Source organism: Aplidium turbinatum, chromosome 18 (assembly GCF_918807975.1).
Source record: "Aplidium turbinatum chromosome 18, kaAplTurb1.1, whole genome shotgun sequence".
NCBI lineage: Eukaryota > Metazoa > Chordata > Ascidiacea > Aplousobranchia > Polyclinidae > Aplidium > Aplidium turbinatum.
In genome coordinates this window covers 13,918,358-14,062,536 of record NC_137489.1, presented here as the reverse complement: position 1 = coordinate 14,062,536, position 144,179 = coordinate 13,918,358, and the positions used below count along the sequence as shown (strand labels likewise).

The window sequence follows — 144,179 nt, the reverse complement described above, 5'->3', positions numbered from 1 at the left end:
GGGTGAAACAGGCTGTAGAGGTTTTGAGTGTAATAGCTATATTTGATGTAATTCGCTTTGCTTGGCATTGAGCACTTTTTGTAGGATTAATAGTATTTATTGTTTTATCTATACTCTACAATGCAAGGCTGATTTTGCGGTAAAACCAGTAGGCATGAAGTTTGTAGCTTGTGCTCAGCTACCACAATAAACAGCTGGTCTCTAATCGATATTCAAAAGTCTCTTTGTTTTCACAGACATGCTTAATGTTTCAAATAATGACATCCAAACAGCTCGTAATAGAATTGAGCAATTTTGATTGGTTAATAATGATATGTCATAGAAATAGGGCACCGCGTCGAATCGATATGACATTTCAATAAAGCAATTTTTTGTAATGTACATCAATCATGTTCTATTGGATGCGACTTGTGATAGAATATAGTAAATTCAAGGGGTTTAGTTTTAACTCGTAACGTTTTTGTTTGCTTATACCACCAATAACCGTTTATCTGATATTGCTAAAATACGAGTAAAATGTTTAAGCTCACCTGCATTTCTTCTATTTCCATTGTTTTCTATTGGATCTAGTCCTTGCCTGAATTGCCCGGTTATTTCGACCCATCTATTTTTCTATGCATGAATATTAAAATATCCTACCTTTATTTGTAGGCCTAGGCCTACTGGTAGCTTAATGTAGTTAGGCTTATGGCAAATAGCTGGTAAGCGCGTGACTTCTGGAACGAAAAAACTTCAAGATGAAGCGGCGCTGGTTCAACTCTCGGGGTATGCGCTTGAGCAACGCACGTTAAGGAATGCTCTCCAATCAGCAGCATCTAATGGATGGAATAATTCCCCGGCAACAAGACTTCAACAAACGGAAACTTCACTCTGTCAATCTCGGTGACCTGGCCTGTGTCAGTGATTCAAAGCCTCTACAAGTATGCGAAACTGCCAGGATTAAGCTCTTCAAGAAGCTTTCCCAGTCCGAAGATAAAGATTCAATCAATCAATAAAATTTTCAGCAACGCCATCTTCATCTTGTTGTGACAGTTATAAATTGCCATGCCAGCGAAAGTCTCCTAAAAGCCTTAAATTTTAGGTTGTATTTTTATCTTGTGATTTACGTGTCACATTTTTATTTCATTACCTCACCTGGAAAACTATTTTTTATAGATATGCCAGTTGCTTGGAAACGACCATCTCAATCATATCGTTATCGAACAAGGGGGTTACCCTCGTGGTTTGCGCCTTTTCCAGTGGTTGACATGCATCCTGTTTGGAGTTATGGGAATGGTGAGCAGTAAAATGATTGAATTCCAGCTAAGTTATCATCATCAAGTTAAAAGTTATTACATTAGGCCTGTTTGTGCACAAAATAATTTGTGACAGATGCTGCTGTGTAATTGCTCATCGCTGTTGAATGTAGGTCTTCTCCTTATTTATTCTCTGTTCGCAACGAATTGCTTGAAGTGTTTCATTCACTATACCAGGGTGGTCCAAATCTTGGCACGCGAGCCGCATGCGGTAAAATTTTCCCTAATCCTTAATGCGGCCCTTCATGCTTGCAATCTTGGACCAAGCGACCACACTGTCTTTAGCCACCACTTCCATTGCAAGTGTTCGTTTTCTTTTCTTTATATGAGTTCTGCTTACATTATTGCGTTTCGGTAACTGACTTACTATTGAGCAAATGATTACAAGAAATACTTAGACAGCTCTGTTATTTACATTTTTCTTCGCAGATTAACATTGTATTTCCACAACATTTTTATCGATCGGTCACTCCTTCTATGATGGATCCCAACTCTCTTGTACGCCAGGTAGCAGATGATTTAAAAAGTCAAAGCAGCTTTGAAGGAAATACAGACAAAGGTCTACACTTAAAATTGGAAAGTCATATTCAAAATCTCGAACGCTCTTTAGTAAGTTCAACTAATAGTAGCCTAACTTCTGTTGTCGCGCAGATAGGATAATATTGTATATGCCAAGGATGAGTGTTCTCAGTTTTACATAGTGTTAAAAATGTCCTTATGGTCTGCCCCGATAGCTCAGTTGGTTAGCACATGAGTTCGTGAAGGAAGAAGTTTTGTGGCTCTGGTTCGACTTTCGGAGTGTGCTCTTGAGCAACGCACGTTAAGGAATGCTCTCCGGCATCTAGTGGATGGAATAATTAATTTCCCGCCAACAGCACTTCAACAATCGAAAAACTTCACTCTGTCAATCTCGGTGACCTGGCCTGTGTCAGTGGTTCAAAGCCTCTACTTGTTTCAGTAGAAGGAAGCAGTTAAACCAGTAGTTTAGCTGGAAGAATACTTTAACAGCAAAATTGTGATTGTTACTTGTCGTACAATTTAAAAATGCGTTGGTTGAAAATGGCCAGGGGTTGAGTACATTGGAATTTTGTATTTAATGAGTTGCCATTCAAACTCTTTAAGAGTCGTATGAGAAAGTCAATTTCATGTTCGCTATTTTTCTGGTTGTTTTGGGTAACCTAACCAAGGTTAGTGAGAGGTTTTCAGCTAAGTTGTGCATAACAGTTTACAAACATTTTTTGCATATCATTAAAAATTCTATTAAGATATATAACATTTGCACAGCGTATAGGGTCTAGCCCGAGGCTATTACTATTTTGACAAATGCTTAACTTGAAACTGCTGTAAGGCAAGTTCAAAGTATTTGCAAGACTTTGTTTATGCAGCTGTGTAGTAAGATGCCTTAGCTGATTACAGATACATCTGCTAATGAACTTATCAAATCTTAATGAACAAGCTAATGCTAATGCACATCTGCTAATGAACAAGATTGCAGCTCTTCCATTACAATGACCTTGAACCGCCACTGATTATATCATCATTATTACAACTGAAATGTTGCTAATAACCAAAGCTATTTGTTACCACAATACTATACTTATTACCAGTGCGGCCCACGATTTTCTAACCATTGCTTTAACTGGATTATCCTATTCATTTTAAAACTGTCACCAATAAAAATATCAAATGCTATGCATGTCCCAATAGAAGTTTATTTGAGTGGACTAAGGAAACTGCCGTCTTAATGCTACAATTGTCAAGCGTTCTTTGTTAATTGTAAAGTATCTTTGATTGATTTTGCCACAATAACCCATAGAAATCTCTTGAAACTTTGTTAGTTTAGTGAAGTGTTCAAATGCCATCAACATTGAGATTACCTATTGCAGGACATGTTGGAAGTCCCGGTTCGATTGTACGGAACAGCTTGCTTATCCTTATCCGCGTTATTTTTCATCGTTGCGGTAATTAACAAAGACAATAGAAGAGCGATTCGAATTGCTCTTTACGTCGAAGCAATGTATTTCATTGCAGATATTTTAGGTAGGTGGAAGCAATATTTGCAATGGTAATTGCAATAGACTTTGCTTTGTAAGTAAGCTGAGTTCTATGCACTGTAGGTCTAACTGTACTTAACCTGCACTATTCAATTTTTAGTGATCTAATATTTTCAATTTTTGGGTTTGATTATTAAGCTATAGAAACTAAAGAAGTAACCTAGGCATAACCAAAATTGTTGATTAATATATAGGACTTTTTTTGTTAAAAAAAAAAACGTTAAAGCTGGTAAGGTTGCGTCAACGTAAAAATTATTTGGAGTGAATTGAAACAACACACAAGTTGCTGATTTCAACCATTGACCTTCATTTTTATGAGCTTTCGTTGCTTACAAAGTAAAAACAAAATGTGTTAAACTGTTACATGCCAGTTATTTGCTTCCACTGAAATGTTAACCTTCGTTGTTTGGTGTATATCAACTCTCTTATCAAATTTTTAAAAAGTGGGATTGCACCAACCAGGGATATCTAGAGAAGGGGATATGAAGGCTTTTATTACGTCTGACAATAGAAGGGCTTCTATTTATCTTAAATAATCTTTGTTTATGGTAAAATAACAATTGGCACCTATAATAATTTAATAAACTTTGTTATGACAACCTGCATTGCACTATTACCACCAGGTATGGATATTCAATGAATGCTCATAATTACTTGTTAATTCAACTACCCGTATAGGCCTACTTGCTTTACACCTAGCCAACTGCAAAGGTTTTGTCAAAAAAACAGCTAACTGGTAACCTTTCAACTGTCTTTTCAAACAAGTATTCTTTAAATATGTTCTACACGTGGCCTATGATATATATCGTAGGCCACGTTCTACATAACACTCGCTAACTGTCTTGTGTAGCTGAGTGTACCAGCTGCACTACAAAACTTTCTGCAATTTAAAAAAGAACCGCATGTTTAACGCGTTACCAACTACCGCCCTTCTAGTGTCATGAGAATAAGGCAATCGCTCTGAGCCTTCGTATCCCCTTCTTTAGATATCCCTAGCACCAACAAATATCTGTTTGATTGGCCCAAGAAACAAGGGAAGGATCCGCTTAGGATACAAACTTATTCAAAGCTATTAAACTTATCTCTTATCAAAGCTTAACATTTTTCAAAGTAAAGGTCCCACATTCAGTTACTGCGCCTCGAGGATAAAAAGAAAGTGTTTTCATTAACTATGTCTTTGACACTAATCAGTGTAGGGTGGCGAGTTCCTTTCTTTCGGCCGCTTTTCCTTTTGCAACGACCAGCTCAGTGGCCGAGTGGTTTCGACTCTGAAGCTGGTACGTATTAGATCGATTACAGGTCGGGTCAAATCGAAGACTTTAAAAAGGGTACCGATTGTGTTCTTTCTTGCATAACGCAATGAGAATAAGTCGGGTAATAATGTGATAACATCGCATGTAGCCTAAACCTGTTATAAAATTAAAAATGAGCCCTGTCGCTAAAAGACCTTAGCTGTGGTAGAGCGACGACAAATAAGTTCATAACATCCTTCAGCAACTCCGTTCACTCAGTTTATTTCACCTTAGATAGATGTGAGTTTTTGCTTTCAATTGCTAATTTATACTTATTGTATCGTAACCCTTTTAAGAAACTAAAGTTGCATTAATGTTGTCACAGTTACCATTTTTGCCATCAATCCTTTGAGCACGGAAAACACGTCTTGGTTGACAGATCCGGTGTCGGTATTTTGGTTGACTATGTACAAGGTCGTTGGAACACTACTATGCATGTACTACAGTTTTGTCACCCATCCTTCAAGAGACAGTTCACACAGAGATTAATTCTTTCGGTTTATTTTGCTTTGACGTCTGCTATTTTGGTTGTGATCCGTGAAAATCAGTTTGAAAAAGACTTTAGCGATAATATTGACCTAACCGAACAGATTTTACCATGGAAGAAAGCAAATGAAATCAATAACAAAAACTTGGGTTGAAAACTTCGGTTATAGGCGAATTCTTCGTAAACAATTCTTCGTAAAGCAATTCTTCGTAAGCAATTCTTCGTAAAACAATTGTTCGTAAACAGTTGTTGGTGAAATGAAATCCTTAAAAGAATTTTTCGTAAAGCATTTCTTCGTATACATCAAATCTCCATTGCATGCACGAATAAATGCTTTGGGAAGAATTGTTTTACAAAGAATTAACTTTACGAAGAATTGTTTTACGAAAAATTGCTTACGAAGAATTGCTTTACGAAGAACTGTTTACGAAGAAAACGTCGGACACCAAAACTTCATGCTATGACCATAAAACTGCAAGTTTTAGCATCAATTCAAAACTTAAAAAAAAATGTGACCACATGGTGAATAAAATGCCGCCTTATTTTAGAATTCAAATGCTGAACGATGTTAAACATGTTTTTCTTAGATGCGTCCTTCGTCATTTCACGGTTACTTAAATCTTTCTACAAATCAAGGCAGGGACATAGCCACAGGAAGAGGCTTGTGGGGGCAATCGTCGTCTAAAATTTTATCGGCCCCCCCAAAAAATATGTTTTCAATAACTTACTATTAAAACGTTTTAATCACATTGCATTACATGTTTAATGGCGTTTCTTAAATGTTTGACTGCCTTCAGCAGCTATATTTTTAAACAAACACTTTTTTTCAAGCATAAAAATATATTTACCCCCTCAAACAGTTGATTTTGCCCCCCTAAAATTTTCTTTCTAGCCATGGCACTGAAGCAAAGGTAAGTAACAGAATGAAAAATTCTTTCTTCACCTGTGTTTTGTTTGATCTTAAGCCAAGTAATTGGTCTACCATCGACAAAATTCGATTTAATTGGTCGTGAGGCAGAGAATTCATTTCGAAGCATGTCATGAGTCTTGCCAAAGAAAAGCTGCCAACACACGATTTGTTTGTTTCTTTTTTCTGTGCAGTGAGCTTTCGTTGGGTTGCAATCCCGTTGTATTTTTTCAAACATTGTTAAATCTCCCTCAAAATATCTTACGTCTCTTATATGTGACTGTGTATTTTTATCGTTTGTTGTTGCTGCTCAATCAAGCTTAAAATTGTTGCTTGGAAAGCTTATGTTTTCACTTTGCAAACTGAAGGAAGTTTTTTGTTCTGTTAAGGTAGAATTTACACCACAATTGTCATATGTTTACGGGTCAGGAGTGCGTGTCTTTTTGTACATCTAAATTTATTCATCAAAAACAACAGTTGTTGGTTGTTTGCAACAACATATTACAGTGCCATTAGCGACTCGTGTATAAAGCGAATATGAATGATATCAGTGGTTACTGAATACCCTCAACTGTCAAAGTACAGCATTTAACGCGTGAAAATCTGTATGCTAAAACCAGTTGAAATCGTCTTATACGGATAGTACCCTGTCATCAGTTTCCGTTGGTTCAGCACCGTCTTGTTGCGAATCCGCCCATCACACGTTCAATACTGCACAACAGAGTTACCGTCATAGGCCTACGTAGCGTCCACGTCACAGATCCATCGGTAGACCCTTAAACAAATACACTTTCGATGCAGAGATTATAGCCTATCATTTTTAATTGATTGCGGTGATGTAGACCTCAGAATGGGGAAGACTTTTAAGCACAACCTTGTCAGTTTTCTTACTGATAATAATCTAACATTCTAGGCATAAATGCTTTGAACCATTGACGCAAGTAGCCTAAATTATCGAAGTTCAGTGGAATGTTTCCGCATCAAGTTTAAATGTTGCTGCAAGTAGGCCTATAGGCTAAGGTTGGCTAAATACTCTTACTCGGTGGTGCCGTCCTTGAGGTATGCGGTACCGTCAGTGATAGGCAAGAACACAAATTTTGGCATAACCGATGCCACCGATTTCGTGTACTGTACAGGAGCGCTTGGGACAGGTTAGTTGCCCTGATGAAATGTTAACGCTTCTGTTGATTCGAGCCGTAGCACATGAACAAAGTTGCTATACCTTGCTTAACCATCTAGCTTTTTAGGCTAGTTCATGCCCTTTGCGATAAAGGCTAAAGGAAAGAAACCTTGATCACAAACCGTCGATTTTGAAGTAGCGCCTTTTGCACTATTTAGGCTAGAGCTAGACCTTGATTACGAACAGTGAGCTGCTCTGGAGAGCATTGCCTAATACCTATGGCCCCTCTTAGGGCTATGGCCTGCTGAAGTAAACGCCTTTGGTGACTGACAGTGTGCCTCCTCCTGTTGGCTCAGTGGTTCAACGTTTGATTAAAGATCAAACGGCGCTGGCTCGGCTTTCGGGGAGTGCGCTTGAGCAACTCATTTCAGGACTGACTTTCATTCAGCGGCATTTAGTGCCAGTGGATGGAATAATTCCGCAATCTTAGTGACCGGCCTTGCGTCAGTGGTTCAAAGCCTCTACAAGTAGGCTACGGTCTACGAAACTATTCCAGGAATAACCTACCCAAAGCTTAGTCAGTTGCCTACCTCCGCAACAGATCACGGTTGGACAACATAAACTACCTTTACAACGTTATGGGAAATTGTAAGTTTTCCAAACTTGATTGACTGAGTGACTAATTCAGTTCACCCTTAAGGCCTAAAGGGAACCTGAAATGTCCAAAATAAAAGTTAAAAAAAAAAAGCAATTCGGCATATTACGTAGAAAAAAATTGCTGACAAACAAACAGACAATAGCATGACGATCAAGTCCAAGACATTGATATAACCTGTTAAATGTAGCCTAATGTTGTGGTGTTGCTTAGCTTTGTTTGCAGTGGCGCGGGAACTATTCTTCTCTAGGGGGGGCTGAAGCTGCCTTAGTGTTGTGAGCTTCTGGGGGGCTTCGCCCCCCAGACCCCCCTTATGTGGGAGAACATTTAGAGCTGGCAGTAGGTATTATCGATTCCCTCCTGTGTGTAATAAGACGCCAAAAACACACACATTATAAGTTGTAATAAAAGAAGAACGGCAACAACAAAAGCAGCTGTTCTGGAAATTAAAATAAAAACGAACAAATTAGAAAGTGATATGAAAACGACAGTTTGTGGAAATGAGTTCTCACACGCTTCCGAAGATTGCTTTTCGCTCCGGTTTTTCTCTATGAGCTGTGTCATGAGTTTTTTGACATCGACAGTATTCAAAATGTTTTGGTGGACATGCATCAACGCAAGACGAGTAGGCTAAGTCTTTTTTGTGTCATTGAGCTTCTCAATCACGTTTTCAGGCGCCATAGAGCAGAAAAACAACGTTCTGATGATGCAGCTGAAACCGGGAGGCAAAGGCACAGCTCCACAACTTTTCACGTTTTTTTGAAAAGATCTAGTCTTCGAGGCTTTAGTTGTGATAGTATCTCAGCAATCTTTTTAATGGAGTTTGCGGTTTTTCACTTACAACATCGCTGAGCAAGGTAAGTTTCGTGTTTAGGCGATCTTTTCTGATGGCATCGGGTAGCTGATCTCAGTATCAGATCTTTCCTCACCGTTTACACTGCTCAAAAGGGCCTTCTCTCTGTTGGCTGCTGTAAGCAGATCCGCCTGGTCGAATCTTCGATCAAGCTCAGCTTGAACCAAATCAAGGGCTTCGATGTATTGCCGTTTCCACGCTCCTTCTTCCGCAGACGACAAAGCATCCGATTTCTCTGTGTTTCGAAATATTGCTAGAGTTCTGCTCACTTTGGGATTCTTTGGCGTCTTTAGGTTATTGGAAGACGCAAAGACGTTCGCTGCTTCCACAAGCATGGAAACGGATTAATCTTTTCTGAGATTTTTGATCCGTTTGCGGAAAATGGTAATGATCCAAAGATGAAGAAGCAGAGATCTTCTTGTTTTGGAGCTGTCTTGCGACGGCTTCTGCAAACTGAAAATCTTCATCCCTGCAGGTAATCGCAAGATAAAGCTGCATCACGCGTGCTTATTTTACCAAGATGAATATCTTTGCACGTGCGTCTCCTTTCATTGCACTATCTTCTGTCATGTGGGTCAGACATTGCAACAGCCAAACAGGGTAGGGTAGCACTTAACAACATAAGCGAGGGCAGAAGCGCGAACGCACCAACGAGTAGGAAACAAACCCAGCAAACTGCAGACAACTTCATCGGAACCAAAAAGCGACATGAATAAAGATTTACGTTTAGACGATCGATTCACGAATTACAACTGCAACACCGTGAACTAAGTTTAAGGCATCTGCAATAAGCCTCATCTCCTTTAGGCTACAACGTCTTGTAAAGTCAAATCGAGAGCATGATTACTGCAGTGATTGTATAACGATCCAGGGCATAGGCCTAATGTTTAAGTTTGGCCCGCACTCCGTCATAACAACCAGATCTCTTGCTGTTTTATGCTGCAAAGTGGATATTGCAGAATGATGTCCAACAAACGATGGACCGCCGTGTTAGTAAGGAGGGTGGCTGGTACCGCTACTGCGAGGTATTGTAGCTCCCTGTGATTGACGACTATCATTGCGAATGATGAATGCGACCACACGTTACAGGAACTCGATTCATCGTAGCAATTATTGCTCGAATAATTTTCTGAAAATATGTTATGTAGGCTACCTTAAATTTTCAGAGTTTTCTAGGGGGGGGGGGCTGAAGCAATTTTAGAAAATTCCAGGGGGGCTGAATTAGCTCTAGGGGGGGCTGAAGCCCCTTGAGCACCCCTACTTCCCGCGCCCTTGTTTGTTTGGTTACTTTTATAAAACTACCCACATTAAAATGATGCAGTTGCGCCCCAAAATAAAAATAAATATTTAATTTATATGCAACTGTGTCATGTTAATTTCACCAACATTTAAAATGCTACTTCTAAATGTTACTCCTACCTACCATGCCAAAGTGCAGAAGCATCGAGCAATGCACAAGCAAGGTAGCCTATATTCAAAGATGAATTCAGTTGTTCTATCTTGATTACTTGGGTAAGAAATTCTAGCTAGCTGGTGATCTTGTTATGTTAGTTTTTCACTTATCATGCACCGCATAAATTATATTTGAGCAATTTCTATAAAAGCCTGCCGATTTGGGAAAATTTACGTTCTGCACCCCCAAAATGGTTTGGTCTCGTACGGCTATGGTTCCCAACCTTTGATCTCGTACCACTTGGACGCTCCAGGGGCGCCGGAACGATTTTTGACTGGGGGGGCAAGATTACAAAAAAAGGGCACTTTTGTTTAGTAAAAGGCCAATTTATTTTCAAGTTTTAAGATAAGGTATAACGATAATGCTAATCTATCAGCTCACTATGTATTGAGTAATGATAGCCTACAAGTGTCCGGTATACAAAGAAGGGCATCACGCTATGTTATAATGATGTAACCTACTGCCAAGCCTTAAAGCAGCCGGCGGCCATGGCCGCTAAGTAGTGCTTGAATGACCGCCAGTGCTGCCTCCTCGATCGGCCAAGTTTGGCCACCGGTCTCTTCTAGCCAATTATTTAATTTCGCAGTACAATGATCGTGGATTAACTGTCGAAAATATGTGGCATCAAAGAGTGACGCAAAATTAGGTCCGCGCGTCATAATCGCCATTGTTGCATTGTGCGGGAATATTTGTTATTCTTCTCTCGTGTTGTCGCTATATGTCAGGCCTGTCAGGGCATCCGTTGGTTAGCCACTGCCTGGTGTCGTCATCGATGGAAACTAGGCCTTCCATACCATGAGGTGGTCTGTATAGCCGGCAATCCTTGATAATGTGGGCTGCCGTCTGCATTTCACCACACTTATTGATGGAATATATCCATCTGCGATCACCAGCGCTGTAAGTCTTGTTTGTAATTACCGACGTTTATTTTAACAAAGTCTTAATCCGAAGTGCTAATTTACATCGGCTGGCAATATTGTCGTTTTTATGTCGATTCGATGTTGTCGGACATTGAATCGTTGTTAAAAAGGAGAACTAGGTTAGTTGACATCCGAGGGAAAAACATTTTTTGTTCATATTTTGCAAAAATTATGCTTCTTTTAGTACCGGTAATGTCCTTCACATCATCGAAATACTTATTTTATTACGTTGCCGTCATCGTCAACACATGTCGAACATTGTTTTTCGTTGCTAAAAAGAATTCTAGGAGAGTGGCGAACTTCTTTAAAATCAGCCACATTGGAGACACTTGTGCGAGTGTCGTTAGATGGTCCCGCAGTACTGGATTACAATCCCCCGATAAAGCAGTTATTGCGTGGTGCAACGATTCTATTGTCGGACGTCGCCCAGGCCCAGACTTCAACAACGCTAAGTGATCATTTTAGCATTGTTGCAAGTTTAATTCTATTTACTTGTGCTATCGTTATTTTGTATTTTGGCCTCCAAGCACGCAGATTTGGCCGCCGAGAAGGAGCTCCCGGTAGGCCACGATGGCTGCCAAAAAAACGAGTTTTAAGGCCTCTTACCTTTGTTTCAAAATTTTGTGCGTAAATATTATTTTGAGGAAAAAATGAAAGAATATAATTTAGCTAAAAGCGAATAGCAGAAATTGTTATATTGCAAAATGTGCAGTAACTTACATGACTTTAAAAGGGCACCATTGCCCCCCCTGCCCCTCCATCTGCAGAAATATTGAGGGCAGGGGGGGCATCCGCCCCCCTGCCCCCCCGCTTCCGGCGCCCCTGGGACGCTCTGTAGGCTACTGCATCCCGTAGGCCTACCACTTCTTGCAGAACAACTAATTTGATCGTAGGCCTATCATATTTTATTCAGAAAAGTATGATTGGCTTACTATAATAGCACTAAAGCACAACTAAATTTAACGCGATTTTTGTTTACTGTTCACCGATTGATCGATGCGCGGTGTAAATTTGCTAACAGCGCATCGAAAATCATTTCCGGGCGCACCTAGTCGGTTTCGACTTTTTGACTTGATGTTCATCATGACTGAAAATCTCTGCTTGCATTCCAACGTGGAAGGGAAAATCAGTAGGTGTGGAACAGCATGGGAAGCAGGAAGATAGCGTTAAATATGAAGAGGCCATACTGAGCCAGAAGTTTATTGGAGAACATTTCTTGTGTTTTGTCTTTGCTGTTTGATCCTCTTGAATGTCAATCAACTCCTCTCCAACAGGTAAATCGGCTGGATGAACTGAAAAAGGATCAGTGGTATAGACACAACTTGTTAACCTACATCTGGAAAATGATGTGACAAGTCAGCATTAAATAATGAGAGATAATGAATGATTTGTTGTGTTTCCTCGGGAGAGCCAGCGTACTTCTGTGTAATAGCCTAGAGGAGAGAAGTGTGGTCTGAGCAGAGGCCTTCACAAAGCAGCTTCAACAGTCGAGTATTCAAAACCGACGTTTTAACAAAATTTACAATTTTGACAACTCAACAGGAATAGTTACGTAGCCTAACAATAAGAATAGGCTTTAGAATTTTTTTTTGGAAACAAAACCAGATAAACAAAATATTCAATTCAATTCAATTTATTTTTCTTTGTCGGAAAACAACAGCAATGATAAAGTTACCGTACCAACAGTTTACGGGAATAAAACCAACAAAAGAAAACGGCGGCAAAACACAGAAGTTTAAAACGTGCATGCGATGTAAATTTAAAGGATACGTCGATGAAAGTAAATTTAAGCACGGCCACCAAACCAAACCGTTTAAAATAGATGAACTAGTTAAAAGAATTAGTTGCATCTACATACCTAAAGCAACTGGAGGTCTGACAGTTGATGAAGCCATGCGGGGGCAACTGAACCTTACAACCAATACAAAAAAAGAAAAATCAAATACACGTGCATTTAAGAATAAACGTACGGTGAGCTTATTATACTAAAAACTATGTAGCCTACAGTTCTTCGTTTTTAAATAAAATGAAGTGAAGTGTTCGCAGCAATGACAGTGTAGCCTAATATAAAGTTGTGAATCCAGGTTTTTGTGAAAAAAGAAACGGAAGCTACTCGTGTATCACCTGAAAAGCCTTCGCGTACCACTAGTGGTACGCGAACCACAGGTTGGGAACCCCTGAACTATATCAACAATTAAATAAAATGCATATGAAAATATTTGGTTAATTTTTAACTTTACTTGTTTTCTTAGATTTTGAAATTGATTTAGATTTTTTTAAAGATTGAATTTGGCAACTCTGGTGTGAGTGAAAGTAAATGAAATGTAATTATGTAATGCAGTGGTTCCCAACTCATGGGTCGCGACCCAAAGTTGGGTCGCCTGATAATTTTTTTGGGTCGCTTGTTTTTCAGGCATATTGTATCTTGGGCGAAAAGCAAAAACAATAAAAAAAATTTAAAACGTGAAGAGATCGATCACAAAACTGGAAATTATAAACACAAGTCATGAAGCGTTTTATGTCGAGACACCGGAAAGCTTTAGCCTATAGCATGATCGTAGTGCAAGAAGTTTTAACAATTTTCGCTTTTATTATTATTGTTATTATTATTATTAAATGTAAACCCAACAAAAATTTCAGTCTCAAACATAAATTTACTTGACAAAGTTACGGGATATATATTGTAACGTGCACTATATGTCACGAACGCTATGTCCGACAAACTATGATAAAGTTTTCCACACGTTGGACCACGCATAGTCTGCAGTGTTGTACGCGTCATTGAAATAATTTGACGGCGTCAGCGTCAGCGCGAATTGCCTAAAAACTTTACGGCGTAAAGGACTGCGTAAGCTCTTAAAGAAATTGACGGCGTCAGCGTCAGCGCTAATTTGTAGCGCTATTTTTTGCCAGCGTCTCATAAAACGGAAATATTTCAACCAAGTTCAGGTTAACAATAACTATAAATAAAGAGCAGGTATTATGTTTTGAGACTGTATTGTAATTAGCTGCTCAGCCTATATATTTAGTTATTTCCTTGCAGAAAAACAAGCATTTCAAACAGTTTGTCTGACAATTTGCTGCGTTTGGGACGCATATTCAAGGGCGCCGGAGCGATTTTTGACTGGAGGGGCAGGAGTATGAAAAAAGGGCACTTTTGTTGCTGAAAGGCCATTTTTTTAAGTTTTAAGATAAGATATAGCGATAATGCTCATCTATCAGCTCATTATCGAATAATGATACAAGCGTCCGCTTTACAAAGAACAATGGCACGGAAGGGCATCATGCTATTTTATAATGATGTAATATAACTTACTGTGATGGAGAATTTTGTGTCGTGAATATGATTTTGAGGCAAAAATAGAACATTATAATTAGGCTAAAAGCGAATAGCATAAATTGTTATATTGCAAAGTGTGCAGTAGCTTATATGACCTTAAAAGGGCACCATTGCCCCCTCTTCCCTCCCCATCCACAGAAATTTGAGGGCAGGGGGCATCCGCTCCCCTGCTCCCCCCCCGCTTCCGGCGCCCCTGCGCATATTGTTCTTTCCAAGTGAAAACATGCGTTCCACAGCAGCGCTGGTTGGTATTGGTGTGGTGTATTTCAAAAACAAGTTGAAAACGTTTAGTCGGAAAGGTAGGGGAAAACCTCCTACAGTGCCCAGGTTCCTACAGTGCCCATACTCAAATTTTACCCACAATGCATCATCAATTGCGCGCCCGAATTCATTTTGAAATGTCCACGTGCCCAATGATTTCTCGCATGTAACGTGAAGATGCAATGTCAAGTACTTGGCAAATGAGAACAGAAATCATTTTTTTAGGAAAATAGAAACTTTTTTTTGGAAGAAAGGAAAGTGTGCATGTGACTTCATTGCTCATGTTACAGTATTGTCAGTTACACTGTGGATAGTTAGTTAATGTAGGCAAGCTTTGATACTGCTTAATGCTTGTAATAATATAGTTTATAAATATTGCCGCACATTTTGTCCAAAATGGCGACGGCCCCAACAGTGCCCATCAGTGACAGAACCTACAGTGCCCAGGGGTGGGCACTGTTGGATCTATGTTTTTTTATTGATCATGAGCAACAATCTTCAGATATGGGTACGTTTATTGTTTTTGTCCAGATAATAAGTTATTAATCTTCTATATCTTATTTTCAAAATGCCCACATTAGCCTACAAAGAAGCTTGTTAGACATCCAAAAAATGTCATGAAGAAAGCATGCATGGAGGTGATTGTAAAAGGAAGATCCAAAAAATTTGTATCTGAAGAGTTAGGCAATTCTCGTAGAACAATTTGACGTTATTTAGCTAAGTGTGAAGGAGATCTAGAGTATATTACCATGAACAATTTCAAGCAAAACTACTCCGTAAACAAAATTTTCAAGGACCAAGAAGAGCAGAAACTTTGTGACTATCTAACAGAGTCTGCAAAGCTCCATTTTGGTTTTCCAGTAGGCTAAGAATGTTAGAAAGTTGGCATGCGAACTTGCTACGTACAAAATATGACAAAAAATACCGGAAGCGTGAAAAGCAAATAACATGGCTGGAAAAAAATGGTTAGAAGGTTTTTTTATTTCTTCATCTGCCTTTTTTATTGTTGATTAGTGTTGTTCATTTTATGTTAGGCTATATGGCTTGAATTCAACATTTTTGTGTGGTGATTGCTGCAGTCAGAGTATTACAGCACAAGATAAGTAGGATATGACCTTTCAAGCAGTACAATAATGTGATGCTTTGTAAAGTGGGCACTGTAGGTACTCCCCATGGGCATTGTATGGGACCGATACCCTACAGTGCCCACTTTTGAAAGCAAGTTTTTAAATGGCTACCGCACAAAAATTAGTAATCCCAGAACTTAGACAAATAGGCCAAGAAATAGAGAAAATCTCGGACTAAAGAATAACAATCAAAAGTTCGATGTTTCTCTGCAACTTTTTTCAAAATTTATGAAAATGTAAAAAAACTGGGCACTGTAGGAGGTTCTCCCCTATCGCTGTTCCAAGCGTGCTGTGATAGTTTAGCATGTATAAATCTTTTAACGAGGTCCACTGCACCAACATCGCTCTTTTCAGGGGCATAGAGCTCTTGAAATAAAGTATATTCAACGTCCGCGATGCCATTCATGGATTTTTCGCTTTCAGTCTCTGATCCCTCGTTCTCAATACATGGGTGATCACCATTTGGCGAACTTCTTCCGCGTGTATTCCAGGGAGCCATTCCAACCAACGCAAAAACTGGTAATTCGGATGAGTCGCGCTGGCCAGAATACATTGTGAAACTCTTATTGTGAAACGAGATTTTCCATGAAAACAAAAAATGACGCTTAGCGCTTGACGCTTAAAATCGGCAAAATAGTTGACGGCGCTATCACTTCCGTCAACTGAAAAATAAATTGACGGCGCTAGCCTCAGCGTCAACTAAAAGTTGACGCCGTCAAATGACGCCGTCAAATTGACGGCGTCAACGTACAACACTGATAGTCTGGTGTGGTAAAACGCATCAAAGACAAAGTCCCAAGTGCTGTATGGACTTATTGCTTTCTCCACAGAGAGGCCTTTGCTGCAAAAACGCTGTTTCAAGAGCTGCACGAAGTGTTGAATGATGTGAAGTGTGTAAACTTCATCAAAACAAGTCCACTAAATCGGCATTTGTTTTCGTCTTTGTGGATTCTGATTATTATCAAACATTGCTGTTGCACACAGAAGTGCGATAGTTGTCACAAGGTCGTGTCCTGAAGCGAGTTTGTAATTTGCGAGAGGAGATTGCTATCTTCCTGAGGCAACAGAACTGTGTGAGATTAGCCGAGAAGTTTTTGCAAGAAGATTTCAAAGCAAAAGTTGCTTACCTTGCCGATATATTTGACTCTCTGAATTCTCTAAATTTATCTATGCAAGGCAACGGTTTTACGGTGATTGATCGCGCCGCAAAAGTTTCTGCTTAACACCAAAAACTCATATTCTGGAAAAGTTATGTCACCAGAGATGAGTACGATATATTTCCTCAGCTAACGCAATATCCTATCTGTGGCAATGTTGATATTAAGCAAACGATATAATTAGACACCTGGAACAGTTTGCCAAAAAGTTTGTGCACTACTATGGAGAATCTCTAACACTTAATAACCAAAATGATTGGATAATAATTGATCCATTTGTTGGAAAAGATCTGCCTCAACTTTCCACCCATGTTGCAGAAGAGTTTATGGATATAACGACAGAAGTAGCAAACCGTATTTCTTTTGCGTACTTCTAAGACAAATACCCCAAAGATTCTGCAAACATCCACTTTTGGGCTTCCATGTACAAAGTGTATCCCACAGTTTCACAATTAAGGATTCAAAAACAGATTCCATTTGCAACAACTTGGCCTTGTAAGATTGGATTTAGCGCCATGTGTGTATTGAAAACTAAACAGTGAAACCGGCTGGAAGTTCAAGCCGACATGCGGCAATGCCTAAGCAAAATAACGCCTCGATTTCAAAAACTCACTAACAGCAAGCCAGCACAGCTATCTCATTTGTGATTTCATAAACATATTATTTTCGGAAAGAGTTACTGCTTTTGTAGTGCTGTTTGTTTGCAACACAATCTTGTATGGCTTTTAAAATATTACGACAATTTGCTTGGGTCGCAAGATTTTACCGAACTGAATTTTTTTTAAAAATGGGTCGCCTTAAAAACGAGTTGGGAACCACTGATGTAATGCATGTGACTGTGAGAGTGAGAAACAATTCTATTTCAAAAACGGGATGCGACAGTGCTAGAGTGTATCAGGTACAGAACGACGTGTTAACATTTGATGCTCTATTAAGAAAAAATTGCTATGCATTTGTAGAACGTTGCAAAAGATCAATTAATCCACTTTTGCGCAATGTTATGTCTTCTGATTACTACTTTAATTCTACATTTTATATCCACTACAACAGTATTTTGTACGTTGTTTGATGTAGCCTGCTTGATGTTGTGTTAGTCTGATATTTTGTGTGATGACTGTTAAAAATTTGAATTCTATGGACTTTGAGTCTGATTGCAAAACAAATAATAATAACAGTATCACACTAAATCAGAAAGTGTGATCTTCTTCTTTTGTTTGAGACTAGATCAAATCAAATTTCAGGCCAGTTGGTAGAGAGCCAGGTGAGTGTAGCTTCGTCCAGCGTTGCTATACCATGCGTTTCATTTGGTGCCTTGTAGATGGGGCATTCGAGAACGACATGGTCAGCAGTTTGTTTCTCCGCGCCGCATTCGCAGGCCGATGAGGTAGCCAGACCCCACTTGTGCATGTTGGAATGGAAGCGACCGACTCCGGTTCGGATTCTGTTGAGCTGTTCGGAAAGTGTGATCTGATTTTGTGTGATAGTGTCTACTTTATTTTAGAAATCGAGAAAGTTTGCAAGACTGCTGACTGCAGCTTCTTAAAAAAATACCTGACCTGCTAACTGGTTTTATAAGATAATCGTGCTTTCAACCACGTGAGTTTAATATGTATAATTCTGAGTTAAATCAAAGAAAACATATAGTACTGTAGGCTACTGTAATTAAGATCAGCCACAAGATGAAAGCTTCATTTCAAAGTACAATTGCTGAGCAACATTTTAGTAGAAGTATGATACAAACTACACATACCAGCAGGCTATTAGATAAAATAGTTTGTTTGGTGACGAATGACGATCCAAACTTCTGGATTAGGAGAGAATTTTGTATGAAACACTCTGCTGCTTCTAATGTTTTTTTTGTAATGTTAACCTTCAAAGTAAAACACCATAGTCACTGTCATGGTGATTATGTCCACTGCTACATGTAAATACAATTGATGTGTCATAGATAAAACAGTTTTGCATGAAATAAATATATGTACCGCATACCGGTATGGCTCCAAAGATGGGTGAAACTGCACTTTAGCTGCCCAAATTATTTCAAACTGTTTCTTACTGAATAATAATGTGTCTTATATACATTTAACATTGTGTGCCTATTTTTTCAGCAGAAATGTAAATGTAATTCTTGTATATAATTATATACGTAATTACAAGAATTACATTTACGTATTAGGTAATTGTCAACATTGCAATGCTTGGAAGACCGCGTGCTCCGACAACCATTGTCATTGTCACGCCAAGCGCAGTTGTGGGAATGTGTCAACGAGTGGAAAAGTATATATAACATGTTGTCACTGTTGGCCGAGATTGGTGAATGGTGATACGGACGGATGCTTGTGTAGTGTGTATGTTGGCTTCTGAACGGGGATTGATCAGTAATACCTTCATGTATTATACTGATAAGATCAGCAGAATACATGCAATTGGCGAACCAATAGTGGTCGAAATTGTTGAATCAAAGTACTTTCTTAGGATCGGTGCCAGTTCGGCACCTCAAGGACATTGTTTGTGTCATTACATTCACAAATTCATGCTCCGCAACAAATTCAGGAACGATGACATGTTCTACCATTTTTGGCTGCTGTTGCTGACAATTACCCACTGTGATTTTCTACTATTTTGGGCAGTTAAAATGCAAGAAGAAATTGCAAATAATTTGGGCAGCTAAAGTGTAGTTTTACCCAAAGATTTACCTACTTGGTTGTCTGCTCAATTCCACTTTAATCATTTTCTGGGCCACTAAGCAAGAACTTATCAAGTTTGGTTTTTGAAAATTAAAAATTGAACTATTTTTTGCTGACTTCTTTGTTATATAAATTTAACACAATCCTTTGCAGCTGTCACTGTACCTGTTTTTGCAATTTGTAATAAGTATCATATAACATATATGTAAGGGTTTATTTGTTTTCATTACTTGTGCTATATTGAAAATGGCTACTGCAATGGAAATAGATGAAGTAATCTCTTTTGCAAAACATGCTACTGATCATTTTGATCATCTTCGACAAGTATGGGAAAGTCAGGCTCACTGGCATGCTCGAAGAACATTTATAGAGCAAAACTGGAACAAATTTTCTGACAAAGACCGACTAATTTGCTTGTCCACTGCTTGGGCAAATGTAAACTTTATGGGAAACCGATACCCACAGAAAATAATGATGCAATTGAAAGAAATGGAAAGTGGATTGCCTTATATTCGTGATTTGCTAAAGAATGGTGAGGCCTTAGTAGCTGGATCTGTTGAGTCTCCAGTAAAAGTTGCAGAAGACGAAGTGCACGAGGTACGAAAGTTGCCTCTATCAGTAAAGCCAATGCGATTTGTTAAAGGGAGTACGTCAGATGAACCTTGTTCAGAACTTTCCAGAGAAACAATTAAAAAGTTTCAAATGAGCAACATTACAACTGATTCTTCAAGGTTGTCTTCTGGCAATGAATTGAGTGGAAACAAGTTGAGTGTGTCTTTGAACAAAGCTATTTCCACTGATTTAAATTCTAATGTTAACAACGTCAGTCAAGAAACAGCTCCTCCATTGTCAGTTATAATTGAGAATGCAAGAAAAAAGAAACACAAAAGTAGTGATGTTATTCACCGTAGTAAAAGAACCAAGTTACTTCCAAGCAATGAGAAACGAGAGAAAAACCTTTCAGAAGATAAACCCACTTTTTCTGAAAAGAAATCCTCCAAATTATCAAAAGAAATTCCATCGTCTGGTGCGTCTAAAAAAAGTGCTGCGACTGTCCAACCTGATCACGATTTATGTGACTTGGTTAAATTGTTAGCATCTGTTTTGAAAGAAGATTTTCACAAGTTCAGTGAAACAAATAAGATCTCTGCTTTTAATGAAATAGTACAAAAATTAAAGACTAATCCAGTATTTATATGCTGCCAAATTAAAGAAAAAAACATTGTGCAATATGATACTTGGGCTAAAAGCCTTGGTTTCACACATTCTATGAAGTATGGTACATGGGTGTGTGATTTATATATATACAATTTGTTTGTTTGTCAAGGCTATGGTAGTAATAAAGCTGCGTCTAAAAATTTTGCAATTAATAGAGCTTTAGATTTGCTGTATTCTCCAAACGCTCATGTTATTTGTGGTGAACGTCTAAAAGATGACAATTCAAAGATAATGCAAAATGGTTTGAGTCTTCAAGCCTCTTCAAATGATAAAGCTATTCTTTCTCCATTGCTGGTTTATCCAGATTTACAACATTACTCTATCACTCAGGTTACTAAAAAGACTAAAAGTACAAGCAAACCAGTCGCTAAAAGAGCAGATGGTATTCGTTTTCCAAAAAAGCTTGTCATTGTTGAGAGGCCTCATCAGATTGGCCTTCACTCCAAAATTATACAAGAGTCTGCTCAATTTAGTCATTTGTCTGTGGATTTTGTTAGCGAATTTGTGAAGCACCAGTTCAAATGTACTGTTGTAATCGATGGTATTGAGATTGCCTCAGGGTCCGCCTTAACTGCTAGCGATGCTAAATTGTTGGCTGCAGAAAATGCTTTGGATATTTTGAAGGAAAACTGTCCATGTGTTGTGGCCCGAGCTCAAACTGGAAATTTAGACAATGCACTTGAACGAAGCCAAGTTGTTTCCACAAAAGCTTCAAATTCATCTTCATGGAATAAAGTTATATCCAATGATAACATGGGAAATAAGCTTTTGCGGAAAATGGGCTGGTCGGGAAGTGGGGGACTTGGTAAAGCAGGCGGAGGCATTGCCACCCCAGTTCAAGTAGAAGGAACATTTAATAGAACTGGCCTAGGTCACGATGGCACTTCTGCGAAAGCTGTCTCTTTTAATGATGCAAAAAGAGTCATCATTAATTACGTTCAAAATAGGTGTACAGGAGAATTAACCTTCTCACCTGATCTAACTCAGGATGAAAGGAAAATAATCCATACCATTGCAAGTCGTTACGGTTTAAAAAGTAAGTCCTATGGTAAAGATAAAGAAAGATATCTTGTGGTTTGTCAAAAAGTTTCTGCTCAGGATATACTCAACGGACTACTTGAAGGCAATGAAAATGGAACTTCAGGTTACACACTTACATCAAAACACCACCTTTCTTAAGTGACATGTTTACATTTTTTTTATTGTGGTTAAATCTGCGCATATTCAAAGTGCATCTAGCTTTATCTCACGACTAAATATTATCATATCACATTTGAATTTTTTTTAATTCTTTGAGTGATACATGGTCATTATGCTTTATGACAGACATTTCTCCAGTTGTTTGTGTAATGTTATAAAAACTGAAGTTTCCATATTGGTGGCAATCATGATGTTCGCATAGACGGGTTGACTTCCTCAGAAGTCAGATTTAATTGAATTTTTGCATTTGACAAACTGTGTAAATTTTTATATGTTGCTTTTGCTTCGAATGATCTACATTAAAGGTTATTGCTTTTAATTGATTGAATCTTTATCCTCGGACTGGGACAGCTTCTTGCAGAGCTTACCCTGGTAGTTTCGCATACTGGCAGAGGCTTTGAATTACTGACGCAGGCCCGCTCACCGAGATTGACAGAGTGAAATTTGCGAGTGTTGAAGTCTTGTTACCGGCGAATTATTCCATCCATTAGATGCCGCTGAATGGGAACAGTCCTTAACGTGCTTTGCTCAAGTGCACACCCCGAGAGTCAAACTAGCACCGCTTGATCTTGAGGCTTCTTCGTTCCAGAAGTCATGTGCTAACCAACTGAGCTATCGGGGCGGACTATTACACAGGCCAACAAAAAAAGATAAAAAAATTTGTGTCTGCAATGTAAGATGTGATTTGGGGTATATTGAGGCTGCTGATTTCAAAAATCACATCAGATTTCATCCATCACATCGGGTTTTTGAGATTTTTGCATGATACTTTTTCTCATAATATTGGGTTTTTGGCCGAATTTTCTCTTACTGTTACCGTTTTATAAAGACCTTATGAGCCAAAAGTGTTTCAAAATTTGTCATATTCATGGAAATGATTTTATTTTGTAACATTTGGAGATGTATGATGACACCATGACCATTGGAGTGACCGACCTACCTTCAGAAGGTACACTAGTCAGAAGCCCCCCTAGCTAGATGGTCCACTGGTCAAACGAGTCACCTGCACCATCTGGCTAGTGGACCATCTGTCTATGGTAGACCATCCAACTTATGTACTTTCTGAGAACTGTCCATAAACCACCCCTTACAGGCAGGGTTACATTCACTTTCGCCTGAATGCTTAGTACCATTCTACTTTTTGATAAATAACATCAGTTTTATCTTTTTCGCTGAACGTGGAGATTTAAGCGCATGTGAAACTTGTCTATGACTCATTCTTATTTGAATTTTTATGTATTCAGATTTTTTCATACTAGCAAGGTGTTAATTCTGTTTGTGGTGTGAATAAGTAGCATAATGACATCTTCAAAAAAGTGTGAAAATGACCCTGATGTTCTTTGTTACATATGTAGCAGTTATAGGCTACTGTTCCTAACCAAAGGCAAACCATAATAAGTTTTGTGAAACAAGCATATCTTATATACATACTTTAAAATTCGCCTGGGTGATCAGGACAAATCATGGGCTCCACACATGCTGCATGTAAAGCTTGTGTGGAAAACCTAAGACGATAGATTAATGGAAATCTTAAATCCACTCAAAACATTCACAAAAATCATGCAAGCGAAAGTTTGTCCAGAGTAACGTTTCCCAAATGTGCATGTGAATTTTCTTTTTTCTGTAGAATTGAACCTATTTTTATGTGTCTATTCTATTCAACTTCTTCAATTTAATTTTTCTTTGCTGGCGCAAACATAATAACGAATGACATTACAAACACACAACTGTAGCACCAACAAAAGGAAAAGATGGCAAAACCAAAAGGTTTAAAATATGTATTGGGGATTTGCACAGCCATCAAACCTTCTTCTTAACACGAAAAAAATAACAATGTAGCCTACTCTTGTAAAAGAAATGACGTTGAACGTTTAGTGTTAGCAGATAAACTTTGAAGAATTGGGTTCAAGTTACCACACTTCAATAAAAAATAAAATAAAACAGGTCTTGAAATACCTCAATGTTTTCATTAATATTATGTTTGTATCTCTTGTGTAGACTTTAGACTTTATCGTGATGAATTTAGACTTTATCACAGACCTTGTTGACAAAAAAGCGTTCAAATTCCATGAAACGCCATAGTCTACCAATACAGATCAGGAGTCGATTTTACCCATTTTTACCAAAACAGCACCCAGATATCATAAAATCCTGATGTGATACAAAAAATCTGATGTAATTTTTGAATTCAGCACCCAAAATATACCCTAGAATGACATTTACTATGCTGACACAAAAAGTGTGTTGGCTTGTGTTATTATTTTATGACCGCTGCCTTGAAAAATGTTTGCCAATCAATTAGCAAAGTAGTGTAGTCATATATTGGGCAATTTTACTGCTATTGTGTTGCAGTTTTGGTACACGACCTAATGCCGCAAGTACAAATGACGCGATCCCTATTCCACAAGACACGAATGATATGAGACCTGATTGATGCGACCCTTGATTAGGTTATTTATTCTGCCTGTTATTGAACATGTGCTGGACAGAAGTATTGCTTGTGCAGCTAAATTAAATTTCAAAATGATGCGAGTTGAGATCCGAAAAATACATATATACATCATTCTAAAACAATGAAAACTATTAATACTACAAAAAGTGCTCAATGCTAAGCAAAAAAGCAAAGCAGAGCGAATTAAATCAAATATAGTTATTACAATATTTGATTTAATTACATCATTCTAAATGTATTTTGTTCCACTGCACACTTGAAATATTCATAAGTTTAAAATACTGCTCTGTTTACTGAATGTCACATGACATGTTATGTGACTAATTAGTAATCATGTTAACATCATTTTGTTGACCTATGTCAACAAGTCATCAACATCTTGCTTTCCGAAGTTATTATCTTGCCTGGCAGTTTTTAAAATCCTTGTTTTGATGTTATTCTTGGTATCACATCCTTCTTTTGTGTAATAGTTCTGTGTCAACTCTTCTGATGCATTTTAGGACGTCCTCTACAACTTTGCCGCTGTCATCTTGTTCACTTGCTTTGAAGAGTTGTACATCAGACTCATCAAAATCCTTCATTGCTGCATTGGAACTGCTTTTTATGATTCACTAATTGTGTCATTATTTTCTTGCTGCTAAACAGGTTGCTGTCGAGCATGCATTTCTACATCTTTAAGTTTTTTGCTGAGTTCTGTTCGATTGTATTTAAAAATAGGCATGGAGGGTATGAACTCGCCATTTTTAAAGAGAGTATTTTCATAACTTTGCAATATTGGAATAAACCATTGCATGAAAGGAGCTAATGGTTTGAACTGCTGTAGCCTATTGTTTTGAAGATGCTACAACTTTTTCTCACAGCCTGTTCAACGACGCTTGTACCCACTTATCAGATGGTAAGTTGGGAAAAAATGCCTTGTCAGCCCAAAGTGTTTTTTCGTCTATTTACTGGGTTCAGACTTTCAGTCACTCGATGACTCAGTTTTCTCCATGACTACCAAATCCACCCGTTGCTTTCTTCAACCCAGCCTTGTTTATCGCACAATCGCATTGTTGTATCAGGCCATCTGATTTTTGTCTTGCCCCTTTTATTCTGTTTGTTAATGGCTTATGGTGCTTTCCTTAGCAATTGTCTTTATGCTTTAGTCAAGCTATCTTGGGAACTTGCATCTGTAGGAACCTTGTTTTCTTTTGTATGCTCTGGACATTGTCGCAAATTGAAAGGAGAATGCCCTGAGTAACGAGCTTAAAAATCAGTTCGGTTAAAGCTCCAAGTAAACTTGAATGAAATTACAGATAAACGGAGCTTTAGATGTAAAACTCCATATAAACACTTGGTAAACTTTGAGAACATGCAGACTGCAGAATTAGTGTACAACTGTACATCATACTTCGTCTTCAGCTTAGTAGCATGCTTTCTGATAGCGAATTGTCTCTCACTTTATGCACAAAAGCTTGACCATTTTTAGCGGCAATTGTTGCTCCCTATCAATATTCAAAGCTTTTTTTCTAGAATTTTCCTAAATGCGAAAAATCTATCACGTCAGCAATGGCTTAAGTAATTTCAGTTGGAGGCACATCTTTATCAGTTTTTAAAGAGTCGTAATGTACTGTAGTCTACAATGTACATATCTTGTCGAAAAAAAACTGTCAGATTCTTTGACTTGTAATTTTTGAAATGTTTCGGTGCTCGGCTTTTAGAATTGGTTATGAACTTATGTGAGATGTTAGCACCTATTGGTCATTGTAACCATATGATTGTTGCGTAAGTCATACTGTTTTAAAAATGAGTACATACCAATACCAGCCAGGAGTAGTATTTTTTTAAACAACCTTTTACATTAGGCTTTGCCTGTCTTTTTGTATCTGTGTCGGGTTAATGTTATGAAAGTTTTATTCGTAATTTTCCCACATAACGTTGCTTTTAAAACAGTTTATTTTGTTCTGAATAAAGTACCAAAGAAAAAGCACAGCCATTTTAATGTTTTTTTCTGCATTGGCAACATTGTGTCCTCTGTAGCATTTATTAAACTTCAATTGCATCTTGCTAAAAATGTCTGCACTGTTCTGTAAATGGTTTAATGCAGATTTACTCAAGACCATGTGATTGAAATTGTGGATTTAGTACATTTATTCCACTAATAAATCTCATACCCATGTTAGAAAGAGCTCTATTGATCTTTATTGTGAAACCATTCAACCGCTCTTTTGTCGTATCCAGGCTAACGCCCAGTGGTTGAAGATTTAGATTAAGTGGATTTTGTGGATAGGAAGCCAATCTTCGTGTCCACGTTCAGTCATGCCTTTAAGTATCTTGCAAAAGACACAGCCGCATGGTCTTGATCGGTGTTGAACCGGCGCTCTTTGGAGTGCCGTACCAGTGCTTTTACCACTCGGCCATTCAAATTAACTGCTTATTTGCCAAGTATTATAAAGCAACAGGTCTGCTAAAAAAGCAAACCAGACGTATCCTTGTTTTCAACAAAAATTGTTGATAGAATTAGGCAAATTTTTGCTGAAACTGAAACTTGCCATTGTCAACAAGCAAAAAGAGCTGATAATGTGAAGATTGGAAGTTCTTTTTTGCATGTTTTAACAATTAGCGTTTCAACTATTGAGCGATGGCGTGGCGTCTGTCAACATGTATGCAATTAATCAACCTTCTTACGTAAATAGATCAATAATTAGTTGCATCACACCAATAAAATAAAAATTTTCGAGCAAATATTTACAAACACTCAAAAAAGTACGTGTCTATCCATTGACTCTGTTACTTGATGCGATATTCCATACAAGGCAACATTACTGTACTCATGATTCAATCCACAGCGGCTGCAAATAAGTAGGCTATCATTTTCGTGTATTGGAGTCGGACACAAAACGTTTTTAAACTCCACCACAAATGCCAGAACAATATGAGCTTTCTGACCTTAACTTCCTCATTTTCTTGCCAATTTGATAAATGCTTCATCTTAGTGTAGTGTCAATTGTAAATGTCAGTCCCAACCATAGGTATGGTTTGGTTTTGAATCTTTATCCTCGGACTGACAAAGCCTTAATAGGTTATTCCTGGTAGTTTCGCATACTTGTAGAGGCTTTCGACGCAGGGCCGGTTACCGAGATTGACAAAGTGAAGTTTTCCAATTGTTGGTCTTGTTGCCACGGAATTATTCCATTCACTAGGTGCCGCTGAATGGAGAGCAGTCCTGAAATGCGTTGCTCAAGCACACACTCCGAGAGTCGAACCAGCGGCGCGTGATCTTGTGCCGGGCGCGTAACCGCTGAGCTAACGAGGTATCACCAAACGTTTCCAGTTTATCAAATAGCCCACGTTGCGTTTATTGCAAGTCAATCTCATCGTTTTCAACAAATACTCCTCGAGAAAAAGCCTAATAGGCGACAGTAGATGACAGGATCAAAAAAATTAATAGCAGGCTAGTACCGTATGCTAAATCAAGGCATTTCTCGCTCCACGGGGAAAATTCAAAGTTCCTCTCTTGGTGAGACAAGTGGCTTTTACTTGAGAACCACGGCAATAGTTTGTAGATGGTCTAATTATAAACTAGAAAAGACATCTTTGTTAAGCCCTGACAGCTCAGTTGGTTAAACGCCCGACTTTATGCACAAAGAAATCACAAGATTAAGCAGCGCTGCTACGGAGTGCACGCTTTAGCAACACAATTTTAAGAAAAACTTTCCATTTTTAAGGAATTTTTCTAACATTCAGAAGATTTTACTTGCAAACGATCACAACCACATCATTTTAAAGATATTGTTTATAATTGCGAAACAAAAACAGCGGATTCTTGAATAACTAGGCGCAGACTTTATAACATTAACACATGTTGAAATTGTACAAGTAAAACGAAGTAGCTGCTCTGTAGGTCCTGGAAAAGTTATTCGGAAAAAGCGGATAAAAAGTGAGTAGTTTAAAATTTACTTCGCAGTTATCTTCTTTGAAGCCAGAAACAATGTTCGACAATTCCACAAGCAAACACATTTACAAAAACATAAGTTAATAAGTAACTTTGGGGACAATGTTGTGTTATAAAAGGAAGATCTCGAAAAAAAATGCACTAAAATATACAACCTTTTCACTCCTATTATCTCAAAAAAACTTACATTACAACCATAGATAGTAGAAACCCGTCAGCCACATTGACCTAGGAGCTTCGCTTTAGGGACTGAAGTTAATCACCACAGACAAAACATAGCTTAGAAAATGAAACTTAGGTGTTGGCGATCAAGCACGAAACATAGCCCACATCATGACGTCATTGGGAAAAAATAGAAGAAAATTGCATCACGTCCGAAAAATACTTCATTTGATAATTTCATTTAACCTAAAACTAACTACTGGACGAAAAATGAGAAAATATTTCAAAAAATATAAAGAATCTACAGCAATGGCTTTCGTCAATTAAGAACTAGAAAAGACGCCATGTCACAATACGACAACTCCTCTTCAGAGAACATTACGTAATACTTCAACAGCCTCTGATTGAAAATTACAAAATCATTTCCATTTCATTGCCCAATGCCCATGGTTTTTGGCAAAACGCAAACAATTGGCAATGTAGTATCTTTAAGATTACCTTTTACGATTTCTATAAAAACGTAAATGTTTTTCTATGCATATAAATATTCAAATAAACTTGACAGTACATTTTGCTTCCAAAGTATAAAAATGACAACTTTTTAGTCTAGGTACCACTCGGTGCATTCACATTCTCAAACACACAAAAATTCTGGTCACAAATTAGTTCTTTTGCGTTGAGTTAAATCAATGGAAAAAGGACTGATTTGTCGGCTGGGGTGTAGTTGATTCTTTTCAATATTTGGAAAACATTCAAGTATTTTTGAATCATGGTCACAGTTTATTTTCTCGATGTTGTTGAGTCTTATGATGAAGTATTTCAACAAAACAGTTATTTAGAGTGAAAAAATCCAAGGTTGTTTCGTAAAAGAGTTCAAATCAACTGTGGAAAATTGTGTTTGTGTGAGCTGGTGAATTAAGACAATCAAGGCAGGTTAATTCGCCATTACGTAACAAACTAGTGTAGATATAAACATCGGTTTGTCTGAATGTCGCGCGACACTGAGTAAATGTATGGTCTCAATAAATGACATAAAAAGTAAAAAAAGTTACACACAACAATATCTCAAATGCAAAAACAAAAAAACAAATTTGATGTTATAACTGGAAGCTAAGACACTGCTGCTATCGACAAATTGATTTGTTTCTAATAGGTTAACAATGACCTTAAACGGCTGAAAAACACGAGCATAAAAAAACAACAGAACAACCCATTGTACATGATCACACGTGGTAGCATACAATATGTAAGTAAAAAACTACATGAAAAAAATCGATCTGGAGTTTTAAAGGTGATGCCAAAGCTGGTTAACTTCTCACCTCAATTTCTATTTATAACGCAGACAGCGCAAGTTTCAAACGTTTGGTAACAAAAAATGGAATCCCTAAGTCAACATATTCAGATGTGACTGACCGAACCGAAACAGTAACTTTTCCAGGATAATCAAAACAAAAATCAAGCAAAGGATCGAGCTAAACGTTAACGCAATAAGTGGAGTAAAATATGTTGGAATGGTGACGACAATATTTTGATTGCTTCTTGTTGTTAGCTTTGAGAAAGTTCCAGTATCGAAGCAAACGTAGCCTACCAGTGCGCTAAGCGGTATAAATATCTCAATCAAAGTGAATATGAGTCTTCTTTACTGGGCGTGGTAACAGACAAGGTCAACACATTTTCCTTCTTTGTTTGGGTGTGAGTTGAACTATAAAACGTAAAATAAACTTTAAGCATATCGTGCAAGCAAAGCTACCTGCAACACAGTTGCTTCGCATAACTTAAACTGGCAGTAACAGTTTTCCTGATATGACACAAACAGGTACCCCATCCATATGAAGAAGATCCAATACTCCCAAATGACTTACGGTTTGTAATTTAAAACTCCAGGAGTAACAGTGCAGAGTTGAAGTTTCTATCCAGCAAGTTGTATATCGTGCAATTTCTAGCATTGTTGAGTGTATGTACAAGCTTCTTTCAAAAACTTTGATCTGGTAAGGTTATTGCTTAAAAAATATACATTGCAATTTAAACACGGATTTGAGATGACAATTCTTCCACCGAAATAGTCTCCGATTAAATTTGGATTTTTATTTATTTATAAAAGGTTATGGTTGACTGACCACTGAAGGGGAAAGCCTGAACAGAGATTTAAGTGAAGGAGAGGTCCTCAGCCGTAAAACCAAGTTATATATTTTTGGGAGAGGACCAAAACGCGATAATGGCGTCAGCTTGAAAGACAAAAACAACAAATTTACAAACACAATTTCAGGTAGCAGAGTTATTTGAATGTAGAAAAACGTAAATGAAAACGTTGTTTTGTAAAAAAAACGCTTGCGATGAAAACTCAATTTTAATATGGAAACTGTCGTTACCAGAGCTTCGCGTCAGAATCAAAACAAGTGAAAAACATCTACTGTATCAAATGCATTGAGTAGTCTGTCGACAAACAGCTTTTTGTTTCAACGGGCTAAACGTTAAGAAAATAAGACACATATGTTACCCGCAAAACTGTGAAGAACGTGTTGACAAAATGACATCACAAAAACTGTGCGTGTCTACGTTCCAACTAATCTGTACAAAAGCTCGAAGCAGTTACAGCCATAAAACGTGAATGCATTGTTAAAGTAATTACGTTAATATTTTAGAAAGATTGTGTCATGACATGCTGTGTTGAGAGGCCACGTAATGACATTTCGTAACACGAGAAATCGTACAACAGGCACTTCCGAGCTATAGTAAGGCAAAATTAATGAAGCTCAATAACTTGCTCACATGATTTGAGCGGCAAAATACATCACTTTTTGATCGAAAATGGTGATTTATGAAAGAAAAAAGTCTCAAAAACTACTACCACCGAAAGCAAAAAGCGTTGGATTTAAGGAATTAATCGGTTTTTGATCCGACTTCTTTACCCATTCAACAATAAAAGACTAAATTTATCTTATTCTTAACACGCGAATTGAAATGAAAGCGTGCATGTAACTGATAAAGCATTTTTCACAGTAGAATTCAACAGCATTGCGAGCAAATGTACGCCGCAGCGTGCCATAGTTTGGGAAACACAACATGGCAGGCTGTCCGCAAGTCCAGATGAACGTGTGAGCAAACCACTCAGTCAGCAAATCAGTTCTTATACATTGATTCCACTTTAGAGACGTTGGAATGATTTCGCTGGCTGGACTGGTTTTGATAGAGTAACAGCATATGGCTGAAATCATCTTAGAACTCTCATTGGTTGTTTTAAATAGTTCAGTTGATGTATAGTTATATGGAACCAACGTAAAAAAACTCCAAATTGGGTAAGTCTGTACAATGCTTGAAGTGCGGAACGAATCTATTGCACAATGGGCTATAGCGGGTCTGTGGCTGTATTTGTCAGGAAGAATTCTGGATAATAAAATGAAAGAAACCTGCAAAAACAAACAGTGTTGACCACGGAAATATGCACATGGCAAAAGAAAAAACACAAAATTATTAATAGCTGCATTATTGTGCTTTTAATGAAGCAATTGACACCAACGCGTCTAGCCACAGTTGGTAAAATTACGCAAATCGTTTCTGCATTTTCAAAAGTAAGCGTGACGTTTATTCTAACGCCTCAGCCAAGCAATGCATTGTAAAACACTGGCACTGGAAGAAACCATAACAGCCTACAGGCGATCAAGTTTGAAACAATGTTTAGATCTATGTGATTTACGATTGAAAAGTTAGCAGTCTAGGCTAAAACATCAAATGACCCAAGCCGGCTTGGATTGTGAGCACAAAAGCAAGATGAAAGCTTAAAAATTGTGGAAAGCTAAAGCTGTCAACTGTTGGCAAACTGAGCTAAACGTTTACTTGCAGGAGAAATTGTATGACTAAATTCCACACCACAGTATGATATTTGGACTATGAATAACAGAAGATTACCATGATAAAACGGATGCTTTGTAGATCAAGTCATGTGAATTTTACATACGTCACTAAATAGTAGCAAATTGATAGAATTTGCATTTTGTACATTGTAGGTCTTTTGTGAATTCACCAAAGATGCTAAAGCTTTAAAACAACATTGTGCCGCACTTCGCTGTGATCTGTGAACCTGCATGTCACACATAACAGGATCTACAGTGCCTCTCTGCATTAGGCCAGTGTTGCTAGGTAAGTAAACTTTGAGCAATTCACGTCCGTAGTCATACTTCATGGTTGTTGGAAGTCAACACGGAAAGGCATTCAACTCATTATATTTACATATGATTTATATCAATGATTAATTAATTTCCAGAATAGTGTAGCCTGATCTCATGAAAGTATCTATGGAATAAAACTGCACGGAAAATTTCCAGTTTTAATTTAAAATCCAATTGAATTCACGTTTCATATCAAAAGAGTAGGCATAGAGCATCATTCAAAATTACCAAATGGTGGATGCAGTTTGTTGTTAAATATGCAACATTGCTGAAGCATAAGTTGCTAAATATGCACAAAATATCATTACATGAAAAGCAACCTCAATCTACCTAACAAAGCTCGTTTTCTTTTTTACACCGTTAACGTTTGCTGACGTTAAAGCAACAAAAAAAAACGATTCTTCGTTACCTGGATGTTGAAAAAGTTTGACATGCGGAAATAAAAATGACATCTTTCAATCAATACACGTACACTTGCCGGTCTGTGTTCACGCTTTCTCATTAACAATCGCTTCTTGGTTCCAAATATCACATTGAGTAAAATGATATGACGTCATTGAAGCGAAGAATGACCATTTATGGCTTGCACGCCTGTGGTAACAGGTTATGACGGAGAAGCAAGACAGAACTTTAGCATAATAGAGTGGCATTTTGAAATGAAAATCTTATTGTAAGAACCACCAGGATTTTTCACATGCTTACAATCTTCGAAGACAGCAAATCAAGTGCTTTTCAGATTAACTCAACGTCTGCAGACGATGATATATCAATACAAAAAGCGGTTGATTTGCTGTCTGAGTTAATATAATACATTTTACATTCGGCGTTCATGGGAAAAAATGAATAGAAGTGTTTATGATCATTTATACATACCATTGCCACTAAGAAAGATCTTTAACTTCAGTTAAATTTCTATCAGTTGAAACTTCAGTTGAAAATTCATATCCACCTTTGCTTTGCATATTTTGCTGAATCTGCGAGGACAAAATGTTCACTGTAAGTGTAATTAAGTTTATTACAGCTAGGTTCATCATGAAAATATAAAGAAGAGAACCTAGTAATAATTGAAAAATTCGGATCATTAAACCAACCCAAAAGCAGATATCTATGGTGTAGTAAGATTTAACATCATAAACCATGTACAAAACTATCAAACAGCAACCAAGCAGACGTTAAAGTTACTGGCCAAAACACTCACAACTTCTCCACCGGATTCCCCAGAACCAATGTGATTTAAATGTTGAAAATTCGCAGGTGGACCAATCATACTTGGATCAAGCTTCGGTCTTTTCGGCTTCTTTTTCTGCATGTTTCAAACACAAGCTTGTAACATGGTGGCAGTTGGAGAATTCAGTTATCATATATTCCTTTTTATTCCTTATTCCTTTTTTGTATGCCACAGTTGGTTCAAATATCTCTCCTCCCAAGAATTTCATATTATGTCATTTGAACAGACGTTTGTATTCACTCAACTCATTTTTTAAGCTGTTATTATCAAGCCTACGGCATCAGGAAGTATAATCTATGATTATGAATGTAATGGTTTATGCGTAATGTTCAATTGTAAATAAATGAGATATGTTTAATTGTTCATCATCTATAGGCTAAATCCAGTGTTTTCCAATGGAAAAAATGTCTACTCTACACTGAGAAAGCGCATGAATGCATGATCAATGATCATGTGGAAATCAATCAAGCCAATGCAGTGGTGGTCATTGCGTGAGACATATCATGTTACACCCCCTTAACCATTTCCTTTCAGCTTTAGTTAAAAATAGAAAGTGAACCAGGTGCAAAAACATAAAATAGCATAGGCTAATAAAGCACTGAATGTTGTACACACCAATGAGTAAGGAAATTGCGTGGTTGTAATTTTTATGTACAACACATCATGGTAAACGTTATCAGAATAGTCAAGGTATCCACATACATTTTGACTAATATAATTTTTTTTTATTAAATATTAAACTTCCACCTTAATTTTTTTGCAGGTTCCAAGTGCAAATTTTGGCTAAATGTTCCAGTAAAAGCAATTTACAAAAGTTTAGAGAGGTTCTTGTTCATAATTTATATATTGCCACTAGGATGAGCTATAAAAATTCGCATTTCGGTGGCTTAGTGGTTAGTGCGCCCGCCTCTGAAGCGGTAGGCATGGGTTCGATACCTTGTCGGGTCATACCGAAGACTTTTTAAAAATGGTACTGAATCTAATTTCTGCTTGGCACTGAGCCATGGAGTGGATTCGGGTAATAATGTACTCAGTTGCGCCTCTATACGGCTGCATTGACAACACTGTCTGCTTTGTAAAGCGCTGTGGAGCGACGCATTCTGCGATGGATACAGCGCTATATAAAAACTAACATTATTATTATTTGTAATCTTTTTTCACGAACAAGGCAAAGTATGTGTTTCGCTGTCGACTTATAAAAACTAGAACACATACTTGGGAAGCAGTGCATTTAAATACAACTGCAAATATGTTTCAGGTCCTTGTTTGCGTTGTTTGTTTTTTTTTCTGAGTAAACGTAAAAACACTATATTTTAACGGATTCTTTGTTTTGACTGCCGAGCGCAAGATTTGGCCCCTGAAAGAAGCTCTGGTAGACCATGCTTGGTAGCCCGAAAAATAAGCAAACTTAGAGACCTGATAACGCTATACACTTTACAGAATTTTGAGCTAAATAACTCCCTTGAAAACCACATAAAAAAAGAATGTTTTAATTAGAGATGTACCAATACCAATATTTCACCGATACTAATATCACTGTTTTAGGCCGATAACAATATTTTTGGCGATAATTTAGCGTTGCAAAAAGAAACAGTTTTGGTGTTTGCAATAAATTAAATTGAATGATAAGTTTGACCTTATTTGCATAAAATCAGTAGCATTGACAGGGGGATCCAAAAGATTCTTTTGGAATGTGGCCCGGGATGATTTTAGGGGCCCATAATCTTTCCAAAGGGCCTGAGAAATTGACGAAACCACAATATATTCTTTGGATATAATGCATGTTTCTTAAAAATGTCTTCATTTGGGGTCCGAGGATCTCATTGGCACCAGGCCCAATTACCCTGGAAGATTTGGAAAATGAAGATTTGGAAAAATTAGCACTATTGGGCATGATACAAGAAAAAAGAAGTAGAGGTCGCCAAAGATTAAGTTATTTAAACCACTTGAACCAATGGGCCACAAACACAGCAATCAAAACTACCGATTTTATTGTCAAATGACAGAAAAGTCTGGAAGATCATGATCGCCAACGTCTGTATCAGATCAGACACAGATCAGACATATCAGACAATCATCATCCCTTTTGAAGATCGAATCAATCCAATCTCAACTGCATTGTTGTATCCCAACACTAATGTCTAGTTATAAAAGGTCACCTTGATTGGGGACTGGGGTACAAAAAGAAACAGACATTATAATTGTAGTTTCTGAAAAATTAATGAAATTACAAAGTTACAGATTCAGCAATCAAAAATGCCTCTAAATCAGTAGGTTAAGTTCAAACTACAAAACTCATGTTGACTAGTGTAATTGCTCTTCGCTATTTCTGGTGCATTGCTAGTTTGTGTCAAATTATCGAAATGACAGTCTATAAAAAATTTCAGCAATTCAAAAGTTTAATATTTGAAAACATCTGAAAACTATACACAATGATAAATTATTGAGATGATTTTAGGTTTTAGACAGCAATTCAGTCATTTTTTTTTACATTGACTCAAATTCTACAAATGTTGAATCAATGTAAAGAGCGATTGATTTGCTGTCTAGGGGTCATGACCTCGTAGGGACAAAAAACTTTCACAAGTGATATATACTGTATGCTCCGTTAAGAATAAAAAAAAAAAAAACACAGACGATAAATGCTGGGGAAATTGAGTCTCCTTCACAATTTAAGAATAGAGCAACACAAAACTGCTGAAAACAAAACGTTTTGTTTAAGTGAAAGAATCGCTGTATGTGATAATGCCAAAATGTGTAGAAGACTCATGGGAGTGTGAGGTAACAAAAATTTAAACAGGTTATTATTTTTCTACATCAGTGTGACGTTGGATAATACTTCAAAAAATCTATACCTTTGTTGGCTGCAAAAGTTTGCAGCAAATACGTTTTATTTTAAATTTTTAATATCGGCCACAATATCAGCCAAATTTAGCGGATACCAATACTCCGAAAATGACTGATATCACCAATATATCGGTGCATCTCTAGATTTAATGATCAATGTTATTGTTTGTAGCTGTTGAAAATATTATATAAATTTTTTGACAATTGGCTTAAAAACTTGCTCAAAAGAATTCTACAAAACCAAAACAAAGAAGAGAATATGTGTAGTGACAATGTGACTTGGTGACTTCAGCATGATCATTGATCAGTGACAATGTAATTGTGACAATGCCATGAATAAGGTTTTTATCTTGCTACAATTAGAAACTTTTATTACCTTAGCAGATAACTATATATATATATCTATTATGATCAAATACAAACTTAAATCACAACATGGTACAGTACAATGATGGTTGACGGACCACTGTTGTTTAGTATTTTCAATCAACAGAATCAAATTACTAACTCTTAAACAATGTCAAAAAGAGAGCAAACATACAGTGAACTCAAGTAATTCATTACTAAGTTGTAGATTAGAGAGTTATGGCACATAAAATTGACTGAAACTCAATGAAAATGTGTGTAAAAAATAGTGTACTTACAGATGACCCACTGCTTGACATGCAACAGGAAAAGCATAACCACATTTCTGCCATTGCAAAAGTCCTTCTGAAAATAAAGTTACAATGATTTCTTACAAACAAATCAGCTTCTTTAATGCAAGTTATACAAGTGCACAGCTCACTAATTCTATCATCCCTGCTGGTACTACACATGATTTCAATGACTATGCATTGCAGCTGGTGTGCTTCTATTGTCAGTTGTTTAAAAACAAGAATTCCTTAAGTTCTGTTTGTTTTTAACTGTAATAACTTTCAGCACAGCAAAGAATTTGTCAAAACATTGAAACATGGGACAAAACAGATGCAGATAAAGTCGGTTAATTGTATATACATATTATTGTATTGTTAACCACTTGTGGACGGCTTTCTTTTTTATCTCGCTTAGCCTGCCAGTGCCAGGCTGCTTAATTTCAGAAAAAAATTAACATTTTTACTGTAATTTTATTTCTGAATAGTTCTTCTGTTTGGTGGTTTTTCCAGTGCACAATATAATAATGTTTGCCAACATTAAAATAAAGAATTGCTAAAAGTTATGCATATAAAGATATGTCATCCATCTTATTGCAAAAGTTTTCTCATGCATACGCCATATATATAGGCTATGTCATCTGTCCACAAGTGGTTAATACAATTTTTATAATATATAAAATCTACACTGACTATCAATAAGTCAGGCACTAAGTATCATTGCATGCTAGGTGGCTTAGCATGGAGCAATATTTATTCAATTAGAACACTAGTATAATTTTGTATATATATAATATATCAGTTGCCGTATGATCAAAAGTTGAATCTTACATGAATTATATATAGCCTACATTGACAATGATCATGGGATAATGACTCCCAATACCTTGAAGCTGAACACAAAAGGCTTCAGAACAAGCAAAATGCAAATTGTTTGGTAGTGGAACTTTCCTATGCCAACCACACACTTTTCACCCTTTTCCAATACAACCACTGAGCCTCTTACGTATAGCTTAGCGTTTCCCAATTTCACACTAGACCAGTTTAATTTAAGCAGGAAGTACAGTACTACTATGTTTGCAATTCAGCCCAAGTACAGTATTTGCCACATTTGTACATGTAAGCCTAAACTGGACTATAGTCGTTAAAATTGAGTGATGTACAATTGTACATAAGTGTTTTCATATCATCAGGTAGGCTACAGCTCCCCCTTCGAATTTGCTGTCACTTCCCACTTGCTCAGTATCAACTGGGGGCTACAAGCCTACAACAACACAGTACAATTTCAAAAATCTTTGATCCAACTAGTAATTGAACCTAGACCTGTCAGAATCAGTCTTGTCATTGAGTTCTAGGTTAAATCAAATTGATTCACTGATTCCATGCATGGCAGTCAACGGTTGGGAAAAATACAAATCTTACAAAATATATACTCCAACTACTCACCAGTGATTTGTGTGTAGACAAAAATGAAAAACATTTGTAAAATGAAAATAAAACGTATAATATACTACTCAGTTCCAAGGACACAAAATAAAGCACAAACATGGCTAACCTGATTATTTCCACAGCACAGTAAGTTCTTCAAATAGTTGGCAAATATTCAGCCTTGACAGCAGTTTCAAGCTGGTTATTAATTGCACATTCTATAAATTTATGAAACCTGTCAACTCTACAACAAAAGAAACAACAGCTTTCATTGTTGAGACATGGTTGAGTGGTTAAGAACGGCATGCTGGATGTCGTTGTACAATCTCAATGGAGGTTCGATTCCAACTCAAGAACGCCCAGAACTTCCATTCAGTCGGAAGTTTGACTCCCACTCAAGAGAGAGAGAGAGAGAGAAACCTCTTAGTTTGTCTATCGTGAGAATAGTATGGTACAATTATACACAATGCGAATAAAATAGCACCATAGCAATCTAGATACCACAACATACAGGAAGCAGCAAAAGGCTATATCAGTCATCGAGTCAGCTGCTTCCAAGACAACTTTGACATGCATCACTGATGATCCATCTCCAACAAGGGTGGTGGAACTCGCATATGACGTTTTCTATTTTTGTTTGATTGGGGCCTCAATTACTTTTAAAAATCTTGACATTTGCATAAAACTTAATGAGTATGATGGCTTTTGCCTTGGAAGATACATCATAAGCGAAAGTTGTAAAAATGTAACTTTATCTAAGTCACTGCCAGAGTTGATTGACAGTGATCTTACAATTGCATGAGTGTAATAATACATTTGTTGTATACTTTACTTTAAATTTAACAGAAAAAAGCATGCGTTGTTGTTAGTACATGCATAGGAATTAAGTATTGCTGTCTGTAAATTACTCCATTCATTAGGTGCTACTGAATGGAAAGCAGTCTTTAAAATGCATTGCTCAAGCATACCAGAAAAGCTGAACCAGTGTTGCTTGATCTTGTGATTTCTTTGTTCATAAAGTCAGCTACTAACCTAATGGAGTGGAAGGCCTGCATGCCATGGATGATGAAACCAAAGGCTGGTTACTCTCCAGTAGCCTTCCAGTATAGACCAGGAACATCGTGAAACTGGGGTGGTAAAAGAATAGACCTTCAACCCCAGAGGCTCACACGACGACGACAAGCTACTAACCAACTGCACTAGATCAGAACATTTTCTCAACCCTGATACTTTATAGTTTGACACAGCCAAGCTTTTTTGAGATAAAATAAAATTTTGAAATAAAAATAAAGCATTGTCACTTCAACCATTTTAATTATGCATGAGTTGACTAAGTACATCTGAACTATTTTTACAGACTGAGGCTACAGCTACCGGTATTATAAAGATTGCCCCCTTGTACTTGCAAGCTTCAGCTCAATCCTAACAAATCCTAATTAATTGGGTTTGGTTACCTAGTGATAAAAAAATAAGATGAGAATATCCAGGACTGTATATATTAGTGCAATATCATCAGTTTATTTCTATATTTCTGATCTCTAAGACTACAGGATCTATTTTAGGAAAGGCTTACCGATAGAAGTGTAAATTGTAATACTAGTAGGCTACTTGCACACTGCATTATTCTTGGTGAATTTTTATCCAATACTGTACAACCAACTGTCACTATTATGTGTGCAATTTTTTTTTATATTAAAGAGCAAGAGGTGCAAAGCCTTCATATCAACAAAACTGAAAAGGTTTCCTCACTAAAACAATATACAGCAGTACTTCCCTTAAAATCATACCACGGTACTTTCATTTCTTAGGATGGTTAAAAACTAACTATTACCTCATTTATAAATAGAAAAAACATTATCTATGACCTACCAAATAGACCTGGGTGCAGTCAGGGCAAAGATAGTAACACTTTGGGCGTCTATATGTTATGTGACGTCATATTTCGGCAATGACGTCAGGTGGTGTTACTTGTGTGTTGCCAGTGCCAGAATTTACGAATTTCAAAACAATTTATTTTCTTTGTCTGAACAGGCTCTGATCTGAATGCAGAAGAAACGATATTGTAAAAATAAAAAAAGGTGACAAAAATTATAATAATTTAAGACGTACAGTATGTGCAAAGACCTAATTTTAAGGAAAATGTAGCGATGAATATAATAAGGTCCCGATAGCTCAATTGGTTAGCGCGTCACTTCTGGAACGAAGAAACTTCAAGATCAAAAGCGGCGCTGGTTCGACTCTCGGGGTGTGCGCTTGAGCAACGCACTTTAAGGACTGCTCTCCATTCAGCGGCATCTAATGGATGGAATAATTCTCCGGCAACAAGACTTCAACAATCGGAAACTTCATTCTGTCAATCTCGGTGACCGGGCCTGCGTCAGTTTGTTTGTTTGTTTTATCTTTATCCTGCATTGCGGGAAAGCGGACTTAAGCGCTATGCATCGGTGTACGCCTTCCGACATACACCTGACCCACGCTGCAGCCGACGGCAATGTCTGTTTCCGGTTGTCTACTTTACTTATGACTTAAATTTGCTACTACCCATTCATCATCATCATCATCCGTTCAGTCGTTTACGACTCTCGGTCACTCTATACGTCATCTTTCTCCACATCTCTCGATCCCACGCAGCCTCCTTCAATTCATGCACTCCCATGCCACTGTCATTTACAATCGTGTCAAGCCATCTTGTTTTCGGGCGCCCCCTTCCTCTTCTTCCGCTCACCAAACCAAGCATGATGTCTTTTTCCATTGATTTGCTTCTCATTATGTGGCCAAAATATGAAAGTTTCTGCCTGACGATTCTAGCTTCTAGGGACATGTCCGGTTTAATTTGTTCAAGAATTTTCTCGTTTGTTATTTTGGCTGTCCAAGGAACACGCAGTAACCTTCTCCAACACCACAATTCAAATGCGTCAATCTTTCTTCTGTCTGCTTTGTTCATCGTCCATGTTTCGCATCCGTAAGTTGCAATTGGGAATATTATAGTTTTGATCAGCTTCTTTTTTGTTTCTAACTTTATATCCTTGCTCTTCCAAATGCTATTCATTCCAACAAATGCATTTCTTCCCAGCGCTATTCTTCTCCTTATCTCTGGTGAGTTATTAGAATCCCAGCTTATTTTTGAGCCTAAAAATACCCATTAGCCTACTCGAAATCGATCACTGGGTAGAGGCAGATTATCGTAAAGTTTCTTGCCTAGAGAAACAACAGCAAGTGCGGGTGGCAGGAGTCGAACATGCAGGCTTTCGACTGTGAGCCCGACGCGCTAACCACTCGGCCATTGCTGCCGATTCAATGCCCATTCAAAGCCTCTACAAGTATGCGAAACTGCCAGGTTTAAGCTCTGCAAGAAGCTTTCCCAGTCCGAGGATAAAGATTCAATCAATCAATCAAAAGGTACGGCCACCAAACCTAATAATTCCAAGTAGGCTACCTACCGTAAGCTAGTTTGATGCAATAGTTAAAAGAAGTTTTCAATATCTCAGAAAGATTTCATAAAAGTTTTTATTCTGCGATATTTGAGGCAATATTTTTTTTCTTCTTCATGTAAGCATTTTTTTCCATTCCAGGAGTCGAGGGGTTCAGCCATTTAAAGACCCTAGAGCAGCAGCAGTCTAAATCAAGGGTCTCAAACTCAAATACGAGCTCCATGATCATGCGGACTATGTAGGCTACATGTCCGAGAGCAGGCGGAGCAGTTTGCATGTGAGGCCTTGGTGCCATACGATGTCGTAGGCGGCTGTGAGGTCAAGAAACACAGCACTGGTCTTCCTTGATTCAAAGCATCCAGTGTTCGATGTCTTGAGTTATGAAAGTGACTTGATCTAAGTTACGCAGTAGATCTTCCACCTCAAAAACAAGCTTGCTCCCAGGGCAAGAGTGGGTCTACAATTGCTTCGACTCAAGAGTAGCCGAGATTTTAAAAGACGTTCGAAGATTTTAAAAGGGATGGAGAGAGGACATACACGGTAGGTCGATAGCTCTTCAGATCCTCTGGTGGCTTTAGCTCTTCTTCAGGTTCTGGGGATTTAAATTTGGCATAACCTAAGCAAAAAGACAGGAATTTGCGCAGCCAAGACTTCATAGCGTGCCAGCATGGAGCACAAGTTCGGGGAAGATGCTGTCGGGGCCAGGAGCCTTACGGGTCTTAGTTGAGTGGAGGACAGCAATGAACTCATCTGATGTGAATTTACCGGAGATGCTTCCCTCGTCTAGTTTTGGAATTTTCAAGAGATCAGACGCTTTGAGCCTCTTTACAATTTTGGAGAACTTGCGGTCGCCTGTTCTATCTGTCCCGTTTTTTACTAAGTTAGTTGTGATGCAATGTAACGGGAATAGGCTAGGCCTACTCCATGCTATCCGGCTAGAGTGTGTAAAGTCGATAGTGTTGACAGAGTATTTCCATCGCTCTAGCCTTTGTAAGTTCAGCCGATGAAGTAGTCTTGTTGCGACTGAATTAGAGGCAGCACCTGGTAAAGCACGAAGGTAGTAGCGGTAGCCTATAAAGTTTTACAATCTGAATCCAAGCATGGCGTGTACGGTAGTTCTTTCGGCGGCCACGAGGAAAAGCTTGTTTTGCTGCGGATTTGATACCTACGGTAGAAGTTTTGATACCCACGTTGGCGGCAGAAAGTGATGCTAGTTCCGCCGTAGTTTGATTAGTTATGAGTCTATAACAATTGTAATTGGCTTTTCTGAAGTTCCATTGCTTCACTGAGGCACTTTGGTTTGGATTTTTAATCTTTATCCTCGGACTGACAAAGCCTTGATAGGTTATTCCTAGTATTCGCATACTTCTAGAGGCTCTTGACGCATGGCCGGTTACCGAGATTGACAGAGTTCAATTTCCGATTGTTGAAGTCTGGTTGCCGGGAGATTATTCCATTCACTAGGTGCCGCTGAATGGAGAGCAGTCCTTGAAATGCGTTGCTCAAGCGCACACCCCGAGAGCCGAACCAGCGCCTCTTGAGCCGGGCGCGTAACCACTGAGATAAAGGGATGGACTGAGTTGGGATGGGAGCTTAGGGCATAGCCTAGTGCTAACCAAAAGTCGGTTTGATTGATTGATTGATTGATTGATTTTATTTCGTTGTAGGTAAATATAATACAATAAATACAGCAATAAAAAAGGAATTTCCAGCAACGGGAATCTGCGAAGAGACCATGGGTCTTCGAGTCAAGCAGATACCCCAGATTCTAATAGAAGTTCTAAAATTGCGATAAGTATAATTCAATAACGAAAATTGAGACAAGGTGTTAGAAGATGGTCACAGAGAAATATATTTAGTAGTCTATCGGTGGCATAAAGGTTATTACAAAACTAATCGTGCTAATATTTGGCGATGAGTGAATATTTGTGTTGTTTTTTAAAAGAATAAAATGACAATTTTCGCAAGCTCGTTGGTAAGGAGTTCCAGACTTTCACTCCGGCATATGTAATGCTGCGCTAGAGTCGGGATGAGGTGTAACGTGGGACAAAATAACAATCATTGGAAGAGTGTCTAGTAAGACGTGCATTATACATGAGTTTGGTTTTTTCAAAGTAGTGTGCGAAAGGCAGAGGCAATACATCCGTATCAAATTTAAACATAAATTTAGCAATTAGCATGAATGAATGAATTTAGCATGAATTTAGCAATTAACATGAATTTAGAATTTAGCAATTAGCAATTAGCAATCGGTGTTGAGAACGTGGGAACTTCTCCAGCACAAGTCTTCCAGGAAGAGAGCTGTCTGTGTCCATGCTTGCAAAGGCCAGATTGGGGTTTATACCCGTTCCCCAGCATCCGGATCAGAAGCTGGCTGTCCTTTTCTTTAGAAAACTAAATTTTGCTGTTCTGAGCTATTTTTTAGTAGATTAAGTTTGTCTTTCCTTGTTTGACCAATTAACTTGGAAAAAGAGTACGTAGGCTATGTTTTGTATCATATTAGCGCTTTATGTTGAATTCCTTGTGTACACAAACAGAAACGCTTCAAATTAAATACGTGGGCCTACCATAATAATAATGAAAAAGTAATAGTTACTACAAGTTCTTTCATTCGATTATAATATAATATTCCACTATAGGCGGCTATACTGTATAATACGATAATTCGTAGAGGGACTGCAGGCGGATGATCTTCCTTGGCGGGTCGGATCCGGCCTGCGGGGGGCTGCAGGTTGCCAACCCTGGCGTAAGAGAAGGAGCAAAAATGTGTTTTGCTTCAACAGAAACGAAAATGATCAAAAAAACGCAAAAAATGAGGAAGAAAGAAAAATGGCAATGCTCATAGCTTGCTCAATAAAAAAATTGCGTAGCAAAACGAACACTGATACTAAAATATGTAGAAAGCTCAGTTTTTGGAGAATAGTGACCTATTGTCTACTGCGTGCTCTGGAGCGGTGTCGAACCCATGTCCTTTCGAACCCATGTCCTTTCGAACGTCGCACTGACGTTCTCACCACTCGGCTACGCATCCGACGACAGAATAGTGTTTGCTTCGTTGACAGAATATTTGTAGTAGCGTATACTTATTAACAATAGCTTATAAATTAACAAAATGCTGTGGCAGATTTGTCATTTAAACGAAATCTAGCACCTGGGTGCTAGGACGAGGACCTCTGTACTTGGATAAATTGCCAGCAAAAACGAACAAATTTTGACGTTTTGAAATCTGCAAGTATCCTGACAGCAAAATCCGCCTTCTTGACATTTTTACATTAAAATGATGGATTTTGCAGTCTGGGTGAGATATTGCCACATACACTTGGTTTCATCCATGTAATACTTTTCAAATATTGCTGCTTTAGGGAACTTGAAGTTTTTAAGTTGCCCGAAAATGAGATAAGACCCACCCGAAGGTCATAAGAAAAGTTGCTTCGAACTCAGTGGAACATCCCCCAAATTAAGACACATGTTCTACCTTGATAGCCTACCTTTTGATGTCATTTTACGTAATTTTCTCCAAATTTAGGCGCCCCTTATTCGGGAATGCCCCATCTGGAGCGATCAAATTTTGATGTTCTCACATCTGCAATGGAAGCATTATCAACAACAGTTGGTGTCATCCATGCATCTTATGATGTTAATTGTGTGATTTATACCTTCCAATAATGAGGTTAAGACCCACTTTGTGGCGATAAAAATAGTTGTTTCGAAGTCAGTGGAACATTCCCTAACTGATGGCACCATCTATGTACCTTATGATGTTATTTTTACGTATTTTGGGGCAACTTTGGGAATGTCCCACCTGGAGCACCCAATTTGATTTGTTCCAAAGTCTACAAGTAAAGGCATCAAATTTGGCGAAGGTTTTGTTTTTGTACCATGTGATGTTTTTTTATCTCCAAAAATGGGGTTTTCATTGGACCGTAGCCTCCAAACACCCCAGCAGTGAAACCTAGAATGTGGGTTTCTGAACATTCCACAGTGGGGTAAGTTTGATAAAACACTCAAACCTTTTGTACCTTATGATGTTACAAATACGTCACGGGCTCGAGAACTATAGTTAGAAAGCTGTCGGTCCGAAGTACGCATGCCTAACGTTGAATCGCCATAACCTTGCTGTTTCTTCCTTCTCAATGTTGAGTCTGTAGGCCTATCCATTGAGTTATCACTACGTCAATGATGGGAGACAATAAAAAATCTGCGTTTAATCAGTAATATTGAACAACGTTGCGTCTAGACAAAAGTGAAACACGAGCGAGCCACGTGAAACGCATAAATATTAATTGCTAAGAATTACATGTAGGGCCGTTAAGAGGATGCATAATGCCCGGCACTAATGAGATCTTCGAGCCTCAAACCAAGAAACTTCTCAGAATAAAGCTTTATATTTGAAGGATATGTAGAGGCTACTTTAGGTTCCCGGGCCCCTCGGAATGATTACGGGGTCCTGGAACCTGAGCACCTGGAACCTAAAATCATGTTGGCCCAGGTTCAAAGGTACTTCCTGGACCCCTTGTCAAGGCTAAGTTAGTGGTTACATGTGGGAAGAACTTCATATTGTAGCCTATGCGGCTCTCGCTGCAAAGCTGTAACAAAAACAAAACAAAAAAGGTTAGAAATAAAAGAAGAAAAAGAATTGTTAAACATGTCTCCAGGCTCCTGATGTGACTTGAAAGGTAGCAATATTAAAAGCTTAAAACAGCTCCTTAAACCTTTTCCAAAGCATACTGCCAACTCTAGTCCAGCAAACGTAACTTTTTGTCCACTTAACGTCTGTAAAAGCCAAATCAATGTTAAAAGAGTGAAGTTGTTTTGCTTCTTAAAGTCGCAGTCGTTGACGTAACAAGGTCGATACCTGAAGCCGTTAGTACCGGTCTCTCAAAATTGGACTGATAAGTCGACGAAAGGAAAAAATCAAGTAAGGAAGTAAAGAGTGCAAGGGCATTAGGATTTTTATTCACTTTGGCATTTGTGATGACAAAAAACAGTTGAAGGTTTATTCGAACCAACTTATTGTTTAAGCTTGCAAGTGCAGTATTTTCACAAAGTTGATTCAGGTAAAAACATTGCAAGCATGTGGCTTAGTATTACAGCATAGCCTAGCGAGACACAATTGCTCCATAAAACTGTACAAAATAGTTAGCCTAAATGGACTTGAGCTCGCAGCATTGAGTGCAGAATATAAAGGAAGGGATCGGACAAGCGTAGGTTATGTTTCTTCTTTGCATTAGTAAACCATAAAATTACAACATCAACAACCCAAAGATCTCACTGAATAGAAAAGACAATTTTCCCTTCTAATTTACTTAAACTTTTTGCATTAAATCGTGTAAAGCTTCTAACAAAAGCAGAAAATAAGTTTTGTAGGCAACTTTCAAACGACTTTGTCGATTTTTTATTAAAATTCAACGATTTATGTTTTCTTTCTTCCAAATTAACCAGCTTTGATTTTACTACCATCGTGTCATTAAAAACTCTGATTAGTGGTCTGCACGATAATCTTAAATATTGACCGTGCAACATTTGGGACTATGGAAAAGAATTTGTTGCAAATTAAGAAACGTATTCTGACAATAGGCTACTAATTCCCTACTAATCATGTGCTCAAATGCATTGGATTGTTGGTTTAATGAAAGTGACGTGGTTATTGGCTTTTTTAAATACTTTCAACCTCAACGTTATATACACAGAAAGTAAATCAGCCGTTTTTTTACATTGATTCAACACCTGCATGCGTTAAATCAATGTAATAAACGCCTGATTTGCTGTCTGGGTAGGTTAGCCTAGTGACATTTTCACCCGAAGTGGATTGGTTTAGCAACATTTGTGTAATTGCTTTGTAATTGTATTGAGAATTTAAGTTAATTCTGCCGGTTAAAAGCAGTCAACATAAAAAGCCCATTCTCTGGAAGAGAAATTAGTATAAAAAAAACTCTTTCTGCACGAGGCTGAAAAGATCACTTCGGTACAGAAGACAGCATAGCGCCGAACATCGTTTGTTAACATCAACGACTTTTTAACAAAATTCTCAAATTTTAAACTTTGTGACACAAAAAATGCTTTATGATATCGTTTTAATGTGTTCAATTCAAACCACCCATTTGAAAATGTTTGCAAAGTTATTTTGTCTTGTGTACCTGTACTCAAGTTATGGCAAGGGCTCACAATAATCGTCTTTTTTCCGTTAAATTTTATTAAGTTAAATTCAAACGTAGTAGTCTACAGTGTCAAACATCAGTGCAGGATTAAGCATTTTTGTAATTTAGGATAGCACAGAAGTACAGATGTACCGGTAGACTAAGTCAAGAATTTTAGCTGTCTGGGAGTTCCCGTCATGAAAGTAAATAGGCAGCTACTGTACTCAAATTCTGACTGTAACCTCTTTTGATTAGGAGTTTATCGAGATTTAATGGAAACCGAAAACTTTTTATTACAGTTTTAAATGTTTGTATTGTTTAAAAGCGATGGGACGACGCAGCGTGTAGGGCGCTCGCTTCCCAATCATGCAATCCTGGTTCGACTCCCGGCTTTTGCTGGTTGTTGACAAACACCGCTCACCTCTACCCAGGGTGTAATAAATTGGGTGGGAGTAGTTTCTGAAGTAAAGGCGGCCGAGTGAAAGGGACTGGCCACCCTACTCTCGTTAGTGCCGAAAGCTTAGTACAATGAGAACCTTATCTTCTCATCCCCCAATGCTTGGATTCAAGTATGGGACTCACCTTTATTGTTTAAAAGTCTTAGACCCTGTGATGCCATAGTGGTTATTTTTTTGTTTTTTTCAAAACGTTCAACCAAAATGCTTCTATCGACGATAGCTTTTGGTTTTACTGTCAGATTAGTAGTCTACGTTAATCTTGCGGAAAATTGCATTTTTGTATTGGTATGCCCGGCCATTACAAAGGACAATAATACATCAGTAATAACATTATAAGGTTCATTTTTATTGCTCTGCAAATCCTTTTGTCAACTCTGGAATCCAATAAGACCAAGTTCTTTACCACGGGTGCTCGCATCGCTGAGGGGTGCGAGACGTGTTTCTAGGGAGTGCGTGCTGGTTGTCAAATCATCAGGATTAACGAGAAAATGATGTTATAAGCTAGCTGCGGCTTGATTACTGGACCTTTAATCCACATTTTAGATAGTGGATAATCATTGCCTTGTAGGCATTTTAGAAAGGGGCGCGAGCAGTGGTGTACGCAGGATTTTCTCAAGGGGGCCATTTGATTTTTTTTTTTGGAATCGAAACGAAAACGATTTAAAAAACGCCCATTTGCTAATAATAACCAATACCTAAGTCATATTGTGTAAGATTAGCCTACCATACTCAGCTTGCATTGAAGATAATTTTTTCGTTTGCAGCAACTACAGTAGTTTACTCAAATGGATAAATTTTGTAACTTATTAAAAGCAAAAAAATATGATCTATAGGCTACTCTTGACGTCGCATTTACCGTTTTAGATTACTCCGTTAGGTGACATTTAATCCCAGATTAATATATCCTCGATTGAGAAGCTTTGCTCTATCATATAGCACAGCGCAGAGAACCATGTAGCTACAAACAGCCATAGTATAAATTTGAGACTCTAAAAGAAAGTCGGTACTCAAATTCTATTTCAGCTACAGCATGACAAAAAGCAAATGTTCTTATTTGCCAATGCAAAAGAAAATAATGTTAGGCCTAATAAATGTTAGGAGAAGCAAACCTTCATTCAGAAAATCTTGTGGCAATTAAGCGTATTTGCACCAAAAAAACATGGTATGATTCAAATTATATGTCTGGTGTAAGCTCTTATCAATTCATTTTAAATGATTAACTTTTTCAGTGTACAGAAATCTACATTTCTATTTGTTGCACACATGTTGGGACATTTCCCCTGAATTTACACATGCGAGTTAATAACTGTTGCGTATATTTTACGTCGACAAACGTCGTTTTGATGCAAGAGTTAATAGGCTACAATGTAAATGCCTGGCAAACGTATATTAGAGAAAATACTCCATAAATTATGTAGGTCCTTGTGTTGTTCGCTTTCTGCGCTTCATCAAAAAAGATTGAGTCTCCAACGGGCTCTTAAACCATAAAGTAATTGATGACGCAACAAGAGCAAGTCGAGTTTGTTTGCAGGTTCAACCCTAGTTTTGCTAGTTTTTTTTACTCAGTAGCGCAAAACAAAGACTCAACGTTTATCGAAGATTTGATGTATGTTCTTGGTAGCCCAGTAACGTACGGAACTGATGAGCTCAAAATTATAGAAAAAAATGGATTAGATATAAATCATCGCAGTGACACTCTTCCTTGATCAAAAAAGATAATGAGAAAAAAAGCTTGACTTCGAAAGCCGACGCAAAATAACACAAATAATAAGCAAAACTTCCATCTGGTCAAGTTCGATCAGTCATTCAATGTTGTTCGGATGCAAAAAAACGTATATAAAAAAATGAAAACATACAGTGTGCATCCAATGAGATAGTGCAAAAACCGTAGCCTTAGTTATCTGTTAAAAGCTGTATTTGAGTTTGCAAGCAGTTTTGTTGAGTCTTTCGTTTTGCAGCACATCAATGACAGACTATTACTTAAAAACAAGAGTTGGAGTTTGTGTTTTCTGTCAAGCAAAAACATTATGATATCTGTCACGGCTGGGAACCAGTCCGCAGCACACTCAAGACAGGAAAACTCTCCAATTTCTTACCACAAAGATCAAGTGAGTGTGTTTTTTACATTTCTCGTCGATGTTGTAGACTAGCTATGTTTTGAATCTGAATTTTGGGTTTTCCAAATCTTAGAAAAAAATACGTTGTAAATAGAAAATAGAATTTGAACTGTCAGTAACTTGTTCCCATTTTCATCAAAATATGCATCAAAAAGGAGAAAAACGTCGTCAGCCTAAGATTGTTTGCAAGAACGGAGCAGTGTTGGGAACCATTTGCACAACATGGAAAAATATATTGGTTGGTTTTGAATGTTTATCCTCAGACTGACAAAGCCTTGATAGGTTATTTCTGGTAGTTTCGCATACTTATAGAGGCTTTTAACCCCAGGGCTGGTCACCGAGATTGTCAGAGTGAAGTTTTTCGACCGTTGAAGTATTGTTGCCGGGGTATTATTCCATCCATTAGGTGCCGCTGAATGGAGAGCAGTCTTTAGAATGCGTTGCTCAAACGCACACTCCGAGAGTCGAACCATCGCCGCTTGATCTTGAAGCTTCTTCGGGCATGAAGTTGCACGCTAACTAATTGAGCTATCGGAGTGGACAAATATTGCCAACAATAACAACGCATTAACTATAAAGTTGTGCAAATATTTTGCGAAAACAATAGTAACGAGACATCAATAAGATGACCGTCGTTCGTAGCTTGTGACTTGCGAATCGTTCGTTCAGAAATAAAATACAATACAGTCACATAGTAAAAAGTGAAGAGGTTGAATTAAAATTTTATGACTTTTTGAAAGATACGAATACCAGATTTAACCAAAAACGCTCGGCGTATGAATATTATATGCGTTCCTGAATCCCGTTAACAAATGAGGTTATTTTGAGAGTATCATTGTTTGCTCCAGTTGTCACAGTCTAAGATTAAATCTCGCAAACAAATAATTCTTGTAGCAGTCCTTACAGGAGCTATGTTGAACGTGTTGTTGCTATGTTGAACGTGTTGAACGTGTTGAACGCTATGTTGAACGTGTTGCTTGGTTTGAAAGCAAAATAACAACAAAATTTTTCTTTCATAGTTGGACAGTGGACACTGTGGAACGCTGCATTGACATAAATACCGTGATGCAAAGTTTGAACCTTTTTAAAATCTTAACTAACATCGTGAAAACCTTGCCAGTCTGAAAACAATTATTGTTTCTTTTGCCATTTCAAAACATTTTACCCGCCTTGATTTGATACGACCGAGACCAAAACGTTGCCTGAAACAGGCTAAACACTTAGCCCCACTTTGTTAAAATAAATAGCCTAGGCCTACATATTTTCGAAACCATGTAGATCTATTTCATCAATATGTTAGTCATCACAAAATCGTACCCTATCTCTGAAGTTAATTCGACTATCGTGGACAGCATACAAAAATATCGATTACTTTTAATCGTTCTCTTGTTCAACTACAAGTCTGTTTCTGATTAAACGTTGCTGCATAAGAAGAAATTGATTTGAAGCACAAAGTTCATCTTAATTAGAAGAAAATTAGAAGCTGCAACTCGGCAAAAAAAATCGCTAAAATTTACAGGAAAACCCAGATGATTGTATTTATGTAGATCAATAAGCCACTATCCGAAGGGCTGGGTTACTGTTTCCCTTAGCAGATCAGTTATTGTAAAATAACGAACAAAATTAGGTAACTTTGTAGTTTCTTAGATTTCTTTGCTTAATATACTTGGCACCAATTTTAAAGTGGTGCAGTATTCAGATTTACCTGCTTTTAAAGCTTTATGAATAAGAAGGAAATCGTCATAAGCATGCTCTTATCGTTTTTTTGATCTTGTGCAACAATGTTAGCACAAATCAATATCTCACACGCGTATGATAAAGCTACTTCGAAAAGACGTTTAACGAAAAAATGAAGAAAACGAGATCTAAAACTTTTCAACCATTCATCATCATCGCTTGTTATTGTTTCTGGCTTCAAAGTTTAAACTGACTGAAATGTGGTATTTAATTTATAAGAACAAGTTTGAGAGAATCAAGATTTCTTAATTTAACTTATTAGGATGCAACTTTTTTTGTATCCAGGCTTAGGCTACACCCGGTAGTTGAAAATTGAAGAATGAAGTTGAAAAAAAAAGTTGTTAGTCTTACATCTCTGTTTTGAGTTTCATGTCTTCGTTCTGTGTTGAGTAATTAAATGTCTTTTTTTTTTGATTTGTGAAAAATGTTTCACTTCAGTTTTCAATTTGTGAAATTGGTTTTAAACTACAGTTTAATTTTTAGTATTTGTTACTCATTGTCGAAGGAAACCAATTGAAACAGTGTTTTGGCTCTGCGCAAACAAATGTTTTAATTATTCTCCCTTCCCTTGATAACCGGAAAAGCTATTAATAACTTTTTTAAAGATAAGTTATTACAATTTTTACATTGCATCAAAACTTTCAACTCCAACTAAGCCCATATAGAAATCTAGCTCTGTTCGTTTTGATCAAACACAAAGTGTGTGAACCAAACAAAATTATTGGACTACAGAATACGCTAAAAATGACTAAAATGAAGTAGAATTTGTTCATCCATCTGGAGATAAACTCCCAGACCAACACTACACTCTTTTCTTTTATTCACCTCAAATTTTGCATTGTTCACTTATTTTTATAAAAAATTTTTGCTTTGTCGGGACTATGGTGCCATGATGCCCATCAGGACCATGGTGCTTCCTGTAAAAAAAAACATTTTTTGCATGGTGTTACTGGTTGTATAAAGTACCGGTATTTACGTCAAGAAGAAAAACAAATGGTAACTCTTGCTGCAAAAGCGTTGCTTGTTTTACGTGCGGCATTTGCTTCACTCGTTCATCAACCTGCCATGAATTCTGATTTGATGGACGTAAAATCTACGTCAGTGGTTCACAGTGCACGAAAAATCATGGTTAACACTCCACTGCTTTTACTTTCCCTAGTGGGTGCTGCATTAAACCTACAGAGGCACAGGTTTATTCTTTTAATCACATATCTTCGGTTCACGTAACGTCAGGTAGAGCCTTGCAGTTGCTTCATTATCAATAAGTTAATGTGCCTTTCATATTGAGGGTTTTTGGAACATTAGCCTACCTCGTAGATGTCTGCACTTGCTGTGTAAAGATAGAAAAGCAACGTCTTGATACGATGAAATTATACAAGAGTCAACAGTTCTTACTACTTGGGCAACAGAACGTGATTTAATTTATATTCCCATGTGGTTGTGCGTGGAAACTGATATAAGATATTTCATATTCATAAGCAGGACGTAGTTGCACGCAATCAAGGTGCCTATTACACGCAAACTAGCAAAAGATAAGTACTAGTTGAACTAAACTGTGTGTGAGTTGTAGCTGGCAATGCCAACTGTGTGGCTTAGTAATATATTATGTGGCTTAGTAAATCTGACAATATAAACCTTGAAAGCAAATCAAAGTTATCCTGCTGACATAAAATCAAAAGAATAGGACTTACATTGAGCGAATCAGCAGTAAATGACTACAAGAAAGTGCCACAACTGGTGCCATGATGCAAGTGAGCCATACCTACGATTTTGAGGTAATTGCTTCTCTTTTATTAATTCAATAACTCTTGGATTGAATATAAAAATTGCGTTTTTCTGTTTTGATTACTGTATTTTTAAATCAATGTTGTTGCAATTATAGCTGCTGAATGACTTCTTATAAATTAGTTGCTGCAGTTTTGACTAAATTCTGTAACTCAGAAGTGTGGTCGCATCCTCAGCAAGTGGTACCAATGAACCACTCAACTTCAAATGCTATGAGGATTGTTCGGTCCCAGTAGTGACCATGTTAACAATCAGCCTCCTTTCTTGCTTGTCTGAATTTCTTTTATTAATTTGTTTCTTTCTTTCATTTCTTTCATTATATTTTTTACATGGCCATTTCATAGCCTATGATAATGAATTATAATGGAGTAGGCCTATTATGATTTTCTTTAAAGTCTAGTTAGTGAATCTACAGTCTAGTCGACTGGTACAGGTTTACTTATCAATAAAAAAGTAAACAGTACCACACTCAATTGACAAATTCAAGTTCTTTCAATTCAAATGTAATACACTTGAATTTACTAATTTTAGGGTGAAACGCTATACGTTTTTTGGGTATTTTATCACACTACGCATACTTTTTAATCTTTGGTGAAGTCTAAAGAAGATTTTAATGAAAAGTTTTAGTGACAAAGTTGTATTTTGGTAACTTATCGATGTCTTGATTATTTCACAACAAATATTTTAGAGAAGAAGTACAAATTTTGTTCCAACATTTAAACTTTAGACAGATTGTTGGTGCAAAAAAACGATTGCGTTTTATATTTTCGTTATTTTTTTATTTTTTTTAATGTTTTTTTTTTAAAACAACGAGCAAAAAACGACTCACATCTCTAGGTATATAACATAGGCTACTTTATTAGAAGAATCAAAGAGATGTGGAGATTTGTAGTTATTAAAGCTCCGATTGAACAAAAATGGAAGACACCACACTCGAGTTTTACCTTTGTTTGGGTTGATCAGTTGTGCATGTCCATGCTTCTTGAGCGGCTTGAGAGTAAACATCTCCGACTTGAGTGGGAATCGAACCTCCGCCGAGATTGTACTCCGGTGTTCAATATGCCGCTCTTAACCACTCGGCCATGTTTCAAGACAATGAAGCTGTTGTTGCTGCAATTCCCATATAAGTTGGGAGTTCGATTCCCGCTCAAGACACATGGATATGCACCATGGATGATCCCAAACAAGGGGGAACCGTCACCTCCGAGATAATAAGGCCAATTGTCCGATTGTGACGTCATACATTGCGCAATTGACCTTGTTATCTCGGAGGTGACGGTGAAACTCGAGTATGGGGTCCTTCATTTTCGTTCGATTGAGGTCTAAATGGCTATTTTATTAGGTGACGCATGGGTGAACACTGAACAACACAAAATTAAAAATAGAACTATATGTGTAATATCTGTGTCTACTTCGTAGAGCATTCTTCAAAGTCACACAAACATTTGACTAGACTTAGAGTTAGAGCCTAATTTTCAAATTAGAACTTTGAAAGCGCTATAGTCAGTCATCGATCCGTTGTATGCAGTCTACTTTATTTCTAAGCTTTGTTCATCGATTCAGCAGTCCAAGAGTTACCTTTGTCCACATGTTACCGGAGTTGTCAAATATTTTATGCATTAATTTACTCAAAAACATGACAAATATTTACTTGACTTCAAATGTCAGATTTTATCAATCATGATTTCACAGCTCCTACTTGAAAGATGTGTGCTTCTTGATACATGATGGACTTATAAAATCCGCTTTACAAACCTGTGCAGTTTGATCGTCAGTGTAGTCTAAATATCAAGCGTAGGCTTGGCTGCTTTCAGAATTCACTGCGGTTGTAAAAGGCGTTTAATTTTGCATTAGGTTTTTAACTTTTGCACGGTCATCAATTGTCCAGCTGTCGATTTTGTACAGTTCAGAACCTCACTAGCAAAGATGGCACTGCAGCATGTTCGAAAAGTCATTTCATTTTCACTGAAAATTCCTTATTTTGGTTCCGTCACGAAATCTAACCAAGTTTGTTTGGTTGCAAAAAACGTGCAAGAGTTCCAGCCCTACGTAGTAACCACCGTACAAATCAAAACGCATCCCTTGCACCCAAGCCCGCAACCAGGGGGGCATTGGGGGCATTTGCCCCCCCCCGAAATTTTTTGAAAAATTTTTAAGCGTTTTATGCAGTATGAAATGTAGGCCCTACTATACGTCGTACACGTACAGCCATACTGTAGGGTACCCTGACATTTTGTCGAAGGGACATTTTGCCGAAAGATATTTTGCCGAATAGACATTTTTTCGAAACTCATTTTGCCGAAAGACTAATTGCCGAAAGGACTAAATGCCAATTAGACAAATTGGCGAAATTATAGAATTCGGTAATTAGTCTTGTCGGCAAAATGAGTTTCGGCAAAATGTCCTTTCGGCAAAATGTCTTTCGGCAAAATGTCCTTTCGGCAAAATGTCCGTGCACGTACTGTAGAGTGTAGACTATCGAAACCGAAAGTAGGCTACGCTGGTTGGAAGCTTTGCTAACAATTTTGTTCGATAAATTAGGCTGACATCCTCATTATCTGTTTCGTTAGCGTATACATAATGTCAGCATCCATCATCACCATAAAAAGCGTTTAAAAACAACTAAATAATTCGAGATCAAAAGCAGCTGCGATAGCGTGGTGAATAAGCTACTCAGTTGGGCTTAGGCATTTGTAAATCTGATTTTAAATGATTTCTTGAAAGTGAAAGGCCAGCAAGTGCGATGGATGCGGTGTCAGCAATAGAATCCCAAAAAGAGTTTTATCCAAACATTTACAAACTCTTGATAATTTTGGCTACACTTCCAGTCACAATTGCTTCTGCAAAAAGAACATTTAGCTGTTTACGACGCTTGAAAAGTTACCTTGGAAGCACTATGGGGCAGGACAGGCTTTCTGGACTAGCTCTCATGCAAATCCATCGTACTCAAATTCCAAGCGCGGAATTGGTGTTAAACGAACTTGCCAAATCAAATAGAAAGTTAGACATTATGCTCTAAATTAAAATGTCATTTTGCATTTGCAAAGTCAACTTCTTTGGGCCTACAAACATAAAAACTTGTTGAGCCAACAAAATGTTTCAGGATTGTAATTTGTAATTACCGTGTTAAGTTTATTCATATGTATCTGTTTGTTTATGTTGATGTAAATATATGTTATTGATTAATTTATGACTCCAGTCGTGCCAATGCAGTTCGTAGCCTACAGATGTTGTATTTTATTTGTAACCGACTGAACACATTACTGTGATATCGTAATTTTCTTCCTTGGGTAGTCATAGCTAAATGAGAAAAGGTTACAAAGGCTAGTTTCCTTTAATGCTGTACTAAACAAAAACGTGATTGACATAGATTATGACCATTGAACCGTAGCATGGTAGTGCCACACACTCTATCAATGGGCGTGGACATTAACATAAAAATGTCACAATGCATCATTTTAATGTTTGTTCTTTGATAAAAATTAAATGCCCCCCCCGAAAATATTTGCTGGTTGCGGGCCTGCTTGCACCCTGTTTTGGGCGCAAGTATCCATTATAATGCTCTTGCATCAAATTTGGTAATTCTTAGGCTACGTGATTAAAACAAACTTTAAGGTTACCATCTATGACGGAACAGTAGCAATAAGTTGGCGCAACGACCGCAACAAAGCCCAAAGTATAGTAGGCCTAGTTTAGGGAAATGGTGTCCACCCAAAGGCAATAAGTCATAATATGTTTTTGTAATATAATGAATATGTGTTGTGCACTCATAGTTTTGATTCAGCATCGGAGAAGCTGCTTTAGGTACGGTACTGTATAAAGCCGTGTTAAAAGTTACCCAAAAATGTAGTAAAATTTTGTTGCTTTTTTTTAACTGACCTTTTCATTGTAGGCTACTATAAAAGCGATTCAATACTACATGTTGTCAACATCCCACTTCAGAATGTGATACGTCATATGAGCGTGTTTTGCTTTTGCCATCCACAGAGACTTTTTGAAACTTGAGAGAATGTTGCTGTTTTACGTAAAAACTTTTACTCTGAATAAGATGCATAACGTTTTGAACACTATAGGCTACTTACTCACAAATTTACCCAATCATCAGCAAACTAAGTCCAAGACCCACAAGCAAGTTTGATATATAAGGTGTGATCGTGGTATGTAGAAAGGAAGAGGAATTACATTCAACCCATAGGAATACATTGCTGAGTTTTACTTCCTCTTGAAATTCAAAAGAGAGTACGAAAATTTGAAGAGAGTGAAAAGATGTGCTGCTATCACTGATCTGTATTTAACAATCATCCAGCTGGAAAAGTACGTTTTCTCTAACAATGGAGTCACTTCCGAGCCAATCAAATTTATAAATTTAACGAAATGACCTGATACGTTGTTCCAGTTGGAAACAAGTGTACAGTAAAACACTTCGATTGTCGTTGACACATCTCCTCCACGTCGTTTTAAATCGTCACCGATTGTCGTATTGTTTTGAATGTACACATGCACACCACCATTTCTAAGTCCGTTCTAGATCTCTGGAGTATCTCTGTTTAAAAAGTTTGTCGTTAAAATAGCCATTCTGGAAAACCACTCAAGTAATCACCTCTGCCACCAACGAGGTTTCTGTTTACCATGTTTGTTGTAACTTAAAGGCTTTTAGTGTAAAGCTATCTTAGTTTAAAACACATGCAAGCACACCAATCGATAGCTGTCAAGTCTTGTTTAGAATGACAAATTGATTTACTGTTCTGTCTAATTTTTGGATCAGTTACGACTTAAGAGGTTGTATAGGATATTTGAATACAGTAGCCTATATGTAGTATCTTTCTTCCTGTTGGGCAACATTTAAGTAATCCAAACTTTTCTAGAATTATTTTATTATTTGCCACAAAACAGCTCAGCTGAATAAATATCTTTGGTTTTATATTAGTAGGACCTAGCTTATTTCACTTTGAAAGGAGCTTCGTAGAATCGTAGCCTCAAGCCCGAAATATTCCGAAACTAGACTTTAATTTTCAAAGAATTATTATTGTCATCCAGCTTAAACCTATCTTACATTCATGAAAATTGCGCTTTTTTCCGGAGAGGGGGTGATTTTGAATCTCCAAAAGTAGGCCTATGTGATAAACCATTTATGAAGGGGCGAAGTTACTTGCATGGTTTCAATTATTTGACTCTAACGTAGCTTGCAATGCAAAATCTAAAGTACAACGATTACCATTGTCGATTTGACTGCATTTTTTTAAAAGTGGCCGTTATTATATTAGGAACCATTGCGAAATCACATTTGAGTTGTTTAGATTTACAGAAGAAAGTTTTTGCAAAGCTGTGACGGAATTTGTTGAGTTCTTATCAAAAGCTGTAGTAAAGGCCACTTTGTTAAGAAATGTTTTTTGTGTCATCCATGAATACATCGCCGCATAAACTACGCCATTCCAAAATAATTATTTATATTTGGCTATGTTTTAAGACGTTTGTTAGTTTTTAGGTTCAAACTTTTATCATGCGCTCTGCATAGATATGCATGGAAAAAGCTAAAAAACCTAATGAGAGATATCTTGCTTATTTATTCATTTATTGCCTAGGACAGGGTGGTCCAAGACAGGGTGGTCCATGCGGCCCGCGTGCCAGGGTTTGGACCACCCTGGTCTAGGAAAACGCACAGTTTGATGCAAATGTAATCAAAGTTTTCATTATATTTTTAAATAAGATATAGACTTTGCCTGTAGCTTATAAACTTTTTGTGGAGTGGAGAAAATTTAGCTATGTCTACAAAGATTCAATTGCTTTGTACCATAGTATAGGCAGTCTGTGTACTGTACCATCACCTTACAACTTAATTTTTTGTTTTTATTAGACTGTTCTTTTGTCATATCGAAACTTATGTCGGGTGATTGAAGATTATTGTTAAGTATGTTTCAACCTGGTATTGATCTAAAGCTCACCAAAACAAAAGTAAAGATATTAACCAATGAGCTACGTCTAAGCAGGAATTTGCAACGAAAAATTGTTCAATCGATAACATTGCAATCACGATGCCTAAACATTCCTCAGGGACCACTGAAGAAAATTAAAAGCTACATAACATTGCTGGCCACTTTTTGAAAAGCTGAACAGTTACCGCTACTCGTGAGGTACGAATGCAAACTTTGCTAGGCTGTCCCTTTTTAATCTTCTATTGTCAAGAGGCTATACAGCGAATACAAGCAGGACTTTTTTTAATACTGCGTGGTACAAACATCTAGCAGCTTATTTTAATTTCAATAAGATCAATTTCATCCAAAATTAAACTGTTCATAGCTTCTATAATTTGTTATTCTAATCTTCAGTCCAATTTGGTTCAGAGTTTAATTGAAGGAAATGATCTATAACAAGAGTGTTTAAATACTTTTTACATCTAACTGCTTTTTTGGTTGGTCATTGATCGAAGATGTTAAGAATGCAAAGTTCTGGTCGTAAAAGAGATTTCAAACGTCACAAACAAATGAAAAAGAATGCACATGTAAAACTACTACTGAGTACTGACATCCAGAAAATACTTTGAATTTTTATGTTCAGATATCACTATTTATTTGTATCAGTCAAAGTCGCCATATTCAAACTAAAAACCAAAAACCCTAAAAAAAACACACACACAGCAGTAAGCAATGCCCACAAGCATTGTCGAAGGATTGCAGACAACCATTTAATTTGGTACAGCTTTTCCAAACTTTTCTATTTTGTTACCATATGGTAACGATCGTTTATAATTATCATATGGTAATGATCGTTTATCGTTACCATATGGTAAAATCAGTAGGTTGAAATCTGTGTTGACTATAATGAATGTCAGGAACTGCTTTGTCCATTTAACACAGCCTCATGTAGAAATCATCTGATCATTATGAAAGCACATTGAGTCAGGGACGTAGCCACGGGGTTGGAGGGAAATCTTCCCCTCTCACCAAATTTTATGTTGCCCCCACAAAAAATATTGTTTACTCTCATTTTAATACCATTGTAATTTATACTTTTGTAATGTAACAATATTGCATTACAGTACAAAAAAAAATCAAAAAAAGAAGAAAAAAATAACTAGGTCTATGTGCGATACGCCGCCTTATGCACTATGCTCCTGTATTCATGTAGCGTTAACAGTTAGTTAATATTTTTGTAGAAATAGTAGTAAACCTATTTATAAGATTTATTCCTGCATGCAACAAGTCCGGTTGAACATACTTGTGAGTCAGACCTAGGCTACGAATGACAGGTTGTTAAAAACCGTTGATTTGTCCAACACTGTTAATGATGTTTCGTAATCGCATTAAAACGTCATTTGAACGCCTGATTTAATGCCTTCTTCAGTATTTGATATCACCAAAGAAAGTAGGCTTTATTGGCTTCTAACAGGATTTTTGCTACGCGTGCAAATGGTCTGTGACAGACTTACCCAGCAAGCAAATCATCCATTGCTGTATTCGTAAAAAAAGCACAGGGTATACTGTCTCAGATTTGATAAAATGATAAATACACAACTTGCAAAATACTAATCTTTATTCTTCCATAACATGAATTATCAACATCAAAATTGGACGAGAGGTACAAAATATGTTTATTTTTTATGAATAGGCCTACATTCCAAACAGCCTGCCGAGAAGAATCTACATCTTTATCCTCTTTACAAATTTGGGATTTAGTATCCTTAGCTGATCGGTGGTTTGGCAGCCAGGATCTTACACATTTTTTAGCAGTAAATTGAGCCACAGGTGGTCCATTGCAATTAAGTTTAGTAAACATCGAACAGCCCACATTATCAATAAGCAAAGATGCTCTTGAACCTGTGATAATATCGTTCAATAAACTGAAACCACGTTCACATTCTGCTGTAGAACAAGGAAAGTTGAAATAGCTGACAAGAGAGGCTTCAAATTATTGGGCACAATTTCAACTTTTTCACTAAAGTCGCTTAGCTCTTGGATTGACTGTGTTTCATCAATGTCAAAAAGTCTACAAATTCTTCTCACTTCTGCTTCTCCATGACGCAAATTTCCTTCTATCATTTTTTCAGGTTGCAAAGTTAGCAATAGCCTATTAACCAGTAGCTGACCATTGTTAGTGTCGGCATTAGCACAAAGTCTCATTTGCATTCTGCTAACACTGCTCTGAATGAATTGATTGAATGATAAAACTCTCAGAACGGGTTCATGGTACACCCATGTACCATTGTACACTCGTATTACCATTGGTCCTCAAAGGGATAAGTAGTTATAGTTAGTAGTTGTCAAGAATCAGTAGCGTAAGGATAGCATAGGCACTCTATTTGGAAAACCAGAGGGTATACTAAGCTTATAATTGCTCGAAAAAGCAGAGAGTATACTGCGTATACCGCCGTATACCCTACGAATACAGCACTGAAATCATCCCTCTTCATCACTTACACATGTACATTTTTTCCGATTTTCTTGCATATAAATTTTATTTCGACACGTAGTAAATTTGATTTCACTTGATAACCTTGCACTTTGAATTTTCTTACAATTAAAGATCGATAGTTTACAGAAATTTGATAATTGTGATCGAATTAAAATTAAAACTGACTTGCTGCGATTCTAATTTGATTTCGAAAAGCTAAACAATTTTAATTGTCCACGTCTAGGCAGGAGAATGCAAATTATATGACATTGCTTCTGTCTTTTGTCAGAAAACTAGAAAGTTGATTTTTGACTTGATTGCTATTCTGCGTAGTCCAGGCTATGCAGTTTACCAGTTGTTCATCATTTGTTGCTAATAGCCTGTAATTTGATTATTCAGTTGGGAACTCGCTATAGTTTATGTTTGCGACGCCGCGTTCTAATTACGTTTTAAACTGTACGTTTGACCTAACCTTTTGACGACCTGTAGCCTATTTTTGTATAATTATGTTAATACATTTAACATTTGCTCTCAGAGCAGTTTAGACAATACGACTTTTAAAGATCGATAGTGGCACTCATACAGCTTGGGTTTCTTAGACGTTAAACTTGTAATGCATTTTAAAGTAGCCTAATTGCAACAATTACTGAATTAGAAACTACAACCAAGACGAACACTCGAACAGTTTTAAGAGCATGGCAATTGGCAACTCTGCATTTGCAAATAACCTACAAATCGAAGGGCTCAAAAAGACCGGTAGCCTATGTTTGTGAATTAAACTTGAAACAAATTTTTTTTTACAAGAGATTATTGCAAAACATTAGAACAATCTTTGACTTATATAGAAAAAAATGAACAGCAACAACGTGAGCCTGTGAACTAACAGTCGTAACTGAAAGACTTCCATGACACTACAAGATATGCTGTCGGGTCTGGTGTTTTGTCAATTCTTCTTACACCTGTAGTTTCCGCAGCAAGTGCCAAGCGAAGCTTTTCTAAGCTAAAAGTTATCAAAACTATTATACGCTATGCTTTAAAGCAGGGGCGTGCAACTGTTTATCGCAATGGGCCACAACGTACAATTGTGATGATGCTGAGGGCCAGTCTATCGAATGACACATGAATTTATATAAAAAATTTATTTAATGGAAAAGTACACACAATCAATTTACACATTGAGTGAGTGATTAATGAGATGTCTGATATCTTCTCTGTCCAGAGATCTTGCCAATGTCAGCTTTGACGGAGGAAGTGGCAACTCGAAGTTGACTTGACAAGTGCTCATACTGCTCATCCGTAAGCTGATTCCTGCATTTCGTCTTGAACAGCTTCATTTTTGAAAAGAACTGCTTTCACAATGCAATGCTATTATGCTATAATAATTAGCAGAGTGTTTTGCACAGTAGCGTCGCTTGATATTGTACTCTTTCATTACCGCTGTAGTGTTTTGACAAATCAGGCAAACAACATCTTGATTGTGTTGAACAACGAATTAATTTATACACCACTCATTGTTGAACTTCCGCCTTTCATAATCAACCTTCCTTTTCTTACTTGTGGACATTTCTACTATGCTAAGCTTTTTGTAGAATAAATATTAATATATTCACCACACTGCACCCATAAAGTAAGATTTATGTTACTGAATCATTGCCAGAAGAACAAGGCGGTTTTCTACAACGCTTGCTAATGACGCAACACTAATGCTAATGATGTATTAATGCTAAAAGTCAATAATGCTAATGATGATGTTACAAATAACAACATCCTCCGATCTAACAGCGAAAAGTATTTAAAAATAATGGACTACTTGATGAAGAATGTGCGGGCCACGTAAATGGGTACCGCGGGCCGTGCTCTGGCCCGCGGGCCGTATGTTGCACGCCTCTGCTTTAAAGCTTTATGATAAGCTCGATGGTTAGCTACCGTATCTAGTGAACCTGACTAGTGACTACGCTTTCGTGCTACTCAACTAGGTGAAGTTGGTAACAATATTTGCAAAACAATCATAAAAAATGTTACTTTGACATAAGCTGCTGTATTTTTATGCCAAGATTATTAAGAATTTGACTAGCATTTTATTTTTAACTATTATCTGCAAGCCTACAGTAAATTAATAAACACCACTTTGAGTTACCGATGCAGGAAAAAATCCTTATTTATTTTTCGCTTATTTAAAGTGAAATGTGGCGAAACAATTGAAGCTAGCCCAGGATGCAAAATATTCTTTTACGGCATGAGCTGCATTTGTCTCGCGACATAATTTCTTTGTGTTTTACATCGCAAACAATGACTAGTGTATTAAATGTTTTGTTGTTTGCCACTGTAGCATGCAGATGAAAAGTAATTTTTTCTTAAAAACATTGTGAGAAAATTACCTTGTTATCATCATAATAATAATGGTGTTGCAAGCACAGTAGTGCTTTTTTCACCTTTCATGATAAATTACATTATAGATACAGTGGATACAGCACTGTTGTTCTTAAAAAAACGACATCAATACATGAGGTAGTTGAATAGAATAATGAGCCAGAATATGCAGTAGTTTCACAAATACGGAAAATAAACAAAAACGGAATAATCTCATCTTGTCACTTTAATTCGTTTTAGAATGCAAATCATACTAACCGTGAAAACGGTAGCCACATTTCCGGTGGATCAGGTTTAGTCTATAATCCTACCTTGGCGGAACCGAGGCTTGGTTGTGCGGGGGACTTTGAAGTTTTCTCTGACTCACCACTCAGTGAGTCATCCAGGAACGAAGGGACATTGAGATCAAGAAAACGTCAAGTCGCAAAAGGTAAAATTCTTTTGTCAAGTCCCAGAGTCAAGCTTTTCACTTTTTAACCACTCAAATAAACATAAAACTATTGACAAGCTGGTTTTGACTGCACGGTAGCTGTCGGTACAACCAGATTTTACCAGTTTTGTCTGTATTTTTTGTTTGGCTATATACTAAATAAACAACCGTTTTTTAGTACGTTGCGATTTATTGTTACGGTGCCTTGCAGTTATTATGCTAAACAATTGTTGAATATCATGTACAGTACAAGGCGTGTAGTGTCTGAGAGTTTCTTTTTTGTAGCAATTAACCATAAGGCTATAATCGAAGGGTTTCTTCTGTCGTATCCAGTCTTACACCCGGTAGTTGAAGATTTAGATTAAGTGGACGAGAAGGCAAGGAAGCCAATCTTCGTGTTCACCGTCAGGCATGCTTTGAATGTCTTGCCAACGACACAACCGCATGCTCAACGGTGTCGAACCGGCTCCCTATCCAACGTCTAACCATGGCACTCACAACTTGGTTATGCAACTGACATTAACAATAATTTTTCGTTTTTATCCTTACTTTTTCTGCAGAAACGCCCTCTGACCTCCAATCTCTCACCTATTGTGATGACGTCACAAAAGACAATGCAACCCAGGACATACAAAAGACAGAAAAGCCTGTCCACGATACAACTACATTTGTTGAAGCCCCTTTCGATTCTAAGCTCCATAACTATAAAGATCACCTTTGTACACAACTCCTCAATGGAACCGATAATGACGGTAACGTATTTGATGAAAGAAAATTTGTTTGTAGTTTTTCAAAGCAATACTTATTTTCAGCTCGGTCTGGCAAATTTAATTTGGAAGTTCTGATTTTGTATCCAGATTTCTCACTTGAATTACCTGAGAAGAAAAGAAACTTTAATAATTTTCAAAGCGTCCAATAGTAGGAATGCATTCAGAAAGATTGTGTACCGTAAGCCTACCAGTATTTATAGACCATCGTAATTGAAATAAACTTCATTTGGACAAAGCAAATGCTTGCAAGCATGCACTTGATTAGAAACAAAATCAAAGAAATATTTTTTTTAAATAGCATCAATTTTACAACAATGCTGTATAGTGCACCTCTGAGCCATAATAGTATAGGCAGTGCCGGTCTTTGGGGTGTGCAAATCTTGCGATCGCACAGGGCCCACAAATTAGGGGGCCCGCAATTTACTCAGAAAATGCAGTAATTTTTGTCATTTCTAATGGAAAACATTCAATTCGATGAAAACATGATCTTATCTTTTCGCTATGCCACCGGACAGCACCATTTTACAGTAATATTCATACCCAAATTTTTGTTGAACATGCTCTTAGAATGCACCAAATTCAAAGTAATTTTTCAAAATTTTTGGGGAAGAACCCCCAGCCGCTGGGTGCTGTCTTCGGCCAGCACGCCGTCAGGCTTTGCCCGCCGGCCTTCAAAACTCCCCTACCCTTTCAAAATACCAAGCTACGCTACTGCATTGGATCATTGTCATTGGGGCCCGCAAAGCATATTCCGCACAGGGCCCGAAATACCCTAAGACCGGCACTGGTATAGGGCATAGGCCAACAGAGCAATAACTTTATAGAAGTGGTGAAGAGGTTTCGGGATAATTTAGGGACCCAGAAATTTGAAGAGACGACTGCGTATTCTTTGGACATACAGACGACTACGTTTTTCGTAGAAGTGCCTTGATTTGTGGCCCGATGATTTTATTGGTACCTGCTGGCCCAAAATATTCTCTCAATGGCTCTGGTTGTACGCACCATTTTGCAAGCATATACTTACGAAAAACTTAGAAAGGTATATATCAATTAAATAATAAAGGAAGCCAACAAACAGACAAATCTCTACGCTTACCTTACAAATATGAATTATTTATTAAGTACACTTTTACTACACAGTCACTAAGGTTGTAGCAATTTCTTCAATGTCCCGCATATCTTCTTTCCAAAACTTTTTGTTTGAAACATTTCCATTCTGCAAGTTGTATGATAGTGTTGATTCTCTGCTGTTTGTAAGTTATTAGAATACACAATACACATCTAAAGTATTGATTAAGTTTTACGTCTAGGCTTGGTTTAAATTACGTACTTATTTATATTTTTTTGATTTCTGCAGAGCCAAATCTTCAGTTGTTTTACATTACCTAAGACAGCACTTTAAAACTACCCTCCCTGAAGTGACAAAGCTTTTTTGTGGTTTTGCAGGTGTTATTGGAAAGTAGTGTAATTTCATGAAAGGCCCACATTGGCATAACATTGAAAGTAGGCAAAATGTATGTTTGCTTGTTTTGTACGGCACGCAATCCTAATTCAAAATAGCCTGTGACAACATTTGTCAAAATACATCGTAGTTTTTAACTTATCGACAGTTGGTCCAAGCCGTATTATTCAAGTTAGATGATAAGTTATAAGAAGCTTAGTGCTTACCAACCAACCTTTATTCTTTTCTAAACAAAACCATTGTTTTTTTTCGCAGATCATAATGATGTTTTCAACAACGGCAGCGGCGGATGCTCGAATTGCGTCCGTGTTGTAATCAACGTTGCAGGTCAAATTTTTGAAACACAAATGAACACCCTCCAACAATTTCCGGAAACCTTACTTGGCAACCCTGAAAAGAGAAAGCGATACTTCGATCCAAGCAGAAATCAATATTTCTTTGATCGAAATAGACCTTCTTTTGATGCAATCTTACATTTTTATCAGGTAATTATGTTCGTTTTGAAGTGGTAAATGCTTGATTGGTTGCTGCAATTGGCATCGAAACAACCTGCATCACTAACACTCAAGTGACTGTTTTAACCCAAACTTTAACCAAGTTTTAACCCAAAACCGTTATCAGGTGAGGTGGTTTATGCCAAACATAGTAAGAAACATTCTTTGTAGCCCAACGCTGTTTTTTATTCTCAAGACCATTGCTGCTGTAGCCTACTTCTTATAAAATGTTTTTCAAGAAAGTGACCAAAAGGTTCAAAAAATGTTATAGGATAGGCCCATTACCATGTGAAATTTACACAGAAAGTATTAAAATTAACTTATCGCATGTCAACGTAGCTTTGTGTTTTTTATTTTACTTCAGTATTTCTTCAATTTTAAAAACAGCTAATTAAGCGACAATGCAGAATCACGACCAGTGATGCCATTTCCACACAATGTTGTGAAGCCTTGCAATTAACACGCACGAGATTTGATAAATGCTTTGTGTTTAAAAATGTCATTGCTAATAGGCTATCTTTCCCAGTAATACCTGCAACGTTCGTCTGATGAATGCGAAAGTAAAGGCAGAAACATACAAGCTGTTTCATTGCTTGACTGATATTCTGCGCTCCATGACAATATGCATCCTCAGAGCGAATAACCTACAAAGAAAAAAATGGAAATTAGGTACTATAGTGCTGTTAGCTTTATAACAGCTTAGATAGACAGCGATAATATTGGACAAGGTAACTCGCCATACAGAACCATTTCCCGAATTTCACGGAATAAATAAAAACTGAACTGACAACCAATCCTCATCACATTCTTTCAATAAATAAAAGCAACAAGACATAACTCAATAAATATTACAGAAATAGCATTTTTTTATATTAATCCCTAAAGACGTACGGGTAATAATGAAAAAATTTATTAATGTAATTGAAAATGCAATAAGGTTTCATGTAATAAAATACCCAGTTTATAAACAAACTCAGATTGTGTGTAGCTTGCTACGTATGATTGACCAGAAGAGACTGGAAAATATAAAACATGAGATGCGTTTTAAATATTGGCTCAATTAATTTGTGACATCGCCACAAGTATAACAGTGGAATAGAAAGCTATAAATTGTAGGATTTTTTTTATAAAGTATCAGGTATGAATTCTGACTATGTTTAAAATGGAAAATTTCTATTTTATTGTCATAAAAATAAGGTATAAAAACTTAATTAGTTTTCCGAAAACATATTTTGATACGTTGGGTATGAGCCATACATTCTAGCAATGAACGAAATCGATTTGGCGTCATTTAAAGCAAAGTATTATTGCAAACTCGGAAGAATTGTTTTACAAACTTCGAGATTCTAACAGTGGTTGAATTGACATCGATCTGTACAATTGCACATCGAAGATGGACAACATCCCTTATTGTACATTGTTGTCTGAGAATTTTTTGACAACTCAATATGTTCAATTTTCCTTTAACAGTGAAGTTACTGGGTGCAGATATGTTGTAGGTGACGTTTATGTCCCTATTTACCCTGTCGTTTGCTGTAACTTGCCCCCACACTAGGGAGATGTAGATATGTAATATGTTGTATGAATCTACTTGATCTTTTGCTTCCGTTTTTTGAAAGAGATGAGCCTTTGGTGTTTACAAATTGTCGTCTCATCATGTTGTCTTTATAGAACTGCTGTTTCAAGCTGTTCACGAATTGTGGGCTAAATTTAACACGACAATTATTATCTAATTAGTTTTTTATTTTACGCTCATTACAACAACACAGTGGATAGCAGATGTGCAACACATCAAGCAGTTAGAAGACACGAACGTGAGATCAAAGAGTCAGTTGTTTTCGATTCGTTTGTTACAGGCTAATATTAGCCACTAGGAATAACTAATGTCAACGAGCGGTGTCGAACCGACGTCATGCCATTCATGACGTCACGTCCGATCAAGCATCATTAACTTGATGCGTATGCACGAGAGAGGAGTGAGAGAGAGAGAGGAGAAAGAGAGGAGAGGGAGGAAGGGAAACAAAGAGATTGTATATTTGCTTTTCAACAAAAGTCAAATACATAACGAACAAATAGATAGGCAAGAAGCACCATCGAACCATGCGATTTCCCAATCAAAGTACTTGTATAAAAACCACACCAATCTTTAAGCGTTAAATAAACTGTTTAAATAAAAATTACACAGATAAACACAATAGCAACCTACGAGATACAAACAGTGAAGCGTAAGGTCTGTACGAGCAGTTCATTAACCAAATATAGCAAATTGAGCTTGTAACGAAAAAAAATCATTGATTTGTAGTGGTTATACATCAACACAGACACATTTGCAGAAAAGACGCAGAAACACTGAATCATACTGAATTGTTTTTGTGCCAAGAAAATCAATGCTAATTTCTGTATTACTTATTAACATTAAAAGCTTATTTTATTAAAGTTACTAAACAGCTTTAAATTAAATTCAAGCAATAAAACTGAGTAATAATGTTAAATTAAGAGTGGCATAAAAGCTTCAATTCTTTCTGTGAAAGGGTTTTGAAACCAGAGTGTGAGAATTGTTTATTTCTTGTAGTTTGTTGTCGACGGGGATGTAAGATTGTTTAATAAATTGTTAATATTGCAGAAACACGCAAGTAGTAGGTCAAATTGTTCTTTAAATGTATTATAATGTAAGATATTTTTATTTTAATACAATAAAACCACAAACAAATAAAGCAGCAGTACGAAAGGTATCATGATGCAAAAAACAAACACAATAATACAAACGTTTTCGGCTAACCATTGTCATGCATTTGAAAAATAAATTCTACAACATATTTTATCTTAGCTGTGATGCAAAATTATTTTTTCATATAGAGCAAATACTTTGCATATATATATATATCTTCAATACTTTTGCATGACAACGGCTAGATGTACAACTGAAAATGTAAGTATTTTTGCATTTTTAATAAGATACAGTGATAAACACCGTTGTGCATGTTAGTTTTGTTTGCTTGTAATGTTCAGCAAGGTAATCTTCTACCAAAATGGCACTCTGTGATTCTTGGCAGTTGAGTGTAGCAGGAATTGACAACAACAGATGCGTATTTGGTCCATAAGACGGGGTTAGTCAGCGTCGCGCCACAAAGTAGTGATACCCCCAGAAAAAACTCTCCCCAAACTTGTGCTTTCGTAGCCTACTATGCCACTGTATATTGAACTACTCAAACATGTAATCAAAACAAGCAAATCTTTTCTTTGTTGCTCGTAATATCGTATCTATAGGCCAATGTCACGACTCGTGACCTCTCCGGTAGGTGACAAATTTGCAGAGTTTTGCGTACGAGCTATACAAGCCAGTGGTGACAGTTATCACACCGACCTAGTTGACAGTAAATTGTCGTGTGAAAGCACATTTTCCTGCTGAAATTTGAAAGCAACCGAAGCCATTTTTACGATAGAAAACGGTTCGTTGATGTACATGTGATCAAATTGCTATTACTTTGCAGCCGGCAGGACTTCTTTTAGTTGTTGTAGACCTACTTCATGATTTATTTATTTCAAACACTTAATTGATTAAATGTCTTCCAGTCTCCGTGGCAACAACAGTGATTGGAAATATGACGCAGATCTACTGAGCAGTGAGCACGGATGAACATGTCTTTAAAATAAACAAAAGTTTTGACACATATACCTAGAAACCTACTTTTAGTTTTTAGTGTGATTAATTTTAATCAACTTTGACTACGCCAAGTCGATGTGACTTGTCGTAGAATGAAAAACGTTTACTTTATTAAACTTTTTTAGGTCCATTTGAATCGATTATGCGTTTCGTTTGACACCGCAGTCTTGAATCGAATATTTGCATGTTTTTTTATTGGTAACAAATTTCTTGTTGATATTATGGTTTTACTTTCTTTTAGGTACTTGTGATAATATATAGTGTCCATACGTTTAAGTGTAGGCCTATATGCCTACTTCAGATCGTTTTTCCTCGATAGCCTAGTATACATACAGTAAGTTTTTTCCTTGATCGTTAAGTCTTTCCTTTTTCCTTATCTGAATTGTCGGTGATTTTGTGGGTCAAAGCCTCTACAAGTTTGCAAAACTGCCAAAAATAGCCTATCAGAGGCTTTGTCAGTCCGAAGATAAAGCTTTAAACCAACCAACTAAGGTAAAAACTAAACAACATCACATTATTTAACATTGCTTTGACATTAACAAAAAAAATAAAATAATTTTGTCGTTTTTTTTTGGTCTTCATCAGAAAGTGCAGACAGCCTCCATGGCAAACAAGACAAAAAGTTAAAAACTGCAAACGATACTTCTAAAGCTCAAGGTCACACCATTCGGCTAGGCCAGGGGTCGGCAAACTGCGGCCCGCGGACAAACTTTTTGAGGCCCTCGAACGATCTTACTTTTAGTGCATAAACTAAAGTTTCATCATTATCTACGCATGAATTTATTTTATATCATAACAAAAAGTCCTTTAATATGTGTCCCGACATTACTCCGTAACTCCCATCGGTACCAACCCTGATAAGTACATATCACTTATCGTTTCCACTAAAACTAACTTTGAATCTCGATTTTGCGATTTGAAAAATCAAAAAAACAGATTCGATCATCATCATCATAATCCATCGTCGGTTTGTTCCCCACTAGTGGGGGTGGCCGATTGTATTTGCCATTCCATTTTCAATGGATGTCAATACTGTGCCACATGAGATGCAAATGGAAATAATTGAACTTCAATCATTCAACATATTGAAGGCCAAATACGATTCAGTTCCAATCGCCAACTTTTATAAAGAATATGTCCAGAAATCCACCTATCCTCATCTGTATGACAATGCAAAACGTGTAATGTGCATGTTTGGAAGCACATATTGCTGTGAGCAGCTTTTTTCAAAAATGAATTACGCAAAGAATAAACTTCGCCTTCGCCTGTCAGATCGTCATTTGTATGACGTATTGCAAATATCATCAACAAAGTTGCCAGTTGATTTAAACACCTTGGCCATGACACAGAAACAACATCATCCTTCACATTGATAAATGATAAGTAAATAAAAACAATGCATTGCGTTTTAATACGTGTTTGATAATAAATATGAAACGGCAACAAACACGTCTCATTGTGCAATAGACACAGGAATAGGATTTGCAGGTGCGCCATGATTTTAAGGATAATGTGGCGATTGTTTATAGGTTGAAATTTATGTGGCCGCACGTTACCGGAAGTTTGTAGATTTGGCCCAGTAGTACAGAAAGTTTGCCGACCCCTGGGCTAGACACATATAACGAGAGGGGTGAAAATAAGAAAAACTGCTTCGGATTCTCGTTGAGTAAGCAACTGGCGGTTCAGATTATTCTGTCCAGAAAAGACCATTGTGGTCTTGAAGCAATTTCTAGTTTTACAAAAAAATTCTGTTATTTTCTAAAGTTCCGGGATGATTCACTATGTTAAAACCCTTTTTTAGTAGCTCTTGCCTTAGAATATCGAATAAATTTTCTTGGGTTTCGTCTAGAAAATTTGAAAATGCAAAAGAAGTGTCGTTTTCTTTTTTTCAAGAAATAAATACAATTTAAAATCTTCAGAACAAAAACACTGCAGCATCTGCTTGTAGCTATAATTAGGTTGGCTTGGAATAAAAATCTGGCTTGTTTTAGATTGTAATTTTCTCCCATTTGGAAATGGTAATGAAACGTCTGAATGGTTAAAGTTCACTTCAAAAAGTTTTTAATCTGTTATATCGATTAGTCCTGTATGCCATTTGAAAAAACATGTATCGTTTAGTTAGGATGAGTTCGACTTGCAAATTGCTGTTTCTGACGTTGAATCAATGTAAAAAAGACCAATTGTTCTAAATGAGTTGAGAGAGACAACAAATAAACGATTACATAAGTTTTGATATTAGCTAACTAAGTTAGAGTTTGAAAATGTGGTGTGCTCAGCAATAACTTGATAATGATGTAGTATACAACGTGAGGATTAAGCATGTTTTGCGTTTTGAAATCCATATCGGACGTTGTACAGTATATGTCAGTTTAATCTCTTGGACTAACTTTATCTCAGAACGACAGTCAAAATCATATTTTGTTTTTCATGCTTCTGTTTGCTAGAGCGGTGGAAGATTACGTCGTCCGCTAGATGTCCCTGTTGACATTTTTGCCGATGAAATCACATTTTTTCAGCTGGGTTCTGAAGCAATGGCAAAATACCAGGAAATTGAAGGTTATGTGTTTGAAGGTAAGTAACTTTTGCTTCTAATTTTTTACTGTCATTTTCTTTCTATCGCCCTTGCATAAAATGTTCTGACTACAAGAAATACTGCAGCTCCGCGAGCTTTCTCTGACCTCACCAGCTCTTGTTTTGCTAGAATTCTGGAATCTATGTAATCTGTGCAACACAGTAGGTGTAAAACGCACTCTCGCGTTTCGCAGCAGAATTCAAAGCACTGGATTTTTAAGAATGCTTAATCGCACTCTGGCAATTGCGTCACACATACGTAGTTTTACGGTCTCCTTACATTGTGTGTTCGTGAACAGTGATTGCATTGCTCCCAGCAGTACATTTCCAATCAAACTGGGGTTCCTTTTAAGTGGCTGCAACAATGGTGTTTGACTGACTAACTAACTAATTAACTAACTGACATAACTAAAAAAGTCATACCAGACTTCAGACTTTAGATTTCAGTAGTGCAGCGCAGCATAACGTTGTTATTAGGCCTATTAGTTTCTGGTTTCGGGGCTGGTAGCCTTTAGTTTTGGTGTTTTCTGCTCAATGCTCTCGTTTTTGGATTTCATTATTCTTGCTTTGTTACACCTTCATTCCCATACCTGGATTTAGAATAAATGTAACACTGAAGACCAACATGTCCTGATAACCTCTCGCCACTATCGTGCCCAGAGCTGTTGTCCTAACGACGGCTGTGTATGATTTTTTTTATTTATTTTTATTTTTTTTGTGTATGAGCTGGCATCTCATCATGCAGTAGGCTACGCCACGTCCGCTGCAATACCATTCTATTAATAAAGAAACATGCAGTGCTCTTTGCTGTATATCTTCTTTCGGGTGAATAATATTTTTCAAAATAATTGGCAAATGATGAAAACCAGGACAAGCTAGTTGTATTCAGTGTTGCCATATCGTGCATCCGCATTGGTATGTTTTTACTTTTCGAAAATTGGGGAGAAGAACTGCATGATTTGTGAGAAACAATGTTAGCAACAAATCTTGTTTGCTCGAAATACTGTAATTCTAACTCGAACAAAATCAAAACAAACGTGCTTGCTGTCAAAACAATTAAATTTTGAGATTGTTTTGTTTCCTGTAGCACCAACTGCGAGGTTACAGATGAGTCAGAAATGTCAAATTTGAGTCGCAACGGCAAAAAAGATGAAAATCGATTGTGTACCGTAAAATTAGCAATGCCTAATTGAAACACTGATCTGTTTTCTTAGAAATACACAATCAAACATGGAAATAATTACATTCACAAAAGACTGCAAGAACAAACAACACAAGCAAATTAGAAAACAAATAACTTAATTAAACGACTTTCCGTCAATAACATCGAAGAACCAGAACAAAGGTTGAGAGAGGACCAGCATATATTTCTTTAATAATAATTTTATTGCTCACAAACTGCAATGCTTTATCGAGTAGGCTACTGCGGTTTTTCAAATATCTTGTAAACTTTTCCTTTAAATCCAAAACGTCAATGAGTGCTGGTGACACTCCATTGTTTTACTGAGTTGGCGTTCAGTTCAAACTTGGCCGTCAGAGATTTTGTTCACCATTAAGTCACTTTGGATAAATTGATTTCATTGTTAAATCGCTGCTCTTTTAATCAATTATTTAATTATGTTGATTAAGTAGGTCCTTTCAAAGACCTGTTGTTGGTGCTTCTTGAAAGTAAATAGGCTACTGACTTTATCTGTGACACAATTTTCACTTCAGATTCTAAGTCCATTAAAATTTTGTTTCAAGTTATTTTTAGACACTTTTCCCGACACGATCAATCGATCGGTCAAAGAATTGGTAATTTTCACATCGGTTCTGTTCAAAGCTTTCTATTTTGCCTTTTAGACAGGATGTGTCTTTGTAAAAACTGATAGATGTTCACGCAGCTTTCTTCTCTTTTGGTATTTATAATGCCTTAACCTCATCCGTGACTATTGATTGAAGAAAGCAGATTCTAATTCAGGAAAGGCCAAAAGTGATGCTTCTGGCTTCTTAAATTTGCGGTTTGTTCTGTCACTTTTTCTTTGCCAGGACTGCAAGATGTTTTGTTTCCAATGCACTCAAACAGTCGATCTCTTCAAAAATTTCAAACTGTTTTGCATTTTTTTGTATTGAAAAAATATTGAATAGTATTACCCCACTGCCAGGGTTGCATTCCTGGGGGGGCTCGGGGGGGCTGAGCCCCCCGAAATATGAAAAGGCTTGATGTAGGGAGGGCTCAGGGGGGCCCGTTCAAGCTTCCATTTTTTAGCTTTTCTGGCTGAACAACAACTTCTCGACTGAACAAGTAACACTTTAACAGCTTTCTCACAGCAGAACTGCAAAAAACACGGACATAAGTTGATAGCAATCGCCAATTATCACTTTTGTCAGAAACTCTCCAGACTGGGAATATCAACTTCGTAGTAGCTAATCGTCATGTCAAATGGACTGTTAATTCTCTACTTCAAATAAAAAAAGCTATTCAAGAAGGAAAGTATTCGTTTAATGAAGTTGTTAACTTGAGTCCCGGAAGTACAAAAAACAACTCCTTTAAAGGCACAACATTGAACCAGTTCAAAGCTCGACGAAGAGACTACCCTTCTTTTGATCGTAATCGGTTTATTCAAGCTTTGGTTGACAACATTGGAAGCAGGATGATGGACACCAACAATGAAAATTCTGTGAAAAGCTTGGAAATTATTGTACGAGAGTTATGGCCTGCTGCAGTCGAAGTTCCATGGCAAGAAGGGGAGCAGAGATTACGAAAAATAGAGGAGAGATTTCATGTCATCACTCCTATTTCCGATTTTCGATTGTATGTTGACAATCCTTGTCATATACCAGATACGAGAAAGTTGCTCAAGAACGTAGTACTAAACATGATTGCTATAAGTTCTGCTGAAGCCGAACGTGGATTTTCACAAATGAACTTGGTCATCACACCGCTACGATCACGGCTGACCATATCACTTGTTTCAGCATTGCTGTTCATCAGCATCAATGGAGCACCTCTTCATTTATGGAATGGCACTGCAGCAACTCAGAAGTGGTTGCAGATTCATCGGTCGGCTGTGGATATTCAAGTTAAGCATTCTAAGCTGCCCACATTGAATGAACTCAGATCTCTGCAAAAACTGTTTGCTGGCTAAAATCAAGGACTGTCGTGGTGCTTATAACTTAGCCCATAAAACCAAAGACCTGGCAGACAGGCTATTTGTTTTGTGTAATCTCGTTGCACCAACTTGGAATATGCTTTTGCTGTAATTGGAGTTTATTAAACTGTTCGTTAATAACTAAATGAGATTTTAGTGTAACTGTCACATTGGCAGCTTATTGGTTCTTATATAGCAAATCTGCAACCACAAGCGCTCATTTCAAGAATTGCATTTCCTTACTTGCCTATTGCAGTCAATGTTTTTGCAAGTGTGCTTAGGATTGGCTCATACAAATAAGTTTACAATTGAATTAAGAGATTGGAATTAGCTCATGCAAATCGAGTTTCAAGTGTAGGCCTACGCAGTAAAAAAAAGCAAAGGAGATTGCAGTGTAGCAACCAAGCAGAATTTCAAACTTATAATTTTATATCGGATTCAACCACGTTTTCACGTTTTATTGCTTCTACCTTTTTTTGTACTTCAAGCTATGTTTTAGCATGGGTTGTTTTTCGACATGATGTTCAGAAGTAAAAACAAACTGAACACTGAACAGTGTTTCCTTTTAAAAAAGGTAAACATTGTTGGCTAACCTATACCGATTACTTATACATACTTTGTCTATAAACACAGCTAAGTGTTAGAGCCCCCCCCCAAAAAAATTTTAGGAATACACCCCTGCCCACTGCTCGTCTTTTTTTTTTGCAAGAATCATGGCCACCTGGAGATGCGGCCTGATTTGTCACATTTTGCAGATTTTGATTACAGCTACTGCTGGTGCTTGACTGACATTTTTTGAGATGTTTTTACTTTTTGCGGTTTCCTAATGACATAAAACTTTTTTGTTGCCTTGGGGAAGCAGTAGCAAATGAAAAAAAGTAAGTTGAAAAACGCAAAATCAGACTGTTATTGAAAATTAACAGTCTGACTAAAATCTTCGAAATCAAATTTTCTTTGTTTTTCAACATGTGAAAATGTTAAAACCTATTGTGTCATCTGAGGAAAAGAATAAAGAAAGCGTAAAAATCTAATTTTTAGAAAAATTTATTTAAACGTTCGCCCAAAGTTAGAAAAACCTGGAAATTTCTGCAAAATGTGACAAATCAGGCCGTATCTTTAGGTGGCCATGCAAGAATCTTTTGTAAAACTTTATGAGAACAATTCATCCTGATCTTCTTTTCTACTTGAAGCATTTCCCCCAATTGTCAACTGCTTTGTTTCGCCAATGGCTTAGTACGGTAGAAGCCGGTGACAGACAAAGTGTGCTATGTACGACCAAGCATCGCTCCAAACTGTCTGGCACATAGTTCTGTTACTCAGGCTCTCAGATGACTTAGTTTGTAAACCCTGACAACAAACCAGCTACTTTTTACATTGATTGAACGTCCAGACCAGGGTTACTCAACTAATCTTAACAAAGGTCCAGTTTGACAAGCGGAATATTTTAGCGGTCAGGTAAATAAGTTATTTCACACGCAACCACGAGACTTAAACTATTTGTACCAAACCACTTTTTTAGGTAAAATGTAACTCGAATTGGATTTCTGAGAAAATGTTCGAGAGTCTGGGAGTCGAAGCTCCCCAGTAACCAGTATAATCACAGTAAAAATTGCTTCCTTGCACAAAAAATCTGTTTAAAGAAGCCCTGAAACATGGCAATGAGGTTATTCTTCCAAAAGCTCAAGGTCCACCATCAACACCCAGAAGGTCCGGATTCGGACCGCGGTCCGCCAGTTGAGTAGCTCTGGACTCCAGACGTTCGATCAATGTAAATAACGACTGGTTGCTGTCCAGCTTGTGGCACCTGAATAAAATATGACAAATCAATTGACTTCTTTCGACCTCACTGTTCTAGTTTTTGTAACAGAGCTGACCAGCTTTTTATTCACTTTTGATTGTAGTCTTGTTTTTTTTTCAGATGAAGAATATGAGGCTTGTGGGAGTGGATTATTGCCTGCCATGCAAGAAAAAAAGAAAGAAAAACTGCCCAAGAACAGAATCCAAAGGGCCGTTTGGCTTTTGTTTGAAAAGCCAGAAAGTTCAAACGCTGCTCGCGTCGTTGCCGTGGTTTCTATATCTGTGATATTTCTGTCAATCATTTGTTTTTGCTTGGAAACAGTGCCGAGTTTACAAGAGACATACAATCCAAAAGAAACCGAAGAAGATGTTGTAATTCTAAGCAGTGCTTCTCAGAATACAAAGCACAACGAAAACATTGCTTCCACAATAAATAAAACACTAAATGGACCTTTTTTCAGGTAGCCAGTTGATTGTGTATCAAAATAAGTTCTTTTCATTTGCAACATTAGCCTACCAAATCTAACATTTTAAATTGCATCTAGAGTCAATTAAGATGCTTAAGATGGCGGTAAGGAAAACAGGCAACTTTTTTATTGATTTTCAACAGCCAAAGCATGTCTTATCTGCCATCCACGTGCTCGATTTCCATGGGTGTTGGACAACCGCTCTTTACTTAAACCAACGATTACATCTCGCATTCAAACATGCTGGGAAATTAAGACAAAATAGCTTTCGAAAATAAGAAAATGGATTTATTTTGAAAATTAAATAAAAATTAATTTTGACTCGATACGAAATTTTCGAATTTTTTTTTGTGAACATTTACTGACACGTTCGTAACCCATGATTCATTAACTAAGATGATTTAAAGCCATCCACTTTAAATTTACTGCAGGCTTAATGCACTTTCTGCGTTCATAGCTTCTCGTGCGTTTCATTTCAAGTTAACAATGAGACACAATTGCTTTCATTTCAAACCAAAATACTAAACAAAATCAAAGTAAAAAAGTTTGCATTGAAACGAGACGAAATTATTTGAAACTTCGAAAATCAATTTCTTTCAAACATCTGAAAATGTCTACCTTTTATTTCAGAAAACTGTTTGCAGTTATTAATGGAAATGACACATTATCCCCACCTCAAAAGAATACCTCGTCAGTTCCAAAATTTGTCAAAAACCCGTTTTGGATTGTTGAAACGTTTTGCATTTGTTGGTTTACAATTGAGGTAAGAGTGTATCGACTGCGACTAGACATTCTCACATATTTGTATTATGTATCGAATTCTACATCTCTGTCCCATCACGTATCGGTAAGAAATTTTTAATCAATTGACTCCGAACCGATAATAATTTATCCTTTCAATTACTTTCATCTCCGCCCCGATAGCTCAGTTAGTTAGCTCGTGGCTTTGTTAACAAAGAAGCTTCAAGATTAAGTGGCGCTGGTTCGACTCTCGGGGTGCTTGCTTAAGCAACTCACGTTAAGGACTGCTCTCCGTTTAGAGGCATCTAATTTCAATGCATGGAATAATTTCTCATCAACATCACTTCAACAATCGGAAAACTTCACTTTGTTAATCTCAGTGACCGGGCCTGTATCAGTGGTTCACAGCATCTACAAGGATGCGAAACTGCCTGGATGAAACTCTCGAAGAAGCTTTCCCAGTCTGAGAATAAATATTCAATCAATCAATCAATCAATCTGGACATGATGTCACATTCTCTTTTATTTCAAAAGCAATTGCAAGCTTTCAGTTTTCCTCTTTAAAATTGTCATCACAGCATAATCGATCGCCACGTGTGTTGTATACACAATAAATAAACTCATCTGAAATTCACTACGAGCATCTAGTCATCATCTAATCAGTCGACTAGTAGGATTCCCGTGTCTCATCATTCCCCACTGGTTAGACAGCATCAAATTCGATCTCCTTCCGCTGCTCATCATTAACAATAGCATCTTCAGCAACTTCGACTACCACGATGTCATCTTGTCACAAAAGTATACCCTGCGACAGTTATACTGTTACAAGATTAGAGGAAAGAAATGTGAAATGCTAACAATTTGTCCGGCTGAAAAAAATTTACACTATGGATTCTACAACCTTATTGTACTGTTGTATCTTATCTTATATAATATTATGCTATTGTATCGTAAGATAAAGGCTGAATCGGCTACTATAAACATGTTTACTTATCATATAAAGATTTTGACTTGATGTGGATTTTTACATACATTCTTGGATGACTGATCATAGAAAATGTTCATGCTCTTCATTACACGAAAATACAAAAGCTTGTGGAAGTTTTGAAATTACTTTTCAATGCTAATAAGTTGTATCTGTTTAAGATGTATCTCTGTTTAAGATGACATAAATTTAGTTAACTTTATATTAAATAAGTGAATAAAAAAATAACAGTTAACCTCTCAAGTACATGTAACTCCACACAGAGTGAAATTTACATGCCTTTTGACTTACATGCCTTTTGTCCGTAGTTACTTTTCATAATGTCTTTTTAGACATTCTTTTTGGGTCAATAATGTCTTTTTAGACATTACTTTTAAAGAAATAAAAAAGAGTCAAAAGGCATGTAAATTTCACACTGTGTGGAGCTACATGTACTTGAGAGGTTAACTGTTATTTTTTTATTCACTTGTTGATTCATTCATATCAGTTTGTATCCTTTGTGGATCCTTCTCTAGTATCATGGGCCAATCCTATAGATGTTTGCTGGTACACCCTTTCATTTTCTTTGAATTTTTATATTAAATGTTTGTATATTCGTCACGCTTTTACGCATGCGCATAGTCATCTGCACGTTGTAACGACAAAAACTGTGTGCAGCTGTCTTGCAATATGATGGCGAGTTTTACAAAACTAGCAAATAATATTTAACATTTAAATACCAAAAGCAATGACGCAAATACAATAAAACGCGATTTTTACTGCGTAGTAAATATATTACTTTCCAACAAGTAATTTTCAGAGTAGAGAGTGGGGTTTAGATTTAAATTTAAAATATACATACTGTTTTAGAATACCTTGTTGTATCCAAACATTAGAGGTAAAGGTAATTTCAAATTTAACACCCCTTCCTCCTTACTCATTCATTGGCTTATGTACTCTATCATATTTTAGTTGACCAGTCGTTTCTTGAGCAGTCCAGCAAAAGGGAAGTTCTGCCGAGATGTTCTCAATATAATTGACCTTGTTGCAATTGTTCCGTACTTCTTCACAACAGCATCACAAGCCCTTGCTTATTCTTCAGGTAACAAGAACATTTAATTTACTGAGAGCCTAAGTTCAATCATAGCCAGATGATGGCCAACAACTTAATTGGATTGAATAGCAATATTCAAAAAACAATACAACAAACTAACAAAGTACTGTAACATATTGGTTGATCGTTTGGACGCTAATATGTTATTTTACTTTATCGGTTTATTGTTTCACAAGATAAAATTTAATGAGCCTAAGTCTTTTTCTGAAGGTGCATCGTGTTTGACTTTTTAACTTGACAAATTCTAACTTGAATTTTTAATAATTCACCCACTGAAATAATTAATAATAATATTAATATTTTTTTCTGTTTTTCTACAGAATACACCTTATTCTATTTGTTTTTTCTCAGTATGTCTCCACATAAGTTCATAAGTTGGTATGCGTCCTCACAATGTTTTACTTTTTTCCGAAGATTTCTAGATTGTCCGAATTTTCTTCATTTTTTCAATACTTTTACGCTGGTGTAGAAACTTTTGCATTCTACAAAAACGCCTACTTCCGTTACATTTAGGCTTTTTGTATCTTTGAACGTCCAATGTACACAGCCGTATTGGAATATCAAGAACACATATAGCATTCCCAAAGTAATTCCTAAGGTGTTGGAAGTGAAGGTGTTAGTTTAATTATTGTTTGCAATCGTTAATAAAAATTTATTAAAAAAGTTTCAAAAACTATATCTAGCGTTTGCTGATGTTTAAAAAAATCGTTTTGTTACTTTCCCATTTAAAGACTTCATGGTTCTTATAGACTCAGAGCCGAATGAAAAAGGGATTTCTCTTGCGTTTATCCGAGTAGTTCGTCTGGTTCGAGTCTTCAGAATTTTCAAGCTCTCTCGTCATTCTACTGGGCTTCAGATTCTCGGCCAGACACTCAAGTCTAGTTTTAGAGAATTGGGATTGTTGCTATTTTTTGTTCTGATCGGGGTAGTGATATTTTCAAGTGCTGTGTACTTTGCCGGTAAGTAGGCTAGGCCTATGTTAAAATTTTATTAAACGTGTGATTTTGTTTTTCAACAACTTTAAACCAAGTTAAAACGAAGTTAAAATAACGTTAAATGAAGATGTTGCCAGAAGGATTTTAGCACGCCCAAAGTGGAATATTTTCAAATATTGATGTTATGGTGTTTTTATTGAACTAAACGACCGTATGCAAAAAGATGTAGAAGTAGGAAGAAACTTTGGTGTTTTCGATTTCCGAACTGGAGTTGCCTCTTAGAAAGTTACATAATCAATGTTGAGTATTTCATAACCCTGACTAAAATGTTGTGTTCTCAGAAATCGATTCTGCCGGCAAGCAGACTTATTTCAAAAGCATCCCGGACGCTTTTTGGTGGGCTATCGTTACTATGACAACCGTAGGATATGGTGACATGCATCCCATCACGGTGGCAGGAAAAGTGGTGGGCAGTGTTTGCGCGTTATGTGGAATCCTTTGTTTGGCTCTGCCTGTCCCAGTCATCGTGTCCAACTTCATGTACTTTTACCAAAGAGCAGTAGCCAACAAAAAGCGAGAACAGGAAAGGTAGAGCGGGCGTGGTCGGAAATGCCGACTTCTGAGGCTTTGCCGAAAGCGCATCGCCAGCCAAAGCTCAAAGGTCATGTCAAAGTCTTCTGAACAAACTTCCAAGACCGAGAATAGGCTGGAACTAAACATTGGAGATGCCGTTTGGCGTGGTTGAATTTAAGCACAATCAGTTTTACAAGTTGTTGTTCTGAAGAAATCAAGATATGTGTAAATAAGGTCAAAGATCGAGGGTCATTATATGCAAGAGTATTGGCCTATGTGTCTCCCATGGGTGAGGCAAAATATATGATGACAAGCGTGAATCAGAAATTAGAATCTAGAACAAGACTTCAATGAACGAGCTTGTGGTTTATTGATTTGTTATTACAAGTCATGTCAATTTTGTGTATCACTGTATTTTGTTCAAATGATGTAGCGAATTTTAAATGGTGGTAAACTCTTCTATTAGTTCACTACTATGATAGGAATATTAGAATGACATTTCAGATGTTCAAACGCTATCTTTACGCCAAACAGTCACATGATGGTTTGAAACACCCAGACAGCAAATCAACCGTTTTTACATTGGTTCAACGTTTGCAGACGTTGAATCAATATGAAAAAACGATTTCTGTGCTTTCTGGACAGTGGTTTGTAACCTTTCTCAAACATGCGAACCAATAAGTTTCCAATAATGTATAAACTTGAATAAAAACTTCCCTACGGCCTATTGCTGTAGTGCTTGAATTTTTATGTTAAATAAATTAATGGGGACCTCTTTAAGACTTTCCACGGATCACCAATGTGTTTATTGATCTCCAGGTTAAGAATCACTGGTCTAAATTATGATTTTGCCTAGGCATGCCGTCGATTGCGCAGTGGCCTCCCTTCATACTATAGTCCTTCATTTCTCTCATGATTATAAACAGACGTAGTTTATGCTTTGCACTAGAGAGAACTGCTTACAGCCCTTCTTAGGGCTATGGCCTGCTGAAATAAACTGAATCTAAATCAGCAACTACTGGGCATACATCTAAATACAAGATATTGTTTGCTTTTTTTTTGTTTTGTTTTTTCGACTCTAAGTATTCTAAAAATTACGTTCTTGTTGTATTGCAAGCTCATCCAATGCTGCAAAGTCAATTCAGAGCCCCTTGTGCTCTCTCGACTACACTTTACGTTAAAATTGCATTTGTGTCAAAATGCGTCCAATGGATTTACATCCCAGTTAAACAATTATGTATTTTTAAAATTACGTTATTTATATATCACGTATGCAGACGTTGAACCAGTGTAAAAAATGATTTGCCGACTAGGTTTGGTTTGATGTAGGTGTTTTGAAAAAGAAAACTTTCAGAACGTTGTGGAACAAGGTCTTAGTTTTAGTTCCGTAGGGATTTATACTTCTTCAAACACAGCCGGGTATTCAAACTACATGAGCTGTTTTCTCTTTCGTAACAGAAACAAGGTTTTATTTTGCTTTTTTTTTATTCTGTTTGTCTTTGTACTTTCATAAAACTTGTGCCGTATTTTAACTAAAGTATTTTTTTTTGAAGAAATCGTTATGGTTTCAACATACCGGATTGTTTAAGCGGAATAAACCGTAACAAACTTATCAAGCATGTTTGCTTGCTTATGTTTTAATAACTCCAAACTGAAAATCAATAGTTTATTTAAGAGAACTGGGGCTTAATAAGTTAGCTCACTATCCCAGACAGCAAATCAGTCTTTTTTACATTGATTCAACGTCTACAGGCGTTAAATGACGTAAAAAATGATTAATTTGTTGTCTGGGATATTCACACAAGAACATTTCCAAAAAGCTCGAAAAATTTGAAACTTAACTTTGGTGAGTTGACAAATATAAAAACATGATTTCCGTATTATCTTACATGTAAAGAGGTTCTTGAAAGGGTAAACCTCAACAACGACTTTTTAATTCTTCAATTCAAAGCCGACAGGTCATAGTAGAACAGGAAGATATTCTTTGTGCATCTCCCAACCTCAACAACAACACTCGTTTAAGAGTTTGACGTCATTATTTCATGATATCATCAATTCATGAACTCACTATGAGTCTGGCTTATCACAATAATGATGAAGAAGGTTTGAGTCTAGTAAACCTCTAGTAAAGATGGCGATATTTTCCCCAACGACAACTGATTTGCAAAATCGCTGAGTCTGCAAACCTATCTGATGCAAATTTTAATTCAACTGCTCTCTGGATCAAACGTAAAAAACGTTGATTGATGGCTGGAGGACAAGTAGCCAACCATCGGTTTTTATTTCAACATTTTTATGTAACATTAGTCAATTGTTACCTAGTCAAAGAAAAGGAATACCCACAAAGATCAATCAATTTGTTACAAAATCAAAAATAAACAATGGCGCAAAATTTTGAAAACAGCATGATTTTAAACCCAATCAATTACTGGATTTTTTTGCGTTTCAAAGCTGAAAATAGAGCCAAGTCACTTCATACCTTGTAACCTTCAAAAGATTCATGTTTTATCATCAAAAAGAGTCAATCTTCCCCACTGTAAAGAGAGCTTAACTTTGATACGAGCAAGACAGCTATGTGCGACTTGAATGCTAGCATTTGTGAGCAGTGAGCCTTTCCACAATAGGCTAATGTAATACATCTTTACGTCCAATTAACGAAGGCATGCGTTGATTTGAATTGCTTTAAGCGTACATACGTGCATGAATGTAACGGCTTATAGAGTCGAAGAACTTAAATAATCTTTGGAGTAGCTACTGTGAGCATTGCCATTAAATATTTTTAACTGCATCACAATTTATAGCACTGAACATTTGTGGTGGCATGTTACTTTTAGAAAAAGTAAACAATACACGTAGTGTAAAACAACTTAACATCAAACATGTGAACTACTGATGGCTGAAGATGATTTTCTTATGTTTCGTGTCAATGAGCCAACTGTTTATTGCTCGAAGTTTTTTGTTTTTTTGTAAGACTTCCGTTGCATTTTAATTATCCAATCCGAACACAGATGAAACAAACTTTAAAAAGATTTCTATGGCTAGATTTCTGCTTATAGCAAAATCATTACGTGGTTCAAATGTTATAGTTGTACCTATGCAGCAAAACAGAAGAAAAATACAGCAATGCAACATACAATGTACTAAAACGAGATTAACAAAAACTTTACACCGGTTGTCGATTGTCGGTTGTCTTTCTCGTTAGTTATCCGAGTTTATAGATTAATTGATAGACGTTTGGAGAAGTCAGGAGAAATTTGGTTGAAATTAAGGATTAGGTGGTTGATGTTTGGGAAAATCCCTTTCAAGGTCGGAAGAACCTGTAATTTACAATAAAAAATTAAGCCTTTGACTGTTTACCGAATGGTAACAAAACTATGATCTGCAACAAGCAAAACTTCTTGTGTCGTTTTACCATAGCCGGCCATCAACCTTCAAGAGAGCAAAATCTGTCATTTTACATTGATTCAACGTCTGCAGACGTTGAATTAAAGGCAAAATTATCCTCTCAATAATCCTAATTTTATATTCATGTTTTTATCTTTTTGATCATGAAATAAAGCCGCAGCTTACTTTTCAGTATTTCTTTCTATGTTATTGGCAGGTGTCATTTAACTATAGCATACGAAACGAAAATTTCTCTTTAACTAAAAAATATACTTTCCCTTCTTCCTTTACATACTGTAGTTTTCTAAATTTTATCAATAGCCTGATGTTGACACATTCTTCTGCAATAGAATATAACACTAAATGCGGCCACGTGCTACGCTGAGAGGTCAGATGACAGCCCATAAAAAGATATTCCATTTGTGGGGCTCAGCTCTACAAAAGCACAGAGCCACAATTTATTACATAGTTTCAAAATACTTTTTTGATGTGATATCAAACGTCTTACTTAAATTCCCTTAAGTTTACTTTTGGCAGAAGACATGCTATGTCATGAAATCGAAAAAGATTGTCGTCCAAAATGTGATATTTTTCAATAGGCTGTAGAATGAAAGAAAGTTTCCATACTTATGCAGATCTTTCTAACTTTTTCATTTTAATGTTTAACATCATGGGGCTGTGCCATGCAAAAATGCGATGTCACTTCTGCAGTTTTGTATTTATCAGAACAGTTATCCAATGTTGTACTAAAGATTTTTTGCAACCCAACGAGAAATATTGATGAACTCATTTGATAATATTTTGATACTGCCTTCAAGCAATTCATAAACATCCTGTCTTAAAGTTTCTTGCTAAAGGGTTAGAAAACGTTTCGTACATGGAAAAGAAAATTTTGGGGCATAGAAGAATGACAATTATCTTTCTATTTCGCATTTTGCCCTTACCAACAGGTGCCAAGAGCTATTTCAATCTCTTAAGATTTGCTGCAGTCCTAAAAGATTGGGAACCACTAAAACAAAACCGTTGTTAAGCCAAGAAAAATGTCATTTTTATTTGTTAAAATAAGCAATTGACAGGTAGGTATAGTCTGGTTAGTGGTTACATTCCATTTCAGTGTCAACTAAAGCTCGTTCAACTTGTTTTTTCAACAGTCAAGATACTTTAATGCTACTCAAGCTGAAAAGACGTTGATTTCGTTAAAATATTGATTGTTTTCTTCTTAGGAAACTGTTCTTAGGTGGTCTATTATTTCATAGTTCACTTAAAAAAATCTGATGAAATAAAGTTATATTGAGAACTACAGTACCTGATCGAAATAAGGAACCAGCGCCTGGAAGAATACTTGGGACAGCTCCAAATCCTCCTTCTCTTTGATAACATCTTGGAGTGAAAGGATATCTTTCTATAACTGAGTCGTCGCTTTCGTAACAGCATCCTGTAGTGACAGCAAAACTTAAATTCCAATTTGTTTGATCAAAGTTATTTCATCAATTATTCTTATCAGTTTAAGACATCGATCATTTTTATCAGACTACTCGACGATTATTAGAGAAACAAAGAGAAGAGCGGAAGATCGCGATTTGTGCAAACAATTAGCAGTTAACCTTTGGCTCTATGGCACACAATGATGATGATGATCATGGATATTAACAACTTTGACTGGATTGATTGTGGAAATTTTTTTCCTCTGAAGGAGAAAGTCTCTTAAGAGCTTTCTCCTGGCAGTTCCACATGTTTGTAGTGGCTTTGAACAATTGACCCAGTCCCGTTTACCGAGTCTTGACATTAGTCTTAATTATATGATTTGTTGCATTGAAGATTGAATCAATGTATGTTCGAAACGTTTGCTGAACATGAATTAAGTTTCTACACTTTGACTCTATAGTTCTAACTAATTTTACAGCCCATGTAAGAAGATCTAGCAATTATGATCTGGTCTGGTCTGAAACAATATACTTTACCCAGTTTAGTGAGGCAGTCCAAACGATTTGGGATTGCAAGAATGTTGTAACCAATGTTGTAGAACTCCAAAGTATAATGGCAAGCGATTCTTTTATAATAGAGCAGAGGGAGTTGATAATTATTTCTGTTGCATGTGCCATTGGCTAAAAAATAAAAAATAAAAAAATCAGTTCTTTCCAATTATACCTATAGTGCACCAGTCAAAAATAAGCAGTATATGGCTACAAAATAAACATAAACAAACTTATTTCATTTGAACGAACATACTTACACTCATCACAGAGCATAAGTTACACCAGCAAGTATTGTACGGTGCTGGATTGCGGAGTCAATAATGCCTATGAAATGTTGCTATAGCCTTATTGTAGTTTTGATTGATTTGATCTTTATCCTCGGACTGGGAAAGCTTCTTGGAGAGCTTAATCCTGGCAGTTTCGCATACTTGTAGAGGCTTTAAACCACTTACGCAGGCCCGGTCGCAACTTTCCAAAAGGTACCATTAAAAAATCCCCTTTGAACTTTGCTTGGTAATTACAGAAGAAAAATGAGCAATAGCAGTGGTGGGAGTCAAACCCAGGTCTATGAAATGACTACCACCGCCCTAACCCTCTGCACCAAATCAGCCAATGGTAAACCAATGACTTAATTTAGCTAGGATATACGTTTTCCTTTGTTGCTCAAAGGGGATTTTTAAATGATACCTTTTGAAAAGTTGCGGCCCGGTCACCGATATTGATAGAGTGAAGCTTCCGATTGTTGAAGTCTTCTTGTCAGGGAATTATTCCATCCACTAGGTGCCCCTGAATGGAGAACAATCCTGGGATGCGTTGCTCAAACGCACACACCGAGAGTCGAACTAGCGCCGCTTGATTTTGAGTCTGGCTCGTAACCAGTGATTAGCCACCCCGTTAGCTCAGTGGTTGCGCGCACGACTCAAGATCACGCGGCGCTGGTTCGACTCTCGGGGTGTGCGCTTGAGCAACGCATTTCAGGACTGCTCTCCATTCAGCGACACCTAGTGAATGGAATAATTCGCCGGCAACAACAATTCAACAATTGGAAACTTCACTCTGCCAATCTCAGTAACCGCCCTGCGTCAAGAGCCTCTACAAGTAAGCGAAACTACCAAGCATAACCGATAAAGGCTTTATCAGTCCGAAGATAATGGTTGGTTTTGAATTTGAATCTTTATCTTCGGACTGATAAAGCCTTTATCGGTTATGCTTGGTAGTTTCGCTTACTTGTAGAGGCTCTTGATAAAAGTTCGCTCTGATTAAAAGTTCGCTTGATAAAAGTTCGCTTGATAAAAGTTCGCTTCGTTATCTTAATGGTTGGTTTTGAATTTGAATCTTTAAGATAACGAAGCGAACTTTTATTGTGGTTTTAATTAAATAGTCTTCCTCTTTAAAACAAAACTACCAAGATGCCACATAAATCGAATTTGTTTCATACAAATATTTATTGTTAAAAAAAATATTGTTTAGGGTAATTTTGTTTAATAGGTAGGCTGCATAAAATGCATACAAAGATATAAACCTAAGGCAGTTATTTTGACTAGTTGCTATCTTAGGAATTCAATTTTACTGAAGGAAGAACCTCTTCGAAATCTCAATGGTGGCAATCAGTCTAGTTGTTTTTATTTCTGACCATCACAGCAAAAACAATACTCGTCAAAATAGCAAAGGTCTAGAAAAAGGTAGAAGCGATAAAACGCCAACGTTAAAACGTGCTTGTAACCAAAATAAGTTATTAAGTTGAAAGAAAATTGGCACTGTTGCAACACGCAATTTGATTTGCTGGACTTGGCTTCGAACCACTGACCCTGGGAATGTTTTTTTTTTACGATACAATCTATATTTTCAGTCTTGTCATTTTCACATACCTGGACGGTAGGCAAGTGGAACGTTGTCGAAATTAAAATCAATAGTAGTTGGTCCGTTGGGTCTAAAGCATTGAGGTACCCGGAATGGCGCATCACCGTCCCAGCAACAACCTCTTATGGCGACGCAGTGGAACTCCGTGACTCCAGGAAAACCGCACTCTACTCTCTGCGGAGAGTCATGGAATTGCCAAAATTATATTTATTAAAGGTTTATAGTATAATTTGCCTGCAAATTGAGTTTTTAATATGCAGTATATATATCCTTTCCAAGTTTGAAAACTGCATTTTATTACTTAAAACCGGAGAGTTTTAAGAAGAATTATCTTTGAAGAGCTTAGAGCCAATATGCGAACAGAAAGCGAATGTGAATTTGATTGCCAAAAATTAGATTTGTTAGAGGTAGATGGAAAAATTCATCTGCAGATCTATATATATGCTGGCAACTGACAAGTGGTATATTTTACATTTAATTTTGTATAAAAGAATGAAATCAACGCGGTCTCAAGACGAAATTTGTAGCTTTTAATTATTTTCAGCTATAAAATTCATAGATGTTCTACAAATTATGCAAGGTTTCACTAACTACATTGACAATTTAAAAACGACATGCAAGTATAAGCTATTGTCATCCATCAATATGCAAGACAACTGAAATAACTTTAAGACATTCGTTTTGAAGTCTTGTGTGACGAACTTGTTTCTTTCCACATAAAAGTATATTCAGCAAGTTGTCTGATCGAAAAGGTGACAAAACAGAGATTCCTTTCTCTAATAGTAATCAAGCATAATATCTGTAGAACTTACAGGAGAAATGAGTCGGCCAATGCCACTTGTAGGATCAGAAGGATTATACAAATTGTAGAGATTTGGATCAATGGAAATGCCAAATCGAAAGAGAGGCCTGCATTGAATGGGCGATGCAAATCCTCCAGGGCTTTGGACTGACATGTAAACTAAACAAAATATGCATTAAGATTTTAGTGCACTCGACTACGCTATTGTTTATTCCACAATCATAATAATATGAATATACCCAGCAAGTATCGTTGTAGCTTTTAAAGTTTCTGCCATATTGGCATGTCGTTATGCATTTTTAATCTCAATATACAAAAGGGATTTAATATTTCGAAGCCACAAACTGCTTCAAAATGCCAGCATTTGATGATGATGAATGCAAAATAGAAGTAGCCTACTGCTTCTAGTAAGACACAAAAGTAAAAAATTTCATAGTTAAAGTGTAAATAGCGAATAGTTTTTACAACTTAAAAAAAAATCTTGCTCTCAATGTTAGGCTATACTTTTGTTTTCTTCAACTGGAGAAGAAAAATGACAAATACAATCTTTTCGTGATTGAAAAATAGGCTACATCCCATTATTCTGCAAAACCAAAGTGTTTTGCCAAAAATTATTTGTCAAGAGCAGGAAAAGATTTTCTCACGTCCTTGGAAACTATTTAGTATAGCTGCTTCTGGTTTTATGTTGTATGGCATCTGTGATCGTAGTGAATTGCATGCTATCGCAATGGGCGCAAAATAAAACATAATTATTATTACAACCATTAGTTTGCATTCAGAGATAAAATAAAGCAATCCATGTTGGAGAATTTTATAGAGGAAATTAATGGTTCACTTTCTTCAGTTACAGTTCCCCTCTTTCTTTTTGTTGGAAATATTTAACTTTGCATTGAATAGACACAATGACTACGGTACTGGTATTTTGTTGTCACACAAAATAGCATAGACATACAGCACACAGGCAATAAATATACTTACAACTATCAAAGTATACAAAGAAAACATTGTAGTAACACCATGGTACTGCAGTTGCCGAGGTAATCGCATTCTCTGTGGCATTCCTTACTTCAACATCCGTTAAGAAAATTGGCTGTCAAACAAAAGAAACGGGGATTTATCTTTTGTCTCTTTACAATATTCTTCAAGAAAGTTATTTTTTGTTCAAAAACATTGCTGTGACTGTATATAGGATCTTTCATTATCATCCTAGACATTGTGCTATCAGCTAAAACAACACCTAAAACTATGTTTTGTTTATTGCTTTTTTCTCTATATCAGAAAATTGCTTTTGGAATTCTCAAAAAGTTCATCAATAAAGTTAATGCATAGGCCTACATCATTTTCAACTAGGCTACTTACATTGTAACAGCAATATGGAACTGTTTCACATTCAGCTGCACTGATTCCGATGTATCCGCAGTCAAATCTGATGTAAATAATTCATAAATATTGTTTTATTAAGTCTAACTATTTTTTTAAATAAGATGCCATTTTACACTTCCATGCACAAGCGCAATTTATCAATGTTATAATTTACCAACCACATGTCAGAAATACAGTAGATACACTTCTGCGCTTCCACTGCAAATGCTTTGTGGGTCTGCGACTTCTTGATTGAAAGCCACCGACGTACAAAATTTGTTTATTAACAACAATGCTATCTACTGCATAACTGCAACAATGCATTCACCTGTTTCGAAGATCGTGCAGAGAGCAAGTGTTGACGCCAAGCGTTTCAAAATGAGCAAAAAATAACTGACTTCCAGGGTAAATGCCAGCAGGCAAGGAAGGGATGTATGGACGACCAAGACTGGTAAAGTATTCTGAGTTTTCTTGAATTCCAGTAACTTAAAAAGAAACATCGCTTATTGTGGATGATATTTTTTGTATGATACAACGATTAAGCTACTTTACGACTTTATAACCGAGAGAATTTATTTTAAAGCAAATGACCGAAGTTGAAAAGTGCAATAAATAAAAAAGTTTCACAATTTCTATAGCTATTTATCATATTCAATATCATTTAATAAATTCTTATTGTTTTAAGTGATTTTACTGGCCATTTGAGTGCCATAGTTGCTGAAGGAAAGCCGGCAGATAGAAAGAAACTGGCCACCCTATTCCCGTTAGTGCCAAAGGCTGAACATAATGAGAACCCCATCTTCTCATTCTCCAAAGCTCAATAACTGAGTATGGGACCTTTACTGACTGTGTAACGGGACGTAAATCTGTTTGTATTGTATTTTTATTTTTCATGTCACATTCTTATTTTTATGCATATCTCTACAAGCTCAAGAAAATTTAAAGACGTAATTGTGACTCAAGATATCACGTCAAAGTTAAAGCTACAGATGGAAACAGTAAACTTCGGTAATCGTAATACAGTATAATATGTGATTGGTTATAATCGATTAACATTGGTAATCGTAAGCAATCATATACTTTTATGTATTCGATATATATTCCAATAAAGTTCGGTTTATGCTTTGATCACTAACAAAATCCATAAATTGCTACATTCAATGACTACTGACTAGGTGTGTAAATAAATGTTGCTACCATCATGCAAAACGTTTACAAACGATTCATCTGTAACGGTTGATATTCTCTTAAAGATATTTTAACTTACTTCCTTCAATTAAAACATCAAGAAGTGCGTCTTGACCGAGGCCCGCTTGACTTGCTAAAAGTAGGAGCCCCGTTGATGGGTCGAGAGAACCCTGAACACAACAAATGTCACTCACTTGGAGAGTAAACAGGTAAATAGACAAGGGATCTAACAACATAAATCAAAACTAAAAAAAATGGCTAGTCCACAACTGTATGCTACTGGTTTTCACCGATTTGAGTTTCAGTAGAAATGTTACACTCAATTTCAAAACTTTTTCCAATACGGTCATTTTTCCTGTTGCCAAATGCATAGACCAACATGAACTAGGATAGTTTTTTGAGTAAGACTTAAGTTATATTGTTAATGCAATGCTGGTGCTCCAATTAAAACGATTAATTCAAATTGTTATAAAGATCAAATTAAAAAATATTGGTGGCCTAACTGTTTGTTTTTTACGTAGCCACAAACGGCTGTTGAAGTATAGACGATTTGTTGACTTACAGATTCAATTAAGTTGGTGAGGAAGAAGTTTTGTCCATTGTCAACACCAAGCAAGAAGGGAATGATTGACGAATCCAGAATTCCAAGATTTGTGAGGTAGCTGATTAAAGCTACTCTGTCTGGACCATCTTGAAATCCTCCATTCAAAACAACTTGTAGCAAACTGCTGTCCAAACCTGCTCAAATGTGTATGTTACAATTGTGTTCTGTCAAACCGAAGCCGACTGAAACTGGAACCTGCAGTTTAACCCGTTAAGTGCGTAATTAAATTTTCGAAACTCTCCTTACTGTGCGTATTTAATTTGATCCCTCGCAGTATTTTTCGTCGCATTATTGCTTGCTAGGATATTGGGGAACCCCCATGACGCAGCACAATACGCTTTTGTTCAATTTCCTTTTGTGTCTATTGCTTTAACTTTTCATCGACTATTGCTCCGGCTGGATTATTGTTTTTTGGTGTAATTGCATTACTCTCAAGTGATTATACTTTTCACCATTGCGAAATTATTCAACTATTTTTTTATTATGAAGAAAAAAATACATCAGTTTACAGAACAGAATAATTTCTAACCATTTATAAGAGACTAAACAAAGTACGAAGGGAGCGATTGGGACGGAGCCTCCACGTGTGTGATCGATTTTCAATCACCGGCGCTCCTGGATAGAGAGGAGTTCTTGCTGACGGCGTCTCCTCTTGAACCAATATCGTCCCCTGGGGAAGGATACATAGGCCACCCACCCCAGTATTCGGCCTAGTTAACTATGATGCAACAAATTAAAAGAAACACAAACGACGTAAACGAGACCAGTCGCCGCTCAATGCGTGCAGGTGTCGCGTCCGGTAACGCAGGATCTTTACAAGTGCCACAGGCAGAGCACTGGCCACGGGGTCCGCGGGATCGTCATTCAGCAACCGTGGTACATTATGCCAACTCAAACAATGCAAGAAACTTTAGGAAAAAGATATCTAGAATTGGAACATGGAATGTTAGAACACTCCATCAAGCAGGAAAGTTAGATAACGTGTTGGTAGAGCTAGACCGAATGAAACTTGATTGCTTGGGTCTATGTGAAATTAGATGGACTAATTCGGGAGAATTTACTAAAAATAAAAAAAGGATTTTCTATTCAGCCGGCTTAAAACATCAACATGGAGTAGCTCTAATACTGTCTGAGCAATTAGCAAAGTCAGTGCTCTCCTTCTGGCCAAAGAATGAACGAATGCTAATGGTGAAACTCAAATCAAGTCCTTTCAACGTAAACATTATAGTTGTATATGCTCCCACAGCTGACTCGGACGAACATGAAATCAATAAGTTCTATGAGTCCTTGAATGATCTCTACAAAACTTGCAAACCAAATGAAGTTACAATGGTTATGGGAGATTTTAATGCCAAAGTTGGATGTATGGAGGAAGGTAAAATTGTTGGTCAGTTTGGCCTTGGTGAACGAAATGAGAGAGGTGACAGGCTGGTTGACTGGTGTAGGGACAAAAACCTGACAATTACTAACACTTGGTTTAACGTACATCGAAGAAGAAGGTACACCTGGACAAGCCCAGGAGACAGAGCAAGAAATCAAATAGATTACATTTTGATGAATACTCGATACAGGAATGCTGTTAAAGATTGCCATGCATACCCAGGAGCAGATATTGACTCGGACCACAATCCAGTCGTTGCAAGATTTCAACTGTTTTTCAAGTGCATTCAAAAACCAAAACCAAACCTAAAGTTTAACCTACAGTCTCTCGGTGATTTAGATGTTTGTGCAAACTTCAAACATGATGTCCTGAAAAACTTGCCAGATACTTTGCCGCAAGACCCCGAAACTTACTGGAATGTATATTCAACCGTTATCAAGAAAGCCGCATACACTAATATTCCTAAGATGGACCAGAGCAAGAAAACTTCAACTTATTGGTTCAATTCTGAAATAAGGAATTTAATGGACAAACGTCGTAAATTGAAACAGGATCCAATACAATATCGTTTAGTAAACCTTGAAATTAAAAAAGAATGTCATAAAGCTAAAGAAAAATGGCTTGAAGAAAAATGTCTAGAAATTGAGAAACTTCGACTTGATGGGAAACACATGTTCAAAAAGATAAACGAGCTTGTAGGCAAAAAATCAGCACCAACATCGAAGTGTATCAGAGCGGCAAATGGAGACATCCTTCATGACCCAAAAGATGTAACTCAGAGATGGGAGGAATATATACAGGACCTCTTTCGGGATGCAAGCAGAAGCAAGCTTACTGAAGATGCATCTCGAGATGTGACAGGTCCACCGATCTTGAAAGCCGAAGTTATGTGGGCTCTGCATCAAATGAAAACAGGAAAAGCAGCTGGGCCAGATGAAATCTGTGTGGAAATGCTTAAAGCTCTAGACGAAGAAGGAATAGACATCATATGGAAGCTCTTAGACAGAATATATGAAAGTGGTGTGATTCCTGAGGACATGTTGAAATCAGTATTCATTGCACTACCCAAAGTTCCAGGAACACTTGATTGCGACAAACATCGCACTATTAGTCTGATCTCACACACTGTGAAATTGCTGCTAAAGATCATCCTCCAACGCTTAAGAAGGCAATTGCTTCCAGAAATAGGGGGCAATCAATTTGGCTTCATGAAAGACAGGGGAACAACCAACGCAATCTTCACGATGAGAATGCTTGGTGAAAGAGCAATCGAAGTCCAGCAAGACCTATATCTAGCATTTGTAGATTTTAAAAAAGCCTTCGATAAAGTTCGTCACGAACAGCTTTTTGAGATGCTGAACAACATTAACGTTGATCACAAGGACCTGCGCATAATTAAGAATGTGTATTACCAACAACAAGCTGCAGTTCGCCTACCTGAAGGTCTGTCTAGATATTTTGAAATTCAACGTGGGGTCAGACAAGGCTGTGTGATGTCACCAGATCTGTTTAACTTGTATAGTGAAATGATTCTCAGAGAAATAGAAGGTATTGATGAGGGAGTTTTAGTGAACGGCATCTCATTAAACAATATTCGCTATGCTGATGACACTGTGCTCATAGCGACATCCCCGGATGGTTTACAAACACTAATTAACAAAACTTCAGACATCAGTGCAAAATATGGAATTGAAATTAATGACAAAAAAACAAAATGCATGACTATCTCCAAACAAAGTCCTGAACCCCACTTTGTACTTCACCAGGGAGGCAACACAATTGAACAGGTGTCTTCTTTCAACTATCTTGGTTCTCTCTTAACAGCGGACGCACGATGTAGGAAAGAGATACGAAGAAGAATAGGCCTAGCTAAAGACGCTTTTAATAGACTACGACCTATTCTATTGGATCGCAAGCTTTCTATTCTTCTGAAGGTGCGACTTCTCAAAGTGTTAGTGTGGTCTGTTCTCCAGTATGGTTGTGAAACATGGACTTTCAACACAGAAACCAGGCGTAACATTGAAGCAGCAGAAATGTGGTTTTACAGAAGAATGCTCAGGATTTCATATACTGATCACATCACAAATGCAGAAGTTTTGAACCAAGTACATCAAGATAAGGAACTATTGAACAACATAACTCAAAGGCAACTCAAATTTCTCGGTCACATTATCAGAAAGGAAGATTTCGAAAATCTCTGTCTAAGCGGCCGCCTTCTCGGGAAACGTGCTCGTGGCAGACAAAGAACAACATTTATATCCAATTTCAATACATCAATCAGCCAACCAAGAACACTTTGGGACACTGCGCGACAAAGGGAACACTGGAAAAAATTTACGAACTGAGCATCTAGTTCATCAAAGGCCGCATCGGCTATGATACTGTTGATGATGAAACAAAGTACATGTAAGTTTAGTTTGGAAATATTCAAACTGTATCATTTTCTGACGCTTGTTCTAACATTAGAAGCAACACAAAATCCTATTGTTTTGTTGACTATATGTTACAAAATATGTTTTCACACACAACAAAAATTTCTGAAACTGCTTGTAACATTACATAAAAATGACTTCACACTGACTGAACGTGCATGATGTGGTTCAATTTTATACACTGGAAGGAAGCCATTTCAGAAAAAAAAACAAACATTTAGGATGAAATCTTTTCATTCTTGCAATTATGGTTATATTGTAGGTGAGTGCAGAAGCTACCACATATTATAATAAGATAATAATAAAATATTGTAATAGAGTGATTTAGGGATTAATGATTTCTGCTAGGCTGCAATCGTTATTGTAGTGTAAACAATGCATCTATGTTTCTTCACACGTCATAATTGCGCCTTCCAGACAAAGGGAATAGAGGAAAGCGAAATTAAAAGTGCCATGAATAGCTGCGATCACGAAAACGACAATTGTCGTCTTACGCACAGCAAGAGCGACTGTCTCGGACGACAATTGTCGTCATACGCACTTAACAGGTTAAAGGATTACTTTTCAATACTCTAAAGAAATTATTTGATATTTGATCCACTTTTTACAATGCACTTTTCCAGAAGTTTGAAATTTCTTTTGACAGAATGCTCAAGCGCTGTCGTACAATCAAATTGCGTAACAAAGCCCGAGCCTACTCTGAGAATAGAGTCTAAGTGAGAGAACATAACATGCAAATCGAATGAAAGCGATTTAATTTTTGGTGCACTAGGTAAAAACATTTAAATACTTTTGTTATCAACTTGTTAACTACCGTGGGATCATATCAACGAATAACATTTAAACACCAGAAAAAAGTAAGAATGTTAAAATTGGAATTTATAAAACCTTTGCGTTGCTTCTTGATGCTTACAGCAACAAATCTGTCAACAACAGAGGTTGGTTTGCATAAATCGGTGTGTCAATTGAAGGCTATATCAGCTTTCTTTTTTACTCTTATCAATAACAATGAACTACACACTTACCAATGCTTGAAAGAATAACTTGTCTCAGAAGATCTGGACTGTTTTGATTTTGCAAAAGCGCAAGAGCTTGAGGACTTGAACTTTGGGCAAACATAGAGTAAATATAGTCATTGAGATTCAAGTTTCCAGAACCTAATATTCTGTATTTTGGCTGTCCTATCTCTTCCCGTATGTTTCTTTGTTGTTCAGCTGAAAAAAAAAGACTTTTTTGAAAGGTATTGTAGTTTTGTAACTAAGACTAAAATCAGTAGCCTGCTCTTTCGCCAACTTGCGTTTGCTATGTCGACTTTGAAAATTCACTGTGAAATTGCAAGGCGTTGTCAACTACTAAGCTCTAAGTATGCTTTTGGACATGGAAAATTACCACAACTCACAAACGTAGCCTAATTATTGTCATGCAGCGCACGAATTACAACAGTTCCATTCAGGTGCTTCCTTAAAGTTTATGTCGTAGGCCGAAGAGTTTTTGGTACAAAAAAATGTTAAATAATATAAAATGCTCTGCCCTTAGGTGTTGTGTGAAATAAAACGGAATAAATTGGTCTGATAACAACACAAAAAATGCAATATCTCAAAATCAATTTCAGCAGAGAGTAGGTTTATACTATTTTTTCCTGAAATTACTAAAACCATTCAGCCGTGCAATAAAAATGTAAGCGACACTGCATAAGACGAAAGGAACTTTTTCAAGTGCAATATCTGAATTTTCTTTTGAAGAATTGGCTTAAAGTTTTAATATTGTAGGCCTACTTACGTGTAAGTTGTCTTTGCACGTCTTCAGATGTTAAAAGGTACTGCATCAGCATGGGGCTATATCCTTCAGTGACTTCTGAACACCTGCATGGACTCTGCCTATACTTCAAAATTCCCCTGTAACATTAAATTGCAATACCTTTAAACAAAGCTTGGCTAGGCTGTGTTTGAAAATTAACGAAACAGTTATCGTTTTCATACTGACGTAAAAAATGAAACGTTATATATATAGTAATAAAATATCTCTATCTATATCTACTGTATATTTCTATCTATATATATCTAAATATCTCTATCTATAGATAAATGAGTAATGTGTTTCCAGCGTCGTTTTGCGTTGCATCATTTGCACAAGAAGTCTTTCATTCACAGTCAGAAGATGCAGTAAAATACGTAAACGATTTAATACCAAAATAAAAGAGATTTAGGATAATGGAGTAGCCAGGAAACGTTTTAGACAACAAAGAAAGCTGTCAACTTTAAATTTATTTGATGTAGGCCTACGCTTGATTGAGAAAATTTGATATAAAAAGGATCCATAAAGACGTAAAGTAACAAGACAAGTTAGATTCCAAGATAAATTCTCTTCACAAATCTTTCATGGAACATTTTTTCTTGAATTCAATAATGATCCAAAATAAACGCTCAGCGTGATACATAAAATCAACTTTTAATTATTGCTTAACTAACTTATTAACTTAATTAGTTTGATGTTTTGTTTGTTTTCGATATCAGCCGGTAAGCTACTTTCTAGTTTTGGTATCTTTTTTTTTTTTTCCTGATGCAAATAATGTTCATATTTACTTACTCGCATTTGGTTTGGCTTAACACCATCATCAACGCCATTGGAAATTGGTCTGGCATGGTGCTATTTTTACTACTATGATCTGTAAAATACAGTGAATTATTAGAACTTTCAAAATTCCCATTAGACTACATGCATATCGTAGGCCTACCTAGTTTGTACGTTACGAGAGTTAAGTCAAAGTTATATAAAGAGTAAACATATTTCTAGGAAATCAAACATGATGAAAGAATCTTCATTTGCATGTAACTATACCTTAGCTTTATGCTTATCGACTCTATAGTAACGGTTGGAAAAACTTAATGAATAACAAATTGCTTCGTTATTTACATGTTAACATTAGGAGATTAATCTTGACTATTCAATTAACCAAATAGATAAGCCTCATGTGAGCTATGTTAAAAGCGAAATTTTAATCAAACAATAAACGCAAAAGTGATCTTTTACTCAAATAAATATGTCGAAAGAGGCTGTGTTTCCCACAATAAGCTACGGTTATTGAAAACAAAAACGTCAAAACGTTTGTTCTTGCATTTGGTCAAATGATAAAAATTAATGCTTTTTTTTCTATTTTAAAACATAGATGATTCAAACATCGATGCATTAAAATGTGCTTAACTTGCAAATTTGTGGTTTAGAATAGGCCGATACCTTGACTGCTTTATTAACTCCGCACCCTAATCCCAAGCAGACTACTACGACCCTGTCTTTATAAAAAAAAAAAAGTAGCCAACTTACTCCTAGATAATTGTTCGACAAGATTAACCCAAAACAATGCGTTTGATTGTTCTTCACACAAGCACATTTCGTTTTCTGCGCTCATGTCTACGTAGGACTGGATGTTGCTTCCTTTGCATCCTCGATCTTCTCTCATCCTGATCAAAGGGATGATGGCTTCAGAATCAACGGGACCTGGATGAATTTACAAATTTTAAACCAGCAAATCAATAATTTCAAAACAGAAATCAGACCTAAGCTAAACAAAATCCAGAAGGAATATGTTTAAAATTATTTGCTCTGTCTGGACGACTTTAAAGTAAAATCATTTAGGAGCGGTTGCTCTCGTGGCCTGAAGTAAAAGTAGTTTGGGAAACTTATAGAGTTACATAGGCATGTCTTTCTATTCAGATAGGAAAATGATTTTGCAAACAGATAAGTTAAACTGTAATTTGACAATGCAAAGAAAAACATTGCGGAAAATAGCAAGTTTTAGCTAACAAGCATGTTCTTTTTTACGTCCATTACTATAACATGAAGTATGCTACATTACGTTACGTATTACTACTACATTACGTAACACAACAGAAAGTAGCAAAGAGACATAGGCTATAGTCATCGAGTCAACTTTACCCTTTCCCAAATCATAACCACGTGCTTGGGGGAGGTATCGAATCACTGTATCCACCTTTCGGCAACGCAACTGATTCACGTATTTACGCATTTATTTATTTACGTAAATACGTTGTACTTTTTTTACGTATATTATATACAATCATACAATAAATTAAAATGTAGTTTTAAATATAACATGCATACAAGAAGTGAACACTTTGTTCTCTAACCACTTACATTCTTTCACTCCAGATTTTCCTGGCTTGCAAAGTTGTTTAGAAAGATAAAGCAGAGTCATAATTGTCTCTTCAGTCGTCTTTCCTTCAGACATCAACATTGGCATCACATCTCTAAGTATGCTTTCTGAAAATTCTGTGAATAAAAAATACAAAGTAAAAAACCTCACTGTCTTTAAAATATTGACGAACTATAAAATTACGTATTTATTAAAACAGCTTCCAGCTCAACATACCGTCTGCCTGTAATTGGGGAGCTGCAGTAGTGTATCAATCTAACAAATTTAAGCAAAGGCATGTTTTTTTTCTGATAAAATTTTGCTGGAGTTGTGGCTTCTGTCAGAACTAAAAACATTTTCTGCAGTAACTTGAGGCCCTTTGCTCATTATTCCTTTTTTTGTCTGCAAGCTTATCCTTTTTGGTGGTTGTGACAACTTTCATCTTTCAATTTTCACAGTCTTGGACTGGTTAATTTTTTATGCGAACAATCAACACCTTTTTGCCAACAAAATCTCAACATTTTTTCACAGGTTATTTCCGTCGCTTGCATTTGCATCCAAACACTCTTCGATTGTGTGGACGTTTTATCAAACAGCCCTCTTCCATTCTCAGAACACGTCCAACCATCGAGTGTCCATCTACTCTGGACAATACTTTCATTCAGTCCTGCGTCTCTAAAGGATCTTCTTTTTACTGATTACAAGCGGAGATTTCTAGCTCTATTTAAGAAGCTGTATTACAATGAATTGGTCTCAGAATTACGTTAAGTTCTCACTATTGGAAAGTCCGCTCATGGATAGAAGAAAGAGTTGGCGCTCATAATCCATCTCTCCGTCTAGGTCGGTCAAGACAAAAGGTAGCAACGGAGTTAGCGATCTCATTGCATCTTCTGCAATAAAAAGTTCGTTTAAGATCAAGAAGAGATAATTTTTTCAATTCACCATGATTTTTCAGTTGCAACATTTGCGATACCGGTATAGAGAATGTTTAGTTTTGACTGCATCATGCATTCGGCTTGTTTACAAACAAAAATTTTTCATCATAATGACTCAAAATGTTTTTCGCAAATAAGTTACACAATTCATTGCAATGCCACCGCACCAAATAACGTAATTCTTGCTACAATCGGCTGCAGAGAAACATATAAACCGTAATATTTAAATTGTTAATACTGTCAGCTAAAGTGACTTATCAATTCTTCTAACCAGTTAATTAAATAAGAGATTCAAAGATAAACCAAAGAGCAATGTAACGCATAAATAACCATTGTCTTATGCCACTTATACTGCAGTTTATGTAAAATACATAAATTCTCTTTGTCTACGTATCAACTTGTTTTCAAGAACCCAGCAACTGTAGTGGTCTCGTTAGTAACATCAGCCATCAAGCATAAACAAACTTATTGAGATCATGAATCCATAATTATAAGATTTATCAACACTCTAACACAAACCTCCTTGCATTTGAACCAAGAGAAGGGAGAATGCCAACAAAGCTTCTTCGTCGATTTCTGCAAAAAAGGCCATGGATTACGTTTTGTCGCATATGCTAGGCCTATCAAAGTTTTTCTTGCAAAGAAACTGTTAAAAAAGTTATGATCGATATCAAGGAAAAAAAACGACATGATATTTCACGTTATCGTGGCAGGTTCATTTTCATGGACTTGACTTATTATTAGTGGCCTACTGGCCTTCATGTGCATAGCCTACGGTGTATTGCCACAGAACTTAACAGAGCTTCGAAGTTACTTATTTATTAACTTTCATTACCGGTAGTAGGATGGCTTATACCGAAACGTTAAACAATGAATCATAGATATTCGACAGTAGATATTAAAAAATGTAGCCTACATTAGAGAGAGGCTTGCCAAAGCTTGCGCTGAATATCAAACAGGTTAAAACGTCCATTTTTTAGTGCAGTTTATTTTTGTATTAATTACGAATATATACCAATCTGGCGCATTTGCAAGCTCGCATTGCACTTCAAAAATGGCATACTTATTCAAAAGATTGGTACATAAACTAATTGGAAACCCTGGTAAATTCAAAAAGTAACATCGGTTAGTTCTTGCAAGATCAATCGAAACACGAAGCTATTAACGTATGTCTTTCTATCACACAATAGTTTGATTTTTTTTGATCATTTCAAAATTGCAACGACATTTCCATATTTGTTTACTTATATACAGTAGGCTACACCTTTGAATGTTTACTGTTGAAAGACGCATCTTTAGTTTAGCCGAACTTTATTCTGTCAAAACTCAAAACTTGAAGTTATTGTACCTGTGTCAGTGCTCGTTCTTGAGGTTTCTTCTTGTGGAACTGAAAGAAAAGAATAGGCTGAACAAGCATAGTCTATTGATAACCAACACTATCAGTAGTCTAAAGATTGTGAATGCGAGACAACACAAAGTTATTAGTCAAGAATATTTAGTGATTGTTCGCTCTTACATGAAAATAGTTCACATTAAAAAGAAACTTTGAATTTTAATGTTTATTTTTTTCATTACTGGCCCAAACATACAGCGAATGACAAATTTACACACCAATATGGTACCAGCAAAAGGAAAAGATGACATAAACATTGCTTGCTTTCAGCCTAGTTGCCAATATTATACCGTACTTTTAATTTCACTTAGGCTGCAAACCCAATTCACTATTAAAAGTCAGAGTAGGCCTGTTTCAGGTCATTTTTGCTTGCTGACAATTTATTACTAGAATTCAAGTATTTTCTAGCAGATTACATACATTAAAAAATGAATAACGTAGACCTACCTGCTAGAGCCCCAGCAATAAGCAAAGCAAGAATGCATATCTTCATGATGTGATTGCCTGCAAAAGCAAATATGCATTTTGAATATCTTGCAACTTATGTCTGGGAGAATGAAACATTACGACACAAAAATCGTTCTAAGCTCAAAGCTTGTTTGAATAGTCTACATCGGAATTTAAAGCTTAGGTATAAAAAGTTGCTTTTCACACCAAACAACAAGCAAAGCCTCAACAAAATGTGTATCTTGTTTTAAAACAGACATATTTTCATTTGTGATTGGTTACAGAACCACAAATTCTCATCTACATTCGCTGCTTTTGAAGCATAACATCCTATATATTATTTTGATTTGCTTTATTTGATGCAAGAGATGAAAGTAAAAATACAAATTATTATTTATAATGTTTGAAATTGATTTATGATAATTATTATTGTTATAATTATTATTTGGTCTATCCTAACTAATTTGTTTTGTTATTTTTACAATATTTTAGCTTTTGATAACGTTTGGTAAACAGACTTTTAAGAAAAAAAAGACCTGAGCATTTATTATATAATAGTTATTGACTGCATTTGCAGGTTAACCTACCTACACACTTCTTCAACACTGTCGCTAAAAGTAATTTTAAAGTGAACGACTTGTATTAGTTTTACAAAATCGTTTAACAAAGTCACTTTTTGCTCATAACCTGTCGAAATGGAACTAAGACACCATCTTCTCTTAAATACCGGCCCAAAGCTTTTTACGATTTTCTCAAGTCTATCTATTTTTGTCGTCATTAGAAAGAGATCTGTCCAATAGTTTCTGTCACTTGAACAGTTCTAGATGCTCTTCGCCTGAGGCCACGTGCAAATATGTGCCATTTGTTAGAAAAGGCCGTGTTGGTGTAACACAAAGCATTCTATTTTCCATAGCAGTAGTTTCCTTTTATCACGCTAATGGTGACCTCCAACAAAAGTCCACCTCATTTGGTTCTAAACAGATTAAATAATTACTCTCTCGTCTTTTAAATCAGGCAGCTTATTTGCAAAATAAATCTATCAAAGAGTGAATCTAGGAATCTTAGGAATCTAGATTTGTAATTGCTGCTCCCTGTCACAAAAGTGTCACATGTCTTCTTTGCAATAACTATGTAATTCAAACCATGAAGGTTATACAAAAGTTTTATACCATGCAATTTTGTTTCGAAACTAGGCTATTGCCTTGCCAACGCCTTGTAATTCACACCCCTTCAATTTATAAAATTTGGAGACAAGTTCATATTAAAAATTTAAAAAATCCACATTATTTTAGCAATACTTCAAACCTTCAACCATGATCACTGTTTTATTTTATTTTTTGTTAATTTTAAGAGCATATATGAATATGCATGTATAGCCTATTGTACATAAAGAAACAAGCTAACAGCAGCATCGAGTGACGATTATTCTTGAGCACTTGGCGAGGGGAGTTGAATAAAACTGTTGTTTCTAAATCACTTCTGAAGGATGAAAATAATTTCTGTGACGGTTATAGCAACAAAGGAACCACAAGATGGAAGTTTTCATAAATTCTGCTCTAAACTAGTTCTACATTTTACATAAGCCTCATACTGTATGCCTAACGATTCAGAGACGGATACTGTAGTAAGTCATCAATTTAGCCTGGCTAGTCTGCTCCAAGCATTTAACATCTTTGTCTCAGCAAGGAAAGTTAGTCCTATTCAAAATTGTTTAAGATCTACAAACGTTGAATCAATGTAAAAAAAGGCTAATTTTAGTCAGCTGGGAGTGAAGAGAATATTTACAGTTGGGGACCAACATTCAGAAGAAAAAAAATACTCAATTTCACTTTTAAATGGTTATCTCAACAACAACAAACTCTACAAAAAGTAGCGCTTCTGCTGTAGTCTACTTGACGATTTGTTTGTTTCCACAACTCTAAAATTGCCACTATCTACCTGTCGTGTGTTCAATAAAAAATAACCAACATTGTGCGCATGTTTTACATCCATATTTATATAGAATATCCATGATCACGTAGCTACAGTCATGCATGAGATATCATCGAAGAAGATGTTGACAGTGATTTAATTCAATTAGTGAAATATCGTTGCAAGCAGTCTTAAATGTTCGGCTATGCCTGGTTGGCAAAAAGTAATAAATAAACAGCAATTGTTTATGTTTGCTCATAAACATATTTTGGCCATAAAATCTCATCAGACACGTGTAGTTCCCCATTGTTTGTCGACGTGGAAAATTTAGAAGGGCTTGTTTTATGATTTGTGTCTGAATGACAATTGCGTTCAACAATACAGCAGTTCAAGTGTTCACCAAAACTTTTTTCACATAACGTCAGAAACACAATAAAACACGAGTAATTTTTAAGCCTGAAATAAAAAGCTTATGACATTTAAACAAACGATTGGAAAACTCTTGGTTAAGTCAAATTTTATTTTCTGTAATTGCGCACAAACATTTGCAAAATATTAATCAAGTTAGACCAGACGACTAGACGGTACAAATTCGACCGTTAAAACATTAGCAGAGTTGTACTAAAACGTTTGAAAAATTAAATCTTTTCAAAAAAAATATCCACGGTCTTAATAATTGCCTTGTTTATTAAGAATTTACAACAGTAGCCATTGTAAAATCAGCCAATGTACCGCAACTTACAAGCATTCCAAAAAATGTAAAACGCAATATTTACAACAGTTTGATGTTTGCATTTCCTTTGCAAGCTCAACGTTGCACAAGCTCCCTTTAATTACAAACTCACAGCGTGGAAATTAAAGACCGGCTTAAGATTTGCCGAGCAGTATTTTGATGTTTGCTCACACTTTGCACTTTTCGAACAAAAATAAAATGTTTTAACACAAATGCTTAGCAAATTTTGTTCAACTATGAAAGCATTTCATTACCTGTAGATGTTCGCCGCTTGACACTCCTCTTTATGTGGTCTGAGGCTGCCAATCTTACCAATCTTACTTCCTGCAAGTTTGTCACTTAATTTGGTTTTTATCAGTAAATAAAAATATAAGATATTATTAAATGCATAATAAAGATGTGATTTCAATATGAAGCAGAACAAAAACTTTCTTTCTTGTCAAAGTACTTTCAATATCTCACTGTAGACTAATTAAAAAATGAAATCTAAACAATTCAACTGCTCGGCCATTATATTAGAAATACTTTTATTTAGAAATGACAAGCAAAAGCATTGATGTGATAATGATGAAGTAACCTGTCTGGCAAGTAAGGTAAATAATACTCCCAAACTTAATTTGACTGCAGATGGGCTGCCAGACTAAGATTGACCTAACCCTGGCAGCCATACGAAACTTCTAGTAAACTTTCTAATTAAGCTTCAAAATGCGTCAACTGATATAACTGAATAAATTTTGTTTCAAGCAGAATAATCATCTAAGTTGATTTAGAAAATCTGTGAGCTAAACTTTTCCGCATTTTAATGTCGTGATTTTTTTTAAATCTTTATTTTCGTTTCTCGCAATGAAACGCAACTGCAGTTTAAATGTAACAAAAATGAATCAATGTGTTTATTTTATGTCGTCTTAAATTCAATGTAAAATGGCTCCTTTTTTTCAAGGTAACAACCATTTCATCAAGTTTGTAAAAAAGGAAAATAAAACCACTCGTTTACTGAAACCGCAAAAGAGTAAAAAAGAAAAAAATCTTAACTGAACAGACTTTAAAACTGATTTCATACCTACCCCTTAAGTGGGGAACAGCATTCTTTCTCTTTCCAATACGATATCAGTACGGTAGCAACAAAAAGACTATTGCTTTGCTTTCCTCTTGTGTGCTCATTTCATTCTGTGGTTACACCGACAACTAAGTTGTGACAGAATGTATATAAAATAGTATTGCATGTTGATAAATAATGCTTTTAGCGTCTGAAACTGACTTTAATTTTAATTTTTTTTATTTGCATTTGTATTTGTATTGCTTGTATTTGTAGGCTATAATTATCTTAGAAGTGACTCTTTTTTAAAGTTGAATTTTTGAGGTAATCATCAATTAATACCATTCTACGTGATGTACAATTTATCTTGAAACCAATTTGCAAGTGTGTCATATCCGTAAGGGATATTAGACATGCGGTAGGCCTGTAAAGGTGGTGTCAGATGGAAAACTTGGAAATAGAAACAAACGCAATTCAAGTATTTTTATGCTTATATAAATTGTGTGTTTACAACAGGTTTTCACCTTTGTTGAATACCATGACCCTCCGGGGCAAGCAACGGATATGGGCGTAGTTGCGATGGAACGGTGCGCCTCAGGGCAATTTATACGGTCCTGGTGTATCGATGTACCATGTTGGCCGTTTCATTGTGAGCAGCATTTATGGCAAATGCGTTTCTGAATCCTCGCAACAAACAATATGAGTAAAGAAAACGTTTGGTGCAATATTTAAGTCGTTCTTCAAACTTATTAAACCAAAACAAATCGGAAAAGGCTTGTTTAGAACTAATTGAAACCATTAGATTTCTGGAAAAACTAAATAATGTATTCATTACAATTGAAATTTCAGACATTGCAAACCTTAGAAATGAAACTGACTTGCTTTTCTTTTTTCTCGGTAGCGCGCTACGTTGCATGTAGTTCAACGTAGCGCATGCATGCAGCATCAATACATGAAAATTCAAACAAATATTTTTTCGATTAAAGCTTTATAAGCTCACTGTTGCAATACCTCATGCAAAACTTTAGCGAATGAATTATAAATAGGTCTTCGTTGTACGAGCATAACGTATTTCGTACAAACGAAACAAGGGTGATCTGTTTGTTTCTCTCCGGGTTTTTTCTCTCCTGCTCAAATGTTTTTTTAGATTTGGCGCTTGGATATTTTAACAAAAATAATGGAAATTTTTATTAATATTTATTTGCATCAAACAAGAATGTCCATATTCAAATCACAAAAAAAAGAAAAATACAAAAATAAAAGGCATACAGTTGTATATTAAACTAATAGCCAGGAAATTAAGCTTGTGAACATTGATGTGAGCTCTAAAATTGAGAATAAATTTATTTTTTGTTGGAGATATTGTTAACGTGAAATCTCTATTTCTAAACATCTCTCATCCAACATCTCTCTGAACTAAACATCTCTCTGAATCTTGTTTTCATGTTACAGTATTATGCATAGCTTACGTATGCAACTTCATCTGGAAGTTGTGATACAGTTGTTATAATTTATTTATTTTGTTGTATTAGTGTTGTATTAATTCGTTGTTTTGTTTTGGATATGGACAGCTTTGTCTGACGCAAATAAATAATAATAATAATAATAAATATTTCATGCTAGGGCATTTTGCTGTCTTTCAATAGGATACGCATGGCTGCTGACAACTTTTATGGAAGTTGGGCTGTGGCTCAAATAATTTCTCAACTGAAGAATGGAAGAGGCATAAACCATTGAAATGCAAAAATATTTATTAGGTTTGTGGAATAAAATGGAAATGTATAGGCCTACAGTGCTTTGGAATGAAAGATTTTATAAGATAATGGATAAAAACAGTTGCCGATCCAGGTGGAACTTTATCATATGCTCTTCAACAAACTGAGAAAAACATGCAAGTTTTGGCAAAATTGTCTTTTTTGTCATTGCACGCTAGTTTATTACATTAGGCTACAAACGAAACAAGTGTTAAAAATTAAGTCATGTGCCCCTTTAAACTGAAAAAGGTAATATTCCAAAGTGCTGTAGGCACGTTTTCGCTTATCTACGGTACAATTATTAGTTGATATTTAAATCAACACCTTCTGCATATAATCAACACCAATTTCAGTGACCATAGAGGTGGGAGATGTAGTAGCCTGTGCCCGGTGTATTATTGAGGTCGGTGGAAATAGTTTGAATACTTCAGATAGAATTTCGAAACGTCACTGCTACGTGAAAACCAAAAAAGCAAACCCAGCTTGAGCTCTTGTGTTGTAAAAGTCTGTGAAAAAGAGCCAACAAAAATATGCAAAGAGGTTTTCTAACAAATGTTTCGTTAGGCTGGACTGCCATGAGTTTAAGTTTCCCTTCGTTCAGACTTAAATTGTAGTCTATCCACCGTCCCTTTGGTAGCATAAAGTCAACTCAAAAAACGAAGAAATAATTGAAATCCTTCTCATGTCATTGAAAATAGTTTTAAACTGAAATTCCTTTCCAAATCAGACGTTTCAACTAAGCTTGGGTCAAAAATATACAAAAAAGTTAAAAATTTTCAAAAGTTTTTGGAATGAAAGCTCTCTCCCAGATTGCTCAGTAGAATCTGTACGTCTTTAAATCTCATTGTTTGCATTGTCCGTTCACTCTCAAATTTTGCCTGAAACTATGATACCCCCAAAATGTTTTTTTTTAGCAGGCTAGAACAAACGTGGCAGAAAATTGAAAGGTAGGATCTAGATCAGGCTAAATCAACGAAGACGACGATTTAGCATTGTTTTGTCATAGGCCTAGTAGTTTCCAAAACGAAGTGATGTAGCTTACATTTGTTTGTTTTTTTTTTTTTTTTTTCATATCTTTATCCTGCATTGCGGGAAAGCGGACTTGAGCGCTATGCATCAGTGTACGCCTTCTGGCGTACACCTGACCCACGCTGCAGCCGACGGCAATGTCTGTTTCCGGTTGTCTACTCTAGTTATGATTTAAATTTGGTACTACCCATTACTCGAAATCGATCACTGGGTAGAGGCAATTATCGTAAAGTTTCTTGCCTAGAGAAACAACAGCAAGTGCGGGTGGCTGGAGTCGAACATGCAGGCTCTCGACTGCGAGCCCAACTAATAAAGTCTGATAGCCCACACCAGAACAAAGCTTCCTAAATTCAGAGTTGCAACTTCCGGAAAGGTCGGCATTGGAGAATATATTTCGGCTTCGTGAAAAAAACTAATATTTTCTACAGCATTAGAGGCTAGCTACAAAAGTGAGTCACCTAATTAGCATTCTTTCAATATTTTGTTGATATCGATGCCAAAATTTATTTGATATTGCACTCTACTGATCACAATGCCTTTATTTGTGCCTTGCGTTTTATGGCATACGCGTGCAGTTTTTTCATCATCAATAGAAGATTATACTGTGGTTTCTTTACACTCCATGGGTTTAAAGAGGTCTCCTGGACCTTCAGAGACCCTCGTGTTAATAGTATGCTAATGACGGTATTTGCAAAAGTCTAAAGCCGACGAAAGATAGGCTAACCTTCGTTTTGTTTGTTCCCCAATAATAAGGAGAGATTGTCGACAGCAGTGCATACTGCATATAGCCTTCTGTTGCGATGTCTAAAAGGGTGCCGGTTTCGCACTGTTCAAGAGCATGCTTCGTCTGTTTCTCTGGCAGGACCCCTAAAGGCATGCGTGAAAGTGGGCAGGAAGATTGCCTTTCTTGCCTTCCCGTCCACTTAATCTAAATTTCTAACTACCGGACACGACAACTGCTGGATACGGCACAAAAGAAGAGACTAGCAAATTAAATCTTGAACACAATTTTAAATAAAACATATATTAGCGTAGGCTACTGGACTAAACTAGATTAATTAAAAAGAAGTTGGTAACCAAAGTTTACTTAAACATCTCACAATGGATTTGTTAAATTCATTAGCCTAAGTTTTTTCGTCGCTGAATTCTGAACAAATACAAAACCAACATCAAATTTCTGGCTCTTAGAACACAAATAACCTATGTCCTATAGCCTGCGGTAATCTAGTGTTGGTTGTCGTTGAAAAGCTATCGAGCGCCATTTCAATGAATTGGTTGGAATCCTTTCGAAAGCTACAGAAGAAGCTTTGCCTTTTCGCCTGCATGCTATGCAATGTGCATGCAAATAAAACTAAAGAAGAAGATTACATAAATGCAGTTGAAAAAAATTGGTGTAATTTTGTGGTTTCTATAGAATTGGAGAAACAATAAACTAAATACATCATTACATGTATTTCCAAGGTAAAGCGCTGGACTAACTAAGCATGTTAGTTAGGCTATTCCAACGATCTATGGCAGCCTATTCAAGTTATAAGATGCATCAAACTGAGATTGAAAATACTTTTAATGCAGTTTTAACTTTGACGGATTTTGAAGCCATGTTAGTGGACTATTAACATATTTGCTACAAATTGTTCAAAGCTATCTCAGACGATTTGTCGGAAAGCGCAAATACAGCCTGGAGGTACAAATAGAAGTGTCTGGCACAAGGTATCAGTGACTTTCTGTGACCCTTCAAACATAATGCTAGCTATGATGAAAAAAAAACTTCGATACAAAACTACCCCGCTTGAAGGAACTAGCAAAATTTAATTTCTTTTTAACTTTCATTGTTCTTGCTAGTTTTCAGACCACGTTTCATTCTGAGTCTACGATTTTAATCCTTAATGAAGATTTTAATAGCACGGTTAAAAAATAATATCCTGGCATTCAATATCAAAAATAACATAGACTAAATTAACATAAGTTATATGACACTTTTTTTTCTTCTTATCGCCAAAAGCAAGCCTAGACCATGTGTCATGCAATGTCAAAAGTCTGTAATTGCTCACGTTTATAAGTTAAGCACGTTCAACCTTTACAAAAAATTTAATCTGGTTTGTTAGCGTAGATAAAATAGGCCCACTCTAGAAAGGAAGGCTAAGTTATATAGGGTAATTTTGAAGATCATCTTGCAAAAAGTAAGCTAGTGCGTGGTAAATCGCCATTTGTTTGTGCCTAAGTATTGCAAATGTATCAAATTTGAAGCTAATTGTCCTAGCCTATATTTCTATCCCAAGCACGTCATACGTTTGCGTTTTGTCACTTCTACCTTTTTCTGGAATTCTGCTATGTTTACGCGCACGGCTCAAGATCACGCGGCGCTGGTTCGACTCTCGGCGTGTGCGCTTGAGCAACGCACATTAAGGACTGCTCTCCATTCAGCGGCACCTAATGGATGGAATAATCCCCCGGCAACACCACTTAACAATCGGAAAACTTCACTCTGCCAATCTCGGTAACTGGCCCTGCGTCAAGAGCCTCTACATTCTACAACTACAAGTATGCGAAATTACCACCAGAAATAGCCTATCAAGGCTTTGTCAGTCCGAGGATAAAGATGCAAAACCAAACTTACCAACCAAGCCTACTGTTTTAGTTGTACTGATCAGAAATAGAAATAAACTGAACTGAATTGTAGGCTAAGTGTTAGACCGGAAGAAATGATAGAAATCAGCAATTCGAAATTCGTCTGTAGCCTAATCAACAAAATCTTAAATGAATTTTTTGGCTTGATTTCTTTACGTTTTCTACCATTTTCTACTGTAAAAACTCATAGGCCTACACTTTGCATATAGGCTACCGGCAGACTCCAAACACATCATTGTAGCCTAGTTTTTTTTTTTTTTTCTTACAAACAGCAAAAACCTTAATTTGTCGTTTTTTACAAAACAATTAAGAGTAGCAAGACTGGAAGTAAAACAGATTAAATCAACTTAAATTAAATGATAACACTGATTCGGCTCTCAGGGGTGCGCTTGAGCAATGCATTACCGTACAAGGATTGTTTTCCATTCAGCGGCACCTATAGTGGATCAAAAAATTCACAGATAGCAACGTTTTAACTACACGTGAAACTTTAGTCTGGAAATTTTCTTAACCTGGTCTACGTCAGCGGTTAAAAGCCTTTACATTCTACATTTATGCAAAACTGCTAGGATTAGGCTTGCAAGAAGCTTTCACAGTCGGAGGATAAAGATTCCTGATCAGTCTCGGAACACATTTAAATTTAATGATGCCAAACAATGCTTGAAATTATTGAACTAAGAAAGTAGGCCTATGCCACTAATTTGTACTGGTAGGCCTACAGATGTGGAAAAATAAGCTCGGTATGTAACGCAATTGCAAGAATAGGGCTAAGCACCTGTGGAACTCCAATTCTGTTGGTTGTAAGAAAAAAGAAAGGACGCCATGAGAAGAGCATGAATGAACAATAAAGAATCTGCAAGACTACGGTACATAGATTCAAACCAATAATAGGTGATGTCAGAGAACGTAGAAACGATGTAGGCCTACGTAAAGCTCGCAAGAGCTAAAACTTGCTTATTTATTAAAGTTCGAATAATCGTCCGCCCCGATAGCTCAGTTGGTTAGCGCGTCACTTCTGGGACGAAGAAGCTTCAAGATCAAGCCGCGCTGGTTTGACTCTCGGAGTGTGCGCTTGAGCAACGCACGTCAAGGACTGCTCTCCATTCAGTGGCATCTAATGGATGGAATAATTCCGCGGCAATAAGACTTCAACAATCGGAAACTTCACTCTGTCAATCTCGGTGACTGGGCCTGCGTCAGTGATTCAAAGCCTCTACAAGTATGCGAAACTGCCAGGATTACAAGCTCTGCAATTACCAGCTCTGCAAGAAGCTTTATTTGTTTGTCATTTCACAAAGTTTATACGGTAGCATACCTTAATGTCTGAAAACTTTTATGTCCAAAACAACAGAGTTGCGCTTTAATTTAGTTTAAGCTACTTTTGTTCAATTATTCAAAATTAATTAATTTAGTTATACTAGTCCTGTATCTTCGTGTTTTTTTTTAATTTTTCACAATACAAATATATGTTTTCAATATTCGTTGTATATCGTTTCCAATCCTTTTCAAAAAGAAAAAAAAATGACACGGCAGCTGCGGAAATGTATTTTTATTGTTGTTATTTTGCTAAATCAGCTGACCGAAACCGATGGCCAGCAGACAAGAAACGGACGCATTTTTGTGGATTTTTTCAGCAGAGAACAAAGAACTTGTCTGCACGTGGAAAAGGTGCGTTTGGCCAAGTGAGTTGACGAAAATCTGTTCTCCTCAAACGAAAGACAAAGCTAAGTAAGAACCTGTAAATTATTAAAAAAAAAATCAATCAAGCAGAAATAAAACAAAGCATGCACTCAAGGTTGAAGGCCTGCTGCAGTTTAGTTAGCAGCCTACACTGTTTGTTAATGTGCGATACCATCTTCTGAAAAAATTTACAAGATTACTCGGCTAACAAATTGGAAAATTACACTAAACGTGATTGTTGTTTCATATCTAAGCTGGAATGGATATGTTAGATTTCAATTCAAAATATTGATGTTTTTTCCTAGAAAGGACAAATTAAATTCGTTCAGTTTTTCAAGCAAATCTGACATTTGGCATTTATAATTCCAAAAGCTAGATGCGAATACGGTGGACCCAGACTGAACTTTATTCTGTTGGAAAAATCACGATTTCAGTTTTCAACGTTACCGTAATTGGCTTGCCATTTTAAAGCTTCAACTTTTGAAGCCACCTCACTTCACAATGCAGTAAAAGAGTTTTTAACTCCTATTTTATTTTACCACATAAATTAAAATACGGGCAGCCTATTGAGTGAGCGACTCTTAATAAAGTTAATACGTAACTGTCACAGCATCTTACACAGAAGTGATAATATGCAGTACCTTGTGCAAATTGGTATACTTTCTGCGACCCCTGAAGTTCGTTACGCGACCCCCAGTTTGGGAAGATCTGGTATAGACCATCTGTCATGTACAAACGTCTCTTACTGACAACACCACATTGGCACAGAGAACTTTATCAACACGTTAGCGATCATCTGAAGTTAGTTAGTGGTTGGTTTTGAATCTTTATCCTCGGACTGACAAAGCCGTGGTTGGTTATTCCTGGTAGTTTCACATACTTGTAGAGGCTTTTGATGCAGGGCTGGTTATCGAGATTGGCCGAGTGAAGTTTCTCGATTGTTGAAGTGTTATTGCCGGGGAATTTATAAATTTCATTCACTAGGTGCCGCTTAGTGAAAAGCAGTCCTTAATGTGCGTTGCTCTAGCGCACACCTCGAGAATCGAACTTGTGCCGCATAATCTTGAGTCGGGCGTGGAACCACTGAGCTAATGGGTGGACAGAGAGTGGTTACTTGGTTGAGCAGTGGCAAATATACCCTGAATATTCTGATCCAGAGAGTGTTCCACTTGGACACCAGGGAGGGCCAGGTTCATGGCTTGCAAGATCATCAGCCATTTTTTTTACTTTTGAATAAAACCCATCAATGATCTCGATGGTTGAAACAGGCTGTTGAGAAAGTTAGGTGAATGTATCTATGTTTGATATAACTTTCTCTGCTTGGCATTAATAACTTTTGTGGTATATATAGTATTTCTTGTAAAATAATATTGTATTGAAATTTTCTATTTAAATAAAAACTTTTTAATGATTCTAAAAAGGATAAAACAGGTTGTTAAACTTTTTAAGTAAATACTAGACTAGCTGTATTTAATATAGTATTATTTTACTTTAGAAGTGCCAAAACTAGCTTACATTTTATTAAAACTTGTAAAAGTATAGGTGACGAATTGATAGAGCACTACATTGCAAAAAAATGCCTCACAATACAACTATATTCTGACAACAGCTAGCAAATGTAGGTAGGGGGTGTGCACTGCGCAGGGTAGTCCATTGAGAAATGGATTGAGTATTTGCTTAGTTTATAACAATATTGTTATTCGCTTTGACAATGCTATCTAAAACATATTGAATGTCGTCCCTATGATGGGACATACCGGTAAGGGGTGATGACAAGAACAAACCATCAATAAAGATGTTTCTTTTGACACTTTGTGATCAGTAATTTTGCACTAGCGTGAGATTGACCCTTTTAGCCTCACCAGAGCCTCGTTAACCTACTGCAAACTTCTTCCAGTGTTTTCACATTTGCCCCGTGTTGAAGTGAGATTGGTTTTAAGGTGTTTTTGGCAGATTTCACGTAATACTGAAACTTTATCAAAATATTCCATTGTCTTAACTTTTCTTAATAGAAGTCAGCATCATTTCTTAAAGCGCTTTTTAGTAGTAAAGTTTTATTAACAAAATATATATATCTAACTAAACCAAATATAGTTATTACTATCTGAATCCTTAACAGCCTGTTTTACCTTTAATGGATCATCAGAAGGGTCTTATTCAAATAGAATCTATTTGAATTCTATATTTGAATAACTATATTTGATTTAATTCGCTCTGCTTTGCTTTTTTGCGTAGCATTGAGCACTTTTTGTAGTATATATTAATAGTTTTTATTGTTTTTATATATCTAATTATCTATAATAGGATTTTGAACTCTCAGATGAAGTCATCGTTTTTATGAAATGTCCAGTATTTTGTAAAGAGTTCTTTGTGCTTTAGCATGAGTGTTAAAAATTCAGTTTTGTTTGTTGATTCTTTCTAAAACAGCTTTATTGCAGAGCAAATTGTTTTTGAGAAATTTGTGTAAATATATCAAGCTTTAAAACTAAATTAACAACTTCAAATAATAGTTTCTTTATGCAGGCTACGCACCCTAATAAAGTATATACTATTGTTTTCATAGAGATTGGTAAGTTAACTTAAGACTGTTCAAACATTGGCATTTACACACTTAGCCAACAAGGTTTTAATATATTTGGATTATTGTTTTAATATTCTTATCTACTTTTGACATTGCAACAGTTTTACAAGTGCAGTATCAAACTTTTTGCTGTTTGATGGCATTTTTTGTCAGCAATGACGATGAAGCATTGATCAATAAAAAGCTCCCAGAAGAGCTTCGTTTAAGGATCTTCTCCTATCTTGACATCACAACGCTTTGCAAATGTTCACAGGTATTTCTTAAAACATCACATTTTAGTAGAAAAAAGTTAATACTTTTGTGATTGTCTTTTCAGCATTAACTTTGTAACCTTGTACCTTTTAGTTTGCAACAATGTTTTTTTTTGTGTCATGTATCTATCTTGTTAGCACAGTTCTGAGAAAATTACTTCAGTTGCAGTTTTGAGAATGAAGAACATGATAGATTTGATTCAATTTTCGCTGACAATAGTAGCCTATGTTAAAAAATTCATTTCAATCAAACTACCATAGTTTTTAAATCAGCCAAAACTTGTGAAACTATACATTAAATTTGAACGTATGACTATTTATAATGCACATTATTGCCAATGCGCCTATGTTTAGGTCTCAAAAAAATGGAATCTCTTGGCACTAGATGGAAGCAACTGGCAGAAAGTTGATTTATTTAACTATCAATGCTTTGTTGAGGTATGAGAGTTATTTTTGTGTAGTGCATTTAGAATGACAATATTGTTTTGTCTATTCTGGTCAGTCAACAGAGTGTTATGCTATTTAACCAATATCCAAGAAATCAAACACCAGTCATTTGTGGTTGGATTTTGCACATGCAATTAAGCTAGTTATTCTGTATGTTCTTTAATAGGTTAAATCTCCACAAGTTTTATTATCTAATTTAATTCATTTTTGCTTGGCTTTTTTAATCTATTGGCATTTTCTCAACTAGGCACTGAATCAATCTTGGTAGTCTGTGTTTCAAGTACAAGATTTAACTTCAGGATTTAAACTTAGATTCCAATTCAAACTGATAGTAGAGTTTTCGAAAGCAAACTACAGTGTTTTGTGTCAAACAGCTGCCGCATAGTGTCAATGACAAGCTTTGGCCTTCACATTAGAGAACTAAAGTAAGGGAGCAAGTCTTTTAGGCGCAGACAGTTAGGCGTCGGTCAAATAGGCGCGCACTCCGCACACTGTGGCGTCAGGATATTTAGGTGCGGAGCACTGTGGCGCCCGTTCATTTAGGTGCTATTCCTAGTAAAGTCTGCAGATTGTATCAGCTTGGCATGTAGGGCAATGCTTTTCACACAAAGTGTTATAATGAACTGAAAAATATGTTGTTTTGTTAATGCGCGTGCATTTATTTGTTGTTTGTCATGGCTTCAGTGAGTGAAGCTGCTTTATACGGCAATGCTTTTCACACAAAATGTTATATTAGACAGAAAATATGTCATAGCTTCCGTGAGTGAAAACTGCTTAAACCGGCAATGCTTTTCACACAAAATGTAAGCTTTATCAATAAATTATTCAAGTTTTCGAACATGACTGAGTTCGCTTTTAGTCTATAAGTCAAATAATAACAGCACTAAACATCGTTAAAAAATATACTGTAACCTATATTCAAGCGGGTGATAGGCTTGAGTGAAGAGTAACTTAGTTTTCCGTCAAAACCCCTACTAGGTTTTGCCAAAGCTGAGCTGATACAATCTGCAGACTTTACTAGGAATAGCACCTAAATGAACGGGCGCCACAGTGTGCGCGCCTATTAGACCGGCGCCTAACTGTCTGCGCCTAAAAGACGTGGACCCTACAATAAATATTTTAATTTTTTTCATGCAGGGACGAGTTGTTGAAGATCTCTCCAAGCGCTGTGGTGGTTTTTTGAAACATTTATCCTTGGCTGGCTGTGAAAACGTAGAAGATAAAACTTTAAAAGTATTTTCTCAAAACTGCCAAAATCTTGGCCACCTTGTCTTAACTAAATGCAAGAAGATTACGGACCAGTAAGTCTACCACCGATGCAAGAATGCAAGTGCTGATCACAAAAACCAACTTAGCTTTCAAACAGCATTTAACAACATAAGAACTACAGTTGCTGCATTTGCAAGAGTCTGAAGCTTGTGTCTTTTCAGAATGTTTATTAAATAGCAGATTAACTTAGCTTGTGTTACAGAATGATACACTTTACTGGGCATCTAATTTAGAAGTTTCTTTCATTTTTGCTTGCGGTGGCCTTCCACAAGACGTAGTATGTAACAAGTGACTTTATCTCAGATGTTTTATCAGCCAGCTCTCCTAGCTCCATGAAGCTAGAATAGAAATTCTACCATGATAACTTAGTTGGTTAAGTGCTTGACTTTCTGAATGAAGAAACGGAAAGACCGAGTGGCGCTGGCTCTACTCTAAGTCTCGGGGTGCACACATTTCAAGGACAGCTCTTCATTTAGCGGCACTCAGTGACCAATCAATCAGTGAATGGAATAATTTACAGACAACAATGAACAGAAACTTCGCTCTGTCAACCTCAGTTACCAGGTCTGGATCAGTGGTTCAAAACATCTACAGATATGCGAAACTGCTAAGATTTAGCTTGCAAAAAAGCTTTCTCAAGTCCGACAGTGAAGTTTATCACAATCAATAGCCTATCTATCTTACATTTATGATATTATACATGTATATAGTAGTTGTTGATTTTTTTGGTTATATTATTGCTGCATGTTCTTAAGTACTTGTTCATTTGTAGAACACTGATGAGCTTAGCAAAGAATTGTTCGATGCTTCAATATCTGGACATTTATTCCTGCAGTCAGATTTCTGACCAAGGCCTCAAATACTTGGGGTAGGCCATGTTTCATAAAGTTTGGGATCGTGTTTGCAATGCATGTATTGTACACATATGAATAAAAACCAAGTATGAAATGGATAAGTTATTATTCACCTGCAGCTTGATTAATCAACAATTGTGTACGGCTAATTTGAACCAAAAATATAACAAAGCTTTTTAAAAGACTTATGAGCTTAAACTTTCAAACAACGTGGAATTAAATGTCTTTTAAAATTGTCTGCCTGTTTTCTGAAAAACTTTAACGATAGAATCTCAATCCAGACTTATACTTTTTGTAAAAGGGTCGATTTTGTCCACAAATCAAAACACTAACTTGGAAGTGGGACAAATACCTAAGTAGTTTAGAACAGGCACTAATTTCAAGGCTTATGTAGTCAATGTGCAGTTTGGACTTGTTAAAGTAGCCTATTACACAAAAAAGAACTAATCATTGACTGCTTGATACTGTTTCGGTAAAGCGTTTTCTTTTGTAGTTTCATAAGTTGTTGCTTTGTCACCAGGGATGGTTGTCCAATGTTATCCTATCTTGATATATCATGGTGCCTTCGTATTTCTGACCGTGGAATAACTTACATATCCAGGGGTTGTCCAAAATTAGAATATCTCGATGCCATTGGAAACTCTCGGGTAAGATATATCGAATACTCAGGAACTATTTGACTTGTAGCTAATCTTCAATTCTAAATACGTACGGTAACCTCAGAGAGGAATTAAACTTACATGGCAAATAATTCATTCACTGTACATATGCAATAAGGCGCTCGCTTTCCAATCATGTAATGCTGGTTCGACTCTCTACTTATGCAGCTTGTTGATAAACACCGCTCATCTCTACCCAGGGTGTAATTAATTGGGTAGGCGTAGTTGCTGAAGGAAAGGTGGCCGAGAGAAAGGAACTAGCCACACTCTTGTTAGTGCAAATGGCTTAGCATAATGAGAACCTTATCTTCTCATTCCCAATGCCTTGATCCAGTATATGGGACTCACCTTTACTTTTAGGTGTGCCTTTACCTTCTTGCAATTGCACTTTACATCCATCACATAGGAATGCTACAATGTTACAATCTTAGATTCGCCAGTGCATACTGCATAATTTATCTGAAAAAAGCCAATATACGCCAGTTATGACCAAAATAATCTGTATATATAATTTCGAATCTTTTGCATGTTGCAATTTACTTTTGTATGATGTGGTAAATGTCAAGCGGCAATGCAAATAAGCCCACTCTGATCACCAGAGTTGGATCAATTACAATTGTAATGAATGTAACTAACCCCGTATTTTCATGTAATTGTAACTTGTTGTACAATTGCAAGTTGAAAATTTCAGCACAATGTATTTGTGGTGCAATTGAACTGAAATTATATTAATTTATCATAGACTCCCTATTAACTGGCACTTCCTGTTCTGGCCATTATGCAGATTTGAAACCTTCTTGAGCTTACCGATGTTACAATCCTTGTTCGGTTTGGGGTTATTCAGACATCATACCACTGCCTTGCCGGGAGTGTCACAGCTGTGATTAGATCTTCTTCTGTCGTGTGTCATTAGACAAAAAAAACTTCATAAAGGAGGGTGTTAGAGTAACACAAGAAAATATGGTCATGATCATGATGCTTGAACAACAGTCTTTTTGAAACTCAACTCCTGCGGCAATGTGCAAATAAACTAGCAGCTCCTGGCCTACAAGGGCACATTACTAGCTACATTATTGCTAACAACTTTTCCAATCTTTGTTAGTTTCAAAGAAGGGGCTTATATATTTGTAAGTTGTATTTAGGGCAAAACAAATTGGCATTTGAAATAGTTGAGTCCTCAGGATCAATGTAATCTTCCGTTATTGATTGCTGCAATTACTGGAATAAATCTCAATATGTACTTAAATTTGGTTTTGCTGCGCAGTTGTGATGGTAAAATCTCACTGCTCGATACAAAAATTGCATGACATTGGTGTCAAAGTCATAAAACTATTTCTACACATGTAGGATTTGCTTACCTTTCAGGATTCCGTCTTTTTTGATGCTGATTGTGTAATTAGTAAAAGCTATAAGAGGATCAGTGAAACTTTCAAATAGGATTCAAGGAATTGCTCCTTGTTTAATTGATGAAAAAGTCAGTATTCATTTGGCAGTTATCTTCTGACCTGTTACGCATTACTGCCAAATACGTATAAACTATCCAAAAACGTCCATCTTAAACCAAATCAAACACGACTAAGCAAATTTGATGGGTGCCTTGCTTAATATTTTCAGAAATGATCATACTTATGCGTCGTGTTTTTTGTAAATCTGTATACAATATTCATCAATCAGCCATCCATGGGTTGCACACAAACATTGTATTGCTTCGCAGTTACCCACGTAACTAAGTTTTCTTATCAATAATATATGATGCCAATTATAAAATGTATTACTACCAAGATTGCAGCGTCTTCACATGCTTGTTACCTGGTTTCGGCAGCAATGGTCAGAGGCTTTACTTAGAGTCATCAACGCACACTAAATAACGCTTCAGAATTTCCATAAATTATTCATTCCAGTCTCTGTTGTTATTGCTGAAAATAAATTGAAACCAGCTTTCATTTCTGTTTGATGGCGTGGAGTGCGAAGGAATGCACGTGCCATCGTGCTTTTGTAATATGTTCAGCACTTCAATTTTTATGCTTTTTTGTTTCAAGCATGTTTCTTTTTGTTTTGTTACAAAACCATTTGTCAAAGCTGCAGCCAGCTTAGCTGGTTTTGTTGGCTTGGTGTGTGAAGATTTTAAAATTGTATTTTGTAAGTAAATGCAGTTTCAATAAAACTTAATTGGTCAGTTCCACTTGTAGGTTGGAGTTGACCACGGTTTCAATTTTGAGGTTTATGGATAAAGCAAAGTTAAATATGTTGCCCACACAATGGAGTTGGTATTCTTTCGTGTTACTATACTGTATCTTTATAATTTTACCAATCCCAGTAACCAATATCCGCGACCTTGCAGAAGAATCTTAGAAAATTTTTGAATGCAGCATTTTATTGTGTGATAGATATACAAAAAATATCAACATTTCAAAAAGCTTGCCTAAAGCTCAAAGTACTTGTATAGAGTTTTTTTTATGGTTTAGTAACTTTAACTGCTTGCATTGTGGACATAAATTGTCTGTGGTTCTCATTGCCCATTTGTGAATCGTATCATTTTCCACATGGCGTATTTAGTTGCAATCGCATGGGTAACGTCAACACAGACACTCTTGGTGGTTGCTGCAATCTTTCAATCAAACACGCTTTTCGTCTCCAGCTTATCCAAACACTGGTGCGTCGTGTTTGTTTGCTTTCTGAGTTGGCTTAATGAAACGCGTGCCGTGATTCCCAGACAAACAAAATCAAAGTTTTGCGTCTTGGGACTCACGTCTATTTTTTTTTTTTTAGTATAGAACTGGCCCCCTACAAGAATGCTTGGACATGGACAACATACACATTATGCACGTGTATGTCTTTGGGCTCGTTGAAAGGATAGCTTTCGCCCAGTACTAATGAGATCATCGGGTCTTTCAGTTCTAACACTCTGTGTGACCCTAAAAACAAAAACGACACTTCATCAAAAACGAAAAACTGCAAATAAAATCATCCAGGAAAAAGGTGCATGCAAACGCACTAGCGGTATGTGCATGCAAACGCACTAGCGGTATACCAAAAGTATTCATGTTTTTTTTCAAGTTTGCAACCCCTTTGTAAGATTTTAGGCTTCTAAATATCATTCCCAACCCTGGTCTTAAAAAGGCCCCTCCAACCACCTGTCAATAATAATAATCGGGTTTTTATTTGCGCCCATTGCGATAACATACAGTATACTGCGATCACAGATGTGATACAACAGACGACAGGAAACAGCGAAGTGACATATAGTCTTCGAGTCAGCTGCTCCCCTTAGTTTGGCTTGCCATTAAGTGTCTTTGCCGAGACACAACCGCGTGCTCTGGAGCGGTGTCGAACTCACGTCCTTTCGAACGTCGCGCAGACGTCAACGCTACTGTATGTAGACAAATTAATGTTGCGTGTTTATGACCAAATATTTCAATTACAGCTGTCAAACACTTCATTAAAAGAGCTTGGGAAGAATTGTCCTCGTTTGCTCCATCTCAAGCTGCACAAATGCGTGGTAAGCTATTGAGTAAAAACGGATTTGAGTAATCTTTATGTATTGTATAGAAATACAACAAAATGTTAAGTGTAAGACCTTATCCATGAAGTTCAAGAAAAGGTGGAATGCGACGAAATGTTTCTCTCTCGTTTGTATTTAGAAGTCGTGCATCCAACTGCGAAAAGAATATTAGAAAAGGGATTTGTGGCTGATGCAAATGAATAAGTGACCGCGTTCTGAATGATTGGCTGCCGACCAGCTGCTGAAAACAATGCGTGCTTCAATGCAACACCATTTTCCTTTTGTATTATTTTTTTACATCCTAATTTATTTTCTTGCTCTTTTACTGCAAAATGGCTCGTTTTGCTGCGGACGTTGTCGAAAATGACGTTTCAATTTGTCTTTCAGTAATATGTACCTGTAGATGTTGCACCGAAACATGATTTTCGACAATATCAGCACCGATACGGTCATCCCCGAATTGTCATTGACCCATTTCACTTCGTGAAAGACTTTGGAGGTGTTGCTGTGCTAAAATGATTTCCAAACGGTTTAGGCCACTCTCGGTAACGGGGAAATCACCGGATTAAAACTGGACTACTACTACTTAGGCTTGAAAGAGTGATCTCTGAATAGGCTAGTCAACATTGCGTGAAATATTTCATTGTATTTTTAAAGGGCATCTCGGACGAGGGTGTGACACACATTGCGGAGGGTTGCCATGATCTTGAGTTGATTGGACTATCTGAATGCTCTGCAATTCGTGATGATGCCCTCTTAGCGCTTGCCAAGAACTGTCCTTCTCTAAAGACATTGGAAGTAGCATCATGCTCCCATTTAACTGATGGCGGTTTTATAAGTCTAGCCCAGGTAAGTGCGGCTGCAAAAAGAGTGTTGTTTATTTACACAAATGCTTAACACCTCATGTTGATGTGTTGTGTGTGTTATTTGTGATTGATGAACTTACTGGTATGTCAAATGTTTTCATTGCCGTTGGCATGGTCACATCAAAACGTGCAGTTGACATCGTAAGGGACCTTTTAAATAGAAAGAGTCTAGGCAGGCAAAGAAGCCGATCTTCGGGTCCACTTTAGATGTATCATAAAAAGGCGTGCCTATACACAGCCACGTGGTCTAGATCTGCGTCGAAGTGAAGTCCTTTTGAACATCACTCAGATGATTTCAACTTCGGTTCACTTAATTGGCCCAACTTTGGGCCACTTAACTGCTCATATTAGTCGGAAGCGAAAGTACCTTTTGGCTTCATTTTCAATTCAGCCAGAATGTTCTGTGTACATCAAACCCCTAATTCCCACGTACTGAGCATTTATCCATGAATAAATAATAATGTTTTGCTTCAAATTTATGATAAAAATTTCGTCGCAATACTTTTCACACTGTATTTTTGAAGATGCATTGATGGATGCAGAGTATAGTAGAAAATGGTAAAAGAAATATATCACTCTAAATCAAATTAAAACTCAAATCTAGCACGGCACATCTATAGCTTCTTTTTGCAATTTTTCATTTTTTGTGGTTTCAGGCTTGTCCGGAACTCCAACGAATGGATCTGGAAGAATGCGTCCAAGTGTCTGACAGGACCTTGCGATACTTGGCCCTTCATTGCCTCAAACTGACTGAATTGGTAAACAACCCTGAAAACTTTGCGCATTCATCAGAATTATCTACTTTATTTAACAATGCGTTCAACAGTATGGGATGTATGCAAAATGTACAACGCTATTTAACGCTTCTTTGACGTTTCACAGCATCCGGATTTTAGAAATGAACAATGATGTAAGCCACAAAGTCACAACTGCAAACAGTGGTGAAAATAAGTTTCAGTCATCACTCAGTTAGAATTGGGGAAAACCCTTCGGAATAAAAACAGATTATCACCTCATACATCTTGTGATAGTTCAGCTTAGTTTGCATTAGAAGAACGTATATCATGTTATTTAACTAAATGCCTCGTGAACAGTCTCATTCAATTTTCAGCATAATCCAATGTTACGAAAACTAATTGCTAGACCAACATAAATTGATTCCATGTGTAATTGTGTATATGCTTACTGAAAAATCTTAAAACAACAATTTACCAAGATATTATAAAGTTAATTGGAGCCGGTTTGATTTATCTCGTTTGAAAACATGAACCTGATTGTTCGATACCAGCTAAAATGTAATTCTTCTTTTAAAATTATTTTACTGGTTCGGACAAGGGAGATCTTTTCGACTTCAGCAATACTATATTATTTTGCTTATTATGTTGAGAGCGACATTTGAAAAGTGAATTGCATGTTATTTTTTGTTTTTTAATGAAAATAAGCCAACAACGTTGCACGGGAGCACGTCTTTTGGGTGCAGACAGTTAGGCGCCGGTCAAATAGGCGCGCACACTGTTGCGTCAGGATATTTAGGTGCGGAATACTGTGGCGCCCGGTCATTCAGGTGCTATTCCTAGTAAAGTCTGCAGATTATATCAACTTGGTAGGTATGGCAATGCTTTTCACACAAAATGTTATATTGAACAGAAAAATATATTATTGTTTTTACGCGCGTGTTCGGCATTTATTTGGTGTTAGTCCAGGTTTGCGTCGGCGAAAGCTTTATCAATAAATTATTCATATATTCAAGTTTCCGAACATTACTGAGCTCACTTTTAGTTAAGTCAAATAATAACTACACTAAACATCAATAAAAAACATACCGGAGCCTATATTCAAGCGGTGGTAAAAATTTTGGTGTGCAGTGCCTAACTATGCAAGTACAGCAAAGAACCCACTTAGCAAGCTCTTTTGTTTGAAAAGGACTTTACTAGGAGTAGCACCTAAATGACCGGGCGCCACAGTGCGCGCGCCTATTTGACCGGCGCCTAACTGTCTGCACTTAAAAGACGTGGACCCCTGTTGCACCATGTGCCTTCTTGGATCTGAGTATTCACCTCACCAGCAAGCACAGTCCGAAACAACTTGCTGTTGCTTTTCACTAAGTTTCTCTCTGTCGCTTGCCGATATGCATTTATTAATACCGTTTAGTCACATCATTCTGTGCCTCTTGCATTCAAGCAACTTCACTGCTAAATTGATTTCCAACTGCTCTTTCGAAACTACGCAAATTGCGACATGTCAATCCATCCGCTTAGGTTCCAATAGAAAATAACTGTATAATTGCGGACAGCCGTAGCAAGAATCATTAATAGCAATATTATTGCTTTGTTACAGTAACCGATGCTCCCCTTGGCGTTACGTCTGTCCATCGTTGAAACGTGATGATTGTACAACAAAAGTTTTACAACTGCAGAATTGATAATCTTCGACAGATTTTTGAGCACTATAATAATGTTACGCTATCGGCATCTCTGCCACAGTAACTGGTCTCTCTGAGACAATTCAAAATTTTCTGGCAGAGAAATTCCTCTAAATGTAAATCCGCTTCTTCTTTTATTGTCGTACTTGATTCCAAGCATTGACTGCCTCTTGTGTAAAAAATTCCAAGATTGTCGGTCGTTTACTGTGTGTATTAGGTGTATGTTGGTGTCGGTTTGTTTTTCTTTGATATTTTTCAGTAGATTTTTTGCTTGATTAACTTGATTTAAAACACTTTAGTCGGTTTTTTTCTGGCAGTCCAGGAAATCCTCTGCATTTTTCGGAATGCCCATATTTCAAATTCGTTTGTTCTTTTAATCATTCTTTTGTTGATTGTTCAGTTTTCTGAATTATATTTAAAAATTGGATAAATGTAGCACTTTAATACTCTGTATCTATGTGAGAAGGTGTCCGACGTTTTTTTCGTAAACGGTTTTTCGTAAAACAATTGTTCGTAAGCAATTGTTCGTAAAATCAATTCTTCGTAAAGCAATTCTTCGTAAAGCAATTCTTCGTAAAGCAATTCTTCGGGCATGCAATTCTTCGGGCATGCAATTGACCGTAATACTAATTGTTCGTAAACAAATGTTCATAAAAGTTAGGCTACAGCTTTAAAAAAAACAAAAACAGTTACAATTGTTTACGAACAATCAATTAGGGTAGCCCATATGCTAGAGATGTGCTAATTGTGCTTAAAGACGTGCTGTACCTGTAGAGTGTAGACGAGCAGACAGAGCGTAGAGTCCCTTATTCAGAATGGCATTACAGTTTGTGAGCAGCGAAAAAGAAAAGCCAAAACTTTTGTATAGTGGCCAGCTTTATTACAAAGATTATAGTGCACTTAACGCACAAGGGCAAGAAACTACTTATTGGAAATGTGAGCATTTTAATAAGAAATGTCCTGCACGAGTAACAACTGCTATGGCAGCCACTGTACAGTCCAGAAGTGAGCACAATCATACTGGAGATGCTGGTCATGTCGAAGCAGCTAAGGTTATGGAAAATATTCGTTGTGCAGCAAAAGACAGTGGTGATGCCCCAAGTTACCTCGTCTCAGCAAAAACTATTGGACTCAGTCAAGCCACGGCAGCAAAACTGCCAAGTGTGCAGAGCATGAAAAGGGCAGTCACCCAAGTGCGATTGAAGGAAAATGCAGGCCCGGCAATCCCACATTCTCTCCGTGACATTGTGCTTCCAGTAGAGTACAAGCAAACGTTTGCTGGTGTAACATTCTTGGCCTATGATTCTGGGCCTGGAGATAACCGTATGGTCCTCTTTGCCACTGAAAGAAATCTGCAGCTCCTTGCCCGTTCAAAGCACTGGTATGCTGACGGCACCTTCAAGACAGTGCCTTCACTGTTTGAACAGCTTCACACAATACACGGACTGAAGAAAAACACTTCAGTGCCTCTGGTGTATGCCCTGCTGGGGGACAAAAGGAGAGGGACATACATTCATCTGCTGCAAAAGATCAAGGAGTTGTTACCTGCTGTTGCTGTTCCAGAGACAATCATGACTGACTTTGAGATGGCCATGGTTAATGGAGTAAGCAGAGAGTACCCACTTTCAACTCAACGTGGCTGTTTCTCCCATTTGTGCCAGTGCATTTGGAGAAAGACGCAACCAAGTGGCCTGAAGGAGCAGTACGAGACAAGTGCAGAGTTTGCTCTGAGGCTGCGCATGTTGTCGTCTCTGGCCTTTGTGCCTATTGATGAAGTCAGCCGGGCCTTTGACATTCTCATTGATGGGAATGTATTACCAGATGTTGCTCAGCCAGTAATTGACTACTTTGAAGACACTTGGGTTGGGCGCCCAGATCGTCGTCAAGGGCGCCGTCCTCCAATGTTTGCAATTCAAATGTGGAACTGCTATGATGGCGTCCTTAGTGGCCTTCCCAAAACTAATAATAGCATTGAAGGATGGCACAGAGGGTTCATGTTCCAGGTATCTGCAAATCATCCAGATATTTGGAAGTTCATATCTGCAATCAAGCGAGAGCAAAACCTAAATGAGGTTCGCATTGAACAGTATGTCAGTGGCCAGGCAGGACCCCCTCCAAAGAAGAAGTACAAGGACAGTGCAGAAAGACTAACTAGAGTCGTCCGAACTTGGCGTCAAGACTTTCAAGATGATGAAATTTGTGATTACTTGTGTGGAATTGCACACAATACTTCATACTAAACTTGGCTCGTGGACAATTTGTTCGAAGTTACTCAAAGTAGTATTGGTAGTGTAAGCAAAGAATTGCTAAACACAGACAATTGTTGGATTTCAATAAATAACAAAAAATGCGCTTTTTCATTGTGCTTATTTCTTTGTGTGGTCGTAACTTGGTTATTCAGGAAAATTTGCATTACGCACCTTCATCGGAAATTGCAAGACAAACCTTGCTGTTGCGAAAAATTGTTCACGAACAATTTACCTATCACCTGTTTACGAACAATTCACCTATACGAAGAATTGATGTATACGAAGAATTGCTTTACGAAGAATTGCTTTACGAAGAATTGATTTTACGAACAATTGTTTACGAACAATTGCTTTACGAACAACTGTTTACGAACAATTCACCTATAACCATTTGAGAAGGGTGTGTACTTGTTGCATGATATTGATTTTAATTGCTGAAAAGCGGTTTTTGCTTGGAATTTCACTTTCTTTTTTCTTTGTGATTACCATTGTTTCCGTTTTCTTTTCATTCATTTTCGTTCCAAATCGTGAATCCGCTACGAATCTCTTTTTCTATTTAGTGAAAAACAATTTATTGCATTGCTAGTGCAAAAGTTCATTTATCTCTACTTTTTAAGCGGAACAATCTGTTAAAAGCGTTTGTTAACACTTTTTACCCCTTATCAATATTTCATGTCTTGAAAAGCAATTTGCTAAAAGAAGAAAACAATAGTTGTGAGGCTTAATACTGTAACCGAATTTTAACTACTTTTTATAACTTGTGCGTTATAATCTTTTCTTTAGACTTTATCACATTGCGAACTCGTCACAGATGAAGGCATACAAGATCTAGGTTCTTCTTCATGTGCAAACGAAAATCTTAACATATTAGAGCTGGACAACTGCCCGCTGATTACCGATTCCAGTTTGGAACATTTGGTCGGCTGCCAGGTATGTTGAGATTTGTGTTTTTTTTTATTTCTAACGTAAGATTTTTTTAGTGTGTTAAGCTTACTTCACGTTTACTAAGGAAATGCCAAGACGAGGTGACATATGCTCAAGCATTGACAAGCACCGTCGAGCAGACTGCTTCAAGAGCAGCCGGTAGATGAAATAGCTAATTTGGCAACATTACAGCAGGCAGAAATTTGAAGCTTCTGACTTCAGTGATCCCAGTGAGAAAATCGATTCTTTTTACATCAATTCAACGTCTGAAGACATTGAATCTTGCAACAACAAAAAAACAGATTTACTCTCCGGGAAGAGACCAGTGACGGCAGCTCCAATTTTTTACAACCGTTTGAGAAGGGAAATTTCTGAAGAGATTTTCGTAGTCCGATTTTAAGTTAATTTCGTCGGCCACTTCTGACATGATCTGAAGTTAACCCAAGACAGCAATAGATGGAAGTCTTAGCTGGCCACAGTGACTTCGAAAGTCGCAAACTTGTTTGACAAATAATGAAGTTTATGTCCTTAAATCCTAGTATGACCTTTACATCCTGCATCAGCTAGATGGAGACTTTTTAATCACTTTAGTATCCAATTCTGTTCCAGAATCTTCGACGACTGGAACTGTACGATTGCCAACTTATTACACGATCTGCCATTAATAGATTAAAGGTAAATTATCAAGAGTGCCAATTTCATGTTTGTGCATCTATCTAGACTTAGAGGTGGTGATTAAATACGCTTTTCTCTGAAACCTTTTGTGATTATTTTTGGTGCGTACAAGCCTGTTGTGTTATCTTTGGATTTTAAAGTTAGGAAATTATTACTGAAAATATGTTTAGTATTCTTTAACTTTAGAATCATAAAGCGACACCTTAGTTAGTGCACGAGTATGTTCTTTTTGTTCAATAATAACAGAATGTTTCATGGCTTTAAATTTCACTCTTACTGATTACTTCTCTCGCTGGCCATTTTTACTAAGGCCGTCCGATGAACTTAATCTTTTCCAGTTTTGCAAATTTAAGATTTACTCGCTCTCTTTCACATTGATGGGGAGCCCATGAATTGCCCACATAGTCAGCATTTTTGTGTGGCCTACCTTTTGAATGCTTATTGGTCTGATACTTTTGTTCCATCTCTTGCGACCTTCAATATTTTGCACGATGTGATTGCAAATACAATTGCGTAGATTCATCTGCACTCTCTAATTGGTTTAGCTACTGTAGTCTCAGGACTGGTGCTTGCGCGGTTTATATCTTTTGCAGTCTTGAAAAAATGCAGTGATGAGTAGTTACTAATTGCATGATCATTTTTCAATGTGTGCAAACTGTGCATGCTACTAACGCACTAACTTAAACCAATCAAACCAGAACCTTCTTGAAAAACATTATCAAGCGACAAACAAGTTTTTCTTGGCCATGTCATGAGGAAGGAACAAGTAGAACATAATGCTTTTTGTGGGAATATCAAAGTAAAATGAGCTCGTGGAAAACAGCGCCTCGCTTTTCTCAATAACCTCAAGGATCATCATCTTTACGTTCCAACCGCAACAATTTTCACTACAGTTAAACATCGGAATGGCTGGAAAGAACGATGCATGAACGCCTAAGCTTGGAACAGGCATGGTACCAGTGGCGCCGCCAGACCTTCAACATTGGGGGGGCAAAATATTGACAGTGCAAGACAGTAGCATAGTCAAAAATGTTGAAAGGGGGGGTGTTGACAGCCGGCGGGCGAAGCCCGATGGCGTGTTCGCCGAAGGCGACACTTAGCGGCGGGGGGTCTGGGGAGCCTCCCCCAGAAAATTTTGAAAAATTACTTTCAGTTTGGTGCATTCTGAGAGCATTTTCAACAAAATTGTGGGTATGAACATTTCTGTAAAATGGTGCTGTCCAGTGGCATAGCAAAAGGATAAGATCATGTTTTCTTCGGCATTTTTTGAAAATAAAGCTAAGTCTCTATGTTTTCTTGTTGCTAATTCCAGACTGAGATATTTAGATGTTTGGTATTGGCAAAACTTGCTCTTTTAATGCAGTTTCGTTTAAAATTAGGCAAACTTTGTTTTAGAGACGTAGGTTGATTGCTTTTTTTTTGCGAGATTATTACAGTTTTATTATTTATCAATTTTCTCTTTGGTTGATTCAAAAAACGATCTTATTCCGGAAAGTCACTAACTTTTATGCTTTGAAGTCAACCCAAAGTTTAGAAAATGTAACGTCATAGAGGTCATACATCTTGATGAGTGTCAAACAAAAAGCTTTGAGACAATGAAGTTACTTTAGGCTATTTCTGATATATTCAAGTTTTGTATAACGAATAGCTGTTTAGATGTTAATCTAGATCGAACAAGCGATGTCAGCAGTTGCAGATAGCTTGCATCCTTGCACAGTTTGACGAGAAACTACATCATAGGCTACAACTTTTCCTGTAAACAATGTATTAACATCCGTAAATTCAATTTGAATGGTTGAAACCCCCGAACCCCCCCTCCCTTGGCTACGCCACTGGTGCAAGACATGCAGGACAGTGGTATATTATTTAATTTCTCTTGTTTTCTACCAGGGCTGGAAAAAATGTTTAGCTTCCCGGGAATCTGTTTTTTAGAGAAAAAATTTCCCGCGGCTTACAATCACGATAATGAGAACCTTATATTTTACTGATCTCCGGAGCTGACGTAAACCTTAAAAGTCATGTCGACATATTCTTGATGCCCCTTTATCGAAAATTGTTCTTTGTAATACCACTTTGAAGGAGGATTACGACTATGAACAAAAGAATAAATTTTAAACTTCATTTTGAATTGAAAATACATGACGTAATGTCTTCCAACCTTAGTTATATATTTTTTCATTACGTAACGTCGTCTTGTAGGAATAAATTGAAAATCAGTATGATCACTCAAAATGAAAGCAATGGGACTACGAATCTCACTAAACCAATCAAGCAATGGTCTTGTTGCACTGAAGATGACCTTATATTTCACTGATCCCCGGAGCTGACGTAAACCAGGCATAGATCTGTTGACTCAATGCCAACCCTTTGAAGGTTGGGGGGGGGGCTGTCAGTTCAACTTTTTTGTATCAACAGTTGTATCTCTAAAACCACTGAGGCTGCGACTACGAGATTTCTTGACTTTTCCTAACTTTTATTCACCTCTATTGAGCTGAAATTTTGAGCGAATAAAGGTTATAAATTGAAGATATAAGGCATTTCTCAGCACATCCTCTGAAATATTTCATATTCTATTGTGAAACATTTTTCCACCAGCTGGATGAAAGTAGCCTAATTAATTTGGCCAATGTCTCGTTAATCCTAACTGTTTCACAGCGTGAAGGGCATTGGCTGTATGTAAAATAATGTAAAAAAAATTAATCACAACATTACTATGCACGTTCTTCATGACTCTACCAAAAAATAATGTGTAAACTCAGGCTACAAATTACACTCATAAGTGACCTCAACATTTCAACGTATATGAGCAGTTCTAAAATTCACATAGTTTTAATTTTCGGATATGCTCAGCGTGAACAAAGTGAATCCCAAATTTTGAAACCGTGCCAAAATAACATAGATATCACTCCTAAAGCATAAGAAGAATTGACAGCCCCTCCCTTCCAAACTGAGCAAGACTCCAGGAGCCCAACCTTCTAAGGGTTAAAAGTCATGTCGACTTATTCTTGATGCCCCCCTTATCGAAAATTGTTCTTTGTAGTACCGCTTTGAAGGTGGATTACGACTATGAACAAAAGAATAAATTTTAAACTTCAGATTTGTATTGAAAATACATGACGTAATGTCTTCCAACCTTATCACATTTTTTTCATTACGTAATATTTATCACCACCAAACCACTTTTGACGATCGAATTTGTTAATTTATTATTCGGTAAAATGTTTAGATGATGTCACGTCATTACGCTGATTTGAGATATAATTTCATTCATGACGTCGTATGGATGAAAGACTTTTACAAGTTTTATACTCTGCTGAGATTAAAGAAGAAACATAAATGATAAATATTGGAGTGTGAAAGCAACCAATGCCAAAATGCGCGCGGAAGAAGTGATGGCAGTGTGAGGTATCAAAATTTTAACAGGTTGTTATTTTTCTACATCAATGTGACGTTAGTTAAAACTTAAAAAAGTCTATATCTTTGCTTCTGTAGAAAATCTTTTAATCTACTGTACAATTTAGTCATCAAGGTTTTCCATACTTTTTTTAAATAGAGAGCTTTTACCTCCACCCCCCCCCCCCCCCCCCCCCCCTTGCAACTTGAGTTGACTTACTTGAGGTTGGGATCCAAATAATAAAAAAAAAATATTAATAAAAAAATAAAAATAAAAAAAAGATGATGCCCAAAACATTGGGGGGGCAGCTGCCCCGCCTGCCCCCCCCCTGCCGGCGCCACTGCATGGTACACATAAAAGAAGAAGAATGCTTGTGCATATTAAACGCTTAGTTTCCTATCATATGATGATTGTTTTGTTCAAGAAAGGCTAAATTGTTTAAAATCATTGCTATAGCACAGCTGTAAAATGAAAAGCGGCCTATTCTAAATCATCGACGTCTTGCTTTAAACTAGGTTTCCTCTTCTTCCACGTGTTTGTGTCGCACCATTCTGCCACTGACCATTGGCCACCACTTACAATCTTACATGCTTGAAGAGGCTGAAATTGACTGTCTGTCACACCATATAATTTTCTGTTGCAGTTTTAGCTTTGCAAGCATGGCATTAAGCATGACCAAGTGCTCACAAGGTTTTGTTATCTAATTAAGTAACCGTAACAAACTACCTATTCATTTTAAATGACATAATTTCAAACATAAAAAATCCTCAATTTAGACATTTATTTGGCCACTTAGACGTGGCACCTTGAAGCTAACACAATAATGTTAAAAAGTTAGTTTCAGTCAGTTTTTATGTTCAGTCGGGTTGTTTATTCAAGACAGGGATATCTTGACACTGACACTAGTGTCACTGATTTAAGAAAACTGCAGTTTGCAACTTGCTGGTCCAGCAAAAGCAAACTGGTCTCTGAAGATTATTTTTAACTAACTGCTGCGCAACAACCGACTTGCTCATTGCGTATATAATTGCGATTGTGCATTTAAAGTCTCATCTGACAAGGTCACGCTGCTAGCATGAGATGAATTTCTAAAATGCAGAATTTCTATCTGAAAATCTACCAATCATTGTCTTTGTTGCTTACCATACTTTCTTTCCATAACATAATAACTTAACTGCATGATATCTTTGTTACGTTGTCAATAACTTTGTGTTGTTGTTGCAATCACTGATACGTGAAAACAGATTAAGGAGCCATTCACTAATATCAAAACATTCAAATGCACACGAAACGTTTCTTCTTTGGCGAACATATCTTGATGCTTTGAAGTAGTAAGATTCGTGAAGGCAAATCAGCCTGATAATTGACCAGTACTGCGTACGCTTTACATAAGAGACTAATTCGCTATCTTGTCCCAACCGTCAACTTGTACGTTGAAATGTTTGAAATTGTGGACGCCTCCTTAATCATGTGATCAAAACTTTATTTTAACGAGTAACTAAACACAGGAGCGAAACCCAAATTTACAAATCCACGCCTATTTTCACTCTGCCACTCCCCATCCTTCTGTTGCCCCCACCCCCCGAAGACTTTGCCCGGATTGTCGATGTACTATTGCGTGATCTTTCGGTAAGTGAAAAGCGCGGTAGGTGATCGCGACTAAAGGATGACAGGAGTTATTTCATGCTGTTACCAACAATGACGAAATAACGTCCTTCTTCAGTGATTTTGGATGCACTGAAACAATTTGATATTCATCAATCATTCACATGATGATGAGTGGCAGCTTCAGCTTTGTGTTACGTCGCTTTTAACCATTTTGTGTGTTGTTTGTTTTACTGCTGTTATAAAATGACAGCTGTAAAACTGTGCTTGGCTGTGTTTTGTTTTGTTACCTTCGATTAACTCGGTTTTGCTTTGCAAGTTTTTTTTTGTTTTGCATGATTTAATTTCAACGAGAATCAGTCATAATCTTTTGATCTTGTCTTCTCAATAAACACCATTTACACAAAATACAATCCAACATTAAAAGGTTGACTATTTAGTCAGCAACTGCCTGACGACGGAAATTAATGCTGATCATAAATTAATCTGCAAAAATGCTCATGATGTCAAAGTTTGGCTGAAACATCTAAAGTACCACATATGAGATGCGCATACTATACTAGCGTAACTAGCCTACTGCGAAATGCAGTTAACAAAAGCCAGTCTTTGTCCGGTCTCTTAATTTGTCTTAAGACGTTTCAATGTGAAGAAGACTTTTGTATCTATTTCATCAGAATCCATTAGCTTTGCCCTCAAGGATGGCACGACTTCAGTTAATATTACATTTCTGGAATCTTCCTTTCGTTTCCAGGTCATTTAGCTCTTCTCAAAGGCAGCTTTTTTTGGTTTTCGTTTCTTGTATCAGCAGTGAAGACCTTCATATCACTCTGCTCATGTTAATGTCCTGTGTTTTGCTGGTTACGTAAGGAATTTTTACAATTTCTTCGCTCGTCCGAGAGTGTATCTTTCATGCGCTCTAGTTAAAGAATAGTGGTGTTTCTCCTTCCTGGTGTTTTCGGAAATCACAAATTGTTTGACTACCGTATGCAGTGGTTACAATGCACTTCTTGGACCTTTGTATGTTATTCGAAAACATTGAATTTGCTTTAAAATAATCACCAATATAATCAGTGATTCATATGTTCAGCGTTGTGCATCATTCATGACCATTAACATTTCTTGTTCTGCGTATGCAAGCCACACAAATGCAATGTCACTTTTCAAGTTTTCACGAATGCTCATCACGAACAATTCTAACAAACAACTCTAATTTCTTGAATGTTCATCATGAACAATTTTCACCCCCTCACGAGTAGGCTACTCATCACGAACATTCCTCATCTTTTCACAAATGCCCATGAACAGTTCTATTTTTGGATTAATGTTTACCACAACAAACAATACTCATTTCACAAATGTTTATCATGAACACTTCATGTTTTTCATGTAAAACGTTCGTTCATTATATGGCAAAATGGAGAATTTTGCTCATAAAAAAGTCAATCTAACGCAATCGATTGCTAAAAAAATTATATGTTTGCTGACGTAAAGTTACATTTTGTGCATTAAAAAAGAACCCAGTTAGTTTTTACGGAGATATTTTATTGCTTTGCAGGATATGCTGCCTGAACTCGACGTGCATGCTTATTTTGCCCCAAGTACTCCTAGTCTTTCTGCAGATAATGACGATCGATGGGGTAGAAGGAAATACTGTCGTTGCTGCAGTATCTTGTGATAAACGTTTTTAACTTGTTATAAATGGCCATGCAGTTAGTCGTTGCTGAGAGTACAGCTACTCTGGAGAGGTCAATTGGAATTTGAAAGTACGTTTTCATTCGTTGAAGGTCTTGATGTATCCAAATGATATTGATGACTCCATGAAAAATCTGATACTAACATAATATGGAAAATCATCAATTCGGGTACATATGAAAACACTCTTGGCTTATTAGCATCTTTGGTCACATCAAGGAAACTGAATTTGCTTCATCCTTGTTATCTCTCCATTCATTTACAGTGTATTTTAAAAACTGTGGTTTTTACTTTGACAACTACTAGGTGGTTTGCAACGTTTTACCACTTGTGTAGACACTGAGTTTAACGCGGCAACTTCAACAATTACAAAACAGTGTCATCATAGGGTTTTGTAAAACTGAAAAAATACCTTACACGTTTGACGTGCCAGAAAAGTAATCTTGAAATTGATAAGATATTTTTCACGCCCAAATCGTGGTCTGTTGTTTATGAGTAGTGATATTTCGAAGGTTAATTGCTCATATATGCCTGTATTTTATTTTTTGAGTTGCCAGTATTCTTTACAATATTTTACTACATTCAAACCCAAACGCTGCGGATTTTCTACGCACTATTTTTATTATGTCTCAGCTTTGATCATGTGGATTGTTTTACATCAACGACATCTCTGATTTTCGTGAATCTCTTTAACATTTTTGGACCAAAGTTTTTAATTATTGTGCAACAGGTCTTATTCGTTTCAAATTCATTCATTTTGTTTCAATATTATTTAGCCCCTCTTGCAAAACATTAGATGACTGAAAATTTCTGAGCTTTTAGGTGACATTTTTGTCAAACACCAGTAGCCTAACTTTGAAAAGAGCGGATGGTTATTAATAGCAAAGTGTGGACTTTTTTTTCTTTTGTAAGATCGACTCTTGCCATGTCATATCTAAGGCCTACATCAGAACACCATTCATCTTAAAGGTCTTACCCGTTTATGCGTTCGCTTGTGTATTTTTCACTGATGTCCTGTTGTTGCACTAGCCTAAACTACCCCTACTGCAAAATCCTTCATGACAAATTTTGCTGTCTGGGTAGGCTACAAACATTAAACAACCTGAAACCAACTTTGACTACTACAACGAATAGTTTCCTATCTTTAGGCAATCGTGTAGCTGCTTCTATCTATTGTTCTATAACTTTTCTTGTGTTTTCCTTTGATACATTTGCCATTTCGTACAGCGTACACAATTAAATCGTTTCATTGATATGTTTTGTGAAATGATTTTCAACGGAAATTTTATGGTGAATGATATCTCGAAGCAGATTTAATGTCTCTTTGTGGATGACCATCCATTTTTACGCGTATGGGCAGTGGCGGATCTAGAAAAATATTTGGGCGGCACTTAAGCTCTAAAGCTGTTAGGACGCACGGATTGTATTTGACCATGTTCTTCAAAACTAGACTGTTGTTGAAATAAAAGTTTTTGTTCAACGATAAAGTTAAACTATAACAAGTTTTTAATAAAGGCAATAATTAGCCTAGGCTACAATAAATTTTGGACAAGGTTTGGATAGTCAGTATAATAGCCACTGGAATAAGTCAATTTAATTGTTAACTGAAGGTAATTTGATCATTGTTTTTACTTTAAAACACTGCTTTAGTTTGCAGACACGCTTAGCACGTTAGGAATGAGAAGTTCAGTTTATTGTTTTGCTGGCGATAAACAAACAAAAAGTGCGTACAAATTGAGTGTCTATCAGCACAACAGGATGCTCGTTGTTGCAATCGAGAAAATATTGGCTGAAATCTGAAAACATCAACCTTTGAGAAAACGAATTTTGAGATCGTTAACCTTGGCAGAAAAACTAGGGATGGTATTCCACTGTCCCTAAGAAAAACGCTACCCAAAAGAGGTGAAAACGTTTTTCACAGATGCACTGAGATTAGAAAATGTTAGTGAAATGCAGATAAAATTGGGATATTTCTGAATCGTTAATGGAGCTACTTCTATTTTGCATTCATCGAATGCTGGTATTTACACAACGATCTAACTTCTTAACGTATTTACTTAGAATCGATTTCTCTTTTTGTAGATCTCTGCTATATTTGGCCAGTGTTGACGTTGAGGCTAGCGCCGTTAATTTATATTTCAGTTGACGGAAGTGATAGCGCCGTCAACTATTTTGCCGATTTTAAGCGTCAAGCGCTAAGCGTCATTTTTTGTTTTCATGGAAAATCTTGTTTCACAATAAGAGTTTCGCAATGTAGCCTATTCTGGCCAGCGCGACTCATCCGAATTACCAGTTTTTGCGTTGGTTGGAATGGCTCACTGGAATACAAGCGGAAGAAGTTCGCCAAATGGTGATCACCCATGTATTGAGAACGAGGGATCAGAGACTGAAAGCGAAAAATCCATGAATGGCATCGCGGACGTTGAATATACTTTATTTCAAGAGCTCTATGCCCCTGAAAAGAGCGATGTTGGTGCAGTGGATCTCGTTAAAAGATTTATAGCCTACATGCTAAACTATCACAGCACGCTTGGAACAGTGATATCTTTCCGACTAAACGTTTTCAACTTGTTTTTGAAATACAACACACCAATACCAACCAGCGCTGCTGTGGAACGCATGTTTTCACTTGGAAAGGACAATATGCGCAGGGGCGCCGGAAGCGGGGGGGAGCGGAAGCCCCCCTGTCCTCAAATTTCTGGGGAGGGAAGAGGGGGCAATGGTGCCCTTTTAAGGTCATGTAAGCTACTGCACACTTTGCAATATATTAATTTATGCTATTCGCTTTTAGCGTAATTATAATGTTCTATTTTGCCTCAAAATAGTATTCACGACACAAAATTCTCCATCACAGTAAGTTATGTTACATCATTATAAAATAGCATGATGCCCTTCCGCGCCATTGTTCTTTGTATAGCGGACACTTGTATCATTACTCGATGATGAGCTGATAGATGAGCATTATCGCTATATCTTATGTTAAAACTTAAAAAAAATTGGCCTTTCAGCAACAAAAGTCCCCTTTTTTCATACTCCTGCCCCTCCAGTCAAAAATCGCTCCGGCCCCCCTGAATATGCGTACCAAGCGCAGCAGATTGTCAGACAAACGTTTTGAAATGCTTGTTTTTCTGCAAGGAAATAACTAATTATATAGGCTGAGCAGCTAATTACAATACAGTCTCAAAACATAATACCTGCTCTTTATTTATAGCTATTGTTAGCCTGAACTTGGTTGAAATATTTCCGTTTTATGAAACGCTGGCAAAAAATAGCGCTAGAAATTAGCGCTGACGCCGTCAATTTCTTTAAGAGTTTACGCAGTCCTTTACGCCGTAAAGTTTTTAGGCAATTCGCGCTGACGCTGACGCCGTCAAATTATTTCAATGACGCGTACAACACTGCATTTGGCATATATTGTTTTTTTTTCGTTGTGATTGTCAGAAATAAAAACAAACTGATCTCTGTAACAAATTGTTTGTGGAAAAAATTATTTAGGCGAACCTGGCAACATTGATCCACTTGCTGCAGCCTGCACAAGTAAAATAGTAAATTGACAAAACAAAAGTTTCGGTTCTTTAGAAATAAGGCAGTCCACAAGTTGACAGTTGGGTTTGTTAACTTTACTTACTCAGAGCAATTATTGCATTCGCCAGTTAGCTGTACTGTAATCGTTTTAAGGGACTTTTCATTGCC

The 144,179-nt window shown here is 36.9% G+C and overlaps 6 protein-coding genes across 8 annotated transcripts in view; 4 read left to right on the top strand and 2 right to left on the bottom strand.

Moving 5' to 3' along the window:
* The window catches only part of LOC145787553 (tumor protein p53-inducible protein 11-like), an 8,101-nt gene extending 1,291 nt beyond the window's left edge, over nt 1-6,810 (top strand). Inside the window, exons 2-5 of the mRNA XM_082599316.1 lie at nt 1,156-1,275; nt 1,725-1,904; nt 3,182-3,335; nt 4,967-6,810. Coding sequence (XP_082455442.1) covers nt 1,156-1,275; nt 1,725-1,904; nt 3,182-3,335; nt 4,967-5,130 — 618 coding nt within the window. The 3' untranslated portion in view covers nt 5,131-6,810. The remainder of the gene's footprint in view (nt 1-1,155; nt 1,276-1,724; nt 1,905-3,181; nt 3,336-4,966) is intronic.
* Nucleotides 6,811-19,839: 13,029 nt separating this feature from the next.
* Nucleotides 19,840-22,339, top strand: LOC145787704 (uncharacterized). The gene has a single exon (XM_082599504.1). The coding sequence runs from the start codon at nt 19,855-19,857 to the stop codon at nt 22,003-22,005; it is 2,151 nt and encodes a 716-aa protein (XP_082455630.1). The 5' UTR covers nt 19,840-19,854; the 3' UTR covers nt 22,006-22,339.
* A 5,905-nt stretch (nt 22,340-28,244) lies between these two features.
* LOC145787800 (CDC42 small effector protein 2-A-like) lies at nt 28,245-39,118 on the bottom strand. Its single transcript, XM_082599626.1, has 5 exons — nt 39,003-39,118; nt 37,460-37,526; nt 33,939-34,043; nt 33,614-33,714; nt 28,245-31,981 (listed from the first exon to the last, which is right to left on the bottom strand). The coding sequence occupies exons 2-4, from the start codon at nt 37,511-37,513 to the stop codon at nt 33,622-33,624; spliced, it is 252 nt and encodes an 83-aa protein (XP_082455752.1). The 5' UTR covers nt 37,514-37,526; nt 39,003-39,118; the 3' UTR covers nt 28,245-31,981; nt 33,614-33,621.
* Nucleotides 39,119-54,479: 15,361 nt separating this feature from the next.
* On the top strand, nt 54,480-86,027 carry LOC145787761 (potassium voltage-gated channel subfamily A member 1-like). Its single transcript, XM_082599582.1, has 10 exons — nt 54,480-54,530; nt 65,539-65,728; nt 66,289-66,480; nt 68,216-68,445; nt 74,563-74,689; nt 79,739-80,078; nt 80,715-80,847; nt 82,762-82,891; nt 83,653-83,862; nt 84,180-86,027. Exons 1-10 carry the CDS (start codon nt 54,498-54,500, stop codon nt 84,428-84,430), a joined length of 1,836 nt encoding a protein of 611 aa, XP_082455708.1. The 5' UTR covers nt 54,480-54,497; the 3' UTR covers nt 84,431-86,027.
* A 623-nt stretch (nt 86,028-86,650) lies between these two features.
* Nucleotides 86,651-109,330, bottom strand: LOC145787760 (uncharacterized). 2 transcript variants are annotated; one of them, XM_082599580.1, is made up of 20 exons: nt 109,224-109,330; nt 106,326-106,382; nt 105,834-105,872; nt 105,005-105,061; nt 104,327-104,440; nt 103,553-103,687; nt 102,722-102,895; nt 101,987-102,065; nt 101,180-101,295; nt 100,426-100,614; nt 95,546-95,721; nt 95,063-95,153; nt 94,124-94,280; nt 93,793-93,859; nt 93,412-93,523; nt 92,444-92,592; nt 91,640-91,805; nt 89,757-89,900; nt 89,102-89,230; nt 86,651-87,728 (listed from the first exon to the last, which is right to left on the bottom strand). In XM_082599580.1, exons 2-20 carry the CDS (start codon nt 106,369-106,371, stop codon nt 87,676-87,678), a joined length of 2,193 nt encoding a protein of 730 aa, XP_082455706.1. In that variant the 5' UTR covers nt 106,372-106,382; nt 109,224-109,330; the 3' UTR covers nt 86,651-87,675. The 2 variants fall into 2 exon arrangements, with proteins under 2 accessions (XP_082455706.1, XP_082455707.1); XM_082599581.1 differs by lacking the exon at nt 109,224-109,330 and adding an exon at nt 106,913-106,997.
* Nucleotides 109,331-117,017: 7,687 nt separating this feature from the next.
* Nucleotides 117,018-141,772, top strand: LOC145787366 (uncharacterized). Of its 2 annotated transcripts, none has more exons than XM_082599099.1 (12): nt 117,018-117,144; nt 119,779-119,930; nt 120,283-120,366; nt 121,513-121,676; nt 122,417-122,512; nt 123,019-123,145; nt 126,582-126,656; nt 127,317-127,508; nt 128,182-128,283; nt 132,980-133,126; nt 133,730-133,795; nt 140,350-141,769. In XM_082599099.1, exons 2-12 carry the CDS (start codon nt 119,814-119,816, stop codon nt 140,467-140,469), a joined length of 1,290 nt encoding a protein of 429 aa, XP_082455225.1. In that variant the 5' UTR covers nt 117,018-117,144; nt 119,779-119,813; the 3' UTR covers nt 140,470-141,769. The 2 variants fall into 2 exon arrangements, with proteins under 2 accessions (XP_082455225.1, XP_082455224.1); XM_082599098.1 differs by lacking the exon at nt 117,018-117,144 and adding an exon at nt 138,698-138,818 and having other exon boundaries at nt 119,670-119,930; nt 140,350-141,772.
* Nucleotides 141,773-144,179: the final 2,407 nt, after the last annotated feature.

Bases quoted from the DNA above. Each gene is read 5' to 3' on its own strand.
- LOC145787760 (XM_082599580.1), bottom strand. From the start codon at position 106,371: ATGAAGATATGCATTCTTGCTTTGCTTATTGCTGGGGCTCTAGCAG. The intron at 102,066-102,721 runs GTAAGTTGGCTA...TGTATTTTACAG, and splicing joins TGTCGAACAATTATCTAGGA to ATCATAGTAGTAAAAATAGC. The intron at 87,729-89,101 runs GTACTGTAGTTC...TGTAAATTACAG, and splicing joins TGGTTCCTTATTTCGATCAG to GTTCTTCCGACCTTGAAAGG.
- LOC145787704 (XM_082599504.1), top strand. From the start codon at position 19,855: ATGGCTACTGCAATGGAAATAGATGAAGTAATCTCTTTTGCAAAACAT.
- LOC145787761 (XM_082599582.1), top strand. From the start codon at position 54,498: ATGATGCAAGTGAGCCATACCTACGATTTTGAG. The intron at 54,531-65,538 runs GTAATTGCTTCT...AATTCGTTTTAG, and splicing joins GCCATACCTACGATTTTGAG to AATGCAAATCATACTAACCG. The intron at 83,863-84,179 runs GTAAGTAGGCTA...TTGTGTTCTCAG, and splicing joins AAGTGCTGTGTACTTTGCCG to AAATCGATTCTGCCGGCAAG.
- LOC145787366 (XM_082599099.1), top strand. From the start codon at position 119,814: ATGGCATTTTTTGTCAGCAATGACGATGAAGCATTGATCAATAAAAAG. The intron at 123,146-126,581 runs GTAAGATATATC...TTTCAATTACAG, and splicing joins ATGCCATTGGAAACTCTCGG to CTGTCAAACACTTCATTAAA. The intron at 133,796-140,349 runs GTAAATTATCAA...ATTGCTTTGCAG, and splicing joins CTGCCATTAATAGATTAAAG to GATATGCTGCCTGAACTCGA.
- LOC145787800 (XM_082599626.1), bottom strand. From the start codon at position 37,513: ATGGCAGAAATGTGGTTATGCTTTTCCTGTTGCATGTCAAGCAGTGGG. The intron at 34,044-37,459 runs GTAAGTACACTA...TGAAACATGCAG, and splicing joins TGTCAAGCAGTGGGTCATCT to AAAAAGAAGCCGAAAAGACC. The intron at 33,715-33,938 runs GTGAGTGTTTTG...TTGTCCTCGCAG, and splicing joins GGGAATCCGGTGGAGAAGTT to ATTCAGCAAAATATGCAAAG.